Source organism: Ammospiza caudacuta, chromosome 24 (assembly GCF_027887145.1).
Source record: "Ammospiza caudacuta isolate bAmmCau1 chromosome 24, bAmmCau1.pri, whole genome shotgun sequence".
Classification (NCBI taxonomy): domain Eukaryota; kingdom Metazoa; phylum Chordata; class Aves; order Passeriformes; family Passerellidae; genus Ammospiza; species Ammospiza caudacuta.
The window spans coordinates 2,044,839-2,172,510 of record NC_080616.1 but is presented as its reverse complement, the minus strand read 5'-3'; the positions used below and the strand labels follow the sequence as shown (position 1 = coordinate 2,172,510).

At 52.2% G+C, this 127,672-nt stretch overlaps 4 protein-coding genes across 6 annotated transcripts; 1 reads left to right on the top strand and 3 right to left on the bottom strand.

Moving 5' to 3' along the window:
• Positions 1–15,827: 15,827 nt before the first annotated feature.
• On the bottom strand, positions 15,828–55,107 carry IGFN1 (immunoglobulin like and fibronectin type III domain containing 1). Its single transcript, XM_058819476.1, has 26 exons — positions 55,034–55,107; positions 49,143–49,280; positions 44,519–44,587; positions 43,918–44,040; positions 41,574–41,713; positions 40,935–41,034; positions 40,098–40,145; positions 39,522–39,567; positions 37,924–38,098; positions 37,258–37,371; positions 35,920–36,091; positions 34,795–35,067; positions 32,403–33,077; positions 29,226–32,327; positions 27,878–28,002; positions 27,302–27,443; positions 26,543–26,839; positions 25,621–25,920; positions 24,629–24,802; positions 24,110–24,238; positions 23,367–23,672; positions 21,507–21,595; positions 20,220–20,415; positions 18,371–18,670; positions 17,577–17,903; positions 15,828–16,852 (listed from the first exon to the last, which is right to left on the bottom strand). Exons 3-26 carry the CDS (start codon positions 44,535–44,537, stop codon positions 16,839–16,841), a joined length of 7,386 nt encoding a protein of 2,461 aa, XP_058675459.1. The 5' UTR covers positions 44,538–44,587; positions 49,143–49,280; positions 55,034–55,107; the 3' UTR covers positions 15,828–16,838.
• A 25,405-nt stretch (positions 55,108–80,512) lies between these two features.
• Positions 80,513–87,154, top strand: TMEM9 (transmembrane protein 9). The gene is made up of 6 exons (XM_058819354.1): positions 80,513–80,557; positions 82,850–82,951; positions 83,049–83,140; positions 83,592–83,700; positions 84,573–84,704; positions 86,010–87,154. Exons 2-6 carry the CDS (start codon positions 82,859–82,861, stop codon positions 86,157–86,159), a joined length of 576 nt encoding a protein of 191 aa, XP_058675337.1. The 5' UTR covers positions 80,513–80,557; positions 82,850–82,858; the 3' UTR covers positions 86,160–87,154.
• Positions 87,155–87,623: 469 nt separating this feature from the next.
• Positions 87,624–98,532, bottom strand: LOC131567690 (alpha-1,6-mannosyl-glycoprotein 4-beta-N-acetylglucosaminyltransferase-like). Of its 2 annotated transcripts, XM_058819398.1 has the most exons (5): positions 97,471–98,532; positions 94,634–94,731; positions 90,858–90,984; positions 90,416–90,563; positions 87,624–89,472 (listed from the first exon to the last, which is right to left on the bottom strand). In XM_058819398.1, the coding sequence occupies exons 3-5, from the start codon at positions 90,963–90,965 to the stop codon at positions 88,331–88,333; spliced, it is 1,398 nt and encodes a 465-aa protein (XP_058675381.1). In that variant the 5' UTR covers positions 90,966–90,984; positions 94,634–94,731; positions 97,471–98,532; the 3' UTR covers positions 87,624–88,330. The 2 variants fall into 2 exon arrangements, with proteins under 2 accessions (XP_058675381.1, XP_058675382.1); XM_058819399.1 differs by lacking the exon at positions 94,634–94,731.
• A 237-nt stretch (positions 98,533–98,769) lies between these two features.
• On the bottom strand, positions 98,770–112,098 carry TMEM183A (transmembrane protein 183A). Of its 2 annotated transcripts, none has more exons than XM_058819400.1 (8): positions 111,935–112,098; positions 111,122–111,211; positions 108,129–108,281; positions 105,659–105,818; positions 104,067–104,247; positions 100,805–100,885; positions 100,030–100,185; positions 98,770–99,073 (listed from the first exon to the last, which is right to left on the bottom strand). In XM_058819400.1, the coding sequence occupies exons 1-8, from the start codon at positions 112,029–112,031 to the stop codon at positions 98,888–98,890; spliced, it is 1,104 nt and encodes a 367-aa protein (XP_058675383.1). In that variant the 5' UTR covers positions 112,032–112,098; the 3' UTR covers positions 98,770–98,887. The 2 variants fall into 2 exon arrangements, with proteins under 2 accessions (XP_058675383.1, XP_058675384.1); XM_058819401.1 differs by having other exon boundaries at positions 105,659–105,815.
• Between the last annotated feature and the right edge of the window lie 15,574 nt (positions 112,099–127,672).

Here is a 127,672-nt window from a genome sequence, read left to right as displayed (position 1 = left end):
GTCACTTGGCCCGGGGCGTGGAACAGCCCTGTCCCTGTCCCCGCGGGAGAGCCGCGTGTTTATCGCATCCCGTCACTGCGCGCTGGCATCTCCCGGTTTCATAACTCGCCCGAATTGCTGAGCTGGGCTGCGGAGCTGCGGACAGGGAGCTCAGGGAGGCTTTCAGGAAACAATGGTTTCTTGGGGCGAGTTCGCACCGTTTAGCCCAAGGGAGGGAATCTCCCGGGATTCTGCAACAGATTTCAAACCCGTATGTAGAAGAGCAAAAGATGCTTAAACGAAGGTTTGTATGGCAGTTCTGTGCGCACTGCGTTCTGGTATCGGGCTGGGGGTGTCCCTGAGCGGGGCACGGGAGCATCATCCCGGCCAGCCCAGCGCAGCCCCGGCAAAGCAGCAGCAGCAGAGCTGAACTGAGCTTTCATCCCGCAGCGCCCCGAGCAAATTCCCTGTCTGCCTTTGTGTCTGGAGCTCTCGGGCACAGCGGGCAGGGCTGAAGGGACGCAGAGCCGTGCCGGATCGGGCTGCGGTGGGCAGGGCTCGGAGGGTCGATGCAGGCGGTGCCGCAGGACGCGGGGGCTCGGGGGTCCCGGTTCTGCCCCACAGCGCTCGGCGAGGCCGTGACTCACCCTCCGCACCCACTGCGGGACACGCCCTGTGCATCTGGGCTCTTCAAAGCATTTTTGTGAGAGTTCCTGGGATTCCTGCCAGCTGCCTGATCGCAATCAAAGCGCTCGCTGGCCCAATGCTGCTCCCAGAGAGGCGCAGGATGCCTGTTCAAACTTGTCGGGCGCTCCTGAGCTGCAAGTGTCTGAGGCACGCTCGGATTCTGCTGGGGGAAGTCATTGTCCCCAGCCCTGGTGACAGAAGTCCCGCTGTTGGGGGTCACCTCAGCACCGGGGGTTGATCCTTCCTTCGGACAGGTGGTGGCCAGGAGGGACAGAGGTGCAGATGCTGGGGATTCTCGTATTTCCCAGGATTATGCTGTTTTCTGAGCAGTGACTCATCCCCGCCCCAGCACAGCTGAGATTTCCAGAGCCTGGCAGGGTTCTGCAGGAGGGAACCTGCTCTTCAGACTTGCACACCTTGGTTGCACTCTGCCTGCCTTGAAAGTGTCTCTTTTATGGGATCAGAAAGCACCATAGGAAGGGAGCAGATGGAGAGCTCAGACCCTACAGAGTAACAGGACACAGCTGGAAGAGAATGTGGAGCTGCCATGGTGAGGAAAGCCAGGCTGAAGCCTGCTAAGGCTTGTGGCAAGGCTGTTCTTGAGCAAAACCTCCCCTCCACTCCTTGCACACCTGTGGCACTGAGAGGTTTTTGCGGTGGTGCTGTGGGAGGACAAGAAGGCAACAGTGCCAGGCAGGTCATGGGCTGGCCCTTGGCAAAGCAGGGACACTTCTCCAGCCCCAGAGATCTCCTGGTGTGCATGGAAGCTTGGAAAGAAAGGAAATCCCTGATTTCTCTCCAAAACAAAAGGATACATCAGGCAGAGCAGCTGCATCCAGCCAGCTGAAAGCCTGGGCTGCACAAGGGAGAGAAATGACCCAGGAACATCACTGAGGTGTTCCCTGACAGAAACGTGGAATGTGTGAGTTAGGAAGGGGCTGCCCCTCTGCCCAAAGCAGGGCTGAACCAAGGCAGCACCCAGCTGCTCCGGATGTTGTCCAGTGCAGGTTTGATGGAGATTCCACAGCCTCTCAGGCCTCTCTCCCAGTATTTGACTGTCCTCACGGTGAATTGTTTTTCAGGTATCTAAAAGGAATTTCCCATGTCCCAGCTTGTTCCCATTGCCTCTGCTCTCCCCATGCACCTCAGAAGGTGTGACTCCACCTTCACAGAATCCCAGAATGGATTGATTGCCTTGGAACTGACCTCAAAGCTCATCCTGTTCCACCCCCTGCCACAGGCAGGGACACCTTCCACTATCCCAGGTTGCTCCAGGCCCCATGCAGCCTGGCCCTGGTCAGGGATGGGGCAGCAGAGCAGTCCCTAATGATTTTAATGGAGTTACCTGTGCATTCCAACACGAGCAGATGCAGCGTCTGTAAAGCTCCTTGGTGCCACAGAGGGAGGAGCCTCCTCTGCACCCTTGGCAGCTTCCAGTGCCCAGCAGGAGCCTTGAGTTGGCAGAAATGGCAAAAAACCACAATTAAGTCCCCAAATCAGCTGTGTTTTGCTGTCAGACCCCTCAATCCCCCCCTCTCAAATTGGAGTTTGCAGTCCCCTGGAGTTGTGAGTTTGGAGTTTAAAATGGTTCTACTTGGCCAGTTGCATAATGTTCACTCCTGGTCTGTGCATGGAAGCCCTGAGTCTGTGGAGTTGTTGGTTAATTTGCTTAACCCCCCATTTTTCCCTTCTCAGGGAAGACCTCTGGTGCCAGAGAAAACCAAACCCAGCGCTGAGTGAGGAGGTGACTCCAGCCTGGAGAAGCAAAGGTTCCCCAAAAGTTCCTCAGAGATTCCCCAGAGGTTTCCTTGTCCCTCTGGGAAAGGCCCAGAGCCCCTCAGGGTGCTCTGGAAAAGGACAAGTGACACTGGGCAGCAGCTGCAACAGGGACAATTCCAACTGCCCATAGGGAAAAACCTTTTCCCATGGAGTTCTGCAGCCTTGGGATGGGATCTTCTCTGAGCACTCACCGGGGCAAGGACTGCAGTCACTGGAGCTGGCCTTGCACTGAGCCCTGCTGTGAACATGGCCTGGGGCTCAGGACCTCCCAGAGTCCTTCCAGCCTTCCCTGATTTCCCTGACCTGAAGGGCACTGACAGTTCCCACACGTGGAGCTCTGGGTCCTGCAGGAGACCCAGCAGAGGGAGATGTTCCCTGACAGTGACAATTCTCTCTTGGCCTTGGCAGCCTGGAGCTGAGTGTGGCCCAAGCACCACCTGCTCTCCCTGCCCCAGGACAGGGCTGTGTGGGACATTCCTGCACAGATGATTTGATCAGTCTTCTCCATTCCAAACAGAGATGTGTGGCAGGAGGGCAGGGATGCACTCTGGAGCATCAGCCTCCTCCTCTTCTCCTTGGCTTTTGTGCCATGCTCAAACACCAGACCCTGCCTGAGGACCAAATGCCTTCTCTGCTCCTGGCTCCCCTTTGGATTTGCCATGGAGTGTCACCAGCTCCCTCTGCAGCGCCTGAGGCTGCTGGGATGTGGAGCAGGAGCTCAGCCAAGCACCTGGGAGGTGGAATATCCCTAAAGAAGGGCCCAGGGGAGGTGACACCGGCTCTGCCCCGAGCTGCTCCAGCCAGGGGTGAGAGCCTGGCCAGGCTGTCCCAGCCTGGGGTATCTGTGCTCACTCCCTGCAGCATGGAGCCACAGGGACAGGGGCTGCACTGGCAGTGCTCAGCTTCCCAGAGCAGCCCAACCTCCCCTCACACACAGAAACAGCATGGCAGGAGTTCAGCCTGGGGCTTCAGCACATTTCCAGTCCAGAGGGAATTTTGCAAGGCCACACCTGGCAAAATCAGCACCAATTGTGCAGGGATGACTTGGATGCTTGGACACCCCCTTGGATGTCCTTGCTTGTCTCTAGCACTGTTCCCTGATGATGTTTCAGGTTCCAGGTCATAAATTCTCTTGGAAAATCTGTGTTTTCCTGAAGTCTGAAAGCGAACATGTGGATAATTTTTCCACCTTGCAAAGCCAATCCAGGACAGACTGTTCCTGGAAAGCACGAATGAAACAGAGAACCTCTGCAGGCCATGCTGGTTGGCCTCAAATGTGATCTCTAATCTCTGGTGCTGGGTTTCAGTATTAAAATAAAATATACCCTTCAGTAATGGTGTCAGTAGCATGATTTGCATAAAGCTATGGAGTGGTTCAGAGTAGTTTTTATTTAACAGGGTTTCAATGGTTATTTAGAAAACAGAATGAGTTTCCAGGTTATCCTGTTCATCCTTTCCTACTGGAATTGTTATCACCAAAGTCCTTCCCTGCAACCCTCAGTGGGTGCCAAGGGAGTAAATAAAACCTGGGAGAAGAAGCTCTGCCCCACACTTGGCATCCAGTGCCATCTTCATCCCCTCCTCCTTGGGTTTGCCCCCAGCACCACAGGACCCCTGGGCCTCAGGAGTGGGGAGGGCTGGAGGATGAGAGCCATGGGTCAGCCCTGCTGTGTGTGTTCCACCTTGTGAGTGACCCCAGAGAGTTCTGCCACAGCCCTTGGCATCCAGAGCCTTCCTTGGAGGAAGTCTGGTGCTGCTCAGTTGGTCCTGGAAGTAACCTGGGACAGTCTGTGCTCTCTTCTCAGCCATCTCTTCTCCTCATTTTCCCAGGGTTCCTCAAAGCAGCAGAGGCTCCTCAGGGATTGCAGTGGGATTCCACAGGATGCACATAGGGGGAGGATGGTCCCCATCAGCACAGCCTGCTGCACCCACCCCAGGGAGGAATCAGGTGCTGCCCAGGAACCAGAGCCTTGCCAAGGTGGGTGGAGAGTCCTGGGGCAGCTGCTTTTGCAGAGGAGGGGATGATCATGGACTCAGTGATACTGCTCTGCCATGGCCTGTCCTGGTGGGCAGCAGTGCCGGGCAGCGCTGGGGCCAGGGCACCACGGGCATGGGGCCCAAGGTCGGCATCTGGCAAGGACTGACCGGTGCTGGCAGTGGCACCAAAATCTTCCTGGAATTCAGGAGGGCAGGAGGCCAAGCCTGGAGATGGCATCACTGCAAAGCTGTGATCCTAAAGCTCGGCTCCTCCCTGTGACAGGACAAACAGGGCAGTGCCACTGGGCAGCCTGTCGTGGGGACACAGCCCTGCTGAGGGGCTGGCACGTCCCCATGGCAGCCACAGCACCCCAGGCCTGAGGGGGTCCAGCACAGGGCACGTGTCTGACCCAGGCACTCAGAGCAGCCTCCCCCCTGAGCTCCCAGCAGGGCTCATTCCAAGGGAAGCTCTTGCAGCCACCCTGGGTAATGGGGCCCCAAGAACAGGCTGCACCCCCTGACTGTTCCTCCTTGCACCACGTCCTCCCACATGTCCTCTCTGAGGATGTCACACCCTGCCACGGAGGTGGCACCAGCACCAAGGCAGTCCCTGGGACAGGGCCAGCTCCAGGGATCCTGAGCTGGGCCTTCTCTGCAGGACCCTGGGCTCCATCTGGGTCTTTGCTTCCAGGCTCAAACTCCACCTCAGGCTTTGCCCTTGGGCTGCTGGGCTGGGTCTGTAGCAAGGAGGGGCTCTGCCAGCAATGTCCCCAGGTGAGCCTGTGATATTATCTCCTTGAGCCAGGTCTTAGGAGCTCTTGGAAGAATATATCACACCCAAGATAGCTCAGCTACCTCAGATGTCATAAAATCAGCAGGGTGGCTTCTGTGGCAGTGTTGGAAACAGAAAAGTTTTAATAAAAGGCAAAATAACAAAGTTCTTTACAGAAAACCCAAGCCAGAGCAAGAGGGTAAAACACCTCACAAAAGTGATTAGTTCCTTTGTTCTCTTCTTTTTCTAGTAAATTGCTTAGGAGGAACCTTTTAGCTCCTGTCCAATTGGCTATCCTGAAGTTTGAGGTGAAGTCCCCAAGGTCCTATGAGGTGTCTTTTTACCTAATTGAGGAGAGAAACTTCTGGGCTTTTTTTTCCCTTTTAAGGAGACAATGGATAATTTGGTCACTCCCTCAACAGGAGGCACATTCCTACAAGTCTGGGTGTGAACATCTCCCCCCAGAGCAGCTCCTTCCCAGAACTGGGACAGAGACAGAGCAGGGGCAGCTCCCCCTGGCCAGGGCACAGCCTGGGCAGAGAGGACTGGGAAGAGATGGGAGAGAGCAGCAGCTCCTTGGCCTGCTCTGGAGAGGCTTCTCAAGTGAGATGGGGACACAAGGAGATGGAAACTGGGTGGGTTGGTCTTGTCCTGGAGGGGAAGCAGAGATCCTTCCTGCTCCATCATCATCCTCCCCTCCCAGGGCACCTCCCTGGGGCCTGCCCTTCCCTGGCACCTGCATGACCAGTCCTGGTGCCTGTTTCCAGTGTGACCTGCTGACCACGTCCCTTTTCCCTGCTGACCACGTCCCTTTTTCCCTGCTGACCAAGTCCCTTTTCCCAGTTCAGAGTTGTGATGCTCTTGCTCATCAGAGGTGGGACCTGTTTGTCAGGGGATGTCCAAGGACATCCAGAGGGGACAATCTGTGTCCTCAGCCGTGATGGAGCTGAGTCAGGAGCTGCTGTCAGGCCCCTGCACTGAACTACAAGGGCCACCCTGTTCTGCCTGGTGTCCCCCTGTCCCCTCCATGTGCCATTTGCCACCAACAGGGGAGCCGGGACTTGAGCCCATGGAGGTCCAGCTGGCAAGGACAAGGGCTTGGCCTGCCCTGCAGCCCCAGGGTGGTCAGGACTGGAGAACAGGAGACAAAGGAAAGGCTGGGAGAGCTGGGTTTCTCAGATTGGAAAAGTGAAATTTTGGAGAGATCTTTCAGCTCTCTGCAGCCAATTAACAGGAGTTGACAGAGAGGCCATGGAGAGGCCATGGAGAAACCCCAAGGGCTGGAGCCCCTCTGCTCTGGAGTCAGGCTGGGAGAGATGGGGATGCAGACCTGGAGAAGAGAAGGCTCCACCTTAGAGCTGCTTTCCCAATGCCTAAAGGGTCTCCAAGAGAGCTGGAGAGGGATGTGGGACAGGGGCCTGGAGGAACAGGACCATTCTCAAGGGGAAGGGCTTCCACTACCAGAGGATTAGAGGGGGAAGTGGGAAAGAATTGTTCCCTGTGAGGGTGGGGAGGCCCTGGTACAGGTTGCTGCTTAGGGGTGGCTGAAAAGGAAATCTCACATTGCTTCTGTAGATGGAAGTGCCTCGTGCTCCTCCTGTAATCACACCAGGCTGACATTTTTCCAATGAGGGCTCTGGAGGTGGTTTCAGGAGTGATTGAGTAGCAGCTGTCCTGACTGGGCTTTAATCTCTGATTTAACTTGATTGGATAAAATACAATAAAATTTAGAGCCTTCTGGGCAGAAATGGGGTTTAACACAAGTTTCCCAGACACTTCTACTCCATATTCCACTTGAGGCCTCATGTCCTGGGAATTTCCTGCTCTTGTGGGGAACTGAACAAGAGAAGAAAGAGCCCCTTGCTGCAGCCCAGCAGCAGCTCTGGGAGGAGGGAGCCTCCTTGGGAAGAGAAACTTCTTGTCCTTGGCACAGCACATGGCATCCAAAGCATTTGCCCTGGCTGTGGGAAAGCAAAGAGGACAAATGTGCAACTAGGACACTTGTTCAACATGGGCCAGGATGAGAATTCCTGTGCCAGTGGCTGGGACAAGGAAACACTGGCCAAGGGGACCCCCACCCCTGGGTGTCCTGAGGTTCTGCCTGATCAGCAACATTGGAAAAGTCATCACAACAGGAGGCACAGAGACTGATCTAGAGTCCATGGGTCATCCATCATCCATCCATGGATGGGCTCCCAGCTATCCTGCTTTGGACACCCCTCCTCAGAGCAGGTTGTGTCCACAGATCCTGTTCTCAGACCCTTGTGGTGGCCTGTGACACAATTATTGTTCTCAGAGGGGTTTTTCCTGTGTCAGAAATAGCTGGAGGGAAGGTGAGGTGGCTTTTATAGCACAAGCCCCAGGCTTTGTCCTGGAGAGAGGTGGGTGGAACAGCTCAGAAAAAGCTGGGGAGGGAGCTGGTGATGGAGGAGCCTGGGCTGGAGCTGCTCCCTGAACCCTCCCTGCAGCACAGGGACAGCAGGACAGGGCTGTCACACACTCAAGGCACCCACACAGGATCCAGTGGGGGACAGGTTTCTCCAAGGCCCACAGAAACCCAAAAGCCCAAGAGAGCTGCTGAAACGGCCTGGGCAGCACCAGAGCCCCTTCCCTGAGTGCCTGGCTATTCCCACAGGGAACAGGAGTGTCCCAAGGGTGCTTCCAGAGTTTCACAGGCAGTGTTCCCCCTGGGCAGGAGGCTGCACCTGAACTCTCCCTGTCCTGGGTACTTGGGAGGCTTCATGGGGAGAACAGTTCCTGGGCTCTTCCTATCCCTGAAAAGTGGGGAAAAGGAGCTGCTGATGATTTGGGGTAGGTGTCTTTTACCCATGGAGCTGCTGCTCTGGAGCCTTTCAGGAGGGGTCACAGTATCCTGCACTGGGGCAGGGAAAAGACCCAGAGACCTTCTGTGCTTCCCTCCCAGCCTGGGCCATTCAAATCCTGCCCTTTCTCAAGCCCCATGAGTTCCCTCTGGCGCCAGGACAGCAGCCCCTCCCAGCAGCAGAGAGGGGGTGCCAGGGGAGCTCTGCACTCTGCCCTGGGACCAGTTTGGATGTGCCAGCCATGCCTGAGGTCCCTGCTGGCTCCTCACGTGTGCCCAGGGCTCAGCTCTCAGGGCAGGGAGGAATGCTCAGGGGCCAGGTCAGTGCTGCCCACAGCTCCCAGAACTATCAGGGTGGGACTGACTCACGTTTGGGATGTGCTAAAGGCAATGAGCTGTTCTCTGGACACTTCTCCAGAGCTGGCACAGGGAGGTGGTGCAGCCCTGCTGAGCCAGGTGCCCTCTGCTCAGCCTGGCTCCCTTTGGACAAGGCTCCAGGAGCTGTGAGTTCCTGGCTGGACGAGTTCTAAAATCCAGCTCTCAGCTCCTTCTCTCAAACACGTGTCCCTGTAATAGAGGAGTTTATCCTCTGCTGGAATGAAGCAACTCAACCCTCCCCTTGCATTGCTGAGCCTTTCAAGCATCCTTTGATAAGCAGTGTGAGTGCAGCTCCCTGGGCATTGCCACATCTGCTGGCGTGCTCTGCCCTGCCAAAGCCGAGCTCCCGGTGGTTATAAATTAGCGCCACGCTGGGCTTTCATCTGCTCCCGAGCAGGGGCGGGGGCAGAGGCCACGCCAGGGCAGAGCAGCAGGGCGTGGGCAGGGGAGAGGCAGCGCCTGCAGGGGAGCGGAGCCCCGCAGCCCCTGCCATCCTGCAGCAGGAGGGAGCTGAGCTTGGGGCACAGGAACAGCAGAGAAACCTGGGGCTCCCTGGGCAGGGACAGCAGCAGGAGCAGCACCAGCACCAGGCAAAGAGGGAGGAGAACACAGGGAAGGGGCTGGAGGGGAAGTCATGTGAGAAGTGACCGAGGGCACTTGGTTTGTTCAGCTGGAGAAAAAGAGCTGAGGTCGAACCTCAGCAGGGACTGATGCTCTGATCTCTGCTCTCTGTGAGCAGGGACAGGACCCCAGGGACAGGCTGGAGCTGTGCCAGGGCAGGGTGAGGCTGGAGATAGGGAAAGGTTCTTCCCCCAGAGGGTGCTGGCACTGCCCAGGCTCCCCAGGGAATGGGCACAGCCCCGAGGCTGCCAGAGCTCCAGGAGTGTTTGGGCAGCGCTGCCAGGGATGCCCAGGGTGGGATTGTTGGGGGGTCTGTGCAGGGCAGGGGTTGGGCTGGATGGTCCCTGTGGATCAATTCCAGCTCAGGGGATTCTGTGATTCTCTGAGGCAGCACCATCCCATCAAAGGGACCACACAGAGGGCAGGTGGCTGTACACAGACAAAGAGGGAAGAAAGGCAGAGCTGTGGGCACAGGAAAAAAGATGCTGCACAGGCCATCATGTCTGGAACCTCCAGCTACTCCAAGGCCATCCTGGAGGGGATGGAATTGCCCGGGCTGGAGCTTTGGGCCAGGTCACAGCAAGGCTTCCCTGCAAAGGAGCGAGGAAATGAGAGGGAATGTCATGTGCAGGGTAACAGAACTTCCCAGGTCAGAGCCTCTGGGTCTGTCATGCAAATCTGCATCTGCTGCAGAGGCTGAGCCTGCCCAGGGCGAGGAGGAGCCCGAGCCACTGGAGGGATGAAGGAAACCAGTGTGAGCCACTGCAGCAATGGCACTTTGCTGCTCACAGTGGTTATGTGCATGTTTCATTTCATAGACTCCCACAATGGTTTGGGTTGGAAGGGACCTTAAATTCATCCCATTCCATGACAGGGACACCTTCCACTAGCCCAGGCTGCTCCAAGCCCTGTCCAACCTGGCCTTGGACACCTCCAGAGATGGGGCAGCCACAGCTGCTCTGGGCACCCTGTGCCAGGGCCTGCCCACCCTCACAGCCAAGAATTCCTTCCCAATATCCCATCTAACCCTGTCCTCTGGCAGTGGGAAGCCATTCCCCCTGGTCCTGTCCTTCCAGACCCTTGTCCCAAGTCCCTCTTCAGCTCTCTTGGAGCCCCTTTAGGTGCTGGAAGAGGCTTTAAGGTTCTCCCCAAAGCCTTCCTTTCTCCAGGCCGGATAGCTCCAATTTCAGCATGTTCCTTTCTCTCTGAGTTTTCAGATACCTCTGCCCCCTGGGCAGACCCCCAGCCCTCTGTCAGTGCCAGGGTTGGGCACACACTGAGAAACCTCAAAAGTGCCTTTACAGAGCAAAGCCAGCAGCTGAGGTGCCCAGATGTGGAGATGGTTTCCTCATCAAACAGCTCCTTGTGTGTAACAGGATCTTCTCCATGGATCAAGGTGCCTCCCAAGGCTGCTGTCAGAGCAGCACACACAGCATCACCTTCACTGAACTGGGGCTGCCCTTCTGCATCCCTGGATACAAGAGCTCCACCAGGCACAGCAGGGGTTGGTTTAATCCCACACTGTGGCCCCCAGGCTGTGCTCCATGGGGATCCCCACATGGGGGATCCAGCCCCCACTGCATTCTCCAGACATGGCCTCAGCAGGGCAGGGCAGGGCAGGGCTGGGCAGGGCAGGGCTGGCACCACCCTACTGCGTGGCATTGATTTCCCTTCCATGTCATCAGCCCCAGAATTAAGATTAGCAGGAAATGGTGGTCTGGTAGACACCTCCATGCAGCTCTGCTCATGGCTGACAGATCCACCTCAGGGCTGGACAAGCTCCTTCATCCAGACACATTCCCTGCAGGAAAAGTGTCGTGGGTGGGAAGGGCCCTGGGAGCTGCAGCTCTGCACCCACTGCCCAAATCTTGAGAGTTTCAGCTGAGCTGGGCCCTGCTGTGCTCCCACCACAGCTGAGCCACTGCTGGGACACTGCAGAGGGTTTGGGGACACCCCACACTTGTCCAGGTCTTGTTGCCTTCAGTGCCAATGGCAGCACCTCCAGCTGGAGCCTTCAGCCAGGTCATGTGAGCTGTCAGTGTCCCCTCCAGCCTCCACAGAGCCCCTTTCCTGTGCAGGGAACAGAGCCCAGCTCTGGGGTTCACACCAGGACCCCCAGCCAGGGGGCACAGGGAAGGCACCCACACCCCCATGGCATCCAAACCCACAGGAGCAGAGAACAAAGAGTTGGGGTAACAGCAGAGCTTCCCCCCTTGGGAGCTTCATCCCTGCACAAGGAGGGCTCCAGGAGGGGATGGCAGCCAGTGCAGATCCAGGGCCAAGGGTCAGAGAGAGGCTCCATCGTGTCCCCATCTTGTCCCCTGCCCATCCTGCCCAGGTGTGCCCATTTCCTGTCACTGCCCATGAACAAACTGAGCATGAAACCCCTGACCCTGCAGAGGGAGTGCTCCAAACCCTGCCCCCAACAAGCCATGGAGCAACCCAAGAGCCCTCTGGGGTCCCATTCTTCCTGCCCAGGATGGCCACATCCCAAAGCAGCCCCCTCCAGCACATACCATCCCTCCCTGGCCAGACATTTCCAGTGTGGATGTTACAGGACACGGGCTGGGATTCCCCCTAAGGAACAGACAGTGCTGTACAATCTGTGCCAAATTCATCCCTCTCGTGTGGCCTAAGCAGCTGGCCCAGGACTGCTCAGGGCTCTGCTGGCACCAGTGGTATTTAATGTCTTCACCAACGGCACAGGGAGGGATCCCTCAGCAGCCTTGCAGCTGCCAGGGCACCTCAGGTTTACAGCTTTTCCTGCCCGAGTCTCCTCAGGCAGGAGAGAAGAGCTCCAGGTGAGAGATGCCAATGGCAGCCCCTAATCGAGGCTCAGGGGGGCTCCGGTGCCTGCAGGCTCGGAAGGAGCTGAATTGCAGCGACAGAAATCCCCGTCGGGGAGAGCCGGGAGCTCCGCAGTCCTGCAGCACCGCTCCCTGGCCAGGGAGGGACGGGACGGGCTGTGCTCCAGGGCGGAGCTGCTCCAGGGCCGCGCTCCCTGCTCAGCCCTGCCAGACCCAGCGGCTCCCGGGTCCCCTCCTGCAGCTACTGCCCCCGGACACGGTGCCAAACTCGGCTGCCCCCGGACACGGTGCCAAACTCGGCTGCCCCCGGACACGGTGCCAAACTCGGCTGCCTTTGCTCCAAACGCTGCCCAGCGTCAGTCCAGGCCCGTCTCGCTCTGCCAGGAGCTCGGGCCGTGGGGCCACAGAGGAGTTACCCTTCCCAAAGAGAAAAGGACCCAAAGTCACCCCCAGGGACTGCTGGGACACTGACACCAACAGAGCCAGGCCCTGCCCGGGGAGGACTCCACACTGCGGGATGCACCGGAGCTCTCTGGGACAAAAAGGGGCTGAAGACGCGAGCACAACTCCTGCCCCCACTCCTGCTCCCAGCATCCAAACTCCTCCTGGAGGCAGCAGCAGCTCCTTCCTGAGGGGCTCCAGCAAGAGCCGAGTCCCCAGCCCTGAGCAGCTCTGTCCTGGAGGGAAGGGATGGGACACACAGTTGAACAGAGGGACATGGACATTCCCAGCCCACAGAGAGCAGGAACCTGCAGAGGGTGAGGAGGCACAGCCTTGGTCACGGTGCTGGATGGAGAAAAGCCTTTCCTAAGCAGGGCCTATGAAGGGAAAGAAAATGGACAAGGAAAGAGGGTCCAGTGCACTCCTGAGTGAGATTTCAGCACTCAGAAACAGCCTGGAAGAGCCTGCTGATTCAAGGACAGACTTGGTCCTGCTCTCCAAGTCACCAAAGATGAGATGGAGTCCAAAAAAAAAGAATTTAGGGGCATGGGAGGAGGAGGAGAGGGTGGTGGAGGAGGATTGGTGCAAATCAGCCAAATATCCCAAACCTGCTGCCCAGGGGGCTCCTGTGTGAGGAGCCCACACTTCCTGCCCCAGCAGGATCCACCCTCCCTGCTCGGGGGCTGAGAGGAGATTTTGCTGTAACGCTGCTGGAACCTGTTCCCCAGGTTGTCCACGCCAGGCTGGCACAGGCACTGACCTCAGCAGTGCCACCAAAGCCAGCCCAGGGACAGGGGACAGCTCAGCCCATCAGAGGACAGCCTGCCCTGCACAGGGTGGGAGCCCAGGCTCAGCTCATCCCTCCTTCCCAGCTCGGGTGCATTTCTCTCCTCGTGCTCACAAACTCCACCAACTGCTGCTCTCTCATGGGATGGGAATTTTGGGAGTGGCTCCCAAGGACTCCCAGGCAGAGGCTGCAGCAGTGCCACCCCCCAGCAGCGCCACTGGGACCCTGGTGACAAGGAGCCACAGGCCAGGATTCCTCCAGGACATCCTTTGGCCATTACAAATAGTTCCTGGAAGGAGGAGCAGCCCCCCAGAGTCACAGAATCTTAAAGATTTGGACTGGAAATGATCTTAAAGACCAACCAGTTACACTCCCCTGCCATGAAGAAATAACTTCCATTAGCCCAGGTGGAAAAGGATGAAAGAAACATTCAAGTTACAAAAAAATTATTTTTATTTATGTGTTGTTATTAATAACTGCTAAACTGAACTAAGAGCTGGAGCTGCTGGATTGGACCCAATACACTGGGAAGGTTTTCCAGTTGTTTTGACAGTGAATAAAATAGGTGGACAAAGAGCTGCTAAGGAGATGCTGGCACTCAGGGAAAGACAGCAGAACCTGGCAGCCAGTGGGAAAAGGTTCTGTCCACCCTGTCCCACCATGGCAGTGCCCAGGCCATGCTGGGTGTGCTCTGAGCTGTGCCCACACCTCCCAGTCCCTTCTCTGGGAGAACAGGACAGCAGGACAGTGTCACCTTCTGCAGCCAAGTGTGGCAGGTGAAGCCCTCAGCAGCTGCCAGGGCAGGATGTTCCTGTGCCCACCCCAAAGCCATTATCCCACCCCTGCCATGAGGCCGGGCACCACTGCCCAGGATGTGCTGCTGAAGAGGAGCTGATCCCAGCCATGTCCAAGTCCTGCTCAAAGGGGGCTCCCCCCGTGTGCAGGGGACACTCAGACTGTCCCTGCCTGCCCGAGGCAGCGCTGGGGACCCTCTCTGGTGGGACACACACCCCTGTCCCTGTGGGATCCATGGGGACGCTCCCAGGCCCTCACCCCATCCCCTGGAATATGGGACTGCCCTGCTGTGACTCCCCTGCCTTCTCCCCACACCTCACTGGCTTACAAATTCCAGGCTGGAAAAGGAAATTGCCGGTGTTGGAGCAGGACAGCGGGACCCAGGGAAAGGCCGGACCTCTCTGGGTGAGGAATGAACTCCCCTGAGCACGGCCAAAAACTTCATCCATTTTCCCAGCAAAGGGGGAATTTCCGCTGCCCCCAGACTAGACCCAGTGCCCAGGACCGGGAACATCCCCAAGATTTATCCACGGACTGGGTCTGCAGCAGGTCCTGCACAACTGTGCTGGAACCGAAGCCAAGGAGCTGCGCTGGTGCCCCGTGCCTGTGCTGGGCATCTCCGGCCATGCTGGGCATTCCCGGCCGTGCCTGGGCATCCCGGGCCGTGCTGAGCATCCCCGGCTGTGTTTGGGCATCTCCGGCCATGCTGGGCATTCCGGGCCGTGCTTGGACATCCCGGACCGCGCTTGGGCATTCCGGGCCGTGCTGGGCATCCCCGGCCCGGGCGCTCGGTACCCGGTGACCCCGCGCCCGCTCCCCCGCGCGTTCACGGAGCTCCTCTCACTGCGCCCCAGGCCCAAACCGCCACCTCTGTTTCTCCTTCTCTTCACTGTTATTCTCCCGCCCTCTCCCCCCTCCCCGGCGCTGCTCGGCTCTCCCGGGCCCGGCCCGGCCCGCGCTGCCGCCGCTCCCCCAGAGACCGCTCGGTGCCCGCGCCTTTGCCCAGGACAGAGCAGCGCTCGCCGTCCGAGCAGCCGCGGGCAGAGCCGGGGGACGCTCCGCAGGCAGAGACTCGGAGCCCAGGGACGCTCCGTAGGCACAGACCCGGAGCCCAGGGACGCTCCGCAGGCACAGACCGAGCGCTCGGGGCCCGCCGCTCCCCAGGTCCCTGAGGGACAGAGGAGCCCAGGAGACCACTCGGGCCGGTCCTGGGCGCCGCCATCTTGGCTCAGGGCAGGGAGGGCCGCCATTGGCTGGGTCGGGGAGGGCCCCGAGGCTCGACCAATCACTGACAGCATTGGCGTGATGGACGCGGGGGGGCGGGACCTGTTAGCGGGGCGGGAGAGACCATCTACGGGCGGTGCCGGGGGGCCCGGGCGAGCCGATAGCGCCGATGCTGAGGGCGGCTCGGGCTCGGGCCGCGCTGGCCGCGCCGCAGCCGGGCCTGGCCCGGGAGAACTCCCGAGTCCCGTCCCAGCGCACCCTGCCACGGCCCGGGACACCGGCCGTACTCGGGGTGCCCCTCGTCCCTCCAGCTCGGCACTGGGGATCACAAAGGCGATCCCCGGCAGGGACCCGCCCGCGGCTGGGATCGCAGCTCGCTGGTAGAGCGGCAGCCGAGCATCTGCTGGAGCTGGTGCAGACACCTCAGGAATCTCCTGCTCCTGCTGTGCCGGGGCTGCCCGAGGGCCCTCAGCCCCAATTCCAGCTTCCATCAATCTTGGTCCTTGTGCTCATCAGTCAGGAAGCGGGTTTGCCCTGCGGGTGATGTCCCGCTGCCTCAGGGCCCGCGGCAGGAGGAGCTGAGGGAGCAGTTCCATGAGGGACGACCATGTGCAGCAGTGAGATGTGAAACTGCAGCAGACAGGGACCCAGGAACTGACTGGGATTCCTTCTCCAGAATAAACACGGACTAAGAGTAGATTTCCCTGAATTGTGGTTTAATTTCATTATCTACTGCTGCTACATCTGTACAACATTGTACAAAATGTAATCCCAAGAATATTCCCGCCCCGCTGTTGGCTCCCCTCTCTCCTGTCACAAAGTACCCTTGGCGCTCTGGCTGTGACCCTCCCACAGCCAACACAACATTCTGCTGTCCAGGCCCGGTGCTGGGAGCCCCTGGCCATGGCAGGAGGTCCCTGGGAGTCCCTTTCTGCTCACACAGGAAGGATTTTCCACCTCTTCTGCTCGAGGCAAAGGCTCCCAGCAGTGCCATGGCCAGGGGCAGTTGGGTGCACAGGTGACGCTGGGGGTGATTCAGGACTGGCACAGCCCTTGTGCAGCACATGCTGAGGGTTTGGGGAGTTGCTCTGCTCACACACTGCTTGTAGACTGCCAGTCCTTCCCACCAGAGCATTTGCACTGGGAGCCTCACCTGCCCCATGCCAGGATGGTCTGAGATTTCATCTCCTACCCAGACAAAATGAGCAGGCAGATATCTTTTAAACTTAGGGGTTAGGGAAGATAATCTACTTAGCAGCTACTGGTAGTAGAACATATGCAGAGCTGCTTTTGCCAGATTTGGGAAACCTGCAGAGAATCACATGGAATACAAAGTGATTGTTTTGGCTTGAAAAAGCATATGTGAAAGGACCAGAGATCCCTGATGTCCAGAAAGGTCCTTGTTGTGGGTGAGTGCTGTGGCAGGATGGTCTCTCCCACCCACCTGTGTTCTCCACTGGAAGTTTGAATTTGGCCAATTATTTTTCCTCTCATTTTCTGTGTTCCTGAAGCTTCTAAGCTGTGTTTTAAAGGTCTCATAGAAAGCTTGATTATTAAAAAAAACCCATACAGTGCTCTTAAAGCTTTTTTCCCCCCAGTATTGATGGCAATGCAGCATCATGTTCAATATGCAATCACTGGATCTGAAAAATAACACCCTCAGACTGTGAAGAACATCTGACAATAAATGCACAGCCTTCATATGGACGAGTCCTCACCAAAACCTTCCCATCCTTGGAGCCAGGCAGGGATGTTCTCAGCAGGGCCATGCTACAGGGAGGAGTCTGAAAGTGAGAGTGAGAGAGAAGCAGCTCAGGGTTGTAGTGAGGAAGATCAGAAATAGTCTGAAAAGCTCCCTGGGAGGGGCAGCTGAAATATTACAGGGCCTAAAAGTCTGCAAGAGGGTAACAGGGGTTTAACTGACCCATTTTGCCACTCCTGTAATCCCAGTAAGGTATTTTGCATATTAAGAAAAATATTTGCCTCCAAGTAAAGGATATTTCACTGGGTACAGTCACCAACAATATTTACCCCAAAGTCTATCCAGGAGTCTATCCCCAGCCATCCCACTGCCCTTCCATCTACAGGAGGATCCCAATGCCTCTGACCATGTCGCTCTTTTCTCCCTTTGTGTTGGCTTTGGCCAAACATCAGCTGCTCTCTCAATGCTCCCCTCACCTGGCACATTTGCCAGGGTCTTTATTCTGCAGCTTCTGCACTTGAGAAAAATCTAACCTTGATATCCTACCTAATGAAGATGGGATTGTTCCTTCTAAAAAATTTGCTCAAGCTCAGCCAAAATCTCTGGGTCATGTAGAAACCAAGTGGTCTTTCCCATCTGCCTTTTTATTTCTGGTATTTGATCACGAGTACCATGATCAGGAATTCAGTTAAACAGCCCAGAATTCCCATTGCTTTGTCAGCAGGTGGAGCTGGCTGGGGACCATTTCTGAGGCCCTGGGCAGCAGTGACAGCCCTGGATCTGCCAGGGAAGCAGCAGTGCAGTACCTTTGATGGAGAGGAAGGCTTTGCTGAAGGCACGTCCCACTTCATTGCTGGCTTCCACCATGTACTCGCCCTCGTCCTGCTTGGTGACCCCCAGCACCACCAGCGAGCACACGCCGAAGTCGTTGGTGCAGAAGTAGTTGGGATCTCTGGAGAGGTCTCTGCTGTCCTTGTACCAAGTGACTTTTGGTGGGGGATGGCCTCCCACAGCACAGCTCATGTGGCACTCGCTGCCTGTCACCACCACGTGGCACTTCAGCGGCACCAGGAACCTCGGGGGCTGGTTCTGGTTAACTCCCCTGTATTTCTGTGCTTTCACTCGAAATTCAGCTGTGAAATATAAAGCACCAAACACACACTCAGATACTGCTCCCAGCACTGCAGGGTTTGCAGGGGTTTGCAGGGGTTTGCTTGTGCAGTGTCTGGAATTCTGCAAATTACCAGAGATCCCATGCACCTATGGATTGTAACCTCTGCTGCTCCTCAGAACTACACAACATTTAACTTCAAAGTCAGAAATTTTGGTTTATACAATACTAAATCCTTAGATTTTTCTGGGAATTCATTCTGGGGCAAATTGCATGTCATGATGGCTGGGAATGAGGGTCTGTCTGCATAATGCCCCTGCAGAAAGGACAAACATTCCCTGCCCAGCTGGAATTCCTCAGGGCATCTCTGTGCATTCCTGTTCTGGGCCACTGAAGATTCCCAGGAGGAGAGATCCATTTGAGGGTGCAGTGTTAGAAGCAATGAAAGAAACAAAACACAACACAGAGAAATACTTGAAAATGTTTTACCCTTTTTTTTCCAGATCCTCCAGGGCTGCACAGTCTCTGATGGATCACTGGCTCCCACGTCATTTTTTGCCACAACCCTGAAGTAATAATCCCTGCCTGGGACCACCCTGGTGAAGGTGAACTTGTTGTTGTAGATCAGGTCCCCCAGCACATGCCACAGGCCCTTCTGGGACTCCCGTTTCAGGACAGTGTAGTACAGGTTCTTCTCCCACTGCTCAGAGGCTGAGGGCTCCCAGGTCACTGTCACTGTGTTGGGGACATTCTCCTCCAGCTGGATGGCTCCAGGGGGCTGAGGGACATCTGCCAGGGGAGGGCACACAATGTCACAGCTGTAGGGACAGGGGCACAGAACCCTAAAATTCTGGAGTCTGTTGCATGTGTGGGGCTCAGTGACCATGCTGGTGACTGGAAGGGACAAAATGCCATTCCTTGTGCAGGCACACAGCTGCATTTGCCATGGACTGAGCTGCTGCTGCACAACAGGAGGGTGGTACAGCTGAGCTGCCCCTCCTCCTGGGGTCACAGCTGGGAGAGCAGTGCTCAGTGTCCCACAGCCTCTGCTGACCTCCCTCATGCTCTGTGCAAGGACAGTTTTAGTCAGTGGATTGCTCTGTCCTGCAGACAAGTGAGATCATAAAGTGCCTTGACAATCTCATAGAAAGCTGTTCCCTGCTTGTCCCTGTGCCTGCACAGACAAACTGCAGCAGAGCTAAAGCTGCTAAACTCAGCTTGTGGCCTTCTGCCTACTCACAGTAAATCATGGAATCCCAGACTGGTTTGGGTGGGGAGGGACCTAAAAGCCCATCCAGTCCCACCCCTGCCATGGACAAGGACGCCTTCCACTATCCTGGGTTGCTCCAAGCCCAGTCCAGCCTGGCCTTGAACACTTCCAAGCATCCATGGGCAGTCACAGCTTCTCTGGGAAACCTGTACCACCCTCACAGGGAGGAGTTCCCAATATCCCATCTAACCCTGCCCATTCATTGGCAGTGAAAAGCCATTCCCCCTTGTCCTGTCCCTCCAGGTTTTGTCCCAAGCCCCTCTCCAGCTCCCTTGGAGCCTCTTTAGGCCCTGGAAGGGGCTCTGAGATCTCCCCAGAGCCTTCTCTGCTCCAGGTGAACACCCCCAGCTCTCCCAGTCTGGCTCCAGAGCAAAGGGGCTCCAGCTCTCTGAGCATTTCCGTGGCCTTCCCTGGAATTGCTCCAGCAGCTCCAGCTCCTTCCTTTGCTGGGTGCCCCAGGGCTGGGGCAGCTCTGCAGGTGCAGTTCCACCTGAGGGAGCAAGGGGCAGAATCCTCCCCTGCCCTGCTGCCCACGCTGGGGTGTCACAGACATCTTTTGTGAAAAATCCTTTCTTTAGGAATTTTCTCCCTTCTGAGAAGCTGTGGCCTCAGCAACAAATGTAAACAATGGTTATCTGCTGCTGTGGAATGTAACAGGTGCACCTGTGATTGGTTTCCTGTGCATGTTTGGATTTACTGACCACTCACAGCAGAGCTGTTCTTGCTTTCTGTCTGGACACAGAACTTTGTTATTAATTCCTTTTCTATTCTTAGCTTAGCTAGCTTCTGAGAACTTCCCTTCTATTCTTTTAGTAAAGTTATAATGTAGTATATATGTCATAAAATAATAAATCAAGCCTTCTGAACATGAGGTCAACATTCTCGTCTCTCTCTTCACCCTGAAGACCCTTGCAAGCCCTGTAACACTGGGGGATCAGCCCAGGGCATGCCCAGCTCTCACCCACCAGCAGCCCCAAGTCCTTGTCCAGGGCTGCTCTCAGTCCCTTCATGCCCAGCCTGGACTGGCGGGGAGTTGCTGGTATATTTGCATGGACGGCAGTGAGTTACCTGTAACTTGAACCTGGAAGCTGAAGGTTTCGCTCTTGCCCAGCCCATCCCCGAGCTCCACAGTGTAGGTGCCGCTGTCTCCGAGTTCCGCTGCCCGCAGCAGGAGCTGGCTGCTCCCCTCCCCGGTGCTCACGGCAGCGCGGCCGGGCAGGGGCAGCCCGTCCTTCAGCCACGTCACCGCCGGCTCGGGAGATCCCTGCAAACAACAACCACTCACTGCCGCTTCTTTCACCTCCACGCTGTGTCCTGTATCTTTAGTTTCATTATCTTACCCCAAACATGCACCTCCTCAACACAGAAATGTTTAGAAATACAGATCCACGATGGATCTGAGAGCCCTGATCTGTTCTACAGTTTCTTTATGAATTCTTTTTCCTTTTTGTCCTTTAAGGATGTAATTGCAGGAAAGTGTTCTTTTGAACTGTGTCAAATAGGCTATGCCAGATCAAGGACAGATAACTTCAGGAGAGAGTATTTTCTGCTTTAAAAAAAAAGATCTGTTGGTTTTGGAAAGAAAAAAAACATCCTCTAAATCTTTATTTCCATTATGCCATCTTTGGTCTCTTCTCCCAGAGATTAGGAGAAAGGCCAGCAAATACACACACACTTCACTACCCTCCTCTGGTATCCCAGACTTTAGAGGATCATGGAATCATTTATGTCTGGAAAAGACCTCCAAGAGGATTGAGTCCAACCCATGCCCCATCCTCACCTTAAAAGCACTTTTACCCTTTTTACACAAAAGATGTTCCTTGGACACCTCCAAGGATGGGGACTCCAAACCTCCCTGGGCAGCTCCTTCCAAACCTGACCACACTTCCCATGAGGAAAAGCCTGTGTTGTTCCAAGCTCACTCCAAAGCACTGAGGTTTCTCTCAGTGCCTGCCAAGTTCTCAAGTGCTGCTGCTTGGTGAGACAAGCCCAGTGAAGGTGCTGCTGGAAATGGTGCCCCAAGGCCTTCTGAGGGAGTCACAGGGAAATCTCTGATTTGGGCAGTCTGACAGAGCAGCAGCAGATGATGATAACATTGATAAGGCTAGGTGGACAGCATTGAGCCTTGTTGCAGAGGTTAAGGAATGACCACAATGTCATAAACACCAATGCCAAGACTGACTGCTTGATTCTGGCCTGTGTTTTCCTCACCCTGAAAGACTACACAGCACAGGCAGGCCAAATTATTTGCCCAGTGACTTGTAAACAAAATTTCATGACATAAAAACAGTGGCTCAGTTTTCCTGTCTGCCACAAAACCAGGCAGGGAATTCCTCCAAAGCCCTGAATACCCACCTCAAAGGGAATCTTCACCCGGATGGGATCCCCTGCTTTGATAAGCAGGAAGCTTTTCACTGTGTCATCTATCAGGAACCTGGGAGGGACTGAAAGAGACAAAGATTACTCCCAGAAGGTGGATGTTGGTGCAGTCCCTGGTGACAATTGCAGTGTCCCACCCCCTGGTGCCTCTCCCAGCTGAATGAGGCTGCTGAGGGACTCACAGTGGGAAAAAGCTCCCTGGTTCAGTTCCAGATTGTACACCTCTCAAATTTCATTACTATTTATTTATCACCATGACTAAACAAGGGAAAATGATGTAAAAATACATTCACAACAATCTCTGTATTCATGTGATGTCTCAGTCACAGAGAAATGGGCTCTTTGCCACACTTTATCCCATCACAGGGATCATCTTTTGTGTTTAAATGGTGGCTGGAAAAAGGAAGTTCCAATGGGCACTTATAAAATATATGCAGTACAGAGCACAGAACATCCACAGGAAAGCTGCCAGAGTTTATCTAAAATAGTATTTTTTAGCATTTAAAATATTTTCTTTTCTCTTTTCATCAATATACTACACCAGTTAGTATTTATCTAAGCATACCAAATACAATAATGCTAAATTGCATTTAGTGTTTCCAGTGTAGAACTGAACACCTGCTTTAGATGGATTTATTTGATTTCATTTATTTTATGTTTTTTATTGATAAATGGAGTCTCCAGGCATATGCCAAAGTAGACATTTTCACTTAGGATCCAAGTTAAGGAAGATGAACCCCTCAGAGAATTATCTCTTACATCTGTAATTCTGCAATGTCCCCAAAGAGCAGGGAATAAACAGAGCTGCAGATTGTAAATAAAGATGGAAAAGTGAAAATGGTGAAAACTTTCAAACTAAACAATTAAAAGGTAAAATAAAGTATCCAAAACATAATTTAATAATGTGATTTAAGACAACGAAATAAAATTTTTAATTTCAGAAGATTGTCTAAAAGTTGAGTGGAAACTCTATTTTTCCATTGGAAGAGTGCAAGCAGGGCTAAGGCACATCCAGGTTCTGTCTGGTGACTGTGGAGTGGCCCTGCACAGGGGGCAGAATGTCAGTACAAGGAGAAAATGGAGTTCTGAGAGTTGTTTTATCCAAAGGATTCTCTAGATGAGCTGAGCACTGTGCATTGCCTATCTGCTATCAGTTAATACTGACACTGCCCGGCTGAGGTGAGCAGAGAAGCCCGAGGGGAGCGGGAGCAGCGCTGCCCTGGGCGAGGCTGGGCCTGGGGGCGGCTGCTGCCGGTGCGCCACAGCCCGGCCGCTGCTGCCGCTGCTGCTCCGGGACAGTGCCCGGGGAGAGTGCCCGGGGAGAGTGCCCCGTTCCTGGGACAGTGCCCGGGGAGAGTGCCCGGGGAGAGTGCCCCGTTCCTGGGACAGAACCGGGGAGAGTGCCCCGTTCCTGGGACAGTGCCCGGGGAGAGTGCCCGAGGAGAGTGCCCCGTTCCTGGGACAGAACCGGGGAGAGTGCCCCGTTCCGGGGAGAGTGCCCCGTTCCGGGGAGAGTGCCCCGTTCCGGGGACAGAGCCGGGGAGAGTGCCCCGTCCCGGGACAGAGCCCCAGGGAGAGTGCCTCGTTCCGGGACAGAGCCATGGAGAGTGCCCCGTTCCCGGGACAGAGCCGGGGAGAGTGCCCCGTTGCCAGAGAGAGTGCCCCGCTCTCGGGGAGAGTGCCCCAGGGAGAGTGCCCTGTTGCCGGGGAGAGTGCCCCGTTCCCGGGACAGAGATCTGGGGAGATTTTCCCGTTCCCAGGACAGAGCCAGGGAGAGTGCCCCGTTCCCGTGAGAGTGCCCCGCTCCCGGGACAGAGCCGCGGGCCCCGGACTCACCCAGGGCAGCAGCAGCAGCTCCAGCACACGCCTCCAGCTCCGCGGCCTCCCCGGGGCCGCCATCGCCGAGGGCCCGGACGCGCAGGAACAGCTTCTCCCGGGCCTGCAGGCCCTGCACCCGGCACGAGGTGCTCCCGGCAGGGAGGGTGAAGCACTTGGTCCAGCTGAGGCTGTTACAGGGCCTCATCTCCACCTCGTAGCCTTTCACGTCATTCCCGTCTTGTACTTCAGGTTTGTTCCATGTCAGGGTGACACTGGTGCTGTCACTGCTGCTCACTTTAAGGTCCTGCACTTGGCCCGGAGATTCTGGACAGAGAAATTTTATTTAAACTATTTTTCTAGGATTTCTCTTCCCTCTTCAGTCACTGCCTGAGATTCCCAACATTCTTGCAGTGCACTGTATTTCCACCATGCTGTGTTGCCCCACATCCCAGTTTTTCAGAGCTGGATCTGGATCCTTGCTCCTACCAGCCCTGCAGTAACTCCACAACATTCCAAAACACTCCATGGCCCCTCCTGAGTGTTCTCCACACTGCACATTTCTCCCCACTGGGTACTGCCAAATCTTGACTTGGACATCCTACAGGAAATCCTTCCATTCCTTCCTCCAGCTGATTCTCAGCCATGAAACATTCCCCAATTACTGATCCTTGTCTCCACACGCTTTTACAGAGAATTTAAGAACATCTCTCCATGAATACCCTGAAAGCACAGCACAGGGCAGGGCAGGGCAGGGCACTTACTGGTGGGGTCCCGGGCAAAGGCAGGCTCTGAGGGGTCACTGGGCTCTCCTGTGCCAGCAGCATTGACAGCTGCCACACGGAACTCGTACTGCACACCCTTCTTGAGGCCCATCACCTTCAGTTTCTTGTCTGTGGAGAGGAGAGAGGCGAGAGGAGAGAGGAGAGAGGAGAGGTGTTGCCTCAGGGAAGCTGTTCCCCATCAGGAAAGGTGACACAACAAAGCTGTCCCTTACTTCAGGTCGAATTATGGATGGAAAAACTCTCAAGAGCCATAAAAGCTGTCACTGATTCCCCTGCCATTCCCTAGCCAAGTGCATGTGATCTTCTGGGATGTGTTCATTGTATTCTTTTCAAAATCAAACAGCCTTGAATCACAGAATCATTTAGTTGGTAAAGACCTCCAAGGTCACCCATCACCACCTTGATGTGAAAGGTGTAAGATCCTAAGCAGCTCCTAAACCCAGCTGACATTTTTGCCTTTTCAAATCCCTCGGGCTGTTCCAGGAGTCAGATACCCACCTTTGACAGGCGCATTGGTGACGGGCAGCCAGGTCACTGTGCCCTTCTTGCGTTTCTGAACAATGTATCCCTTAATTTGGGAAGTGCCGGTTTTACAAGGAGCTTTCCAGGATATGGTGATGGTGTCCTTGCTGGCACTGATGATCTCAGGGCGATCTGGGGCACCAGGGGAGCCTACAAAGAGACGAGGGCTTCATTATTAGCAGGTATGTTTTTATGGCAAGATAAAATGGTGCTGTGTGGAATTTCTTTTTCCAGATTCCCCCAGGTATTCCAATGGATGTGCTTTGAAAACCTGGGTGAGACCTGAAGCTGTGGATCCTGTTCCCCAAACTGGATCCAGCATGGACGCTGTTCCTTAGGTTGAATTTCACAAAAGACCTGCTGTCATCAGGACAATTCCTCTGCCAGTGGGGTGTGTCATTCCTACATATGAACAATCAGCATCATTCTTGCTTACAACAACAAGAACTGGTAACAAAATGGGTTTTCTTTGCCCTCTGCTAAAGTGTCCAAGGTACAGAATCATGGGAATGAGAATGGAGAACGAAGATAATTAGAACTACCTGTTCTAGTATTTAAACTTCTTGAAGGACAAAACCAATATACAGTTGTTTGGAGATTGGGGGAGTAGAGTGGTCATGCTGTGAAGGGCTGCACATATAAGTTCTTTTGCCTGTGGAATTAAGAAAAGGCTTCATATGTTCCCCTTGCAGCCACACTGAGAAAAATTTCCTTTGATCTTGATGTGCTTTGCATGAAACTTCCTTTCCAATCCAAAACAGAGCATGACCAAGCAATAATTACATCTCACTCAACATCAGCAGAGCCTACAACAAACTGCTGCTCTTGCTGGGCAACCTCCACAGCTTTGTGTGGAGACTGAAGTTGAGATCTGTAGCAACATCCACAATGCAGTGAGTTTCCTCTGATGTCAGCTTTGATAATGAATTAACCAATTTGAATTGTGAATTATGAGAAGTTCTCCTCACCTTTACCAGCAGCCTTCACTTCCCCTGACTCCAGCGCATCGCTCACTCCCTCCGCATTCATGGCCCTCACCCTGAAGTAGTAGCTCATCTCTTCCTCCACTTTGTTTGTGGTGAAGCTGGTGCAGCTCCTGGGGGTTTCTCCCAGAGTCTCCCAGTCGTTCCTGCCCACCTGCTGCCTCTCCACAAGGTACCTTTGCACTGGTTTGCCCCCGTCGTCCTTTGGGGGCTTCCACTGGATTGTGATGTTGTTGGCGGAGCTTTCGACAATTTTGATGGGTCCTGCTGGAGGCTGTGGCTTGTCTGGAAAGATGAACAGAGACACAGCTGGCTCTAGACCCCAGACCTGCTCCTGGGTTTGGAGCAGACACTGTCCCTTGCCCACCAGCTGGGAGACTGTTCTGATGAAATGCAGGCACAGTTGTAGGATGAGGGCTGGGCATGTGAATTGCCTCTTCCAAACTTGACCTCTTCTAACTTTTGATGGAGAAGATGGAAAGCCAGGCTCTTGCTCTCCCTGGGTCAATAGTTCTCATAAGAATTGCACCAGTTCAGCTTGCTAATACAGGCAAACATCATTTCTGGTCTCCCAAAGGAGCCCAGACATTTATGGGAGGGCTGAATTGGACCTTGATATCCTATTTCAGATTTGCATGCTGTGTACAGTCACATCTCCCACAGTGTCTGAACACCCAAAACTCAGCTGCTTAGGCCATGAAAAACCAAACTAGCTTTGTTTTCCCTTGTACTAAAGGGCATGAAGCATGTTCGGCAATCTTTCCTTGTACCCTGATTTTGGGGCAATATACAGTGTCTTGTTCCTTTCTAAATACCTACTCACTCCAAACAAGGTTGCCACCAGTGTCAATGGATTCCCTGCCTAAGTTTTACAGTGAAAGCCATGGTGAAGGTTATAGGATCTTACCTATCACCATGAGCTTTAGGTTGATCTCCAGGACACCACTGTCGTTCTTGAGCCTGACTTTGTAATCCCCACAGTCCCTCCTGTCGCAGCTGGAGATGGACAGTGTGGTGCAGGTGTCTGTCTTGTCCACACGGATCCTGGAGTCATCGCCCAGCTCCATCCTGTCCTTCAGCCACGCCGCCCTGATGGGCCCCCGACCCTCAAAGGGGATCCGCAGCTTCACCCCCTCCCCGGCCTTGGCCACCGTGGGGACACTGGTCAAGTTCTTGAGGAGAACTTTGTCCACCTGGGGAGGATCTAAGCAGGTGATACAAGGTCATTAAAAAACACAATTCAAGGAGGATAAGGTTCACCTTGGAGAGAAGGGATCCCCTCATGGTGCTGCCAGCAATGCTTAGAAGCTCACACCTCTTGGATCTGAACCTTTAGTTGTACTTTGCTACAGGATAATTATCACAAAATTTTGTGGTATCACACTGTCCTTTCACTGGAGAATATTTCTCCTAGGCAACACACTAAACACAAGAATGAAGAGTCTGCCCTGGTGAAGTGTTTTGTGCACCCCAGAAATATTTGAGTTGCTGGGTCCTTAGTTAAATTTGCAAATGCAAAATGAACCAACCTGTACAAAAAACATTTCCCATTTATCTTGTAATTCTTTATAACAAATTTATCTCAATAACCAATAACATGTCTCTGAGTAAATATATTACATTTAAAGCCCATCTCATGCTGCCTTGGTGGTTTGAGTAGACTCACCTTCAACAAAAATTGAAGCTTCAGTTTTTACATCTCCACCTTCAAACCTGTATTTCCCAGCATGAATATCTTCAACCTTGTTGATGATCAGTTTGTGGACAAGACCTTTCTTTTCAAATACGACTCCATCCATGCTTGTTAACTACAAAGTAAAGAGAGAGACCCATCCTTTTTAAAAAAAAAGTAAAAAATGCAATCCATACTAAAACTGGACAGACTACAATTTGAAATGCAGTTGAAAAGATTTGGGAATGTCATGCATATTTAATGACAATATTCTGGTATTCTGTTGCCCAGAGAAGCTGTGGCTGCCCCGTCCCTGGAAGTGTCCAAGGCCAGGTTGGACAAGGCTTGGGTCTAGTGGAAGGTATCTCTGCCCAGGGCAGGGGTGGGACTGGATGATCCTTAAGGTCCCTTCCAACCCAAACCATTCTGGGATTCTGGGAACCCTTCCAGGGCCCCACTCCGATGCAGGTGGCTGTCAGGGGGAAGGACGCCTTGACAGCACCCTTAGGAAGTAGAGCCAGAGAGCAGAGCATTGCTACCCAAAGCCAACACCAAGCTCAGGGAACCCACCTTTAGGCCATCCTTAAACCAGGTTCCTGTCACGTTGTCCCTGCTGACCGTGCAGGACAGCTCAGCCGGGTCCCCCTTAAGCACCCGCACGGTCGCCAGCTGCTTGTTGAGGTAACAGCGCGGGACTGAACAGCACAAAGGAAGGGAAAGAGGCTAAGTCTGTGTTACAGAGAGACACCTAGAGCTAGAAGTGCATGTGCATGTGAGATGGAAAGAGCTTCTAAAAAAAAAGGTCCTCTGGTCAGGAGAGGCTTTTGTGCCACCTCGCTGTGGGCCAGCTGGATACACCCAGTGCCTTGAGGACCATCCCAACATCAACTGTATCCCAACATCCACCTCATGGGCAATGGATTCACCACAAATCACATTATCCAGCTGTGGATTTGCTAGTTTATGTCTATGCTAATCATCTTGGCTCCCTCTACAGCCAGTGGAAAAAACCAGGCTGCTCCAGGGTGTGAATATACTGCTTCATCCTCCTCTTCTTCTGCACTGACCACACATGGGGCTGTCCAACACATCCCCCTAAACAGCCCCAGGCACACTGTTCTCCACCCTTGTATTCCTCTTTCTCTTCCCAAGTTCTCTCCTTTACCATCACAATCTCCTCTCTAATATATACCCCACTCCTTCCTCCTGAACCCCAGCTTTGATGATTTTACTTCCTTGTTTATATTTATTGTTTAGCAATGATAATTCCCAACTTGTGAACCATCCCATTAGGTCAATATTCCCCTCTGATTATACACCTGAAATTTCTAATGCCTACAATTTTCACATCATCATCTTGTTGGTGGAGCCACAGGTTTTACTCAAATGACTGCAAACACATTACTCCCCTCTTATTCTATGCAACACCTTACTATTCCTGATGTTACAAGAGAAAAGAGCTCTTTACATTATATAATCCCATATATGCAGGCACAGAATTGTTCCCAGAACTTAGAAAACACAATTCTTGACAGTAGGTGTTTGAAAAATAAAGTGAAAGCTTCAGTTTTGAATTAGAACAGTGTCAAAGAAACATGATGATATTACTTGAAACTTTATGGGAACTGGTATGTTTGTGAACTGGTCTGTTCCATGATATGTGAAACACAAATGAAGAGATGAGACCTGGTTCAGATCATTTAGACAAAGAAAGTAATTTAGACCTTTAAGGCAGTTTGATCAGAGCACACTGTGTAAGATCAAGCAGCCAATCAGAGGGAGAATTAGGAACAGATCATGGGACAATGAGATTTCTATAGAGTTGTGTTTATCTAAACCACAACATCCAATTTCTTTTCAGGATTAGGGATGTGAGTATCAAAATGCAAAGACCAGAAGTCACCAGTTAAACACGTACCTTTGATATCATCCAGGACACTCCGTCTCCTTTGTTTGCTTTCCGTCTTGTTCGGGGAATCATTTGCTTTAAGATCCAGGTCTGGTTCCTGGTTTCTCTGGTTTGCTGAAGGAGGTCCACCGAAAGGACCTGACACCTGGCCATAACTCAGTGGACCTTGACCAAACCCACCTGAGCTACTCCCGTCAACAGATCTGTCATGGGATTTACTCCCTGCCTCTCCAAAGGCAGAGTAAAGGGAGCCCAACTGTGTGAAATCTCCTCCCTCTCCCCTGGCTCCTCCTGGACCTGACAGGGACCCTCTGTCACCAGCTGAACCTTTGTTCCCTGGCCCTCTGACATCACTGGCAGCACCCTTTCCAGTTTCAGCTCTCAAAGTTCTGCCAAGATGTGCATCCAGCCCATATTCTCCTCCTGGGCCACCAGCAGCTCCCACACCTCCTTTACCACTGACTGAATCCCATCCATCCCCTCCCGGCCTCCCAGCTCCACCTGCACCAGCTGTGGCTACACCTGACCCTCTGTCCTCGCCATAGGGAGACCCTGCACCCCACAGGGCAGAGCCTTCCCTGGAAAAGCCCCCTCCTCCTGCTCCACCTGCATACCCCGGAGCTCTGCTCAGCGTGGCATCCGTGCCACGGCCCAATCCCATCGCTTCCTCACCTCCAAGGGGAAAATGGGCAGCTCCTGCCACAGCCCCAGCTGGGAGACCATCCTTTCCATAGGGACCCCCAACAGCCCCTGCACCACCAACACCAGCTCCAACTGGGAGACCATCTTTTCCATAGGGACCCCCAACACTCCCTGCCCCACCAGCTACACCAGCACCTGCTCCAACTGGCAGACCATCCTTTCCATAGGGACCCCCAACACCTGCTGCACCACCAACACCAGCACCAGCTCCAGCTGGGAGACCATCCTTTCCATAGGGACCCCCAACAACCCCTGCACCACCACCACCACCACTCCCAATTGGAACACCATCCTTTCCATAGGGAGATCCAACTTCCCCTTCACCACCAGCCCCACCAACACCAGCTCCAACTGGGAGACCATCCTTTCCATAGGGACCCCCAACACCTGCTGCACCACCAACACCAGCACCTGCTCCAATTGGCAGACCATCCTTTCCATAGGGACCTCCAACTCCCCCTGCACCACCAGCCCCACCAGCACCTGCTCCAACTGGCAGACCATCCTTTCCATAGGGAGCTCCAATTCCCCTGGCGCTCGCAGAACCAGCACCACCAACACCTGCTCCAAGTGGCCGACCATCTGGGCCATACAAAGCCTCTCCAGCACCAGCACCACCAGCTCCAACTGGGAGACCATCCTTCCCATAGGGAGATCCAAATCCCCCTGCACTACCAGCCCCACCAGCACCTGCTCCAGCTGGGAGACCATCCTTTCCATAGGAATCCCCAACTCTCCCTGCACCACTAACACCAACACCTGCTCCAGCTGGGAGACCATGCTTTCCATAGGGACCCCCAACTCCCCCTGCACCACCAGCCCCACCAGCACCTGGTCCAACTGGCAGACCATCCTTTCCATAGGGAGCTCCAATTCCCATGGCACTTGCAGAATCAGCAGCACCAACACCTGCTCCAAGAGGCTGACCATCTGGGCCATACAAAGCCTCTCCAGCACCAGCTCCACCAGCTCCAACTGGGAGACCATCCTTTCCATAGGGAGATCCAAATCCCCCTGCACCAGCCCCACCAACACCTGCTCCAAGTGGCCGACCATCTGGGCCATACAAAGCCTCTCCAAGTCCTCCTACACCAGCTCCACTAGCTCCAGCTGTGAGACCATCCTTTCCATACGGAATTCCAAATCCCCCTGCACCAGCACCACCAACACCTGCTCCAAGTGGCTGACCATCTGGGCCGTACAAAGCCTCTCCTGCACCAGCTCCACCAGCTCCAACTGGGAGACCATCCTTCCCATAGGGACCTCCAACACCCCCTGCACCACCACCACTCCCAACTGGGAGACCATCCTTCCCATAGGGAGATCCAAATCCCCCTACACCAGCACCAGCACCAACACCTGCTCCAAGTGGCCGACCATCTGGACCGTACAAAGCCTCTCCAAGTCCTCCTACACCAGCTCCACTAGCTCCAGCTGGGAGACCATCCTTCCCATAGGGAGATCCAAATCCCCCTGTACCACCAGCCCCACCAGCACCTGCTCCAACTGGCAGACCATCCTTTCCATACGGAATTCCAAATCCCCCTGCACCAGCACCACCAACACCTGCTCCAAGTGGCCGACCATCTGAACCATACAAAGCCTCTCCAAGTCCTCCTACACCAGCTCCACTAGCTCCAGCTGGGAGACCATCCTTCCCATAGGGAGATCCAAATCCCCCTGCACCAGTACCACCACCAGCAACAACACCTGCTCTAAGTGGCCGACCATCATACAAAGCCTCCCCAAATCCTCCTGCACCACCAACACCTGCTCCAGCTGGGAGACCATCCTTCCCATAGGGAGCTCCAATTCCCCCTGCACCAGCACCAGCGCCAACACCTGCCCCAAGTGGCCGACCATCTGGACCATACAAAGCCTCTCCAAATCCTCCAGCACCAGCACCAGCACCACCAGCCCCAGCTGGGAGACCATCCTTCCCATAGAGAGATCCAAGTCCCCCTGCACTACCAGCCCCACCAGCACCTGCTCCAATTGGAAGACCATCTTTCCCATAGGGAGCTCCAAGTCCCCCTGCACCAACACCACCAAAACCAGCCCCAGCTGGGAGACCATCCTTTCCATAGGGAGACCCAAATCCCCCTGCACCAACTCCACCAGCACCACCAGCACCTGCTCCCAGTGCCTGACCATCTGGACCATACAAAGCCTCCATTTCTCCTGTGGAATTGCCACCTCTACCAGGTATAGCTCCATCTCCACCTGAAAGGCCTCCTGGCCCATACAATGAGACAGATCTTCCTGTCTGGCCTAACTGACCACTGTCATGAGGTGTCAGGCCATCCTTGCCATAGGGAGTCCCTGTTTGTCTCTCTCTGTTTATACCTGCTCCATTCATATCACCCACAGTGGCATGCCCATCCTTGCCATGGTGGGACCACAATCCTCCTGCCATTCCAGCACTTGCAGCATTCCCCACAGCTCCAGTTCCTGGACCAGTCCTGCTGAACAGATCACCCACACTGGCTCCCACTCCAGTTGAATCAGGATCAAGCCCATCTGGCACAGAACTTCCACCACCCAACCTCCCAGCACCCCGAAAACCAGCTCTGTAACTGGCATCACCTAAATTCCCATCCTTGTCATGCTGAGAGCCCAAACCTTCTCCATCACCCATGTCAATGTCAACAGCACTCAGCAAACCTTCACCTCTGCCATCTACAGAATTCCGTTCACCTGCCCTTCCTCCTGCACCACCAGGACCTGCAGTGCCTGACACAGAGTCCATGCCATGGACAGCCCTTAACCCACTTCTGCCCCCTTTCAGTCCAAAGATGCTGCCATCATTGACTACTGAGTCTCCATCTAGACCTGCTCCAGAAAACTGCCCAGGCCCCATCTCTCCATTCATGTGGGTTTTGCGTAGCCCTTCTTTTCCCAAAAAAATTTGGCTTCCATCTCCAGAATCAAGGGAGTGTGCTTGGCCCCTGCCTTGGCTGCTGCCTTGACCTGTTCTGCGCCAGCCACTTTTCTCCCCAGCAGAGGATGTGGAGAAGGAAGCACGCTCTTCAGCAGCAGCTTGTTCCTGGCGCCGAAGCTTCCTCGCCCTTTCGTTGTCTGCCATTGTTTCTTTCAGCCACTCAGATGTTTCCCTTACAATCTTTTCTTCTTCATCCTGACTCCTCTTTCCTTTGGCATCTGAAGTTGCATTGTTCCATGGCAGCAGATTTACAATACACAGAAAAAGAGGGGAACAAAATAACAGAAAATCAATAGGACATGCACTGCACCAACAACCAAAGAAAATGTGTTAGCACTTTTTGAATTTCATTTTAGGACACATACACACAATACATTTAAATAAATTTAAAATAATTTCAAATCCTGAATTTTTCAATGCCACATTGAGACAATGAAATGTTAGTTAAAGACAATTATTTTTAGTTAAAACACATTGTTTTTTAATGGAAACATGCTCATTATAACAAACAAACAAACCAACCAAAAGTAACAGAAAAAGAGACTTCCAGCATGGCAGGTCTGATTTAGAGGGGCTGAGATTGTATGTGGGATTCATTAATTCCATCTGCCTTCACCTTCCAGATATGGAGGAGTTACAGAATATTCCATGCACAGAGGAGCCATCGGTTCCCACCCTGGAACTGGGATTTCACAGCTCTGGAGGCAGCTTGCACATCTGGATAATGGCTGGTTTAGGGATGCCCAACATGAGGACTAAAGCTTTCAGATATGTGAATAGCTTTGGATTAATCTGAAATTCAGGCTGTTCTGAGAGCAGGTCACTCACTGCTTTGGTTTCCAGGTCAGATATAATTTATCAGAGCTCACAGCTCACTGAAATCCACAGGAAGTTTCTTTGTTTCAGAAACCTACGTTGCTTTGCAGAGGCCTTTGTGAGAGAGACCCCTCCTGCTGCTGCAGGAGGATCCCAAAGGAAACCAGAGTCAAAGGGAACCAAAGGAACCACCCTTCATAAGCAAACAAATATAAACCAGGTGACTGTCAATGTGCCTGCACTGTGTTCCCACCTTCCCAGCTTCCTCTGAGCTCCTTCCAGCACGTTTAGCTCTAACTGGGAATGAAAAATATTATTTAACAAGAAGAATGGCATTGATAGTGTAGAACTGAGAGTATCAAAAGCTCCCTGAGCTCCTGACTGCTGCACTGTGATGCCTGGGACAGCTTCCTCAAAAACATGTGTGGAGATAGGGAGCATTTTTCCAATAAGTGATGGAGAATGTGCTACTTCATCATAGCTGTAGAGCAAACAAGCCAATAGGATTCGTCAGGACTAATTAAAAGGGGAAAAGTTGGTCTCATATGAAGAGGAAAGAGGGTCTAACCAGCCATTCATTTTTCCAGACAGGATTTAGAGTCATGGAATCACAAAATGGTTTGGATGGGAAGGGACCTTAAAACTCATCCCATTCCATCTGCTGCCATAGGCAGAGACACCTTACACTGTCTCAGGCTGCTCCAAGCCCCATCCAGCCTGGCCTTGGGCACTGCCAGGGATGGAGCAGCCACAACCTCTCTGGGCACCCTGTACCAGGGCCTTCCCACCCTCTCAGCCAATAATTCCTTCTCATTATCTCATAACCCTGTCCTCAGGCAGTGGGAAGCCATTCCTACTGTCCTGTCCCTCCATCTCTTTGTTCCAAAGTCCCTCTGCAGTTCTCCTGGATCCCCTTTAGGCCCTGGAAAGGGCTCCAATATCTCCCTGGACTCTCGTCTTCTCCATGCTGAGCACCCCCAGTTTTCTCAGCCATGATTTTGAAATTAGAGGCTCAGCAATTCATTTCCCAGCAGAGCAACATCTCCGTGAGCCATCATGCAGTGAGAAGAATGTTTTGTGCCAGCACAGCACGGGAACACCCCACTGCCAAGCACTCACACTCCACGAGGAGCCAGGCGCTGGAGGAGCCCTGTCCCGCGTCGAGCGTGTACAGGCCGCTGTCCGAGGGCCCCACGTTCCTCACGGTCAGCTTGTGGCTCAGGCCATCGGGTGTCACAGAGATCTGGTGCTTGTCACTGGCCTGGAGGGGGTGGCTTTTGTGCAGCCACAGGGGCTGGTGGCAGGGCGTGCACAGCACACACTGGAACTCGGCGTCGCCGGCCTCGGCACAGCGCACGTCGGAGAGCGGCTGCCGGAACCGTGCCGGGATGGCTGCAGGGAAACCGAGAGCTATGGGAAGGAAACAGCTCCTGTGCTCCAGGAAAACTGTTACAGCTGAAGCAGGAAACAACGGGAAGTTGTGGTGCCTCTGAGCATCGGGTTACTGAGAAAAAGGAAAAGCTTGGATGTGCTTCTGTGCCCAATTCTGCAGAAAAGCAGATTTTTGTGTTTATTATCTTCTGAGACATTTTTACCTCACAGCATGGATATGTTGCCAGTCTGTTATAGTAGTAGTAAAATATCTGTATTGTATTTGAATATCTGTATATACGCCTTGCCCTGATAAGCCCCGGATGTTCTAAATGGGCTGCAGCTGTGATGTCCTTAATTGGGTGGCAGCTGTGGTTAGTGAAGATAACTGGGATAAAAGAGGGTGTGCTTGGCCAGTCAGGGAGAGCCTGGAAGGAGCCCTGATGAAGAAGCAGCAACAAGCAGAAGAAGAAGCCTGTGCTGTGAAGAACTGCCCCCCAAGAAATATCACTGAGAAAGTATGGGACTTTAGAAATATGATTGCAACAGTATGGGACTCTAGGAATATGAATACAACAGTCTGTAGTCTTTGATGTGTTCCTGCAGTACAATACTTGGACTGAGTTTGTTGTTATTATTCTGAGCTCACAGAAGCAAACTGTAATGTGGGGTAGTTAAGGCATGTGCTCACTGTCACCCACAGCCACACTGGTACTCGAGGTTAGGCCTGTTCCCTGGGACTGCAGATGCAGCACCTAAAGCATTTAATCACCCTCCTGCAACTTTTCACCTGTGCCAGACAAGGAGCCCTTACTGGGCCCAAAAAACTTTTGTCACAGTTGCACACCAAAACCATCAAACCGAATTCCTTACCTTGAGCATCCAGTTCTGTTGAGAAGACAGGGACGTCCTCCACCCTGACCTGGTAGACGCCCGCGTCCTCGGGCTGCACGTCGTTGATGGTGAAGCAGTACCGCCTGCCCACCCTCCGCAGGCCGTGCTTCCTGTACTCGTCCCCGGTCCCATAGCGGAGCCGCTCGCCGTCCTGCAGGGAGGGCAGGAGGGGAGCAGTGTCCACAGAGGCTCAGACAGTGCCAGGCATCTCAAACACATCAGGACAGGCTAGTGCTACAATCCCCTTGTTGATATAAATGAGTAACCTCACCGTGCCCAGGGCTCTTTGCAGTACACAGGCACTGTCTGGGCAGTGAATCCTGCACTGAGCAGGGCACCAGGCTCTGAAACTCAGCAAAACAGCAGCTCTTGGCTACCCACATAAGGGTCTGAAGCTTAATTAATACACAGTTCTTGCAGCTACAAAGACAAAGCACTTTCTATTCTAGATTTCAGCATCCTCATAGCTGGATGAGCAGGAGAGTTCATCACTTTCTGCAGCACACTTGGGTTACATTGTCCAAATTGTGGCTCATTGACTTCATGTCATATACTTGATCCAGAAGATTCATAGTTAGTCTGCCCTCCCCCTCAGGGCATTCTGATTTCCCCTGGATTAAAGCCTCTAACCACAATTTGACCAAAAATTATCTTTCAGAAAAACACACCTAGCGCTGAGCACCTGCAGATTCCATCTGTGGGACTATGGATCTAGAGAGGGAATGTTTTACATCTCTGAGATCTTCTTCCACAGGGGGAGTTATAGTGCAATAACATGCAATAACAAACTTGAGAAAGTGCATAAAATTTATATGAAACTGCAGAATTTCTGCAGCCTGAAAGACACTGTTGGGGTGATGGTCTTAAACTGAAGGAGGGTCAGGTTAGATATAACAAAGTGGGTGGGGAGACCCTGGCACAGGCTGCCCAGAGCAGCTGTGGCTGCTCCATCCCTGGAAGTGTTGGACAGGGCATGGAGCAACCTGGGCTAGTGGAAGGTGTCCCTTTTGAATGTTTTAAGGTCTCTTGACCTTTAAAAGGTCCCTTCCAACTCAGCTATTCTATGAATTTCCTGAAGACACAAGGATGTCAGTAACTGACTGCGTGCTCTGTATTGGATCTTCAAATCCACAGGGACATCCACCACCAAAGGTCACCCCACACCCACACTGCTCCCTAACCAAGCAGGCATCTGCAAAAGACAGACAACCTTAAGGCATTTATTTACTCTCAGCCACTGCCCAGCAGATGAAGCCTTTTGTGTAGAACACTGGAGGGGGTGCTCTGAGCTGCTGCTGCCCCACTCATCCCCCTCACCTTGAGCAGGTAAACGTTGCTGTTGCTGTTTTTCAGCTCCATCTCCAGGCTGAACGTAGCATTTCCCTCCTTGTTGACTCTGATGTGTTCAAAGTTTGTGAGACTGTGAACTAACTGCAAAGAAATATTGAAGAACCTAGTAAATGGTAAAGCTGCCATGACAAAGGTTCTGAAGCTGTTGAATTAACGTGAAATCTACTTTAAAGAGCTACCTCTAACATTATGTAGCAGAAGTATCTGTAAGTCACAGTTCTGGTACAGTGAGTTGCAGTGTCTGTAAGTTGCCACAGTTTCCTTCTGTGTATGAATTACTTTTATGTGTTGCCTCCTGGTCACTCCCACACTGTCCATCCAGGTCTCTACATGCCCCTGTATGTGAAGGCCAATTTTTACTTTTGGACATATAATTTTTAATTTGGCATCCAAATTCTCATCAGAGACAACTGCATAACCCTGTGGTCAGTATCTTGTAAAATCTGTGAACTGAGCTTCAAAAAATTCATTAGCATTTTCGTCTGCATGAGTAAAAGAAGTGGAACTTCTTTTAAATATTGTCATAAATCACTGTCATATAACAAAATTTTCATCTCCAAAGCAATTTAGGAAAATATAGCCTGTTTTCAGAAGCTTCAATTTCTTAAAAATGAGTGGTTTCAGTTTATTTACCTTGTCTTGTTCACTCTCTGTTTCTTTCCTCATCTCCTGCAGCTTCCTCAGCATCCCACGGAAGTCAGCAATTCCATATTTTATACAGATTTTCTCATAATCTCTCCTATCTGCATTCAGCAGCAGCTGCCACACAGCTTCTTTGTCCAGGGACTTTGGTTTTGGTGCTGCAGCCCTGAGAACCAGGAGGGAACCATTCAGACATTTTCACAGACAACAAGATGTGCTGTTTTTCTATCCCTAATTCTCTTTCATCTCCATCATTCCTGTAGTTCACTTGGCCCTGTAGGTGCAGGCAGGAAAGACTGGGACTCTTCCAGAGCAGGTTTTCTGCATCTGTACTACAAATTAAATGGTGCCAGAGAACAACTTCCACCCTGCTGAATTATCACCAGAGGGTCTGGCACAGTTTGGCCCAGGCCAGGTAACTGCCTAGCACAGCTCAGGGCTCCCACAGAGATCATTATCAGCAGGCTTGGAGCTCCCCACCTGGGGAGGGAAGGTTTGGGAAGGGAAGGTTTGGGAAGGTTTGGGAAGGGAAGGTTTGGGAAGGTTTGGGAAGGTTTGGGAAGGGAAGGGAAGGTTTGGGAAGGTTTGGGGAGGTTTGGGAAGGGAAGGGAAGGGAAGGGAAGGGAAGGGAAGGGAAGGGAAGGGAAGGGAAGGGAAGGGAAGGGAAGGGAAGGGAAGGGAAGGGAAGGGAAGGGAAGGGAAGGGAAGGTTTGGGAAGGGAAGGGAATGTTTGGGAAGGTTTGGGAAGGGAAGGTTTGGGAAGGGAAGGTTTGGGAAGGGAAGGTTTGGGAAGGGAAGGTTTGGGAAGGTTTGGGAAGGTTTGGGAATGTTTGGGAAGGTTTGGGAAGGGAAGGTTTGGGAAGGTTTGGGAAGGGAAGGTTTGGGAAGGGAAGGGAAGGTTTGGGAAGGTTTGGGAAGGTTTGGGAAGGTTTGGGAAGGGAAGGGAAGGTTTGGGAAGGGAAGGGAAGGGAAGGTTTGGGAAGGGAAGGGAAGGTTTGGGAAGGGAAGGTTTGGGAAGGGAAGGTTTGGGAAGGGAAGGTTTGGGAAGGGAAGGTTTGGGAAGGGAAGGGAAGGGAAGGTTTGGGAAGGGAAGGGAAGGGAAGGTTTGGGAAGGTTTGGGAAGGTTTGGGAAGGTTTGGGAAGGTTTGGGAAGGTTTGGGAAGGGAAGGGAAGGGAAGGGAAGGGAAGGGAAGGGAAGGGAAGGGAAGGGAAGGGAAGGGAAGGGAAGGGAAGGGAAGGATTGTGCCCTGTGCACCTGGCAGTGCAGCTGGGCTGGCAGCCAGAGCCAGCAGTGCATGAGGAGCTGTCCTTTGGACAGGAAGCCACTCGTGAGCTAAACACAGGGAAGCAGAGAAACACAGCCTCCCTTCAGAGCCTCGTGGTGCTGAGGAAATACCCCTCCAAATGAGGCTGCAATCTTGTGTTCATCTCAGTCCAGCTGGCAGGGCCAAGCTGCTCTGGCCTGTCTCTCCACTGGGAGTCTCACCACAACTTTGGACACAAGAAGTGTTGCCCTGAAGGTCTCTGGAGCTGTCCCCTAGCACTGGGAAACATCCAGTGGGAGCATGGCCCTCACTCCAGAGCCTTACCTCTTCCTCAGCATCTTCCTGGAGTCCTGGAGTGTCTTCTTGAGCTCTGTTACAAGGGTGGGAGAAGCAACAGTCACATAGCCAGCACTGTGAAATACATCTCCCCAAAGAAGATAATGCAGAATAGTCACTGACAACAGGTCTTTCTGCTGAGGTCTCTGATTTTTTTTCACATTTTACCAAAAATCTGTCATGAAACTTCGTCAGTTCTCACTGCCATGCTCATCCTTTGAGTGCCAATGAAGTTCATCTCTCCCTAAAGCTTTTCCCTCTTGAGACCCACTATTTTCAGCCATGTTAACAATTTTGATCCAGTTGTGTTTAACATCCCCAAATCCCTTTTTCCTTTCCTAATGATTCCACAATCACTAACTAGAACAGCCCAAAACTGTTTTTAAAATCATCACTTTAGCAAAAGGTAAAGAGCAAGCAGACAGAGATGACAGAACATTAGAGGCTCATTAATCCTTCTCTTACTCCAGTCTTTACAAGTTTGGGGTAGCAATAGTGTGGCAGAGAATTTTTCTCTCCGTCCCCCCCCCAGTAATATATTACACAAATAGATCTTTAACTTACCATCAGCAGCATGAACAGGAACATATTTTGCCTTCCTCTTAAAGCCAACTGATCATTTATAAAACAGAAGGAAAAAAAGCCACAGGATGAACAAGATTAGATTAACAGCAGTGAACCAATGAGCCATGAAACCACTGTATGTGTTACCAGTGCAAGAGGGAATCCCAGTTTGGATTTCTTTGTCAATCTGATGTTTGCTCCCTGTAAACTACATCTGTAAAGGTGATATTTCTATTGCCATTTACTCTGTGCTTGCTGCAGACTCCACACAGAGGAGGAGAGCTTTTTTGCCCTACCAATTTTATGGTCTAAGCAATGGGAAGAAATATCAACATCTTGTGTTAGAGATGGGAAGCCAGGGTGGAAATGGCAACTGCAGATAGGTGCCGTCTAAACTTCTAACCTTGAAAGGCACAGAGGTGACATGGACACTTCAGATATAATCCATCTTCTGCTCAAGTGGATCCCAAGAAAATCAGCTAAATCTGACCCTCCAAGTGCCCATTTCTCTGCACTGACTGTGACAGAAGAAGGAACGAGGTGCAGAGACAGCCACAGAGGGATGGAACCCTCCCAAAGGGCTGATTCATTCAACACCATAGAGTAAGGACTGGGGCAGTTCAGCAGTAAACCCAGAGTGTCTGATTATGGACCAGTGCAGTGAGCACAATTCCACTTTCCTCCCCCTTGCCTTAAAGCTCACAGTGTTAGGGAGCCACCAAAAGATCTGCAGTCTTCAATGAGGGGAATACCAAACCTTCACACCAAGAATGCCCAGACAGAGTCCAGCCAGCCCAGGGAACAGCACAGCACAGCCTGTGGAGCTGCCAGTCCTACCTTGGAGGATCCTGAGGCCAGCAGAGCACGAGGCCTCTCCGTAGGCATTGACAGCACAGCAGCGATACAAGTCACTGTCACCCGGGGCCAGGCTCTTGATCTGCAAAGGGAGAGCACAGAAACTGCTCACACAAAGGGCTGGCGTTCAGTTCACCTTCAGCTTCTCATAAAGCAGCTACTCAGTGGCACCTCAGAGGCTTCTTCTGTTCCCAGAAGGGCTCTAAAAAGCTTTGTTTGCTTATTTTTGTGTTATCTCAGAGCTAGGGATGTGTAGAATCATGGAATACCCTGAGTCTGAGGGGACCACAGGATCATCCAGTCCAGCTCCTGGATAGGACCCTCACAACAATCCCACCCTGGGCATCCCTGCCCAAACCCTCCTGGAGCTCTGGCAGCCTCGGGGCTGTGCCCATTCCCTGGGGAGCCTGGGCAGTGCCAGCACCCTCTGGGGGAAGAACCTTCCCTGATCTCCAGCCTGAGCTTGCCCTGGCCCAGCTCCAGCCCTTCCCTGGGGTCCTGTCCCTGCTCACAGGGAGCAGAGATTGAAGCTGTCCCTCTGCTTCCCCTCATCCCACAGCAGGTTTTTCTTGTCCATTTCTCTCAGTTCCACAAGTCCTTTCTGAAATATTTGATTTTTACCTGCAGAATGAATTCATTTGTAGCACTATTGAAGGACATTTGATATTTGGCAGGATCATCCATTCCTTTCTGTGTACGTGACCATTTCACCTCAGGAGCTGGGACACCTTTGACCACAGCTCTGAAAATGGCATCTTTACCTTTGAAAAGAAACAAGGATTTTGTTATTTAAGACAGGCTTGAACATGAGGACTCTCAGGCCTGGCCCCTTTTCTTATCAAGAGTTATCCCCAGAGTGAGTAATTTCTCTTATTTTATGCAGAAACATTCTTCAAAAATAATATCTTGTTTTGCACATCAATAATTCAGGTTTTTGTGTGTATTCAATCATAAAAGGCCTTTAAAACGTGGCACTACCCTGCCAGATGTGGCTGCTGACATCTCTGACCATCACTGAAATCAGAAGCCTGACAGCAACTTCAACCCAGACTTGCTTTTTACCCATGAAATGTCCAAATCCCTTCTCATCACACATATTCTTTATCAAATCCCACTGTTTCTCCAATCTTTAACTGGCACCACCTTGCACTCCAAACCCACCAGGCACTGCTGTTTGAAGAGACAAGGGAGGGAGAAGAGAAAGAGGTTACTCTCCTTCATCCCTGCTCCCCAGCAGCCCACCACAGAAACCTCCAGCAGCTTTCCCACTGCCCAGAACAAACCTCTTCTCCAACAGGCTCCAGAACCACAGGGAACACTGGGAAACAAGTCAGAGAAGTGACTTGTGGGAGTGAGTGGGAGTAGGAATGGAGGTGAGTTATCCATGGAAACACCTCAGGGTGGAAATAATCACTCTCTCTTACTTTTTAATACTCTTGCTCTTCAGGTGACCAACACTGTTAAAGATTCTCCCTGGAAAATCTGGCAATATTTCTCACACCTTTCTGGAGTCACCAGCACCAAACTTATTTGATGGAACAAGTTCCTGCCAGCAGATCCTTATCAAAAGACCTTTTCCAGCCTTTGAGATTGCAGTACTATCTCTTATTGAAGTCTGATTGCAGTTTGTTATCCCTGTATTACATTTTAGCCACTTTGGCTGCACTTACCCAGGCTGGCCACAGACCACCCAGCCAGAAGAATCAGCTCAGCCATGCACTGAACACAGTGGGGTGATGACAGAGTTAAAGGCCCTCGTGGTGCCTCTACACCGGCACAGAATTACAGTGACCAACATGAATGCACAAAGAACGTGCTGGAAATGAAGTAACTTGGAAAATTTACACAGGTGAAAATATAGACAGGTGAAAATATAGACAGGTGAAAACTTAGGCTGAAACATGCAGGTGGAAGAGGAGGAAGAGGGACAGGTTCCACTAGAGGCCACTGTGCTCCGTCATAAAACCTCAGTGGCTCCTGGAAATCCACAGGTGAGTGTGGAACACCAAAATCCAAGCTGCTGGTTCAGTTCTGGCAGGGAAGAGGAGCTACACGATGTTCTCAGGCCACTCCGCATCAACAAAAAAGAAAAAAACAAAAGCACTCTCTGCAGGTGCACAGAGACACCTCTGGGAGGCTTTTCACTGATTCCATTTATTGGCTCATCAGCTGCCTGCTCTGTGCTCTGTGCTCTGTGCAAGATCCTTACCTCGTTCCTTACAGAATCATCATAGAACCATGGAATGGCCTGGCTAGGAGGGACCTCAAAGCCCATCTCATTCCACCCTCTGCCATGGCAGGGACACCTTCCACTATCCCAGGGTGCTCCAAGCCCTGTCCAGCCTGGCCTCAGACACTTCCAGAGATCAAGAGGCAGCCACAGTTGCTGTGGGCACTCTGTGCCAGGGCCTCCCACCCTCACAGCCAAGAATTCCTTCCCAATATCCCACCTAACCCTGCCCTCTGGCAATGGGAAGCCATTCCACTTGTCCTGGCACTGCAGGCCCTTGTCCATCTCTCCTGGAGTCCTTTTAGGCACTGGAAGGCTGCTATAGGCTAAACAGCACCTCCAGTCAGCATATCCTACTTTAAAAGCAGCTGATTTTAGTGCTGAGCACAAGTTCTTTCAACAGGAAAACAAAAGCAACAGCTTTTTCAATATGCTGAATCTTTTGCTGCATAGTCCTTACTGTGAGAACTCCCTGCAGAATTCACTGGATTTGCTGTGCACATCAGAGCCAGATGTTGGTCTTGTATACACATAGTGACAACTCAGGAGACCTTTGTGAGTTCTGATGGAATTGTCATCAGTGTAACAAAGACTTTGGCCACACAACACTTTTTTTGTGGTCATGTCAAATCACTTTAGAAACTCACTTGATTTAATCATGATATTTTTTTCATGTAGGTGGGACATGGAGTCAAACCGCCAGATCTGTGGCTTTCCCTGTTTATCAAGTCTCACCTTCCTGCAGTGTCAGAGTGAGTGGTTTCTTCTCAAAATCAGGTGTACTACATCCTTCTGGAACATCATTCACAAACTGAGTGACAACAACTCCTGGGATAGAAGATTTCTTGAAGATTTTTACTAGAAAATCAAGAAAAAATACATTCAATTTACATGTCTATCCTTCAGAAAGAATCTCTCAGTCTGCATTGCCTCCTGCAGAGCAATAACTGCTCCTGCTCAGCTCCTCTTGAACCACAAAGGTCCCACCCATTCCAGTGCCACAGGCTGTAAATGTGTCCCAATGCTTGGGGATTAAGGTCTGGGTGGCTTTGGTAAAGCCACCTTCTGGTTGTGGTGGCTTTGGCAAAGTTGTGTCCGTGTAGGAAATTCTGCAATCAAAGTCCTAACCAGGACCACCTCGGCTCACAGCTCTGGCCACGGTTTGGCCAGGGAGAGCTTTGCATCAGTTCTTGTTCCAAACACAAAATCTGGCATGAGAAAAGCCCCAGTGCCAAGTCAGAGCCTGGTGGGTCCGTCCCTGCCATCTCCAAGGTAGAGAAGCAAGGTGGGGTTGTTCCCAGGGGAATATTCCCCAGAGCTGTGTCTGTTCTCTCACCTGTCTGATGGCTGCTCATGATGCTTTGCTCAGCTTTCCGGGGTCAGCACAAACAGATTGCAAATTCTCCTTTGAAAAAGACAAATACTTTCATTATTTACAGCTTGCAAAGGAAAGGACAGACCTTAACACTGCTCCCTTTAGTGACACAGTTTGTCCTTCCTCACTTGCCACATCCTTGCAGCCAAGTAGAGGCAGAGCTGCCAATCAGCCTGTCATGCCCAGCACAACCTGGGTATGAGGATGATTAGCAGGGCTGAATGGAAAATGTACACATCCAGTGGTATCCCTCTGTGTCACCTGGCTTTCCTCTAAAGACCTCCTCTCGTGTTTCAGGCAAACATTCACCACATGGCACTCACGTGGTGGGTTCTGATGGATGGCAAAAGCAGTTGCTGAGAAGAAAACCACAGAGATGGATGTCTAAACTGGGGCATGGAGCAGAGGTACATCCTGATCTCATTTAGCTTGGTTAAATTAGCAACAGACCTGAGAGCAGACAAGAAGCCTTTAGAAGGGAATGGTGAAGTGTGAGCTTGGCATTCAGGAGTTATTGTTATGGATCATTCAGGGGACCTTCTGCCAAAAGAGTCTCTTTCCCTGTATTTTAAATTGGACAATGTGTAATGTAACACATCCCTGCCTTGCAGCAAGCTGGGAAAGCAGATTCTCTGTCATGTGAGAGATGCTCAGGAACTATAGAGTTACTGCAGCTCTGAAAGAGCAATTAGATTGGATTGCCTGTGGCATTAGTGCTGTGTCTCTGCTTAACCTCTGCACTCCTTCAGTCAACAGAGGGACACAGGAACATGCCCCTTCCATCAGTTTTGAAAGGCACAGGGACTTTGGGAGCACACCTACACCAGGCATTCATCCAGCTGAGCCCTGGCACCTGATGAACACGTAGGGGGGACATCTTGTCACACATTCAACTCTGAGCTGCATTGTCTGGGTGAGAATTGGTTTCAGCTAAAGGTAAGAGACAACCTAGTGAGCAAAAATAATTTGTGCTGGATAAACCATGCCCAGGCCAAAGAGAGTGTCATTCACAGCACCTCTGGGTCAGCTTCTGAACCAAAAAGTGTTTTGCCATTACTCAGCAGCTGCAAAGAGCCACAGACACCCCCCTACAAAAAATCACCGGCTCCACTTTGTCCTTACCACCAATCTCGTTTTGGGGCACTGCACACACGACAAATCTCAGCAATAATTGAAATCTCTGAGGCTCCCTGGCCTCTGTGGAAATGCACTGAGACAACAGCACTGGGAAATGGGAGAGGGCTGTGTGAGCTCCAGCCAAGCCCTCTCTCCTGTCCTCTCCTGGCCTGATCTGGATGTCCTCTGCTGCTCCCACCACACATCTGTGTGCTGCTAGTCTGGTACCTCACACAGTTACTTCTGTAATCCCCTGGGAGATGTCTTAAAACCTGGGAATGAAGGGAATGAGGAGCTTGTGGGAAGGAAAAGACACAAAATGGAACTGAAAAGAAGCTGATTCCAGGGCACCCTGTCCTGCCCCAGACAGGGCATTGCACAGTGAATGGCTGAGATTTTTAGACGGATTTAATTCGTCCTCCACAGTACTGAACCACATTAACAACAAACATAATCCCCTATTGCCTCTTGTATCTTCCTAAACATGTCACCACTCCTGGAGCTGGAATGCCTGATGCTTACAACACTCACCCAACAGGATGACCTGACACCAGCTTGCAGCAGCTTTCCCCTAAGCTCTGTTTGTGTTACATTTGCATTTATTCTTTGCTCCTCCTGACTCCTTTCCTCCACGCTGGGCAGTGGAGAGGAGCAGCTACTCTGAACCAGCTATGGGGTACAAATTCAGCTCCAAAGCCTTTCCTGGCATCTCCAAATGTTTCATGTCAGAATGATTCATTCTCAGCCTGGTGTGACAGTGGACATGTGTTACCATAACAAAAACTGCTGAGAGAGGGCTAAATTCAAATCTAGTTTGGTAAAAGCCCCAAATACTGGCAATATTTGCACAGGCAGTAATAGGCCCTATCTCCCAGTGGACAACATGCACTATGTGCACTATGTATAAACTGCTGAGTTTACAGAGTATTAAAGATTTCAGAAATTCACTTGGATTAAAAATAAGCTCCTGTGAGTCCTTAAACTCCTGTGAATTCCTGACTTCTGGAGAAGGAGAAGGAAGCATGTTAATGCCACACATTGATTGCAGGGTTAAAATAACAGTGCTGGATATGAAGGGAACATTCCTTCAGTGTAATGAATCCAACCACATTGCATTTTCCAGTGTCTTGTGTATTAAATAAGGACCAGAAAATAACACCCTGATTGGCACAGAGTCCCTAAAACCTACTCCTGCTTACTTTCAAAATTTTTACTCCCTTGTTACATGAATGATCATGGCTTTGTTCTGACTCCAGTTCAATTTAGAAAAAGAAATCGCAGGATTTTTAAAATGAGACAGCAAAAGCCTTCCAAAAATTGTCATAGTGTAATTCATATCTTCACTCACAGGTGCTTGAAACATTGGTGTCCAAATGAGGATGATTTATTCAATGGAATAAATGCTTCCAAGAGGGAGTGACCCCTCCCCAGGTGAATGCTGATAACACCCCCAGCACAACAGAGTGACACTGGTAGCAGCTCCACACTCTCACTCCTCTGTAAAACACATCCCTGTCATGCATTAGCCTTGTTCAGCTATCCAGTTGGCCATTCCTCATTCCAGGCAGAAGTCTGTCTGCTTTGCAGCTGCAGGGACATCCCCACTGGAGACACAGGGAAAGCTTCCATGGCTTTGGGCACAGGGCTGGAGCAAGCCCTTGGCTACTGACAACATTTTTAATGTCCCAAAATAAAGCTAGAAGCCTGTCAGGGTGGGAGGTTGCCCTTCATCCTGTGTGTTCATCAATCTGTCTGGATAAGACAGAGCAAGAGACCAATCCCTGTGAGCCTGACTGGACACCACTGCTGGGGCCATAAATCAGCTGAGTGAATAAGCAAAACATTTGGGAGTCAGAGGATTTGTAGGTGTGGGGGGAGTCACAGGGAGTTATTTACAGGCTTCAGACAGTGCAATACAGAGACAAGATGTGACATAATTGCTGGCAGACTGGCGAGCAAAATTAGCCAAAGCTGTAGGGAAGGCACACGCAGAGAGTGGTTCATGGGGAGGGGATGGGTGCAGAGGCTGGGATGTGCCACGGGCATTGCACAAGCACAGACACAGTGGGGACAAAGCCATTAGCACACACTTAAACCAGTGACAGTAAAGTAATCAGCAACACAGGCAGCATTTCTTTCATAAAAACATCACAGAATCTGCTGAGCTGGAAGGGACCCACAGGGACTGTCCAACCCTGCACAGACTCCCCAACAATCCCACCCTGGGCATCCCTGGCAGCGCTGCCCAAACACTCCTGGAACTCTGGCAGCCTCGGGGGGAAGAACCTTCCCTGAGATCCAGCCTGACCCTCCCCTGACAAAGCTTTTCTCTTTGTAATTCTCTTTGAATGTCTCTTTGTAAATCATGAAAATCAGGGTGGTCTTGACACTGAAAATGTTCTAAACAAAACAGCAAATTTTTGTGAGCTCAGTCAAATTCTGGCTTTGCTTTACTCAGATCCAGATACTCAGTGAGTATATTTCACCTAAAAGTTCTCTTTTAGCTTTGAGTCGGCTTTCTGTGGCTTTTGTTAACTTGAAGTAATCTTTTGAGCTCGAGTCTTCCCATTTCAGATGAATTTTCAAGAAAAATTTCAAATGCTTTGGTTAGAACCACAGAACTGAAGGCAAACAAACTGCAGAAGGGAAACTTCATGAAAACTTCTGAGCTGGTCACAGAGCGGGAATGTCACAAGCTCTCCAGTGATGAATGGAGGTCTTGTGCAGAGTGGGGAGGAATGTCCAAGGATCAGATTTTGTGTGACTTATCCCTTTGGTAAATCTATACCTGACCTGATCTTCTCCTCTGCTCCAGGGATTATGAACACGACCTAAGTGCTTGCTCAGGATCCACAAAACACAAACTAGATACACTGCACCCATTTATGTATGAAAGTGGCACTGATACCAAAGGCCAAGAGGAGACACACACCATCCCTATTTTCTAAGGGAGAAAAGGCCATTAAGCCCCAGCAGTGAGCAGGAGAGTGAATCCATGTCCCTTTGGAGCAGCAGGGATGGGATGGCAGCAAGAGAACTGCTCAGCCTGTGCCTTTCTGTGGCCACAACACTCCCATGGATTTTTCATAACAGAAACAGACTTTGATACAGGCAAGAGATTTACAGCAAGGATCACAGAGCAAACACAACAGAGTCTCACTGCCAGGAAGGAAAGATGACATATCCCTACTCACTGTCCAGGATGAAAACCCGTAGGAACCCCAGTGTACCTGTGCCACAAGTCCCCTGCCAGCTCCAAGGGAAAATGACAGCAGCTCTTCAACAGCCTGGCATCTTCCCAGGGAAATCAGTGTACCCTACAGGAGCCCACTACTCCCAGAACATTTACAACCATTTCCAGAACTACTGCAACACAAACCCACATTCAGTGTGACAACAAAGGTGTCACTTCCCAGTCCCAGCTCTGCATCACCCCCACACAAATCAGTGCTGACCTGGCCAAACTCACCACTCTACAGGCTGAGCTTCTGAGAGGATCCTCTGAAAGTCACTTCTGCGTCTCCAGGCCCACAGTGTCTTTGTTCACTCAGAGCACAGATCTCTTCATAGCTGTCCAGTGGGTCCCCTGGTCCCAGGTATCAGTGACCTGTGGGAAGGAAGATAAGCCCCTTATCTGTCTGGTGTCAATGTCACTAAATGGCAAAAGAAGCAGCAAATTGCCATCCCCCTCACACCTCTCCAGTCTCACAGAAAGTGAGGCTGTGCCCAGGAGCTGCTGGGTGTCTCCACACTGAGCTGGAGCAGCCCTGGGGGCTCATTATAGCCCCACACTCCCCCAGCCCAGGGGAGGTGCCCTGCAGCCCTTGGCAAGGCCGGGCACGGCCAGGGCCAGCCTGGCCAGATGCGACCATCAGTCAAGGCCAGGCTGCATCTCCAAGGCAAGACCTTGGGCCTCAAAGAAGGACAAACACTTGTGCAGATCCCAGGAAAGGACAGGCTGTACACCAGGTTGTGCAGGACACACCAGAAGATGGGTGTGTCCTACTCAGAGGCCATGAGTCCTTAGGAGATACCACAATTCCTTAGCAGAGAAGGAAAACCAGTGAATTATTGCATCTGTGTGTGGGTCAACCATGCCTGGGCTTGGCCCTCAGCACAAGAGTCCCTCAGTCTGGGCTATTCCAAGAGGCCTGAAAGAAATTCAGCTGCTCTAGAATAGGTCCACTGCTACAGCCAAAAGACACACCTCAGTTTGCTCCTTTCCTTCCAACACAGACACAGGCTGATCCCTTTCCCATGAGCAGCAAACAAGGCCACTTATTCTACCAGTGGAAGGTTCCCTGCCCATGGCAGGGAGTTGGAATTAGATGGTTTTAAAGTTCTCTTCCAACCCAAAGCACTCTGGGATCTCTGATTTCCATGGACAGGAACCCAGATGTACAAGTTCAGTGCATTGTGACCTCAAATCTTTTGCTTCTGGTCTGCCCTTGAAGACCTTGTACACCTTCCTTCCTCTGCTCAGAAAGCTCCCCTAAAGCAGAGCAGCCTTTGTTTAGTTCCTGATGTTCACAGAGATGGCCAGTCTGCAAGTTCCCTTCTCCCAGGAGCTCGACCTGCCTGGCCTGAAGGCTGCTCTCACTCACTTCAGCCTGAGAGCCCACAGTGGTTGCTTTCCCTTGCATTGGGTGAATAAATTCATACTAAATCTCATGTTCAACTGGAGAGGAATGGCTGGCTCCAGAAGGTGGCAAGATAAGTGTTTTTACTGTGATGGCCATGGCTCATAGGCTGTCTGTGCTGGCAGAACCAGAAGAAGGCTTTCCTATGAGAAGATGATAATTTTAAAATCTGAGGCTAATGGGAAGGGAACACACAGAAAACCCTTGTGCCACAGCTTAGACTCCTGTTGGATTGCATCAAGACAGAAGAACCACAGAGAGCACCATTTCCACTAGCCTGAGAAAGAAGATTCTCACTCAGGTATCAAAAATTTCTCCCTTGCAGGGCTGGGAATCACCATTTCAACCAACAATTTAAAAGATAAATGTGAAAATTAAATTCTGGAGTTATTTTCTTTACTCTTTCTTTCTTTTCGACCATTGTTGCTGTTGCCAGTGTTTACAGCTTCCCAGCTCATGAGAAAACATGTCAACAGAGGAAAATGGAATAGCTCAAACTGATGCCTGGGCTAAGATCCTTCCTGCTACCTTTGCAGGCATATAAAAGTAGAAAGTAGAAGCAATTAAAAAATGAAATATAAACCATTCGAAAGTTGACAAGCCGAGAAAATAAGACAACAAGGATCTGGGAAATCTGGGCGGCTGCTGGACAATCCTCTCAGTAGCAGCCGCTGTTTTCTAGCAATGTGGGACTCCCACAGCATTTCACCTGCTTTGGACAGTGATCATCCCAGAGATGCTCCCTCGGACATCAGCCCTGCTGGTCCAGGACAGCAGTTTGTGGCTTTGCTGACTGGATGCTGCAGCTTTAATAAACCCCATTGCCGGACAAGTGTCAGAGAGAGCAGCACTTTGGGTAAGGCCTGGAAATGCTCCCACAGGAAGCATTAACCTGCCTCCCTGAAACCTGCATTCAGCTCTCCTCAGCTGCAGCAGAAGCAGAGTTATCCCAGAGGCCTGAGCTATCCAGGACCTCAGGGATTTCCGCTGTTCCTCTTCCCATGTGTTCTCCCTTTGCCGGCATTTGCTCCCCACAGAAAAGTGCCAATGGTGTTGAGTCTCCCGTCACATTTAGCTGCTGGGTCTCAACTGAGGAATTCCCAATTAGACAGACAGTGGGGTCTAACGGGTCTAACAAATCCCAGGAGATCCACGACTGCTCCTGTTCCACTGATCCCACAAAACTGATCGTGCTTTGCCTCATTTCCAGCCCTGATTTTACAGTTTTTGTGGGGCCTCTCCTCCAGGGGCACTGATAATTTAAAACCATCTGCAACAGAGCAACCTCCTCCAAGAGCTTGACCTTCTTCCATTTCACAGCTTGTTTTCCATCCGCCCACCCAAGGCCCTGTTAACCCCTGTGTGCCAGGGCTGAGCCACCAAGTGCCACTGGGAGCTGCAGAATGTCACTGTGAGGCTGGGACACTCAGTGGGCACTGCTTCCCCAGCAGCGGGAATGTGCTTTTCCCTGAAAGTCAGGCCATTCACCCAGGGAAGGGCAGTGAAGAAATGTCCAAAGGCAACAGCTGAAGAACAGTTATTTCAGATTGAATTTAAAACTCTGATTTAACTGGAAACAAGACTCTTCCAACGCTCTGGTTTCCTTGTAATTCCCTTCTTGGAAAATTGATGTCAAGTCTTCCTGCTCTGACTGTGACAACTGGCACAGCTCTTCCTACAGGCTTTGGCACCACATGGCTCAGAAAGGGCAAGAACTCAATAAACCAAGACCTGGTAGGTTCAAAACCCTGTTGGATTTTCAGTCCATAAAGAAATGACCAAGATCAAAAACCAGGCCAAGATACCCCATTTCCCTGCAGCCTGGTGGAGAGTCCTGTCTGCTCTAAGGGTGGCATTGGTGGCAGGGAGGCTTCTTTGGGGCAGAAATATTCACATATGAAACGGGTGAAGATGTGCAAAGCTCAGTGGTCATGTTCCAAGTCCATCTTGACATAACAGCAATGAGAATCCCATAAAAACTATACAAGAAAATGGGCATGGATATGGAATAAAGGCCCACATTCAGGGAAGATTACAGGTACCTGCAGCCCTCCAACCACCCAGCACACTACACCAAATCAGGTGAGTCTGGCAGTGCTGGTCATTCTGGTCATGTGTGAGCACAGGGACATTGTGTGTTCAGACCAGGCCAGGAGCCAGCTGGGTGACAGAAGAACATTTTGCTTTCCCAGGAGAATGTCCTGCACCAGGATGAGGAACAGTCACACCATGCATGTGAGTGCCCCAGTGAGTCTTCCATAGCCACAACATTTGAATTTAAGTAAATGTGATGTTCCAGTTACTGAGTACTTGCTGCTCTTTTCAGTGGGAGATGCCCATTCCCATTCCAGTCCCTCAACACCAGTTCATCCATGTTGTAGAGTCCAGAAGAAATGGAAGGGACTTGTTTCAAGCATGAACATGTAGTGATTTTCCCTCTCCACATGTTCCAGTATGTCCCTCTGTCACCTGCAAGCTGAGGGCTGCTGTCCCTGTGCACACAGAGCCAGGGTCAGACCCTCTGCAGCTCACTGGACTTTCACACAACACAAGGAGCTCAGAACCAAGGGAATGAAAGCAGAAGGCACCAGTGCTCTGCTTTCACAGTGCAGATCAGCTCCCTCATTCCCACACTGCTGAGGATTCCTTCTGTTCTCTTGCTCAGTTCTCTTCTCACTGGTTCAGTGTTTGCACCCACGACTGACTGAAGGGGTTTGCTAGCAGTCCAGGATGTAGCTGGAGCCTGGCTGCCTATGAACCCAACACTCCCACTTTTCCCAGTAATAGCTGCTCCCATGACTATCCTCCTTGCATGTGCCAGTCCCAGGGCTGGGATTTACTTACCATTTCCATCCATGAAACAAAATAGCAGGCAACAGACATTTAATAAAGACTCGCCAAACATGTGATTAAACATCAACTTATTACCAGACATATCCCAGTCCACCAGGACTTTCCATTCCCCTTGAGACACTGAAGAGAACAAGGGTTTAAGCCCTCTGGGCTTTAATGAATGCAGAGAACAAGGGGTGCCTGTACAACTTCCATTTGACCTTACATGGCCCTCGGGTTTTGCTAAATATCCCTCTCCAGCTAAAATTAACTCTGTGTGTTGGGGGCACCTCACTGACAGCACAGGCAGTCAGAGGGTTAACAAAGCTCACTGCATGCAACATATTAAACAATAAAATGCAACCAGGGATTGAAGGCTCTATCTATGTCCCCCTCTCTGCTTCAAACCAGAGGCACAGCAAACCCTCCAGCTCTGAGGTCTTTATGTTGTTGCAGGATTTATTTTGCCCCTGCCTGAAAGTGGCAACAGATGAAACAAGCCCCACCCTGGCCTGACCAGCTGTTTCAATGTTTCATTCCCTGATATGCTGGGAAGTTTCCCACTGAAATAAATGGTAAGAAATTATCTCTGGTACCTCAAGAGGCCGCCGCATGTGCCACCTTCCCGTTGTCTATGTGGGACAGCAGAATTAATCTCAACACCGACCTGGCAGTGTCTGACCTGTGCTGGCACCAGTGAATGTCTGGCACCTACAGAGGTGCCAGGGGACTCACATTTCTGGGAATGCTGCCCCAGTCCTTCTGAAGTTTGTTCACTGTCACACTCTCTTTATCCAGCACTAAAATATCAGAATAAAATAAGTGTCATCTTAAGCCAGAAAATTGTAAGAGCATATGTACAAGAAAACAGATATGTACTAAATGAACCAGCCTAACCTTCTAGAACTAAAAAATGAAGTCATCTTTATAGATAAAAAAGTTAGTATTACAACAAGCAAAAAGAAACAAAAAAATTACTAACAGACATAAGGGTGTCAACCCGAGTAAAGCAACACATCTACCAATTAGATTAAGAAAGAGATGTGTGCTTACCTCGTAACCAAAATAAAACTACCGATCAAAAGATGCATAGACAACACAGAACTACCAATTAAAAAATACGTGACTGTATAAACCAAGAGAAGTAAATATAAACAATGTTTAGAAGCACAATAAACAACTTTTACTTAATTCACATTGAATCGTACAAAGTCCTTTGTCTTCTCTCCTCAGAAAATTATGCCAGCATCCAATGGAGAAATAACCAAAATCACAGAATTATAAAGTCATACAATGGATTGGGTTGGAAAGGACCTTAAAGCTAAGCTCGGTCCACTCCCCACCAAGGGGAGAACATCAGGTTCCTTAGACTCCCCTCCAGAAAATGGAATTACAGGGAAAAAAACCCAGAAATACAGAAAAACATGGAAATACAGAAAATCAGAGAAAGAGAGGGCATCTCATTCCTTTCATCCCCATCCGTTCCATGAATTCTGTGGTTTTACAGAAGGGTCACTGAGCTCCCCTTTCTGCAGGAATGAACCTCCCAGGGGCTGCACCTCTACAGGGTCTGTCCCAGTGCGGGGTCTGTCCCTCTACAGGGTCTGTCCCTCTGCCTGGTCTGTCCCAGTGCAGGGTCTGTCCCTCCACAGAGTCTGTCCCAGTGCAGGGTCTGTCCCAGTGCAGGGTCTGTCCCAGTGTAGGGTCTGTCCCCGTGCGGGGTCTGTCCCTGAGCGGGGTCTGTCCTAGTTCAGGGTCTGTCCCCCTGCCGGGTCTGTCCCCCCGCAGGGTGTCCCCCACCTCCCCTGCCCTCGATCACACGGACCTCAAACACAGCAGAGCTCGCAGCAAGCACGGCTCCGGGTGCGGAGCAGGTGCCAGCACTCACCTGCGGCTCTCAGCCCCAGTGTCCCTCCAGCCGAGTGCCGTCCCCTCCAGCCGAGTTCTGTCCCTCTAGCCGAGTGCTGTCCCCTCTGGCCAAGTGCTGTCCCTCTAGCCGAGTTGTCCCCTCCAGCCGAGTTGTCCCCTCCAGCCGAGTTCTGTCGCCTCCAGCCGAGTCCTGTCGCCTCCAGCCGAGTGCTGTCGCCTCCAGCCGAGTGCTGTCCCCTCCAGCCGAGTGCTGTCCCCTCCAGCCGAGTGCTGTCCCCCCGCAGCTGCACAGGCCGGCCGGGCTCAGCGCGGGTCGCTCCGGGCCGGGCCGGGCCGGGCTGGAGCCGCTCAGCCTCTCCCGTCGGTGCCGCCTCCCTCCCGCCGCTGTCCCGCGGTGTCGCCGCGGGCGGGGCCGCCTGTCACAGGGCTGTTAGCTTGCGAGACATCCAGAGGATTGGGATTGTTATGGGCACCCGGGCACCTGCCTCCTATTTGTTATTATTTCAGTCCATTCCAGTAATGGTGCTGAGCAAATTTGAGATGAACATAATTCTTCAGCATTTCACAAGTCAGTGGGATGGTGCTTTGTCTGTGGATTGTGTTTCCTCTTCGCAGCCACTTGTTACAAACTTTGACACAACTGAAGGGCTCTCGATGTTTTAAAGGGAGCTGGAGTTCAGCTGGTTTGAATCCCATTCCAGGAATAAGTAGGGTCCCTAACAGAACAGATAAATTGAATTTCAGAGAGAAGTCAGTGGCCAAGCATGGTTAAAGATGAGACTTCTTCACATATACTCTTTTTAAAAAATAACTCCTTGAAAAGTCAGATTTATAAGGGATGGACAGACCCCTCCAGAGCAGCAGTTCACAGTGTCAATGTGAATTTATCTCATAGTGTTAATGTGAATTTGTAGTGTACACTGAGCAGTCTGAGTCTGCACTCTTGTTACACAGCCAAGAGCAGCTGCTGTTACCTACAGTCATTTGTACACCTTTGGATAAAAACAGCTTTAACAGGGAATTTGGAACAAAAAGATCAGGGTGAAAATGGAGATCAGACATCTCAGCAAACTTGCAGTAGTAATTCTCTGCTGTGAGAATTTGTCCAGAGTCACCTGGAGTGAGGGAGATAAGTCTTGAGAAAAACAAGACAGAGGCTCAAAGTTAAAGACCCCAGGCAGGGAATGGAGAGTTTACAGGCACAGTTTCCTCAGCTTGCAGAGGGCAGTGGGCACCCAAGGGTCACCCAAAGGGCTGCAGGTTGCAGATGTTCCAGGTGTTTCCTTGCCCCCATTGCCCATCTCAGGGACAGGGACATACTGGGGGATTGCCAGTCACAGTCATTTCAGAGGCCAAGACTTCCTGGCAGACATGAGCACATCAGGGCTTCTAAAAAGCAAATTAGGATAAAGTTCAACTTTCTCTGTCTTGTCCTCTTCAAGGAAGCCAATGTGCCTGTGGGAGAGGCTGTACCTGGAGCTGTTCCAGCCTGCAAGGTGGGCAAACCCCTGTGCCACCAGTCCTGCCTGGATCCACACCAGCCTTAGCCCATGAGAGGCAAGGACCTAAAGCAAACATCATTTCCAAAGGTTTTGCTTCTACCCAGTAAAAGCAATGTCCCCACAGCAGGCAAGGGGCCTGTTGTGCCCTGGATGTAACTGTACCTCAGGTGCCTTCAAAAGAGCTCATTGTACAAAGGAACAGCCAAGGCAGGAAGATGAACCAGGAGGAAAGCAGGTTTGCCTGTACTTTAATGTACTTTCCAAATGGGAATATAATTCCCTTATTTTTACTTTAGATTAAACAGATTTTTGAGTTCAGATTCTCAGTCCCTTGATACCACAGAAGCCAGCTGAAATCTGCTCAGGGTTTCCTACCTTGCCCCTCCATAGCTAAACATCTTTCCTGTGGAGGAGAGAGCTGGGGCACAAATTGCTGAGCTTCTACTGGAACAGATTGAAGCCAGAAAGTGCAAGTGACACATCCCAAAGGATCACATTTACACACCTTTATGCACCTTTACTGTTGGCACAACACAGAAGATCCCATTTAATGTGGTAGAAGAGAAAAAACATCCGCTTCAAAAAAACCAGAGAAGTACTGACAACTCAGGTCATGCTGAAATCATTCTGATAGACTTGAAAATATGTCCCAGTTACGAGACCTTAGCACCCCAAAGGGCAGTCTTATGTAATGTGCTTTACTTAGCAATCCTCTGACATGGGCATTCCCAATAAAACAGTGTAAGGATTTGTAAGCCTGAGTATTCCCTTGCCTCTAACAGCCTCATAAAGATTATTTCCTATCAGACATGTGAGAGTCTCCACTGGAAACCCACCAACACTGCATCTGAGCTGACCTGACCATTCAAATTCTAATTTCATCCCAAATCAGCAGGTGGTTATTGGTTGTTTCAACATGGCATTTGTCAGGAATGAAAATTCTTTGCCAAAATAAGCCATTCAGTGTTATTTACGACACAGACAGATTCTGTTACTCTCCCATAGGGTATTATGCTCAAACACTGTTGACTGAGCCAGGCCTGGCCCTCTCCCCTTTTATGTTTGAGTGCAGCCATTAAATTGTCTTTTAGAAGTTGCACTGAGGGCAAAAAAACCCCTCACTTCTCCATTAAATGAGGATGAAGCACAGAAATGACCCATGAGTGCATGAACACTGAGAATTGTTTGCTGTGACAGATTAAACACAAAGTCCTTCCGCGCTCTTCTCAAGCTTTGTGCTCAAGGTGGAGTGCCAAGAAGTGGCCATGGACACACCAGAGGCAGTTGTACCCATTGTCACAATTGTCACATCCCAGGCAGCCTTCTGACCCCAGCATGCTGTGTTGACTCTGTCCCACACAGACACCACAGCACTGTTTGAGATCCAAGCACAAGCTCCACACCAACCCAGTATGCAGCTAGCAGCAGAGCACCTCTCTGAGGGGACAAAGACCTATTTTTCTTGACATTTGCCACCCCTCAAGCAGCCATCCAGTGTGCCACATCAGAGTCCCCTCAGACACCTGAGCTTGTACAATGCAGTGTCCCTTTAAAGCCACACTCCTGCAGGGAGCACTGGAAGCCTTGGCTGTGAGAGGCTGATCCAGGGGAGAAGCAGCCCAGCAGCTGAGTGACCTGTCCTAGCCAGGAGCTCAGCACACACCTGGACACGAAGGGAAAGATATTGAAATAGAGAAACTATAGCAGGGAAAGTGCAGGGGATCCTTCCCCTCCATTACCCTCTCCCAAGGAGGAAAGCCAAACTCCTCTCCCAGCTGTCCTACAGCCTTGGACCAAGGGCTGGGAGACCTGTGGGGCAGAGAAGTTACTGTAAGAGCGGGGTGATGGGGAGTGCTCTCTGGTGGAAGGGGCAGCCCCAGCAGGGGCAGGACAGGAACCTTACTGACCAGGTAAACTCAAGCCAGCACCTGAAGGGGGTGAGCAGAGAGGGAATGGTGACAGGCTCCATCAACTGTCCCCATCAATGGTCCTGTGATCATCAAAGGCCAGGGAAGAAGTCAGGTCCAAGGTCAGCCTGGGAAGGCCATACAACAATTCAGGAAAACCTGAAAACTGGTGCAACTGCAGGAGAGTGCAGGAAGGGGGTGAAGGCTCAGGCCTGAGTTTAAACAGAGCCCCCTGGCCATGGGCAGAGGTGTAGGAAGGGGACCATAAGTGAGCTTGCTCAGGATGATTAGGCCCTAATTAGTGCCCTCATAGCCCTATCCCTGCAGAACATTTCTGTGACACATCAGCTCACCCAAGTCTTGCACAACGGGGCTCTCAGCACCACACTTCAAACTCAGCTCCCTCCCCTCCCACTCTCCATAAACTCTCCTGCCCCTGTGGTGGTTCTGCTCTCCTGCTGGTTTCCAGGCATGGATGGTCTCTCTATCCCCTCTGCCAGTCTGTGACCTCAGAAACACTGGCGTGCCCATGTGCCCTCCCTGTCCCTGGCTGCAGGGAAGGGCAGGAGCAGAGCCCTGGGAAGAGGCAGGCAAGGCACCCAGCAATGGACAGACAGTCAAGCAAACAGGGATTTACCTCTTCCTTCTCTCATTCCCCAGCATGTGACATGAAAATCTGCACTATTTCATGAATGTGCCATTCCCTAGTTTGGAGCTGAGGAGGAAAGTCCTTTTTTGTTGGGAGTTTCTGTTGTTCTGAGAAGTCCAAATGACATTTGCTCCCTTGCAAGCTCTCTCAGTCTCTAGAAAGAATCTATGAGATCCCACTGTCTTAACTTTCAAAACCATTGCAAGACTTTTCCCAAGGAACTTAATTTGATTCCTGTGCATATGCAGTGAGTTGATCAATGCTCTCCAGCACAAAAATCCTCATCCAGGCTCATCCCTGCAGGTGCAGCTTCTACCCTGCTTTCACACTAATGCTGACTTTCTAAAGTGTCACAGGCAGCAATGCTTCTGTTTAGGATCAAAGTTACAGCAAGGAAGATCTCAGAAGTCTCTGCCAAAGCAGTTCCTTGCTGGGGCTCTGCTGTGAAGCTGAACCAGCTGTGAACCCAACCACAGGAGTCTCCTGACAGTTATTTCTCTGCCCCAGGGATGAACCAAGCCCAAAACTGGAGATGCCCAGGAAGATCATGGTCAGATGGCCATGTGGCCTGGCCCAGGCAGCAGGAGAAAATGAAGCCACTTCAAGGCTCCTGAAGATGCAAAACTTCATTTTTCAAGTCACCTCAGTTTGAAGCATCCAGACCTAAGAGGTACTGAGTACCTGGAGCCATCCCTAACATCACTGGGTTCATCTGGATGCACATCTCTTGGTGCCTGCATGCTGGGAAAACCCCTGGGATATATCTTGGTGCTCAGGGCTACCTGTATTTGATCCTGAGGCAATGAAAACATTCTGTGTTAAAATAAATCACCTTCCCCTCCTTTAATGCCTCACACTGACCTTTGTCATCTCGTTGCAACGTTATTCCCTTCAACACAGCTGAGTTTAACTGCCTGGGAAAAGCAGATCCTCTGAGAAGAGCAGGCTGATGATCTCATGTCTGCAGCCCAGTTTACAAACTGTCTTTGGCAGTTTCCAGGAGTTGGTTTTCCTGGATTGCTTTGGTGACCCATAGTCACACACACTCCCTGTTTTCCACCCCCAGGCACATCCTGCTGTTCCCAGACAGACAGACAGACAGGCTCTGGGCTGGGGAGGGACAAGTGAGCAGGTCACTCTTCAGGTGATGGATGGATGGGGAATGGATAGATGGATGGATGGATCGTTGAAAGGAGCAGGATAATGTCAGGGGTGCTGATCCATCCTGGTCAGACTGGGAGAAGGGAGGAAAGGAGGGGTGGGTGTCAGAGAGGGATCCTGTGTCAGAACTGTGATGGATGAGGGAGATCTGTTCTGGGAAGGGTGGCTGGGGCAGACAATGCCAGTGCCAGGAGCTGAGCAGGAGGAAACCAGACCCACGCAAGGGCCCTGATTAACCTGCAATGAGACAGACCTGGGCTGCTGCTCTGGGGCAAACCGAAGGGCAAGCAAATTGCTCATAGTTCGAGCATTTCCAAATCCAGTATGTCCTTGTCAATCTCTTGGACTGACAGACTGGCTCAGGGCTGTGTGTGACCATGACAGTGAATGGCTCATGCTCTCATTCATGAACTCTTCAGCTTCATTCAGCTTATTTTTCAGACATCTCTCATTTTACATTCACCACTCACTCCTCTCTGTGCACACAGTGAGTTCCAGTTTGAAGGCCTAACCAGAGCAAAGTTTCTCTCCCCACAGTGACCACAGAGGGGCTGAGCTGTCCAGGCAGCCCTCGGTGGAGAGGAGAAGGAGAGAAGCCTCACATGTTTATCATTCACACCAGCTGACCTGTACTCCTCAGTTCCACTACCAGTCTGGACTCCTCCTGGCTCCTCAGGCCAGCTGGGTCACACTGACAGATGCCCAATCTTTGCTGGAAGCAGGAATGCACTGCTGAGATGCTCTCCTGGCCACCCTTCCCACCCCTTTCATGGCAATATTGAGGGACTTGGATCCCACTCCAAGTTGGCAGCAGAGCAGAGAGCAAGCTGCTGGTGCAGGAAGGTCAATCCAGCTGAGAACAAGATTCTCAGCAACACAGAGGAAAACTCTAAGGAGCTCTAAAAATCAGGGAGCAATCCAACAAACCATTAACTGCTGCTGCTCACCTTCTGCAGGTATATGAAGACAAAATTTCTGGGCTTTGTGCATATTTGTCTTTCAAAGCACAATTTTAGCTCTCTCTGATACATCTACACAAAAAACCCAGCTTTCTCTTCCTGGTGTAGGATTTTCCCATTTATCCATCATCTTCTAAGTGGCTATCTGATACTCCAGGTGCCTTTCTTGTCCCTGTTCTCCCTCTTTATTTATCCTGTTGGACAATTTGTATCTCCTTTGCAGCTTATGAATATACACCTCATTGATAAGGACATTGAGATCTGCAGTTTGTCTTCTCTGGAATGGTTCTGGCCTCCTTCCTGACTCTCTAGGTATGCCTGCAAATATAGCACAAGTGCATGGCTCACTGCTGAGCACAGCCTTGAGAAATAAACTACCTTAAGCAACAAGCCACAGCCGTCTGCGGCAGAAGCCAAGACTCACTGGCCTTGCCACATGCCACAAAGGTCACCAGCCCCAAACTGCCCCAGCAGACAGGACAGAATGCCAGAAGCCAAGGACATATAAATCTAATGACTGTCAGCTTAACTATGTCAGCTGATTGCTGAGCTCAGCCAGAGGGGGAAAGGAGAAGATTTGCCCCAGTTTGACTTTATAAGTCTCAAGAAATTGGGACCCCTTTCAAAACAAATGGTTTTAGCAATTCCTTAAATGTTTCACCCAGGAAAGGTTCTTTAACCCTCAGCTCTGTGGTGTAGCAGTCAAACCATCCACAGGTCCCAGAGCTGGTCAGAGGAGGGCAGGAAAGCTGGGAGTCTCCACAGAGGAGCTGAGGCCTGTAGGATTTATTTATCTGCTGTAATTCTGGAAAAGGGTTTATTATTTGTCACTTTGCATTGCTTTAAGCTTTGTTTCCAGAGATGCAAGGGCAGAGCACTCCTACAAGGCTCAGGGTCAAGCAAAGTCACACAGTCACAGAATCATGGAGTCATTTAGGTTAAACACCTCAAATATTGAGTCCAACATTCCCCCAGCATTGCCATGTTCACCACTAGACCCTGCCCCCAAGTGTCCACATGTTTTCTGAACACTCCCAGGGATGGTAACTCCACCACTGCCCTTGGCAGCCTGGTCAGGCCTGGTGAACCTGAAAGACACCTGGCCTGGCAGGTGACAGAGAGATGCAGCTGACAGTCACTGAACCATGGAGGTGGCACTGACCAGGGCTCTGGAGGTCCCCAGTCCATCCTCCCACTCAGGGCAGCACTAGCTGGAACACCGGATTGGAGCAGCCAAGGCTTTTCCACTGAGTCTCAGCAAACACCCCAAACTCTCACAAGGATGTTCTCCCTCTCTTGTGACCAGTCCTAAGCCTGCAGCAGCTTCCTGGAGATGCCTTTTCCTAGTGCCCAACCTGAACCTCCTGAGATGGAACTTGTGGCCATTGCCTATGGCAATTTGGAAGCACAAAGAAGAGTTTGTCCCTCTGTCCCCTCTGTGACCACCCCTGCTCTGCTGGCCACATGTCTGTGGATTTAGCCCAGTGTGCAGAACTTTATGATGGGCACATAGAACTGGCTCATGTTCAAGCTGGCACCCAAGAACATCTCCTGTCCAGGTGGAATGGTTGTGCTAACTTTGAGCAGTGAACATGAGATAGTGAAGTTTCTGTGGACAAGTACCAGGGCAAAACTGCAGAAACTTGCTTTCTTAAATGTGAGGAAATGGATAAAGGGATAAAAGGAGGCAACAAAAATTAATACAAGAGAGCTCAAGGTGAAGGTTGGAGTGACGGTGCCTGTCAGCAAAGGCGGGACATGAAGAAGGGCAAGTACTGCAGGAAGGAGAACTCCTGAGCTGGAAAACATCCTGACAAATCCCATCCCATCCCATAAGGCAGTTTGGAGATGGAAGCTTCTAAACCTCAGCATGCCAGAGTCAGGGATTTAGGATTCCTGGCAACATTTCCCTTCTAATGATTTTGCTTACCAGAAAGTCTGTCATTAAGGCCCTGTGAGGAATTGGTGTCATGCTGCAGTCTGATATCAGCTATTATTAATAACTGGGGAGTCCTGGCTTATGAAAGGAACACATTTGGGTGTGCTCAGATAAGATCCATGTTGTTTCATCTGCGTTCAGTGGGGAGGAAAGCATGAGTGATCAGGTTCCTTTGACCTTGTACAGGTGCTCTGAAGATGCCATTCCTGCCAGAGAATTGGGTCTATTGCTATTCTCAGGGGCCTGACTCTGATCCTCAAGTGTTTTGTTACAGTACAAAGGCAACTTTAAGTATAAGATCTCAGTTCAGGTGTTTCATCCCTGAACTGGGGCAGATTTTCATCTCTCTGGTCCATTTTCATATCTCTGTTGAAATCTGCTGGTTTCCTTCATTTCTACATTCCATAGCTTCCTGAGGCTGCAGTCTGAGACTGACTTAAGTGGAAACACTCACAAATGAGAGACCCAAACATAGGGACCTCCACAACAAATACAGATGGAAAAAAAAAAATTATTTTTATTTCTACTATGACCTTGATTCCCCCAAGGTACTCCTTTCACATCTTCTTCACACCTACAGATTCTGTCATGTTTCTTGTCCTGATGAGTCTGAGAAGGGATGCTTTGCCAGCTTTTATGCCTTTTCCAACCTGGTCTGTTTACAAAGCCTGGTTAAGTGATTAAGTAAGAATTGACAAATATCAGCCTAGGTAGGACAGAACATGTTCCTTAAGACAAGCAGTGGAAAAAATCTAGACCAAAAGAAAAGGGCTGACTCTGCAGCACTGACTCTGGAGCACTGAGAGAGTGAGAATATGTGAAGCCTCCATTTTAAATCATAATGATGGCAAAAATGGTGATGACAAAGATGACTGGAGAACAAAGGACACAGGAATGTAAATCCATGAGAGTGTGGATGGAAAACTCCATGTGCAATTCCAGCACGAGCGGGTAAGTATTGCTGTCAGGGAAATATCCCAATTTCTGAGGCCTCCACCACAATCCAGGAAACACAACTGAAAACCAATTTCTCAAGCAGGTGGAGGTGGCACCATGGGCTGCTCAGTTAGTAGAGGGAAAGCTGTATTAAAATAGAGTGAGTAAGTTACTTTGTTCAGCCCAACAAAAGAGAGATGGGTGATAAAAAATATTAAATCTCTTACAAAGGTAAATAACAAAAGGGGACACAAGGTAAGAGAAGGACAAAGAGAATAACTGTCCATAAAGAGGAATATCAGGAGACTTTTAACCACCAGATGTGGCTAGCCCAGCCTCCTGGTTGGAATAACAAGGTGGAATATCTGACAGAGTTACCACAGATTTATTTTATAATGGGAACTTGGTGTCACAGCTTTCTGCCACTCAAATTCAGAGGCCTTTTCTAAGGTCAGGAGATCTGGGAGGACAAATGGCCAGGAGACACTGAGCTCAGAAACTCTTGGCTGCAGTAAATGCCAGTTGGGGGTGACTTGCTATACAGCTATTTTGGCAATTTGTTGTCCTGACCCTTGGACATTCTCTTTCAATTGCCAGTCTACAGTGAACTGTGTGCACAGCACGATGGCCCCCACGTCCCAGCCCAGCAGCAGGGCCATGGGAGAGCTCTGGGTACCACAGTGCACTCACCTGGGTGAGCAAGGCAGTGTCACAGCAGGCGTACAGGCTGCCAACACCCTGCCAGAGAAGCCCTTGAAACAGGAGATCACAATTCTTACCTCCATGTCCTTTGGACAGAAATCCCAGATGGGTGTTTCATCCAAACAGAAATACACATTTTGTCTGTGTGTGTTCTCTGCTGTGATGGTTCTTCCATCATTTGTGTGTGGGTGCCTCTGGCAGCATTTCATGGGATGTGCAGGGGGCTCTGGGGCCTCAGAATCACCACAGTTTCCTGGGGTCCCTGACTCTGCTGACTTGTGATGGAGAGTGTGGGAAGCTGTGACCAGGGAGCGTCCCCTCCTCCCCCTGCACACCCAGCTGACAGCAGAGCTCCTGCCCCAGCACCCTGCACCATAAATTACTCACAGCCAGCTTTAGCACCTCCACAGAGTTATGCCCCAAAGCTTTCACTCCCAGTGGCTCTGGAAGGGGTCAGTGCCTCTGCATGTCCAAGCAGGTGTTGATAATAAGGAAATGCCCCCCCGTGGTGAGAGGAATTTTAGAAGCTGTGAGGAGAGGTCGCAGGCACAGGGAGGGCAGTGCAGGTGGCTGCACCCACTGACTGCCCTGGGCACTTGGCCTCAAGGACAGAGCTCTCCCTGCAAAGAGATCCCTGGCAGAGCCTGTGCCAAACACAGCTGCTACAACAGCCTTTGGGCCATGCCTTATGGTTAGGAGCAGTCTGCTGCAGCAAAAATCCCAGGCTTTCCTGAGGAGCTGGGAAATGCAGAGCTCTTGCATCATTTCACTTGAGAAACGAGCATTCCTGAAGCAAAGGCTAGAAAAATATTTCTTCAAATTTCAGAAGAAAACACACCAGACACAACCATTCTACAGTCTACAGTCCCTTTTGGAGCTACAGAAGCTCTCAGTCCTTTCCCCATGTTTGGTGAGATGCACTGAATAACTTGGTTGTGAATCAAAGTCACAGTGCCACCATTCAGAAAGGAAATTCAGCATGGAAACAGCAGAAAGCAAGCCAAATAAAAGTCTCTTCATGCTCATAAATGATATTTTCTCACACTCCATCATTCTCCAGAGGTGAGGAATTGCCTTGCTTTGATTACTCTGCATGAAGCAGGTGAAGGGGACCCAGGGTGAGGTGCTAAGACCAGCGCTGTGCTAACACAGCTCTGGCACAGCCCCATCACCACCTGCAGCATTTGGCTGTTTGTGCTGACTTCCTGTGAGTACTGGGGTTAACCCCTGAGTTCTCAGCATGCCCATGCCAAATGAAATCTTCCAGCAGAGCCTCTATTCCTGCCAGTGCCAGAATCCACCTCCCTTTCATGCCCCATTCCCTTCATGGGACTGCAGGAAGGGAGCCGGCCAGGGCCTGCCTAAATTGAATATTAGGAAAAAATTCTTCACTGAGAGGGTGATCAAGCCCTGGCACACCTGCCTGGGGCAGTGGTGGAGTCACCATCCCTGGAAGTATCCAGAAAACAAGTGGATGTGGAGCTTAGAGGCGTGGGTTAGTGGTGGCTTGTGCAGAGCTGCGTTAATGGTTGCACTGGATGATCTTGGAGGTCTTTCGGCATAAATGATTCTGAGATCCTGTGGCTCATGGTCACAGGACCCCCAGCCTGAGTACTGCTGGTCCTTAGAGGATGCCACTCCTGCTTCTGGAGTTTTGTTTGCACTGATATGGCCATAAGGTCCTCTCCAGGTGTCCTATTTTCAACAGTGTAAAACAGTTAACTCCATGTTAAAGCTAAGGATTGACCCTGTAGAGGAAACCCTGGAGCTGGGAAGGTGTGAGCCCATCCCAGTCTCCCAGAAGAGGCCATTGAAGCAGATCTCTGTCTCTGTGTCCTACAGCCTGTGTGAGGAGGGCCTCCCCTGACCCATCAATTACAGCACACAGTTCCACTGAGCCAGAGCCTCCCAGCACAGTCCTGGCACACTGCCCTTCCTCCCACTTCTCCCTCATTAGGCTGCTCCTCCCTTGCTTGGTCTTTAATTAGCTTGTCATCAGCAACTTGGCCTGGACTGAATACCCTGCATTGTCCCAAATGAAAGTGTGTAGGACAGATGGGACACCAAAGCAGCAAGAGAGGGGGGCAAGAAGACTTGTAAAGCCATCAGTCCATGTCTGACTGCAGGGATAGGCTTGCCAGGAGCAACAGTAAGATTTCATCTGGCCTGGCAAACTGAGGATGGTCAAACTGTAGATTGGCTGAGACCCAGCAACCTCATTTCAGCAAACCCAACAGAAGTCAGCACAGAGAGAGAAAAACCCCAGCAAAACCAGTGGCCTTAAGGAATGAAGCTCTTTAGTGTGGCATTTAAGTTGTCAGGAAAATTAATCCAAAACCACCAGAGGTTTAGGTCCAAAATGGAGACAAAGGAGTCCTGTAACCTTATTCGAATAAAGGGAGAGGCCATGGCACATTTCCCCTGGGGTCTCTCCAATTTTTAGAGGACACAGTCTCCTAATTTCCTAGCCACATTTCCCTCTCTCCCCATTGGCTGAGGTACTTGAGAGGTGAATTTCCACAAATTCCCTTCTAAAGTATACTCCCGCCCATTTTCTTTTCCTGTGGGATTTGTCGTTCCTCCCATCGCTTCTTTCATCTCTCAGTATCTAGCTTTACCCACAGTTTGTTTACAAAGACAGATCCCTTTCATTCCTTTCGAAGTGAAATGCTCAACCTACCCACCTGGTTTGGAGCAGCTTCACAAGGAAGCATCACACCCTCGACTCCCTATTTTCCCTAGCTCAGAAGCCAGCTGGTGGCCTCAGATCCCCTTTTCCCTGCATTTTGCAGGAGGTTTGTGTTGAAGTGAGGGGGAGAACGACCATTGTGCATCGAACTCCGAATTTATTGATCGATCAGTCACTTTAAATAACAGTGTTAATGAACTTCATGCATATTCCAAAATACAGCTTTATGATAGGCTAACAGAGAAAACTCTAACCACTCCTTTTGTTTTACAATACCGTTGATTGTTTACATCAAACAAAATCAGTGTTCTCACTGTGATACGAACGGTTCTCAAAACTTCCATAACTGTTCCCAGGGTGCCATCTTTTCCCAGAGAGGATGTTACCTTTGTTATGGGAAGACTGCCTGAGAACCTTATTGTTTATACAATGATGCCCGAGAGAGACTAATTGTTTATAGAAGTCAGGCTGGGAACTGTTTTGAAACTGCTTCACAGCTACCTGTTACTTTTCTCTCAGTTGCATGGCTTCGTGGCCTTTTTCTTTAAGCCATGCTTGAACTAAACTCCCGACAGGTTTGTTCCCTGTGTGCCGCACACAGAGCTCACAGACACTCCTGGCGCCACTGCAGGGAGGGGACGGGGCAGCAGCAGCGCAGGAGGGGAGAGCAGCCCAGCAAACTGGCACCTGTTGTCAGGCAGAAGCCAAGGCTTGTGTCAGTCTGCTGAAAATGTTTCCCCCTCGACCTTGGCGACCTTTCCCATCACACTTTATGAGGCAGACTGCTCCCATTAAGTGCCACTTGATCCTCTGCTAATGCAGCAGTTATGAAAGGCCCATAGCACTTGTCACTAGGATAAACACCTTCTGAGTGGGAGAAGCCGTGGGGAAGGGGTGCACACACCCTGCCCTCTGCTCCCTCACGTCCCTTCCCTGTCTGTCTATCTCCACTGGCACAGCCCCTGGTTTGGAGCAGGAGAGCTGAGCCTGGCTGCAGCACTGCCCTGCCTCTGCTGCCAGGGCCTCAATGATCACACAGAGAGGGGTGCTTGGGTTGGGCAGACATTGGTCTGCAAGAGAGGGGCTCAGGACACGGCACTGGGTGTGTACTGTCCCTTCAGTCCTGCAGATCACACAAGCTCAACCAGCTGTAATGGGGACAGGTCCTGCTGAGGCCTCAGAGCCCTCTGCAGCTTCAGCGTGCTCAGGAAAAAAGGCTCCAGGTGTGCCAGGGAAGGTTGGACATTAGGAGGAATTTCTTCACAGAAAGGGTTATTAAACATTGCAAGGGGCTGCCGAGGGAGCTTTGGAGTCCCCAGCCCCAGGAACAACTGGATGTGGCACTCAATGCTCTGGGCTGGGTGACAAGGTGGGGGCTGGGCACAGCTTGGGCTCAATGACCTCAAAGGTTTTTTGTTGGGGAAGTAGCTAAGAATTGGAAAAGTACAAGGCTGTGGTTAATTCTAAGTCTTGCACTTGCAAGGACACTGTCTTTGAGCATAGCTGTGTTACTGTAACAAAGTGTTGTAGTTGAGAGGCTAGAGACATGAGAAAAGAGAAATGTAACTTTTAAAGAATGAAGAAGAGCTGATGTTGTAGTGTAGCCAATAGATAGTTTAAGTTACAGAATATTCATGAGCTTATTACTTGCTGTATAAATGTCTGATGCTCTCTTCAATAAAAAGAGCTTGCTGATCTCATATTAAGCGTCCCAAGTTTTCCCTACACCCGACAAATAGGTCATTCTGCAACAGTTTCTTTTTCAACCTAAATGATTCTGTGATTTGGTCTCAGGGGAAGCATAAACACCTTCCCTGCTGGAATGCTCCTTGGCACTGCCCACAGCCTTCACAGCTGAGGCTTGGCTGTTTGGGTGACCTGAGCAGGATCTCCAAGGGGCTGACACTAATGGGGGGTAGGTGGGCACTACTGCCCTGCAGGACTTGCCCAAAGAAAAGAAGAGCTTGAGGGCCAGGGCAGCTGCTCAGAGTACAAACAAGCTGTTAATAATGTCCTGCCAGCCAGCCCTTCCAGCTCCTCGGCACGCTCACAGGAGCAACCAGCACCAAGGGATTTTGTCAGCCCTTTGAGAAGGGTGACTACATTGATTCTTCTACCCCAGAACAGGTCTGGACACACACAGAATGTGGCTCATCATCCCTGTGGAGAGACCCCCAGAAAAGGGACTGACTTTGGAAGAAGTAGCACACATGGGCAGATTTTAGTGAATTGAAAGGTTTTCAGCATCTGCACTGAAATATTTGTCAAAGAATAAGAAAAAGCAATGAAATTAAGTCCCTTTCTGTTCCAGAAGCTCTGGTGCTCCAGTCCTGGCTCTCTGAACTATGTCAGAGGCCTCCTGGGTCTCAGGAAGCAAGAGAGCTGTCAGCCAGCCAGAAGTATTTGAGGTGTTTTCAGTAGCTGTGATGGATGGTGATGCTGGCAGCACTGTTTGGCCTGTGGGTTACCTGGGTGAGGAATGCTCAAGGTGTGCACATTTCCCTTGTCCCTGTCTGACAGGGGTTGCTTGGGCTGAGATTGCTTTGGGGCAGACAGGAGGTCAGTCAGCAGAGACACTTTAGTATTATCTGCTCTGGGTCTGAAATAAATCCCTTCTGGACCAGACTAGTGACCAGATGGTTCTGCTGGTCACTAGTCCCTGTGCAATGCCTTGAATCATGACTCTGTCACAAAACAGAAACACAGAAGGGAAGGTCTAATCCAAGCCTAAACTCTTCAAGAGCTCTGCCTGCTCAGGCATTTTTGGCTCTTGTGGGAGCAAACATTAAAAACAGCAGTGGTTTGTAGGATCACAGCTCTCTGCACCAGTAAGAGCTGGATATTGTGAACACAGTGGTGATCCCTGCTCCTGGGACACCCTGCAGAGCTGGGACCACTCCTAGGGACTATCTGGTCATTCCTGTATTACCCATCATGAGCATTGCCCATCAAGGAAAGCCTGGGAAGGAGCTGTGAAATCTAGCTGTTGCAGCAAGATTAATTTTCAGGATAATTTCCCCTGTTATTTAGCAGAAATGGGGACAGTGAAAGACTCTCTCCACTGTTCTTGAATATCTTCTCTTTCCACAGGAGGCATTTCTGCCCATCTGACCTATGGCTGATTGGCTTCTTCCCCCTGCTTTCCCTTGCATGGAAAAGACAAATCACACAGCTCTGGGAGATCAGGCTGTTGAAATAAAAAGGGAGTGATGTCATTTTAGCCCTCAGGAGAAATGTCCTGACGTGTGACTGCCCTCCATGGGGTGATAACGGGGTATAATTTATATGGGTAGAAATCCCTCTTCCCACTCTAACAATGTTTTGTTTGCTTTGTCCTGAATATTGAGCCCACTCGTGCCCTGGAAATGATGGTTCAGAATACATGTGCAGAGTTCCTAACCCTGGGCAACGACAAGAAGTTTCATCAGCTCAAATAAATATCCCTGGCTCACCAGAACAGGCCCTCATGCTTCAAATGTCTCACTTCCCTACCTGCCAACATTGGAACTCCATAAATAGGGCCAGCTGGAGGGGAGCTGGGATGTGCACTGCCACCCACGAGATACCCGTGAGGCCGGGCCACACTTGGAGGGAGCTCAGAGTGTAAAGAGCACAGCACAGGGAGGAGAGGCCTGGCTCCCAGGGCTGGAGCAGCCTGGGGGGTCACTGAGCCATCCACAGCTCCCTCTAGAGCAGGCTGGCTCTGAGCATTTCTCTGCTCTCACAGCAGCTCTGCTCTGCTCCAACACCTGCAGCAAGGCTCCAGTGGAGACTCCACATCCCTGCAGCAGACTGTGGTTCAGGACATGCTCAGAACATCCAGTGCAGTATAGTAGGAGTCCTAGTAAAATATATGTATTGTATAAGTGGCATTTGAGTTGTGGGGAAAGGTATGTATTGTACTTGAATATCTGTATTGTACTTGAATATCTGTAAGTAAAAGAAAAGGGGGAATATAGTAGGAGTCCTAGTAAAATATATGTATTGTATAAGTGGCCTTGCCCCAGTCCTAGTTGTTCTAAATGGGCTGCAGCTGTGATGTCCTTAATTGGGTGGCAGCTGTGGCTAGTGAAGATAACTGGGATAAAAGGGGTTGGGCTGGCTGGTCAGGGAGATCCTTGGAGGAGCTCTGATGAAGGAGCAGAAACAACACTGCTGTGAAGAGCTGCTTGTGAGAAAACCACTCAGAAGGTATGGGACTCTAGAAATATGAATACAACAAGTGGTGACCCCGATGTGATAGAAGATAGGACTGCCGAGAGCTGCGGCAGCCTGAGAGCTGGGACTCTAGAAATACAGTAACAACAGTGCAGTGCTTGCTGACATTGGTGTCAGTCTTTCCATCCCTGCCAGTGTGCATTCTGAAGCAGGACATGACCACCTCCTGCCAGCACCTTCCCACAGGCCACCAGTATTTTCCAGTGCAGCACCAGATACCTGCTGGCACAGCAGCTCCCACCCCCTTTCCCAGCACAAAGGCTGCCCTCAGAGGCTTGTGATTCCCAGCACTGTATGTCTCCCACATTTCCACAGGAAGGGCAAGCACAGCCCTCCACAGATGTTCTTCACTGCTACAGCCATGGGCTGAATCTTGCTCTGCATTACACAGCCCTCTGTCACTGAGCCCAGAAAAGCAGTGGAAGGAAATGGGACTTCTGGCTCACTCCCACTGCTCCTGAGACCATCTGTTCCACAGGGCCAGAACCATCCAGCACAGCATCAGTGATGTGGAAGCACTCACTGGTGATGTGTCCCATCCTAACAGGTCATTCCTGACAGAAAACACCACTTGGAACCAACACTTGAAATAATCCTGCCCAAAGAGGAAGCCAGCACAGTAGAAATGAAGAGCAGGTTCTGTGTCCAGGCTTTGTCTTCCCTTCCAAGGGGAAGGCTCTTTGACAAGTTGGGAATAACCTCAATCCAATCAGACCTGCATGCTGGAGAAGCTGTTAATTGCTTCTTGAGGTTTTCTGTCAGCAACATTATCCTGTCCTGCCCTGCCCAGCCTGGTCAGTGACTGCAGTGACATGGAGAAGGGGAAGGTGAAATATGATAGGAGAAATAAAACCTACAGCAGCAAGCAATGCTAATAAAAAAATCGTGAGGGAAGCGGCATTCCAAGGAGGGGGGAATGCTGGGGGAGGAAAAGCATGGACCTCTCTTGACAAAGGTCCAGATAATTTTAAAAGGACCCAAGAAATTATATTTTAATGTCTATTTTTAATACAACCTACATGTGTGCTGAGAGCACTGCCTGCCACACCACTATCTTGTTACTTCCCAAATTAGCAGCAAAAATGTTAATTTAGACAGGAGGGAATAATTTTTGACAAAAGTGTCACTGCCTTCTGGGGAAGACATCTGACCTGGAAAGATCATGCCCAGGGAAACCCCACACCACAGACGTTCCCTCAGGGCTAGGAGCCCCACAGCTGGAAACACAACAGTTTGGGGTAGTTCAGCACAGCTGGGTGACTGATGATGATGGCAGATGAGTGTAACACATCACTTTAACTGAACATAAATATATCTTTGTCACTACAGCTGACTACAAAAGGTGTGGAGATAAAAATGACCAGTGCATTACTGGGAGCCTTTGGCAGCTTCCCACCTGCATGTCTGTGTTTGCTTTTCTGGTTTACATTTTACTTCATCCAAGCAATACAGAAATGAAAGGTTTGTACTCACTCCCTGTCCCTTTTCCAAGAGCTGCAAAAGCCCCTGGCAAGCTCCAGCCCTCTCTGGGCTGAGCCCTACAGGAGACAACCAGTTACTGCAGCTGGAGCTTCCCTGGCTCTCCTCCTCCTCGAGGTCAGCCCTGCAGGGAGAGGCAAAACTCCCACCCACACTGCTGCATGCACAGGGATGACCCATCTAGGGCCCCCAAATTAAAGGCTGATGGCAGAGCTGAGAAAGCACAACATTAAACTGCACTGAGGGAACCTGCCCACCTAGTGACATTTTGTGTTCTCTCCTGTGCCAGAGGAAATGAGCATATGCTTTACTTGCCTGAAATCACTTCCTCCAAGCACAGCTGAGTCACTGCTCCGAGTCACTGCTCCAAGTCTCTGCTAAGGTTTCTGGAGAGCATCCTGCTCCAAGGGGGCAAATACAGGTGGGATCCGATAACCACAGTGCCCTCCCGGTCCCACCAAACAGAGAAATTAATCCTGCCCAGGGGTCTCCCCAGGAATTCTTTTATCCTTTCTGAAACAGAACAGCTGTTTAACACAACTCAGCATGGCAGGTCAGAAGATGATGAATTCTGTATCCACTTGGGAATTTTTAGGGAAACAAAACCCCAGCTGTGCAAATTGGAAGAAGGCTGAGATGTGTGATCCAATATTGCACTGAGCAACCCTTCCAAACCATAATAGGGTCTTGGGTACAAACTGCCCTGAAGGCAGTGACCTCTATTAGACTTCCTTAGTGTAGAACTTCCCCCCGTTGTTACTGCTGTTGGGACATGTGAATGAATCTCTTGTTTTACTTTGCTTGTGTGCATGCTTTATTAAGTAACTGATTTATCTCAAGCCACCAGATGTCTCACTTTCACTCCTCTGACTCTCTTCCCATCACGCTGTGAAGGAGTGAGTGAGTGTGGGGCTGCCTTGGCAGCTGGGTTAACCCAGGACACCCACTGGGAGGCAGGAGGGGTTCCTGACCATCAGCCCAGCCCAACAGCTCCAAACTGGACAGGTTTAAGGAGCAGTCACAGCATGAGGGGTACTGGGGTGACTGCAGCCGCCCTGCACAACCTTAGAAGGCAAAACCAAGCCCCAGAAGGCCTCACGCCAAAAATACACTTAGGCATAATTGTTCATGCAATTCCATCAAAAGTCTTGGAGAAACTTATTTTTGGCTGAATCAGGTGTTTCAGAAAAGGCTGCCAAAGGCAGTGATTCTCTGCCAAGCAAGGAGGAGCCAGATTTCCCAGGACACCCATGTGGAACAGGAGTAGGAGCAGTCCCCAGAGGCTGCAGCCACTCAGCCTTACAAACAGGATCCATCACAGCCATTCTGATTCTATTCCTTCCCCTTTTCCCTCACAAACAGGATTCATCACAGCCATTCTGATTCTATTCCTTCCCCTTTTCCCTCACAAACAGGATCCATCACAGCCATTCTGATTCTATTCCTTCCCCTTTTCCCTCACATCACACACGTGGCAGGGGGAGGACAGCAGGGAGGGTGGCACTGTAGCTTCACAGACATCTCTACACCCAAGGAGCTGGAAGCATCCCTGCTCTGGGCAGTGCTCCACACCCCTGGCTTGGAAGGTGAAAGTATTTTGGGTCTGGCTTTGCCAAGTCTCCATCTGCCTCAGTTCCATCAGAGCACAATTCCCTAGCCCTTCCCATGGCAGCTCCCTCCCAGGAGGCTGAAGCTTTTGTTTGGTTCACAGCAGGACTGCACCACCACACAGGATCCCAGGCTCCAGGGAAGAGCATCATCTCTTGATAAATACCTCAGGGCACTGAGAAAATCAGGCAGGGGGAAGCAGTGTGGGCCAGAGCACTGCTCTGGGGGGCAGCCACTCTCTCCTTTAGTCTTAGCACTGCAGAAGGCTTGGCTGAACCCAGGGGAGATCCTATTCCTCAGCCATCCTGTTTCACAGAATCACAGAAGCACAGAATCACTGAGGCTGGAAAAGACCCCTGAGATCACTGACTCTGACCTGTGACCAACCATGGCACTGTGTGTCACTCCAGGCTTTCCTGAAACACCTCCAGGCATGATGACCCCACCACTGCCCTGGGCACCCCATTCTAATATCTAATCACCCCTTCTGTGAAGAAATTCTTCCTAATGTCCAGTCTGAGCCTTCCCTGGCACAAGGTTTGGGACTGGCAGTGGTCTCCCGTGTAGTTGCAGAAATGATTAAACACAGCACAGGTGGAGAAGCAGGAGTCCCCTCTCTGGGGGTCAGCCATGCGTGGGTTGGTTCCCCCTCACCAGCCCAGAGCCACCCCATCACCAACCGTGAGTGTCCTCCCCATCACACCTTCATGGCTGCACAGCTGTGACCCATGAGAAGCAGCTCCAAGTTCCATGGTCCAGAGTTACCCTCCATGGCTGGACATTAATGGCTCTTCTCTGCCTGTTCATGCCATGGGAGGTCATGCTGGACACAGGGTCCTGCACAACCCCAGCCTGTGTGTGCAGCCCAAGGGCACACACTGACACTGGATCTCCCAGGTTATCAGAGCCCAGCCTGCTGGGCAGTCACATCTTCTGTCAGCTCCCACGCACACAGCAGCTGCTCCTGCCTGGGACTGACACCATTGTTCATTAATGTGTGCTCACAAATCTCCATGAGGCTTTTTAAGACCATCAGGTCTTTCAGGGTGAGAGAAGTCCTCAAAAGCTGACCGTCACAAGCAGCTCTTGTGACCCTCACGAGCTCTTCAGCCACCCTCACAGAGCCCCTCCCTGTGCTGTGGTACCTTTTGAATGAGGAAACTGAGGCACAGCACCACAAACCACTTCCTTGGAGCTGGAAGGGAGCTGACAGCATAAAGAGAAGAAGAATTGCCATTGTTTGGTCTAACCACCCATCCTGCACAAGGAAGAGAGCCCCACAGATTGACCCAGGCACCCTGAAGTCCTCTCTTGTCAGCTTACAATTCCCAAAGCATTTCATTCCATAGGCAATAGAAAGACCAAATAATATTGTTGCAGGTGAAGAATGAAATTTTTTCCCCCAGAATTATAGGATGCTTTTTATAATGGCAGGATGTATTTCTAGAATATTTACAAGTCAATGTATCTGTTCACAATTTAAAATAAACTGCCCTTTCAATGTGTGCCAGCTGCTGTGACCCTCAGCGCTGGGCCGGAAGGAGGTTTGCAGTGTTGTCACCAACACCCTTGTCCAGAGAGAACAAGGACAAACTGTTCCTGTGTGCCCTCAGCCACTGCTGTTGTTAACAAAAATGCCACCTGTCCTTCAGATTGACACCATGAGTGCCAGCAAGGGCTAATTACGTGGGTAAGGGGAAGGAACAGGGCAGGATATTAACAGCTGATGCACTTCCCCTCTTTTACACATTTGTGTTTGTCTCCCATCTCCCATTCCCTCTCCCTCTGTGCCACATGAATTGTGTTTGGTGTCTATTCCCAGGGCACTGCCCATGGAAGGCTCCTCTGAGACACCTCTCACCTTAGTGCTGCCAGCAAAGTGGGAGGCAGAAATCAGGAATGAACAGTCCCACGGCGTCACTGGGAGTCCCAAGGTCTCCAAAGCCTCTTCCCAGACCCTGTGTGAGTCACAGATCCCTACAGGGTGGTGTCAGTGTCTGAAATCAACCCAAATTACTGGGAATTCAGGGCAAGATCTCTGTAGGGTTCAGAACCCATTGCTGGAGAGATTTTTGATGGAACCTGCATTCAGCACACACAGAAATTCAGGAAACAAGACCACATCTGTTGGGTGCATGCAGTGGTGCACTTAGGAATGAGGACAAGACTGAGCAACAGGTAGGAAGAAATAAAGCAGCAAATTCTGCTCCCTTCAGGCAAACTCACTTTCCCCACTGCTGCTGGGCTTTAAACACAGCAACAGGGATGATATCCAGGAGATAACCAAGCCTGCTGCATCCCAGTTGTCTGGGACAGACAAAAAGGCAGCTTTGCCAGAGGGCAAGTCAGCAAGGAAACAGGAAACAGTCTCCTGGAAATGTGTGTGAGATCTCCCACTCATCACTGCAAGGAAATGTACGTACAACTCAGTCTCCCATCCAAGAATTCTGAAACCAGTCTCTTGGAAAAGGCACTTGAACTGAAATGCAACTTTCAAACTCATCCTGCATTGATCAGTCTGTTTTTGAGGCGCTCACCCAAAAAACCTGATCCCTGGATGTGTTCTCTCAGCTGCCTGGGCCACTCCTTTACTTCCTCCAAGGGTATTTCCAGTGTCTTGTCACCAGTCCAGGCTGCTTCCTCCAAGTGTCATCTGTAGCCCCACATGAAGCAGTGGTATGGACCTTTGGGCTGCAAAAGACACAGAAGCACAGATTGCTGTGACAACAGGCATGTCAGAGATAAAAACACCTCCTCACCAGCCAGAGGAAAGTCACTCACAGAAAATTCCTGTGGCCATGGGCTTTCAAACCTGAAAAAACTCAGTTGTGTCACAGCACTGAGTGTCCCATGAGGAGGCCCAGGGTTCTGCTCTGCAGGGAGAGCTCTGATTTAGCACCAAAGAGCTTCTTCCACTCAGCAACTCTGGAGCAGGAGGAAGGAATTAGAAGTTCTTTGTGCATCTAATACCCAGGATTATTTTCATGGAATGTTTCCTTGGATCAGTCCAGCTGACTTAGACCACTATCCTATACAGCCTCCAGTGAGTGGGGGTAGAATGCAGCCATAGCAGGGCCAGGATTTTAAACATTACAGCAATGGGGTGAGAAAATTCTTTAGAATATTATTTATGAGACTATGTACAAGAACATGCAATGACAGGACAAAAGTGAATGGCTTCAAACTGAAAGAGAATAGGTTTAGATGAAATAATAGAAAAAAATTCTTCCCTGTGAGGGTGGGGAGGCTCTGGCACAGGGTGCCCAGAGCAGCTGTGGCTGCCCCATCCCTGGAGGTGTCCAAGGCCAGGCTGGATGGGGCTTGGAGCAACCTGGGCTAGTAAAACCTGTCCGTGCCCATGGCATGGGGTGGGATGGGATGAGTTTTGAGGTCCCTCCCAACTCAAACCACCCCAAGACTTTATGACTCTGGGGAAGCACTTTTACATCAGTAATTCCTATGCCAGGGGCATGGAACAGTGTGGGACATTTTAAAACCTAGCAGACTCCATAACTTAAACATTCTACAAGCCCTAAAACAAACAGTCTCAATTATTTACTCATTTCTAGAAAGTTAAAACTATCAGAGAAACAGAACTATCTGCCAGACAGACATTTACCCTCTGATCTACACCTATTTCTGGCTGAATGTATCTCACCTCATTATTTTCATTTTTATTTTCATCAAAGGAGCAAACTCTGCAGGACTGGAAACACCCTCCCACCTGGGGGTCCATGGCAGGTGGGTTCAGGAAGGATATTGAGGGGCTGGAGAGAGTTCAGAGCTGGGAACAGAGCTGGGAATGGAGCTTTGGAAGGAACTGGAGCACCAGGAGCAGCTGAGGGAGCTGGGAAAGGGGCTCAGCCTGGAGAAAAGGGGGCCTGGAGGGACCTTCTGGCTCTGCACAACTCCTGACAGGAGGGGGCAGCCAGGATGGGGTTGGCCTCTGCTCCCAGGGAACAGGGACAGGACAGGAGGAAACAGCATGAAGTTGTGCCAGGAAAGGTAAGGGTGGTCAGGCATTGGAAGGGACTGCCCAGGGACTCGAGGTGGTGGAGTCCCCATTCCTGGAGGTGTCCAAGGAATGCCTGGACACAGCACGGAGTGCTCTGGACTGGATGACAAGATGGGGGTCAGGCACAGATTGGACACAATGATCTCAGAGGTCTTTCCCAACATGCTTGATTTTGTGATTCTATTTCTGCAAGTTAAACCAGGGGTTTGGGTCTCTTCTTTTTCCATCTAGGGATTTTTTTTTTTACCTGAAAAAAATAGGTCCTGACTTTATCCAGCAGCACAGACCAGGTAAATCTGCACCAGGTAAAGCAGCAAAGTGCCAGAGAAGCAAGTAAGCCCCTTGAGAGGAAAGCTAATGTCTTTACAAACGGTTTGATGGGTGAAAGTATGAGTGTTATCGTCATTGAAATGGGTCTTAATGTATCTACGAACTTTGGGCAGGAGGTTTGTTGCAGAGCCCAGACAGCTTGGCTTCTAAAACAGACAAGTGTCTGCACAAACCTGAACTTTGGGGTAAAATAACGGGTTCAAGGGGGAATATGTGGTAGGCGGTTTGGGAAGCCTGTACCTTCCTAGCACCTCGGCCAGTGGAAAAAGGAGGAGGCAACGTGGGGCCGGGAGTTTGGGATAAAAGGAGGCTGTGCCCTCCAAAGTTCGGGAGAGAAAGCCTCGCGGGTGTGCCCCGGTGGACTCTCTCTCTTTATTTGAGTGAAAGTGTAGGGCTCCTCTCTCTCCCCTTTGGACATAAACCTCTGGCCTTTGTGGAATGTTCCTGCCACCCTCAATCCCTCCAGCTCTGAATGGAACCGCCTGGGAGCTGCCACCGGAGCAAAGCCAAGGCTTGGGGGTATTTGCACACCTGAAGGGTGCAGACACAGAAAGTGGGGCAAACCCGAGGTACTACAAGAACCACATCTGAGGAAAGTTCTCTGGGCAAACACCAGACCCGGTGGCCTTGGAAAGGCACAATGTTCCTCTTGGCACAAGGAGCAGGCTTTTAAAATGAGTCACAAGTCTCAAACATAAGAGGTTCCTAGGAAGACTGAAGCCTTTGAAACTGAAGGATCACTGATACCATCTATAACCACAAATCACCCAAAACCAGAAGCAAGGGCAGCACTGCGGCCCGGGCTTTTCCCTCTGATAGACACAGGACCACCGTCGGTGTGAGGGGAGAGCAGAACAATGACGGTAGAATGGGGTGTGAAGGGGAACACAGACTGCGAGAGAAGAGGGGCCATGAGGGGAGAGCGGGGCCGTGAGGGGAGAGCGGGGGGGGGGGGGGGGGGGGTTGTGAGGGTGTCTGTGAGGGGAGAGCGGGGTCTGTGAAGCAAGAGAGGGGCATTAGGGGGAGTGGGACCGTGACGGGAGAGCTGGGGGTGTGACGAGAGAAGGGGCTGTACGGGGAGAACGGGGATGTGAAGTGAGAAGGGGCTGAGAAGGAGCGGGGCTATCCCGCGTCTCAGCCCCAGGACGACGCGGCGCAGCCCCGCTGGTGCTGCCCCGGGAAGCCAGGCGGGAGCTGCCCGGGCCACGTCGGCCGAGCCGAAGGCCCCTCCGGCAACGCAACGGCCACGGCCACAGCAACGGCCGGCGCCGGCACCGCGTCCCCTCGGCGCCGCGGGCCGCGCTCAGCAGCGGCCGGGCTGCTGCCCTCCGATTGGCCAGCGGAGCTGTCCGTCACTGCACGTCACGCTCCACGGCCAAGCGGGCACGCGGGGAGGGCCTGGCCGGGGCCTGCAGGGCGGGGCCGCGCTCGGGCCGGAGCCAGAGCCAGGTAAGGGGCAGGTAAGGGGCAGATGTGGGCTGGGTATGGCCATGGCCGGGGGATGAGGGCATCGGGCCCTGGCCCTGCTCCGCTCCCCGCACCCGGGGCGGGACCGTGCGGGGCTGTGCAGGACCCGGGGCTCGCGGGGCGGCGGTGGCCCGCACTGCCGGAGGCATCCCGGGTGGGACCGGGCGGTGGAAGCCCCTGGAGGGATGAGGGGGCACCCGGGCCCTCGGCGGGAGTTGAGGGGTCCGGCCCTGCCCTGGGTCCGGGTCAGGGCGGGGGATGGTTCCAGCACAGGTCCGGGGAGGGAAACGGGCTGGAGTCTTAGAAGTGTTCCATGTGATGTTCACAGAATCATCCCGGAATGGTTTGGGTGGGAAGGGACCATAAAGCTCATCCAGTCCCCTTGCTGTAGGCAAGGACTAATTCCACGAGACCAGGCTGCTCCAAGCCCCTGCAGGCTGGCCTTGGACACTTGCAGGGAGGAGGAGGTTAAAGATGAGGTGATTACTGGGCAATCCCAGGGAGAAGAGGGGGTGGTTGTGCGCAGCCATGCTCTGGAAAGCCTTTTGTGGGGGCTCATCCTGGGAGCTGCCACACTCACAGGCCCCGAGAACTTCACCTCAGCCATGCAGCCTCTGCTGTGCTTCCTGCTCTGGCAGATGTTGGTTTTGGCTGCATGGCTGCTGTGGCCCGGGCTGATGGTCTGGAAGAAATAGCTGTAAGGCATATGTGCATGTATCCCTTTGCTGTCAAATATATTGCTGATAAATATGCCTTGATTATCTTTTGTGTGGTTGAGGGTGTTCTGCAGTTCGTGGTGTGTGAATTCTGCCCAGGTTCTAAGTTTTAGTTTATGGTATAATAGATCACGTGTTTTCTCCTCCTGTTTTTAAAAGTGACATTTCTGAGTTGTTCAGATATTCTAAACTCAGCTGATAGTTGGGCATTGCATGTCCAGCAATGGTACATGCCCATTGTTGTGTTAAGAATTCAGACAAAAGTCCAGACCCACTTAAAATGGGGAACGTGCACTGGGCAGCTCAGATCAGTCCTGTCACCCAGATGTGTGATGAAGATCTGAACCCCTGATATCTCCCTGGAAAGGATCATTGTTTGAGGAGATTTTTGAAGCTGTGGTGCAAAACCTTAATAAATCATGGATGAGGTGATAGCACTGGAATGCATTTTGGAGGTACGGCAGCTTGTTAGAAGTTGCTGGTGTTTTGTCTAGATAAAGAAGAAAGGAACTTCTTGTTTGTAATCCATTATGTGAATTTAGGGTGTTGACATAAGATAAAGCAAAGGGAACAGCATATCACAGTGATTTAAATCCCAGTGGAATCAGGTCAGGTGATGGAGTACAAGTACCTGGAGTAAGCTGTGGGATTACCTGGGAGCTGATTAATGGAGGTGTAAATTCCCTTCCCTTTCCTCTGCTGAAACAGCTCTTCCTTGCTGTCCCAAGGTCCCCCAACACCTGCTCCACCTTTTCTCTCTGAGGGTGAACACCAGCCTCACCAAGGCAAACTTGCCTTTTGTGGCACAGGGAATAAATTCATATTATGGATTTATGGAAGCACACATCTCTGCAACAACTTTATCCAAACACATGGGGGTTGGAAGGAGATAATCTTTAGGGTCCCTTCCAGCCCAAACCATTCTGTGATATGTAGCAGAATGTGTTAATGAATTCACCAAGCTACCAGCTTGAAGTAATTTTAAAATCAGGATTTACTGAACAGGTATCTTGAGATAAAGGAGATTTAGGAATTGATTTGTAATACTTAGGAATAGTCCACCTCTTTCCCATAGCTCATGACAGGAAAATACATAATTCCCTTCAGCAGCAAGACTTTTGAGTGTCAGAAGATGAACGATTTACCACTCATGACAGTGCAGCAGGGGGGCCCCAATGTACTGCTTTAGGTCACTCTTGCTCCTAGTTCTGCATCTCTTAATAAGCAAAACTGTCAGCACCAAAATATCTGTAGCTGGGCTCCAGGGCAATAAGAGATGAACAGGAGGTTTTCTGCAAGTCCAGTTGTAAGGAAATCAGCAATACTTTTGCAGGGCTGGTGTAGTTTAGGTGTGGGGTTGTACAGTTGGAAGCTCTTCTGACAGGAGCATTGTTGGGATCTGTGTTGTTTCTGGCTGGCATCAGCTGCAATTCAGGAACAAACTTCTTCTTCCTGGGCAAAACAGAGGCAAGTGGGCCAAAAAATTTCTCTTGACTACCTTGTTGTGGCCGCACTCAGCTGAGATGCCCTGTCCTGGATGTGAATTTTGTTCCCTCAGGCTCCCAGGATGTTCACCCCGAGCTCCCGGAACTCCGTGAGCCCCGTGCTGCTGCTGGTGCTGCTGGGCTGTGTCCTGTGTCCCCCAGCACAGGCCAGCAAGGTGGGTGACACCGAGCCGTGTGTGGGGGCACAGCAGAGGTGGGGTGTGAGGGGACAGAGCTGTGTCCCCTCCTTCACATGGCTCCTGTGTCCTGCAGAGCTCTGAGGACATTCGCTGCAAGTGCATCTGCCCCCCGTACCGCAACATCAGCGGGCACATCTACAACAAGAATGTGTCCCAGAAGGACTGGTGAGTGAGTGAGCAGCCTCAGGGTCGGTCTGTGCCAGCCAGGCTCTGCAGTTCCCAGCTGATGCTGAGGAAGGGATTCCGTGCCTGTATGTTTGCAGAGGGAGCTGCTTTGGTGGGTGATGTTCAACCCAGGCCAGGGGCATTTTTTTGAACAGAAATTGAGGAATCTGGGATGATACGTTAACCCCGCTCTTGGCAGATGTAGGGTTGCTCTTGGCAAATGTAGGGTGTGACCTCCAATCCTATCCACCTGGACCAGATCCCTGCCAAAGGTGCTGGGACAACCTTTCCCAGGGACTTTGGGCAGCTAGGCTGTGAGGGGAGCTCTTAACACCAGATCAGTGTTATCAGCCTGACCGGAAAGCTGGGACACAAAGTGACCCCAGTGTCCTTGCACAGAGCACTGGTTTCACCTTGTGCTGCTGCTGATTGTGGTTTGTTTGTGCTGCAGCAACTGTCTGCACGTGGTGGAGCCCATGCCAGTGCCTGGCAATGACGTGGAGGCCTATTGCCTGCTCTGCGAGTGCAAGTACGAGGAGCGCAGCACCACCACCATCAAGGTACCTGAGCTCAGGCCCTGCCCATCCTGCCCCCTCCTGTGCCACACACGCCCAGGGTGACTACACTCACTGCCTGTGCCCTGCCCCTTGCCCTGCCACACTGGAAGGTTCCTGGAGAAGAGCCCAGAAAGTTTTCTTTCAGAAGGGAAACTGTCACAGCGAGTACATGGTGGCAGTGCCAGGGGCTCACTCTACAGCTCTCTGAAAGAAGACTGTAGCCAGGTGGGGCTTGGCCTCTTCTCCCAGGCAGCTAGTGACACAACAAGAAGACATAGTCCTAAGTTGCATCAGAGGAGGTTTAGGTTGGACATAAGGAAGAATTTCTTCACAAAAAGGGTGTTGGAAGAAAGCTGGAAGGGGCTGCCCAGGGAGTCACTGTCCCTGGAGGTGTTCAAGGAACCACTGGATGTGGCACTGAATGCTCCAGGCAAGGTGATAAGGTGGGGATTGGTCACAGGTTGGACTCCATGATCTCAGACATCTTCTCCAACCTCACTCAGTGATTCAGGGATTCTGTGACTTCTGTGATTTTTGTGATTCCCTGAGATGGGCATTCCTGATAGTGAGGAGCTGTGTGGGAGCCCAGTCTCCTTGCTGGGGATGTGTGACCAAGAGTGCCAAGCATCTCTGACCAGGGCCCCATCTTGTTGTCCCCTGTGTGCAGAACATGCCCTCAGTTGGCACAGTGAGTGTCAGCACAGTTTGTGCAGTGATGGCACAACCTCGGCTTCCTGGCAAGAGCAAGAGACTTTTGTGAGCAAAATGAGAACGAGATCACACATCAGAGGCAGCTGCAAAGGACCTTCCTGACCTCTGTGGTGCTTCTTATCTCCACTGCTTATCCTTTCCCCCTGCGCTGTCCTCAACTGCAGGTGATCATCATCGTCTACCTGTCTGTGGTGGGGGCCCTGCTGCTCTATATGGCCTTCCTGGTGCTCGTGGACCCCCTGATCCGCAAGCCAGACCCCTACACCCAGCCCCTGCACAACGAGGAGGACAGCGAGGTGAGGGGGCAGGGGGTGCAGGCAGGGGGACAGGAGAATGGGGGACAGGGAAACAGCCACCTCCTGCTTGTCTCCTCTGATCCACTGAGGGACCAGCACTGCTGCTTAGGGGGCACTTACACAGGTGAACATTTAGATCTCTGCATGTCATGCAGAAGCACAAGGAATATTCAGAGTTCTGTGTAACAACCCCAAGGCAAGCCCTGCCCTCAGAGGCAGAGGGGACTTTGTAGCAGCTGGCCTGAATTTGGTTTTTCCATCTAGAGGGGGAAAAAAAGTCAAACATCCTGTTTGTGCAGTGTCCCAGGTGGAGTTTTGTGGTGCTGAGCTTCCAGGGAAGGACAAACTTAAGTGTTGGCTAAAACATCTTCTAGACACTTGAAACGCTGGCCTACGAGGTGCTGTTTGATCCTGCTCTGGGGCTGGGCCCTAGGTTGTACCAAGGCTGTTGTTCCTTGTGCTCCTCTGTTGCGGTTTGTCCAGAGCACAATTTCATTCAAACCCCATCTTTTGGGACACTGGTGTACAAACCCCGGGCAAAATGATTTGGCCAAATCCCAGTAGCAAAAAAAGAGCCACTCTCTCCCTCTTTCTCTCTTTGTCACACACCAGTTTTGGGGGAGGAAAAATTTCTTGCTGCATAAAATTCATGCAGTTGCAGCACTGGGTTGGATTGTCCTGTTTGTACTTTGTTGTGAGTACAAACTATTCGGCCCAATTCTGTCATACTCGGATGTGAGGAGCAGGTGCTCCAGTGTCCACAGTCCATCCATTGCCTCCCTCTGCTGAAAAAGGAGGTCCTGCAGGAGGATATGAATTTGTATCCCAAAGTCATGGGTTTGCACCCTGCTCTGCAGCAGTAATTCAGATCCAGATCCAGGTGCACATGGTAAATGCCTGGTGTTAAGTGAGGTTTATCTCACTCCAGTATGCTGGACCAAGTCCTCTGGGATAGCCCTTGTTCCTGTGCCACGATGGATCTCCATCCATCGTCAGCCTGGTTTCAGTGGGGGGATGTGGTTCACCTCGGCACTGTGGCTCCATGCAGACTCCAAGAGTGGGTTTCCAGCAGAGCTCTACACTTCGTGCAGTTCCTCTGCTGGGAACTTCTGTCTGGAGTTGTGGGTGATCCCCAAGGGCAAGGACTTGGGGGCTGGTGTTGAGGAGCTCTGAAAAGGAGGTTTTTCACCAGAACAACCCAAACCTTGCACTGCTCTTCGAGGTGCAGTCTCTCCCCAGGTCAGCTGCCTCGCCCTGTGCTGGCCAGGCACTGCCTGGTGTCCAGCCCCGTTCCTTTCCTTGCAGGACACTCACTCCCTGGCCGCAGTGCCCAGCCTGCCTGGCGCCAGGGCCAACACGGTGCTGGAGCGGGTGGAGGGGGCGCAGCAGCGCTGGAAGCGGCAGGTGCAGGAGCAGAGGAAGACGGTGTTCGACCGGCACAAGATGCTGAGCTAGGCCCTGCCGCAGCAGGACAGCCCGGCGTCGGAACGGAACCTCCAGCCCTCCCTGATCCACATCTCCAGAGGGAGCAGCAGCCCCAAGGCTTCCCTGGTCGTGTCCCCTGCCCTTCCCCTGCCCAGCCACAGGGCCCCTGGGCTCTGGCTGCCATGGGACTCCATCAGCCCACCCCAGAGGGACAGGGGCTGGGAGCAGAGTGCTGGGAGCTGGCTGAGTCCTCCTGGGATAAAAATGGTGGGAGAATTTTGATGTGGGATAAATTATGTGATGTTTCTCCAGGATGCAGCAACCACCTCCTCCTCCAGTATGCACTGATGGTCCTTGGGCATTGTGGTGCTGAGCCACATAGGAACAGTACAGGAACAAAGGGGAGGGAGTTTCTGCCAGTGCACACTGCTGCTTCTGCTTATCCTGATGTAAATGGAGAGATTTCCATGCCTCTGGAGTCTGTCCAGGTTTACACCAGCATAACTGAGACTGCAGCTTGCTTCTGGGCATGTGAATATCACAAAACCTGTTAGTACCTACATCAGTAAGAGTCCAACAGGTAAAACGCTGATTTACATTTCTATATTTTTGCGCTTTACCTGTAGATAAAAACTTCCTGGGGTGAAACCTCTTGATTTGTACCCACACTGGTAACCCTTGGTGTTCTCCAGTGAGCAGCAGCATTTGTGTCCAAGAGAACTGGGGCAAAGGCTCTCCTGGAGCACTGGAAACACCTTTCAGGGCCCTGGGAAGCAGACATTTGGGCTACTCAGAACACTCCAAGAGCTCTGATAGGACTTGGGCTGTGTGGAGGAAGCTGCAGTGGTTCTGCCGTGTGTATTGATCCCACTGAGAATATTTGAATTTTATGGTGTAGCACCTCCATATTAAATGCAAAGATCTACTACCTGAGTGGCTTTTTGTCAGGGGAAAAACCCCATCATGCCAGGTCTGGGGCTCCATCTGCCTGCCAGTGCCCAGCAGGTGAGCTGATGCCACCTCAAACCAGAGCTGTGGTTCTGGTGCTGCAGGAGTGGCACTGCTCCCTGCTGGCAGTGACTGCCCTGCTCCAGGACAGCCAGGCTTGGAACATGGGCAGAGCAGGGTCCTGCTTGGCACAGATTAGTGAGTTCTCTGGGCTATCCCATGGGAATGCTGAGCAGACTGGAATTCTTCCTTTGCAGGAAGCTGAGAAATTGTTACTAAAAGCCTAACTGGGAGCAGTGCTAGTCACTGCCTTGCGTGCTGGGGCCACAGCTGCTAGTGGAGCATCCAGCCCTCCAAGCTGACCCAGCCAGACAAACCCAAACAGCAGCTTTTGGGATCCTTCGTGTACTCCAGTTACCCTTCAGCACCTCACTGGGCTAAAAAGGACCCAGAGCTTCACATTATACCAAGGTCACATTTTCCTTGGCTTATCTTTGTTCCCTGGTGCTCAATTCTGTGCGTTCCTCGCCTTTCTGGATGCCCCATCTTGTCTGTCCTTCCCGCTCCGTGTGAACCAAGCAAAAACACGAAGTGAGGTGCCTGGGAATTTGTTTTTTTCCCTTGGAAGGCGGGAACAAGGAGCGCTGGTGGGAGGCGCTGCCCGCGGCCGGGCCGATGGGTCCATCTGGTGGCCGTCGCCCCCGATCGGCACCGAAAAATGGCCGGGCACCAGTGGGAGCTTGCTGAGCCTGCAGGGTGAAGGGTTTGGTGAGCAGCATCCCCAGACTTTCTCTTGATCCCTCCAGGAGCAGCTAGGAAATGGGATCAGAGAGAAGGGAATTAGAAATTGAGAGTTTTGGAAAAAGTTAGAAAACTTATAGCAGGTAAGGTGTGGAGAGGCTCCAAAAAAAACCAAACCACTGCCTGATGAATTATTTGGTTTGTTAATTAGCTGATCAGCTTTGTCCTGTACATCATCCTCCCCGGGAGGAAAGCTTTTCTACTGCTCAGCCCTGAATTCCCAAGCACCTTCCCCTTCCTGTGCCCCCTCCTTGGCTCATTGGGGCATCCCCCAGCAGGTACATTCTGATGGGCCCTGCTCCTAGACTCATCTGCAGCCCACAGCAGTGGTTCCCATCTCTCCACACATGGAGCAGTGAGAGCCAATAACTTAATTTCTTATCCAAAAAGGCAATGTGAAAAATAAAGGAACCAAATCCAGCTGCTTTGACATCCTGCCACAGGTGTTGTGCTCAATTGCCTGCTGTGGTCCAGATGTCGATGCTCTGGATGATGAGCCACTCGCTCTGGTCCTGGGTCACCCGGATCCTCACGCACTCCACGGGCCCAGGCAGGACACTCTCCAGGCCCTGCTGCTCCAGGGTCCCCTTCTTGAAGGAGCCCACAGGGACGTAGGAGGAGCAGTCGCGGCTACGGTCGCGGCGCTGGCCCAGCTCCAGCAGCCCTGCGCGCAGGAAATCGCCCGGGCGCTCCACGGAGCCCGTGCGCACCCGGACACGGCGGACTCGGACTGGCTGCTGGAACACGATGGTAAAAGTACTGCCAGCTGCTGGGTCTTTGCCCCAAAAGTAGCCCTGTGCCAAGCTGTAGGCCTTGAGGGGCTCGTAGTTCTCAAAGATGGACATGGTGGTGTACAGGGATGCCGGCGGGTTGTCTGGGAGGTCCAAGGCATCGGCCTGGAAGTCCTCATCCTTCAGCCGGTTGACAGTGCCCTGGAAGGAGGAGTAGAGGCCCATGTGCTGGAAGAGGGATGGCTTGAAGCGGATCACGTCCTTCTGGGTGAGCAGCTGGCGGAAGTGGACCAGCAGCCAGTCACAGGGCATTTCCTGGTAGAAGAGGAGGAGGAAGTGAGCCAGGCGAGGAAGGTCACTGGAGCGGTAGAGCTTTCCAATGTAGCCCAGCTTGGAGAATTCGAGGGTGGCCCAGCTGGAGCCCTCCTGGGAAGCCAGTGCCCTGCGGATGGACGTCAGGAAGGACCTGGCGCTCCACACGTCGTCCTCGATCATCAGGTAGTAGGAGGAGAGGTTGGCGGCGAAGGCGAGCAGGAAGGCATAGTCCACATTCTGCTTGGAGCGGAACCTCACCCGCTCCTCTGCGTCGTTGAAGTTCCTCTTCAGGCCCTCCAGGGTGGGGTAGAACTCAGGCGGAGCGTGGATGAGCAGGAGGCGGCCCAGGAGGATGTGGCGAGCAAACTTCTGGGCGATGGTGGCGGCAACGCGCACGTTCCAGCCAGGATCAGTGTCAGCCAGGTGCACCACCACCACCATCTCCTGCAGCTCCTCCTCTGTGGACTGGCTGAACAGGGACTGCAATGTGGCCAGGAGGTAGAAACCACGTGGCCTCTGCACGGATGCCATTCCTACCGCCAGGAATTCTGCAAGGCAAAGGAAAGGCATGAACAGGCAGAGGGCTGACCTGGGATCACCACAGTGATGTTCTTCCCTTCAAGATGAAATGAAAGGGCTCAAAAAATCTCTTCCCATGGCCAGCCTGCAGGGTTGTAACCCCATGTCTAAGGCTGTTGTCTCCCTCCTGAACCTGAAACCTTCAGCACCTCAGGAGAGGCCCAAAATTGGCCCAAATGGCAGCAAGAGGCAGGCTGAGGAGGCAGGGGCTCCACTGAAGAAATATTCCTGAAAAACACCTTAACAAAAGCCAAATCTAGGCAAGTAACAGTGCAGAGAGAAAGTCTATAGGGCAGAAATGGCTTATTGGTATGGCTGCACATCCTGGAAGCGTTCCCCACTCCACACCACATGGAGATGCACCCACACTGGGATCAGGCACCTTGTGTCCTCCCCATGGCCCAGCAGTGGCTGCCTTGATTCAGCTTCTCTTGCTGATGGCTGGGACAGCACCATTCCTGTGCTGGTTCCTGCACAGCCTCACAGGTTGTCCTGGGCTGGTTCCCACAGGGTTTGCATGGGAATTGCTTCTTGTGCGCCTGCCTAAGAGCTTGGCCCACTCCTCCCACACTGTGGGGTTGTCCCAGTGGTCCAGCTCACCATCTCCACTGGAACCTCAACCCCGGGGTGATGGGATTTCAGCAACCCCCAAAGAGAGGTCTGGGAAGCCCAAAACACCTGCAGTCACCCAGTCCCAAGGTGCAGAAACTTGGACCCTGCGTGGAGCTTCCCCAATTCCTCCATCCCCAGAGTGAGCAGTGAAGGCTGTGGAGGTTTGGGCAGGTCCTCACCCAAAAAGGCAGGACCCAACCCCCCCCCCTGCCCCAGCAGCACTCAGGGGGCAGGTCTGTGCTGGGACGTGCAGCTGTGCACACACAGATGTGCACACCCTCAGGGTCCAGGACCACTCACTTTTTCGGGGAGCCGGGGAGCCAGCGAGGAGCTGGTAGGAGATGTTGTGGAGTGCAGAGAGCTCAGCTGTGTCCCTGAGGATGTGCTGGGCTCCCCCCGGCTGCAGCAGCTGCAGGATCGTGTCGGGAGCCAGGCCCCTGAGCTGCACCTGCATGGGAGCCACAGGCAACAGGTCACACCCTAGAGCACCATGCAGCAAGGAGGGATGACAAGAGGGGGACCCAGAAGTGAAGGGGAGCCCCTGTCCTGTGCTCCCAACTCCTGGATTCAGGGGGGTCCATCTGCCCAGGGCAACCCGAGGGAGAGGAGAAGGTGGGGGGGTGTTGGGGTGACAGGGAGCAGGGAAGAGAGCAGAGCTGAGGTTGAGGTTCATGTGGGGCAGGAAGGGATAGAGGATGCTCCACTAGCCTCTCCAGTGGGATGTCTCTGGCTGGGGACTCACCTCCAGGGGATCCTGTTCCTGCCGGCTGCTCCCATGGAGGAGGAGGAGGAGGAGGAGGAAGGAGACAGCGAGCAGAACCGTGAGGGAGCGTTTCAGGGAGCATCGCATGGCCCCTGCTGGCTGAGGCCTGGGGAGAGGGGACACATCAGGGCACAGCCTGGGGAAAGCTAGCATCCCCTGGACGGGACAGTGGGACAGCACCTGGGTACACCCCTGGGACCGACCCCCTGCCCGAGCACACACAGGTGTGTGAGCAGCCATGGGGCATCAGGGGACACTTGTGCACTGTCCCCTTTGGGCAGGCAGGGACAGGGAAACCCCAACCTGACCAGGACAAAATCAGCCAGGTACAAAATCCCCCCAAACCAGCCCCAGGACACCTCGGCTGCCCTGAGACACCCCAAGCAGCACTCCGGAGCTGGAAGCAGAAGAACTGCAGGTGACAGAGCCTCAGAAAAAACTTTCAGGTCATGGGGACACCCCACGAACAGTCACCAACGCCCCAGGATTTATCACCAAGCCCTGGGAAACACTCAGGTCTCAAATGGGCCCAGGCTGCTCTTCCAACTGTGAGGAGGAAGCAGCTCCCCACCTTCCTCCAGGCAGGCACCAGCTCACCCTGTCCCAGTCCCATCCCCTGCTTGGCAGGACAAGAAAAGTGTCCCTGAGGGGACAGTGTCAAGCAAGTTGCAGTGAACTTGAGATGATGTACATTGTAGCAGAGGTGTGGCAGGAGGCTAAAAGGCTCCTGTGTTTGCCTGGGATTTTTCCATTATAAATATGACAGTGCTGCCCTGGAAGAGAAGCAGCTGAGCCTGGGCAAGTGCCCAGCCTCATGGGGCAGACATCCTGAGCCCTATCCAAGCTGTTTACAGTGACTTGGCTTGGTCAAAGCAGCTTTGACTGCAAACGTGGAGGAAAGGCCCTCCTAAGCCTTCCCAAACCAAGGCTGGGCTTCTTAGGACGGTGCCCTGAACACTTTCCTGCCCCAAGCACCGCTGTGCTCTGAGCCCACCCGCAGGCCCCACAGACCAGAGCACAGCACCTCTGGGGCCGCTGCCCTGAAGCGTGTGCTGGGCTTGTTTTAAGGAGAACCCTCATTTTTGTGCCCAGAAGTCCTTTGGAGGGGTTGTGAGCTCCCCAAGAGGCTGGTGCCGAGCAGGTGCCCCGATCCGATCGGCAGGCACTGCGCCCTTGGAGCGCTGACCCCGCCCAGGGACACGGCTGCTCAGTCGGAGATAAACACGGAGCCAGAGCCTGGCAGGGCAGGGCTGGCCCGCAGGAGAGACAACCGGCTCCTGCAGCTGCGTAATCTCTCCGTCCAGGTCCCAGCAGAGAGTGTGGCCTCTCCATCCCTTACAGCTCTGGAGACATGGGGGACCTCACCAGCTCAGGGGGGAACAGAATTAGGGATCTGTCAGAGCCACAGGGACATCACAGCCTAGATTTCCAGGCCTGGACCTCCAGGAGCTACAACCAGGGCGACGGGATAAACTGGGAAGGGTGAGGCCTGGCCACATGCCTGGCTGGGCGTTTGGCCACTCTGGGTGGCCAAAGGTTTTTCTGGCTGCTGGGGAATGTCTGGCTGCCAACGGCCCATCCTGCATAGCAAACAAGATGCTGCTGAGCACCCCCAGCTCTCACAGGCAGCAGCTTCACCCAAGGAGCAGGCAGCCCATGGGGAACAGGGGTCACCGGCACAGAACAGAACAGAAGGTAATGAGTGCAGCCCCATAATTAGCCCCCTAACTGGGCTTTGGATTCGTGCCTCCATGGAGGCAGCCAGGTAAGTGGGCACAACCAGGGGTGCAGCATCCTCCTGCTCCAGCTCAAAGTGCCTCCAGAGAGTATCCCTGTCCCCCACTCTGCTGCAAGCACCTCATGCACCTTCCCCACAGCCCAGCACTCCATTGCAGATGTCTCCAAAAGCCACCCTGCTGTGGGGACACTGGCCAGGAGGAGCTGAGAGCCCATATGCTTGGAGCCAAACTCCTCCCCAGCCCCAGAGCAGGGCAGGGGGGAGGAACAGTCCATTCCCAGCCTCAGTCCCGCGGGGCTCCGAGGAAGCTCCCGGTGTGCAGGCAGCTCCAGCTGCTTCCGCCAGCACTGGGGAGAGCAGGGCCGGTTGCACAAGGAAAAGGGAACAGCCAGGGCTCCCTTCCCACTGCCAGGAGTGCCCTTCCATGCTGGGGGAAATTGAGGCACAAACGAAGGCTGTGTCACCCAGCAGGGTAAACACCAGCTCTCCTGCAGCACAGCTCAGTGCCCCGCCCTGAGGGTCCCCGGGGTGGAAAGGGCTGGGATGGAACCCAGCACCAGAAATGGGTGGGGGACACTGCAAATTGTCCCTCATGGGCAAATTGTGGCCATTGGGGCTGTGGGAGTCAGGCCGGGGCCTGGCCCCACTGTACCTGAGTTCTCTGCTCCAGGGGTTGTCCCACGGGGACAAAGGAGGGGAAATGTCCTGTTCTAGCAGCACACGGCTCCGGAGGCCAAAGCTTTCGGTCAGCTCAGGTGTCCCACAGCACAGGGAGGTCCCAGCAGGGAGGGACACTTACACCGATCCTGTCCCTACGGTGACAGCTGGGGCGCCCCCAGCCCAGCCCCTGCCCTCACACCCGCTCCCACGGCAGCAGGAGGTGGCTCCTGGCCAGCCCCGCTCGGCACGCACCCGCCGAGGGCAGACACTCACGGGTGGGCGGCAGCCTCGCCTCTCCGGGGCGCTCGCTCCTGGCAACTTCCCCGGGCTGGCCGGACTCAGGATTCTCGCTCGGCAAAGCCCCACCCCGAGTCCTTGCCTGCCTCCCGCAGAGGAGGAGCGTCCGCCGGCGCCCTCGGTCCCAGGAGCTTCGCAGAACCGGCCAGGGTGGCGGGGACCCGCGTGGGACGGGCCAGGGGTCCCCAGCCCGCCGTGGCACCTGCGACAGCCTCGCCGACCGGCAGCCCCGGATGGCATCAGCTGTGCCCCACCGACTCCATCCGCGCAGGCAGCTCCAGCCCCCGGGCAGCAGCAACCCCCGCTGGGGGCTCTTGCCAAGCCGCAGCGTCCCCAAACTCTGGCACGAACCTGACGCTTCACCGAGCCAGGAGCTGGTGACACGGAGCTGGCACAGCTTTTTGCCCATTTCTTTTCCAGCTCTTGTGCTGAGGTAGCAAAAACCTCTGGGGCCGCAGAGCCAGAACTGCATGCCTGGCACCCTGGGGCAGGGCAGAACCTGGATCCCACCCGGGATGTAGCCCCGGGACACCGCAGCTTCCCCACATACTCCAGCTCCTCACTGGAGCACTAGGCATCGCAGCTGGGCTGGGAATGAAGCCCCTGCTGAAGCCCCTTCATCCCAGTGAACCAATGTGGGCCACACAGGGCCCTTGCAGCACCCGGTTTGTTCCCAACTCCTCCACCCTCCGAGCCTTTTCTCCCACTGCTTCCCTCCTCCAGACCCAGAGCAGCAACATGGCTCTGAAGCATCCATAAATCATCAATGGCATCGCTTGTCCCCAGCTCCCAACCAGATCAGCTCCTTCCCACAGCAGCTCCATGGAGAGGAAACCCCTTCCCTTCCCTTCCCTTCCCTTCCCTTCCCTTCCCTTCCCTTCCCTTCCCTTCCCTTCCCTTCCCTTCCCTTCCCTTCCCTTCCCTTCCCTTCCCTTCCCTTCCCTTCCCTTCCCTTCCCTTCCCTTCCCTTCCCTTCCCTTCCCTTCCCTTCCCCCTATTTATTCACACAAAGTGTGGATCCCATTTCCCTTCTCTCCTTGCTGGCCTGGACCTCTCCTACCTTCAGAGAGACCTCACACCTCTTGCCAAGCTCCATCTTCTACAAATCCCCCATGACAACTTCCAGCCCCAGCTGCTCCTGTGGAGCCTGGAATTCCTCTGTGAGAGAGAGAAGGTAGAGCAGGAAGCAGGTGATGGTGCTGGGAAGGCAGAACAGACATCCCCAGGTTCCCGGATCTGCTGGCTTTCGCTTTTCCTACATCATTTGGGTTTAAATCCTTACATTCCTATGGTGGGGTGGCAGTGGCTCTGTCCCAGTGGGGTCCCAGGGGCTCAGTGGGGACACCCCACCTGCTCTGGAGCAAAGGCAGTCTGGGATTCCCACCTGGGCAGGGGCTGGAGGACTCCAGGAGGGCCAAGGCAGCTGGGACGGTGCAGCCCAGCAGAGCTTTGCTGCTCAGTGGCCCAGGGTGGGAAGGACTGTGGGGCTTGCAGCAGCTGCAGGAGGGGGAGGGCTTTTCTCACCAGCTGCCCCTGACCCCCACTCCTGCACAGGAAGGAAATCTGGTCCTTCCTGCCCCCGCAGAAAGGAAGAGGGGGAGGGCTGTGACACCCTGCACAGCCCTGGGGGTGCAGAGCCCTGCCAATAGAACAGCCTGCCCTGCCAAGGGGAGCAGGAGAGCCACCAAATTCCCCATTGGTCCTCACAGGCTGCTTCAGGATGCAGTGCTAGGGCAGGATTTGACCCTCCCCGGGGACATCCACGAGCAGGCCTGGAGCAGGAAAGGAATCCAGCTAGGACACAGCTCCTGGTGCCCAGGCAAACATCCTGGCTCCTCTTGCCCTCAAAGCAAGTGCCACAAGCCCAGCCTTGGCCAGTTCATCCAGTTCCCCCCTTTGTGCTATAGAGCAAGTCCCAAATGGTTTTTGGATGCTGAAAAAGGGTCCCTCCACCTGCCACCCTGTGAGGGCCACAGCATAGCCCCAGTGCCCAGGAACCAACCAAAGCCTGGCACCAAAGGCTGCTCTCAAACCTCCCTCTGGCCCCAAACCCAAACATGCTCTGCTCACCAAAATATTTGACCAGGGGAAACAGGGAGGTGGCTGAAATGAGGCTAGAAGGCACATTTTTGCTTGCTTTAGGATAAGCTGAAGAAGAAAGAGAAGCCCCAGGTGCAAAAGCTGCTCTGAGCAGGCCCCACGGCTGCACAGGCACGCCCATCTCAGAGGGCCAGGGAGGAGCAGTTCTCCCAGTTGAGGCCAGAGCAGAGGGACTGGGATGGGACAGGCACAAGGGAATCCAAAGCAGGGCCTAGCCCCCTTCCCCAAGCCCCCAGGCCTTGCCTTACTGAGCTCAGCTCCTGTTGGACACCGGATCCTGACAAGGACAGGAGCAGAGTGAGCGTGGTGGCCAAGTCTTCCTGTCTCCCCTAGGAAACCAGAGAGCCAGGCAGGATCTGTTTACAGCCCTTCCATTATTCAGGAGCAGGACAAAGCAAAGGTAGAACGGGGCCTCACACAGCAGGGAGAGCACAGGGAGAGGCACCATGATGCTGATCTGGGGCTCCATTTCCAGATCACTGAGGACCCCTCTGAGCTGTGTCCTACAGAAATGGGTGACACCAAACCACAGCCACTCCTGCCCGTGGACTCACTGCATCCCATCCTGGAGGACACTGAAGAGGACTTTTCTGGCAATGAAGCTTCAAGAGAGGCTGGGCTCAGGGGCCAGGGTGGAAATCCCCTGCTGGGGGCTGGGCTTTGGTGGCACTTCCTCACTGAGCAAACCTCAGCCCAGGGTTCAGGGTCTGATGCTCTGGGTAAGGACCAAGGGGAACATCTGTACCTGCAGCTCTACACAGAGGCAGAATCCCCCCTCCACAGCACCCCTGCCACTCCCCATCCTCCCAACATGGATCAGAACAGGTTCCCAATCCCTGCCAGCACTGCTGATCAGCACAGCTCCAGCACCAGATCACCAGAAGCTTTGTAAAGGGAAAGACTGAGAATTGTTCTTGTACATTTTATACATTTCAGCCTACCAAAAGCCTGGCCTGGAAGAGGCACCTCTGGCTTAGGGGCATCTGTATCTAAATATCCATATCTGAATCCAGCAAGTCTGTTGGTAACAGGAAACATCCCATCCACCTGCTTCCTGCTGTCACAGCCTGTGCCGCCCGGGGTCAGCCGGGGAATTCTGGAGCTGCCAAGCACCTTGGACCCCTGGATGTGCCATATGCCTGATGAGAAGGTATTCCTGCTGTGCCAGATGGCAGGAACACACAGCCTAGCAGCTGTTCTGTAGCTCTGCACAGGAGCCAGAGCAGGGCCCGGGCTGCCGTTCCCAGCCCCTCAGCCCAAGCAGCTCCCCACAGGTAAGGGCACAGCCTCACACAGACACCAGCCTGCTCCATGCTCCTGCCATCAGCCTGAGCCAGGAACCAACTCTGCTCCCACCCTCCAGACCCTGCATCAACAGCAATCCCCAGGCACATGGCCATGGCATCATGATGAGTTTTCAGGGAATTAGCAGGAAACAGCCTGAAGCACAGCCAGAACCAGGCTCTGAGTAAGCAGCCACCACCCTCCAAGATAGTCACAAAGTGCAGCCTGGCCACGTTTTACTGCCTGAGCTCACCACCTGTCCCCGAGTTCAGTGGTGTTTAACCCCACAGCAAAAGGCAGATTGTTGTCCCCCACTGCTCTGGAGCAGCTTCCTTGGGGACAGAGCCCCTGCAGCCCTCAGACACAGCTCCAGCTCCAAACCTGTCCTGCCTCTCCTGCACCACAACCATGACACAGCCCAGGCTCTGCTGACATGGCAGCCCCAGGTGCACAGGGACAGCACATTTTCCTTGCCCTTTATCTCTAATAAACCAACTTAACTTCAAAACTTACCTGTGGCATCAACAGTTCAGCAGTGGTGGAAAGGGGAACTGTGAGGCAGAAGCTGTCCCAAATGTGTTTGAAGTCAACATGAAGAGTCTCCAACAGAGATCCAAGGTCAGGGCAGATGTCCTTAGTGGTGATTTACAGAGTGGCAAGAAACTCCTTCTGGGCAGCTACACCAGGGTCATGTGGGGTCACAGAACCACTGGATATTCTGAGCTGGAAGGGACCCACCAAGAGCTCAAAGACCACCGAGTCCAAACCAAGGTGGCAGAACTCCCTCTCCTTCAGGAGCTTCACTGAACACTCTACATGGACAAGTAGTGTTCCTCCTGCTTGGGACCAGATGTGGTGTGCAGCAGGACTGAGAGGCTGATATCTGATAAGCAGCAAAGCTCAGTCCAGGGTCTGTATCTGCACAGCTGCTCCCCTGCCCTGCAGCACCTCCTCTGCACCTCCCCAGGAAGCCACGTGTTCAATTAAACCTCCAGCCAGGTTCCTTCTGGTCACACCACGCGTCTGACAGGCCCAGCCCCTGCACCCCTCACCTCTCAGTCAGCCCAGAGCCACAGGAAGTTTCATGGTTGCTTCTTCCTCACAGAAATCAATTTACTGAGTCAAAAGCAGTGGTTGCTTGGGGGCTTTCAACAGAAACGATTTCCGCACTGCTCTTTGAAAAGACAGAGTCGAGTCCTTCGTCACTTCATCACTGCTTCAGTTATTTTAGTTTGTCCTCTCCTCTCCCTCCCTGTTTATGTTCTCTGAAAAGCACCTTCTGGTTTTAAAAGTTTAGATCTTCTTTTCAAAGAAAAACACCAGTGTGAGAACTTAAGTACCTTTACATACTTTTGCCTTAAAACTCCTCTTCAAGTAATTCCTTTGTTTGATAATTTATTTTTCTTTTTCTTTCCTTAAACTGGTATCTGCTGGGCTGGGAATTAAGATTATTGTTGATCCCTGCTGTCTTGCTCACTGCTTCTCAGACACTGAAATATCACACTATGCATGAACACAATCCTGCTGCACTAAAACAAACATGGATTTTGTTTCTTGATTGTTCCTGGAAAGCAAAAAGGAAAGTTCTTGGAAAGCAAAACCTCCTACTCTTCCCAAACAACAGAACACAAGACCACTTTGATTAGCACCAAAAGGATTTTAAATGAACAGTTCCAGGGAGCTCCTTTCAAATCATAAAATGTCAATTTTACATAAAAGTGTGTTTACAAATAGTTTCTGCTTTACACTCAGCTCTGCTCATTACTGACCAGAAGTTATATACATACAAACTAGCTCAGCAGCTTCAACCACTTGCAAGGAGACTGCAGAATTTATTTCAGAAATAAAAATAGGATTTCCTGGTTCCTAGAAATTCTCTTCAGCCTGCCAGATTCAGTCCCCTGTGGGCTCCTGCAGCCTCAGGAGAGCACTAAGCCTTTGGGGAGAAGGGGTACTGTGGGTGCCACCAGTCCAGGAGCCTGACACTGTGCACAGGGTCCAGCACCACCTGCACCCCCTGCTCCACGCGCGGCTTCTTCCCGTTGCGCACGGGCGCGTCCTGGAACACCAGGCGCACGCGGTGGTGCCGCATGTCCGTGCTCACCGAGATGGAGAACTGCAAGAGAGGAGAGCAGAGCTGCTTCAGACAGTCACAGTGACCAAGAGAGCTCTCAACACCACACTTCTAGACTTTATAAATTCCTCTGAGTCGTACAAGGTGTTTCACAGTCACATTCTCATTCTTGTCCACACCAGCTGGCTGGCTGGCAGCCCCAAATAATCATGCTGGAAACTGGAAGGGCTGTAAAAGAACACTGGAACTGCCTGGGCAGTGGTGGTGTCACCATCCCTTGCAGTGTTCAAAAGGCCTGTGGATGTGGCACTTGGGACATGGGTTAGAGGTGAACACGACAGTGCTGGGACTGATCTTAAAGGTCTTGTCTAATACAAGTAATTTTATGACTCTGATTCTAAGTGAACTTGGAAACACATGGCTGTCAGGAGAAGTCTGGAACTCACTGCCCAACTCCTAAGTGAGGCCAGACTGAACCTCTGCTGAGCACTGGCCACTTCTGAAACCCTGACTCCCAATCAGGGACCAAACACACAATCAAAGAGTTTGCTCATGTGGGATTTTCCTCTCAGAATTTACTGCCATAAAGAGATATTCCTGTGAGGGGCAGAACTCCACTTGTACTGCTCCCTGTCTCCTCTACCTGCTGCAGTTCTGGTAACTGACCTGTGGCCAGACACTGCCTAACCACAGCTCCTGGAACATTCTCTACATCCTCTCTATTCACTGCACCGAACAGGGGAAATGGAGAAGTTAAACCCAGATTCTGAGCACTTCCTCTCCTTATTAACCATATGATTCCCAGAACTGGTTTGCTGATAGAACAGTAGGATTTATACAGCCCAAAATAGGTACTGGGTGGGATTCTTGGGGTTGTCCTGTGCAGGGCCAGGAATAGGGGACCCTGTGGGTCCCTTCCAACACAGGAGATTCCAGGTGCCCTCTCATGTCCTTACAGGAGCATCATCTGCAGAGCCTGGCAGCTTTCTCCCACTCACCAAGGTGAAGGTCATGCCCATGACGATTGGCACGAAGATGAAGTTGAAGGTGGTTATCTGCAGCAGGCAGCAATCCTGATCTGGGTTTGTGTGCACTTCCTCATACTGGATTGGGGGCTGGAGACCTTTGCAACACTTGCTCTTCAATCTGGGAGACTTGAAAGAAAGAGAGGCCGATTTAGCAAAGCAGGAACCTCTGCTGGGCCTGGCTGCTCCTCCCCAGTGTGGCCTGGCAGGGTCTCTCCTCCTCCCCAGGTATTTGGGCAAAGTGTTACAATAACAACAAAATGCCATCACTATGGATGGACAATTTTCAGACCCATTTCTTTAGAGGGGAAAGCTGCACAAATCCCAAGATTGCCTGAAATTACTGGCTTCTCCCAACACCCACTACTGGAGGCTTTTCCTGGCAGTGCTGGCTGTCTTCACTTCTCTGAGAAATCTTGGCAATGCCATAACAAGAAGTTTCAGATTTTGGTCAACATTTTGACCACTACAGTCAGAAAGTCTGGTTTTTGGTAACAATCAGTAGTGATGATCCACATCTTATAGCAGGGAAAAGATAGTGAAGGAGGAAATAAAAATGTGGGATTCTAAATGTCTTGGTAACACAGACTGAAAACTGAGTGTAGTTCTACAACATGCTTTAGTTTACCATGGAAATCTGTTTGCATTTATTCTCTGAATGGACAAAAAGTTTCCACTTCCCTTCTACTCCCCAGAAAAATAATTTCTACTTCAAACAAAAGTCACAGCTGATCTGGGTCTTTCATACCTGCTTTTTGAACTTGAAGTTGAATTCCCACATTGCTTCTTGTCTGTTCCCTACAATCTTTTTGCACCAGAAAAGCAGACACTGGGGTGGAAAAAAGAAACACAAAATTATGAAACCCTTAGAAACACCACTTTAAATAAGTTTTAACAGATCATAAAGGCTTCCAATTGAAAACACAATTACATAGGAGCAATTAGGCGCCACTTATTCAAATTGATTATGTTCAAAGGACCTTCTCAGCAGTGTAGATCTCCCAGTTTCAAGCTGGCCAACTCCTCATGCAACATGGAGTCACTGATGTGCCAAACAGCAAAATCCTGATGTGCCATTTGTCCCTTTCCTAGGGCAGGTGTGAGTGGTGCAGATTCACCCATTCCCTCTACCCACCAGCAACTCCCATTAAACTGGGTTCCAAACAAGGATAAGCGAGGAACAACAGAGAACAGAGTAAGGATTGAGAAGGAAAGGATCCAGAGGGAAATGCAAAGACCACATGAGCTATGAGGTGATGGATGAAGAAGTTCCTAAGCCATTGTGGTGTCAAATGGAGACCCTGACCTTGCCATTATCAGCACTGACTGTCATCATTTCGAGTCCAAAGCCACTGCCAGGACAGCACAGTCTGACCAACCTTCTGTCTGTTTTCCAAAGAAAATGAGAAACCAGCCTGAACCAGCCTCAGAGGGCAATGATAACCAGCATTGCCCTCTCATGCAGACATATATCAGGACTGCTCCAATTTCACTTGGTTATCACTCTGTGGGCCACAGGCTCCAGCCCAGGAGCTTGTTCTAGAGCAGGAGGCTCAGAAAAACTCCTGCAGGAGGGAAATCCCAGCCTACCAGTCACAGTACAAGCAACCAGCCTTCAACAGCCAAGCAAAGAACCTGGCAAATCAGTCCAGCCATCCCACAAACTTTTCCACACCACAGATGCCAGCCCAACACAGCTGGTCTTACCTTTCATCAGTGTCAGCAGGTAAAGGAGGAATAATGTGGGTAAAGAGTATTCCCTGTGATCCATACACAGTCTCTCCTGAAGAGAGAAGGCCTGACTGGGTTGCAGGGCAAAGCACACATTTAACTTCATTCCAGGATGGAGTGATCCTCATAAAACAAAGCCAGAGCCAGCCTCCATCACAGAGGCTCTGAAGAGACCAAGGGGGATACAAGACCCTCAACTTCAACTCTGAGTCACATTCATAAGCAAGTCCTTAAAAGACCTTTTTTCTCCACAATCTTCATGAGGTGAACAACAAAGCTCTGTGGAGTAAAGCTCAGAAACATGCATGGAATAACCTCCACATGGGAGGAAGCAGCCCTCAAGTTTTTTCCAATAAAAGCATTCTCCAGATCTTTTAACTCAGATGAGCAGCAGATGCTGCTGAGTTTAACTCCACCAGTGGCATTTGCAGTTCACCTGCAGAGGCAGGCTGGTCTAGCAACCTGTTTGGTCATGGCAAGTAGTGAAGGACAAAAGGTCAGTACCTCCTAAGGGGCAGAGGATGTCGTCCTCGGGTCAGCCGTCCTGCCCTTCAGACGCGCCGTGCGGGGCCGCTCCGCCCAAAATAATGGGGTGTCTTTAAAGGGCAAACACCTCTGCTGACACCATAACGGCTCCAGTGTCCCACACAAGCTAGGCTAGGGAAAGAAAAAAGGAAATTAAAGAGGAAAAGCTAGGTTGGATCACACTTGGGGCTGGGCTCTCCTCTAGCCACATGCAGTTTAGGTAGGCATTGCTGTTAGTGTCAGCAACCCACAAAGGTACAACCAAAGCCCAGGAAAGCCAGAACATGGGGAGGCAGTGCCAGGTCCTCCTCCAAACCCTCTGTGCTGAGGGATTTGTGTGTACAGTCACACAAGTGCAGCTCAGAGTCCTGCAGTGCAGTAGTACAGCAAGACCAGACTCAGGGTGGCTCTTTCATGCTGCAAGGGGTTAGGTCAAACCTCTACTGCTCTGACAAAGACTCGTCCCCATTTAATTTCCTTTTTTAAAAGCTGAACAATGAAAGACTGCACTTAAAGGATGCTCCTCCAACTGTTAGTACAGGAGAAGCACTAGCAGTGGGCACCAAAGCCGTTATGATGTCACCAGGAATTCTCCTGAAATGTTGACCCTGCCAGCACCACCTCGGGGGTCCAGCTCCTCCTACAGCCATGAGCAGTGGGAGCTTGGGCATTTCACTACTGAAATGTCCTCAAAGTGTCTTGCTTTTTCAGTTGGCAAGAATGAAGATCCCCAGCCTGGGGACTCAGGAAGAGAACAAGGAGCTCTGGATGCAGAGATAAGGCCACACACAGAGCCATGTGCTTTTTCCTGTGCTGCAGCACCACCTCCTGTGTGCTGCTGGATGCTCCCCGAGCCTAGGACAGCCTGTGACAGGGAGAGGAAGGAAGAAAGGTGGGATGTCATGTACAGATAGATGAGGTTCCTCTATTTTGAATAGAAAAGAAAGAACAACTCCTAAATGAAACCCACTTCAGTTTGGCTCCAGAAACCTTTTTCAACAGGTTTTTAACCTAGGATTTGGAGGGTGGAGAACTCACATCATTGCTTAAGCTGCTCACAGATTATCGGCCAGTTGCAACTTAAAACCAAACAAGAGACACAAAGGCATTTCAGAGTTAATGGTCAACAGCACTTAAAGAGGAATAATATGCAAGTGCTCCAAGCTGGGATAGCACAGGGAATTACCGGCCCACACCACAGACAAGCCCTTCACAGCCCAACACAAGTGCAGCCCAGTCCCAAAGCAGACACAGGCTCTGCATATTTGCCATGCTCACCCCAGCATCACCACCCCACCTCACCCACACACCAGACCAGGAATGACCTGCAGGAAAGCAGAGTGACACAACTCCTGGCATCAGTGTCATTCCTGAGCTCTCCAGAGGCCTGTTACAGAGAGATGTTCTCTGGCAGACAGTGTCAGAATACAGCAAAACATATAAAAGCCAATTCTATAGAGCCTTGATCAGAGGAAGGGAAGCTGCAAACATCCCTGGCAGTTCTAATATCCAGTGATACCAGGACCCTTTTGCTGGTTTAAATGGTGTAGTATAGGACTTAAGCAGAAGTTACTCCAAAGTGTAACTCTACACGTACAAGTAATCAGCCCACTTTTACAAATCCCACTGAGAATACCCAGTTAGCAACCATCCTACACCAGCGTCACTGGCGACCATCTCCATATCATCTGTTTTTCTTCTAGAAAGAAAAAAACAAACCAAACAGAAAACACCTGCTCAGTGATGCCACTTACTCTGGAATTCTTTAAAGTGCTGGGAGTACTGTCTGGGATGGCGGGGTTCCTGGAGAGGCGGGCGGCGAAGGGCTCGTACATGTGGAACAGGGAGCGGATGACGCAGGCGCGCAGGCAGTGCAGCTTCTCCATGGACTCGGGCCGCAGGCGCAGGGGCAGGTACGCGTCCAGGCTGTAGTGCCTGCACAGCCACAGCGACGCGTCAGCGCAGGGCACGGCAGGGCAGGGCCACAGCCCTGCCAGGGAACACTCTCCACACACATCTCACTGACCACAGCACCTGCTCAGCCCTGAAGGCTGTGATGGGGTTGTGCTGCTGACAGGACACTACAGGTAGCCTCAAAGCCCTCACCTGCACCAGGCAGGCTTCCAGCCCACACATCCTACTACAATTCCCAATAATTGCTAGTTTGCCCAGAGATCAGCCGGAGATGTAGCTGCAGGCTGCACAAAGGGCTGCAGGTTGCTGCAGGCTCCCAGGGACTTCAGCTGAGCTGACTGCAGCTCTCAGCACTGCCTGAGCAGCCTGAACACCTGCACTCAAGGGCTGTTACTTATCACATTCCAAAGGAGCCTTTGCTAGGGAATGTCACACAAAAAACCAGGGGCAGGGCAAGGATGACCACAGCCACTCTCTGTGCCCCTGCTGCTTGTGCCTCCTGGGCAACAGGTAGAGCTATGATAAAGAAAATGTTCTCTCCTGAAGGAATATCCCAGTGGCATGTACTGGGACAGAAGCATTTGTATCAAGCATTGACCACCCCTTTGGCCCCCTTGCTTTCACTTACTCCTGTCACTGTACAGCTCCAAAATTCCCAAATTACAGGGAGGTGGCTATGATTAGAGCTTGAGGCACGGCAAGTTGTCCATCAATGATGTTTGCTTTTCAGCACTGACTCTGCCATACACACTTGGACAGGTTGATATGTACAAGTGTTGGGCCATGGCAAGCAGAAAAGGACACAAAGCTCTGAGATTTTACAGGGAACATACAGGAATACACAACAAAGATCCATTTCCATACCCAAAGCAGATGTGATATTAGAATCTTATAATGGTTTGGGTTGGAAGGGACCTTAAAGCTCAGCTCATTCCACCCCCTGCCATGGGCAGGGGCACCTTCCACTATCCCAGGGTGCTCCAACCTGGCCTTGGACACTACAGGGATGGGACAGCCACAGTTTCTCTGGGCAATCTGTGCCAGGACCTCACTGCCTTTACAGTTAAGAATTTTTTCCTAACATCCAATCTAACCCTGCTCTCTGCCCTGAGTTTAAAATCATTACTCCTTGTTCTGTCACCATCGACCCAGATAAAAAGTCCCTCTGCCCCCCTTTTTAAGCCCTCTTAAGATACTGGAAGGTCACAGGGATGTTTTCCCCAAGCCTTCTCTTCTCCAGGCTGTACCCCAGCTCTCCCAGCTTGTCCTTGAGGGATAAGAATATTCCACAAGAGAGGCCCACATCACTATGTCAATGTGCAAACACAAGGCCCAGGCCTAAAGGGAATTACTCCCTTATTTCCAGCTCTGCAGAGAACTGCTCTCTACTGAAACCTCCCACAACCGGTTTTAAAACCCTCTAGAGTCTCACCTTCTGTAGAGCCTGGTCCAAAAGGCAGCAGTGCAAGTGACAGTCCAGGCTTTCTTGCAGATCAGAGAGAACCGGACAATGTCCTCAGGGCGGATGTAGGAAGCCAGGAGCAGCCAGATGTCGATGGGATATTCCTCTCCTCCTCCCCCTTCAGCATCTTCTAAAGGCAATGCGGCTGGATTAGTGCAGGACATCCCATCTGCACCAACTCCCACCCAGAGACACACCTGGATATCCCATCTGCACCAACTCCCACCCAGGGACACACCTGGATATCCCATCTGCACCAACTCCCACCCAGGGACACATGCTGCACACCTGGACATCCCACCTGCACCAACTCCCACCCAGAGACAGATGCTGCACACCTGGCAGCACACGAGGGCCCCTGACTCCCATCCAGGGACAGCCCAGGCCCCAGTGTGCACAGCCTCAGTGGCCCTGCTCCCACTGCCATCAGCGTCCACACAGCCAGACACCTCCCCTGGGCTGGACACCTGCCACTGCTATCCCTGCTGCACAAGTGGGCAAAGTGGCAGATTCATAAAGGAATTCAGGTTGAAAGGGTTCTTTGGAGGTTTCTAATCCAGCAGCTCAGCTCAAAGCATACAGAATTAGGTCATTTTGTTCAGCATCTTGTCCAACTGAGTGCTGTGTGCAAGGCTGGAAACCACAAAGCCTTTTCTGGACCCTGTTTTGATGCCTGACCCTGGCACAGCTGAAATACCACATTGAAGCTGAGAAATAAAAATTGGATGTCAAATAAAGAAGCAATTTCACATAAAGGAGGGCCAAGTTCCTGCATTTTTAATGAAAAGGGCACATTCAACAGGTCACTAAAATAGCTTCACACATGAAGACCCTGATCACTGGTACTGCCAGGCTTGTAAGGTCTTTGTTCCAATGGTCACAATATTTTGGTAGGAGCTCTTTTGTCAGGGAGGGAAATTCTGTTCTGCATCTGGCAATCAGCTTCTTTTCTTAAATCTCTTTATTTCATTAAAACTTTTTGGATAGAACTTTTAATGCAATTCAGATGGAGAGAATGGCCTGTTCCTCTTAGAGGTGTAAGAACTGCTCAGCCAGAACTGAGGGCTCACACTCCTTTCATTCCTGGAGTGTTTTGTAGTTTACACCACATTTTTTTGCACACGCATTGCTCCAACTTTAGGAGTAAAAAATAGTTTTAGAGTAGGTGAACAATACTGAGCATTAGGAAGGTTAAGAACAGAAAAGGAAAACACAACTTGTGCACAGCGCTAATAGGAAAATCTGCTGTGAGATCTCTGGCATAGAAGAGGTGTTTGAGAACTTGAGGGTGCCAGATCTAACGCTGAGACAGCAGGTTAATACAAAGGGCAGTGCTTTATCCTCATATGATACTTGCCAAAGAAAGCTCTGGATGTGATCACTTCCCCACAGCACTTCAGATTTATGGCAGGCACACCCACAATGAGCTGCTACACCCATTTTGCTGGGTCAGCTCTGGCTCAAGAAGCCACCAAACTCCACACTGCTGAACTCAGAGGGCAGCCAGAAGCATCACTGTTCTATCACCATTTTTTCCTCCCTAAACGTGTAGCAGAAACAAGACAAGGCTGTGGTAGAACAGAAAATTGTCTTCCCAGACTCACAGCTCCAGCCACTCAGATATTATTTTGCCAGGATTCTGAAGGATGCCTTAATAAAAGAGATTAACCTCTCTTAACTCCCTTCCCAGAGGAAGTGCTGTTCACCCTCAGTCTGTGGTGGATGGATGATCACGTGCTACATAAATTGCTATTAAGCTCAAGAAAACTGGTCAAAATTTGCTTCTCAACCTGAAAGCAACCTGATACTAGAAACTTCTGCAGGGTTCCCCAGTCCAGCAGAGCTGTTTGATGCTTACACTGCATTGTCAATGGATTTCTATGGAGTTGCACAAAGTGCAAATGCTCAAGGATACATCTCACTTGAATTAATGTATTAAGGTGCCAGTAGGATCAAATGCACTTCCTTGCTGGGAAAAGAGCCCTTTAAACCCATTTGTAACAAACCACAGCCCTGGAAACACTGAAAACAGAGCTAGTGTTTTGCCAACAAATGCATCATGGACAGCAGCACTTCAATCCCAAAGCAAACCTGCTGCCACCACCCCGTGTTCAGTGAAGCAACATATCCAGTGGCACAATTGCACAACTCTGAAATAGCAGTGTTTGTTTTCCAAGACTGAGGGATATTTGTTAAAAGCAAGGAGCTCTCTGGGCTCTGATTTCATGCCCCAGGCTCTGCCTTTGTGCAAATACAGCTGCTGTGACCAAGTGCCAGCAGATTTACAAGTGACTAAACCCTTGGCATTTCTTTGTGCACACACAAATTCCAGAATGCTCCAAGAGCCCCATGACCATCCTGTAAATCCCCAGCATGAGCATCCCCCACGCTGGACATGTAGCAAGAGCCCACAGAGCCCCAGGACCGCAGGTGACCACACCTTTGTGCCTTTTGCTCTTCTTTTTCCTTGCAGCCCTCCCGTTGATGCTCTCCTTGGTATCCATCTCATCACTGCTGTCACAGGACTCTCCTGACACGGAGAGAACTTCCTCAGTAGGGACACAGGAAGCTTCCAAACCACACAGGGATTTTACTGGAATGAAAAGCAACAGTAAGTACAACAGCAGAGAGGAAAAGGTGATCCAAGTTCAGGAGATGCTTCAGTGGAACCACTGCCTTAAAGCTTTCTGGTGAGTGACACAAGCAAGTAAATCCTGAGCTCAAGGATTACCTTGTCAGAGAAAGATTAGCAGGGGTGAGTGAATGGGAAACATAATTATTCAGCTGCTTGTTTTAAGTAATGAACAATGAGGATGATTACCAGCACATTATGCAGATCCCACTGGTTTAGCTGAAGCTATTTACAACTCCAAATAAAACAACAGCCTCTTTATAAAGGGTAACTGGTTTTCCTAAACAGCAGAGTTGCCTTGCATGGCCATGTTCAGCCTGGAGCCAGCACCTGCTCTGGAACTGTTTTATGAACATGGAGAAGACTCACTCCCTTTGCAGCAGGACAACCTTTCTGTGGCTGCTGACACAATCCACTGGGGCTGGAACTCAGTGTCAAGTGCAAAGGAGTTCCACTTACCCTGGAATTTAGTGAAGGGCAAGGCCCTGGCCTAGTGAGGAAAACAGCCAGCTGAGTCAGCTGGAGCTTGGGGCTGGCTTTTTCCTGTATCTGGGGACATGCTTAGACATATCTCTGTTCAGAAATATTATTTTTAAAACTCGATCTGTAAACTGAGGGCTCATTAGGGCAGAAAAACACACATGAAAGTCAGTAATGACAGTCTTGGAAAAAGAAAGGTGTGGTCCTGCATTACAGCTGTGTGAGGCACTGCCACAGAGACCAGCACTGCCACAGCAGCACGAAGGCTAAAAGCTGTGAAACTCATTCGAGAGCTGAATTTCAACCCAACAAACTGGGTGAAGAATAGAACATGACCAGTGAAGTCAGAGGAGGCTTATAGTGTTCAAGCTTTTCTACTCAGCACAAACTGAGGCCCAGGAAGGTTTTAAACATCCCAGTTCCAGTCACTGCAGTCACCAGAGCCACTGAAGAGCAAAATGTGCTTTTTAATCAGAGACAGAGTAGCAGAAAAAACAAAACAACAACAAGAAACCAAACATAAACTCAGGTGAAAAATATTCTCATTTCTAAACACCAAACAAGGTTTTAGAATGAAACGACAGCAGATGGAAAGACAGTCTTCAGACAGGGCTTGATTGTACCCACCAACTAGACACACCTCAGTGCTTTGCTAAACCAGTTCTACCTCACTTTGCACAGTTTGTTCTGAAACTGGAGGCTTTCCTGGCACCTGGATGTATTCATGGCAGTTGTTTTCCCCCTGCCTTCTCTACATGACCTTTCATAGGTAAAAAGAGAGTGGAACAGGTGGCAACACAAATGACAGTGAGTTAGGACATCAAACACAGCCAAGCAAGAGAGGACAAAACTGACAGGGACTCAGACTGGGGTTCAGAAGAAGAGTCCACCCCACTCTGCTAAGGAAAATTCAACCTCTGAGCCAACAGCACGAGTGCAGCGAGCAGTGAATGGCTGCACTGCAGCCCTGCAGAGGCACCCTCTCTTCACCTCAGTGCTGCAATCCCCCCATCCTGGGCATTAAGAAGGAAGCCCAGATAAATTCCTCCCGGCCGCGGCTCCCTCGGAATGCTCGCTGTGGGCGGTGCCCTGCCCGCTGCAGCCACGCCCAGCACGGGCTTCACTCGGAGCCCAGCAAGGCCAAAGCTTGGCGCTCCTGTCCCCACGCGTGGCACCCCGAGACACACCCCGAGGTAAGGCTGGGCCAGATAAGGCTGCAGCACGGTCATGGCTGGGCCAGATAAGGCTGGAGCACCGCCCCGGGGCGGGGGAGGAGAGATCTCGAGAATCCCTGAATCCGGAGGGGAAACCCCTGAGACTGCACTGCAAAGATCTGGGAAAGGGGTGGGCACGGAACTGCTGTGACCCGGAGGCACCAGGGTGAGGTGGGGGTGAGCCAGAAACACAGCAGGGAAGGCGATAAACTGGACGAAGCAGATGATGCTGGGCGCAGGGAGAACAACACCAGCAGTTTGCCGGCATGTTGCTGAAGTGCTGGACTTTGCCTCCGGGAGACAGAACACAGATGGGTGAACAGGAGGGAAGCCCCAAACAAAGGAGGCCACAAAAGAGGGAGGTGCCCTGATCTTAAAAGCTTGAGAAGTGGCAGCTGAAGAGGATGTTCAGGAGCACTACTGCCCCTGACAGGCACTTATGCCAAGTGCATACTGCCTCCAACAGTGCAAGGTTTCAGCAGCAAACCAAGAGTTTCCCTTTATGAAAAGTTCAGTTATCCCTGTCAACACAACATCCACCTCCAACACGTGTGACAGCTACATTTAAAAGGCCAAAACCTCACCATTTCTCAAGCAAGTGGGGTGTGTTAGCTCAGAAAGCTCCCAGACAAGGAGGAAACAGATAACAAAATACTGCGCTACCTTTCCAGGAAAACTCAATCTTTGCAAAGTTTGCCAAAAAAACAGCAACAGCCTCCCAAGACCTCCTCACAACATGTGTTTGACAGACCCATCACAACCTTACTCCCCCGGCAAAGAACTTTACCTGCTAATAAAGTTATCTACAGTTTTATATGTGGTAATAAAGTAATAAAGGTTTTTATAATGTTATTTTCTGCTTCAAGCAGTACATGACACCCAAGCCTTTCCATTTCAGGCACTAACTCAGCAATTCTTGCAGCAGGCTTTCTGCAAAACCTCCTGTCTAAGTCCTTAACATCCGGTTGTCTACAGAGTAGCACATGCTCATTTTCAGCACTAAAGGACAACAAATTTTCTCGGTTTAAGGAAGAGGAGTTTCCCATGTCATGCAGAGCAAAACCTGAAGGCAGTGTGGGGAAGGCTGGGGCCCCAGGGCAGACTCACCTTCCTGCTGCACTGCGTTGGCCACAGCCTTCTTCACCCGCCCAGACTTCACCACGGCTGGGTCTGAGTTGGCATAATCTGCCACCGTCACTGCAAAAAGGGGGAAACAGGGGTCACAGCGATTAGGGATTATGGGGAGGGGACAAAAGGGCTAAGAGTCACGATGACTAAAGGGAACAGTCCCCAGAGGAGTAGAGGCTCGAGGAGGAGATGCACAAGCAGGAAAACGAGCCTCAGCAAAGATTATGCAGGCCAGGAATCCCCAGAAAGTCTCTACTCCAGACCATCAGTCTACCAGGCTCGGGGGACCCACGCCCCCACCCAGCCCAGTGCAATTCGCCGTCTCCCACCACCTCAGCCAGTGATAATCCCATTCTCCCTCACACAGCCCAACTCGAGCCCGGCTGATCCTCTGCTCTCAGGCTCCTCCTCCACAGGCGAAGAGGTCTTATTGCCACACATCCGTCCAGAACCCCCCTGGGGGATCCCGCCTGGACGCAGCTCTCTGCCTACACAAACCCGAGAGGGCTCAGCTCACTCCTAGGTGAGACTGGACCGTCCTCCTTCCCCTCATCCTTCTCACCCAGACCAAGCTCAGGCCCTTTAACTATCTCCTCCCCCGGGCCCTAATGCGGGCCCAGGCCTCCTCTCCGGCGTGCACCAGCAGGGCCAAGCTCGGCCCGGCTCACCTCAGGCCCGCCTTCCCTCACAGTCCCCGCTCCCCCCATCAAGCGCCGCTCCCCTCATGAGCCCCGGCCCCCTCAGCCGCGGCCCAGGCCCGGCCCCGCCGGCCCGGCCCGGCCCGGCTCTCACCCCGCTCGGAGCACACGTCGTCGGCGCGAAACTTGAGGCGTTTGCGGGCGCCCCTGCGGGGCATGGCGGCGGCGGCGGGGCGGCCGCGCGGGGCCATGTCCGGCCGGGCCCCGCGGGGACAGCGGGGACAGCGCCACAGCGCCCGCCCCGCGCCGCGTCAGCGCCGCGACACCGCGCGCCGCTCTGACATCACCGAGGCTGTGACATAACACCCAGTCCTGAGGGGACCGTCCCGCAGCGCTCCCAGGGACGGGAACCCCTGAGGGGATTGTCCCTCCCAATGCTGAGGGCATCGCCCCGCAGCGCTCCCAGGAACGGAGACCCCTGAGGAGATTCTCCCTCTCCCAGGGCTGAGAGAACCCCGCCGCAGTGCTCTCAGGAACGGGGACCCCTGAGGGCATTCCTCCTCCCAGCGTTGAGGGGATCGCCCCGCAGTGCTCCCCGTAACGCGAACCCCTGAGGGGATTCTCCCTCTCCCAGTGCTGAGGGAACCCCGCCGCAGTGCTCTCAGGAACGCGAACCCCTGAGGGGATTCTCCCTCTCCCAGTGCTGAGGGAACCCCGCCGCAGTGCTCTCAGGAACGCGAACCCCTGAGGGGATTCTCCCTCTCCCAATGCTGAGGGGATCGCCCCGCAGTGCTCTCAGGAAAGGGGACCCCTGAGGGGATCGCCCCGCAGCGCTCCCAGGAACGCGGACCCCTGAGGGGATTCTCCCTCTCCCAATGCTGAGGGGATCGCCCCGCAGTGCTCTCAGGAAAGGGGACCCCTGAGGATTCCCCCTCTCCCAGTGCTGAGGGTCCCTGAGGGTTTCTCCCTCCCTCCCTCCACAGTCTTATCAGTAACAAGAGCACTTCAGGAGATTCTCCCGTTCAAATTCAGGAGATTTCCCCTCAGTCAAGGGGATCCCTGAGGAGATCCCCCCCTAGTAATGAAGATCAATAAAGTAATTGCCCCTCTCGTAATGGAGGTGTTTGAGGGATTGTCCCCTCCCAGTTCTCTGTTAGCAGGGGCCCTGAGGGGCTTCCAGGCTGCCCCAGCCCTCCCAGTAATGGGGGTCCTAAGGGGCTTCCGTCCAGTACTGCGGGGCTGTGAGGCAGCTGCCCCCTCCCGGTAACCAGGGTGCTCGAGGGAATCCCCCACACACCAGTCCTCCCAGTACTGAGGGTCGCTGAGGTGAAGGGACCCCCATCCTCCCAGCCACAAAGGCCTTAAAGCACACTGGCTTCCCAGTACTCCCAGTAACAAGGCCCTCTGAGTAAGTGGGTCCCCAGTTCTCCCAGAACATGGATCTCTTGAGGGAATTGCCCCCACATCCTCCCTGTAAGGACAGCCCCTGAGGTAACTTCATTCTCCAGTCATCCCAGTAATGAGGGGCTCTGAAATGATTGCCCTTCCCCATCATCCCAGTAATGAGGGGCTCTGAAATGATTGCCCTTCCCCATCATCCCAGTAATGAGGGGCTCTGAAATGATTGCCCTTCCCCATCATCCCAGTAATGAGGGGCTCTGAAATGATTGCCCTTTCCAGTCATCCCAGTAAAGGGGGGCTCTGGGATAATTACCCTTCCCAGTCATCCCAGTAAAGGGGGGCTCTGGGATAATTACCCTTCCCAGTCATCCCAGTAATGAGGGGCTCTGAAATGATTGCCCTTCCCCATCATCCCAGTACAGGGGGGATCTGAGGGGATTCCCCCCATCCTCCCAGCAGGGAGGGTCTCTGAGGAAATTGACCCCCCAGTAAAAGGGTTCTGCAGTGATTGGAGGCCCCCCCAGGGCTCCCAGTAAGGGAGGAACTCTGAGGTGATTGCCCTGATGCACCCTCTGTTGGAAACAATGAAACTTTTAAATAAGAATTTTAGTTAATAGTTTTTATTAACTTTTAAATAAATTGCTTTAATTAATCATAACCTATAAATTATAAATAGTGTGTCATTCTTAAATTACTCTTTTGCAGCATTTAGCAAAGTTGCCATGAGCCACTTTTGTAGGAGCACAGATTGGGAAAAGTACTGAAATTGAAGTTTTGATAAACTAAGTGTGATATGCTTCAATGAACAAAGCCAGGGAGAGCAGAACATATTGGTGAGGTTGGACATCTGGAATGTTGAATTTCTGAGCTACAGGGGCATTTTGCAGAAACCTGAAGATAAAGAAGAGGCGAACAAGACTCCATCTATGTGTTAACAGTTCTTACTTTCCAAAGTTACTAAAAAGACTAAAAAGATGGACTAATTAACATAAGAAGTGAGAAATCAGTAACCGGTAGAGGATAGAATAGTATTAAATGAAAGAGAATGATAAGAGAATTATGGAATCTAGACCAAATGAAGTTTTGTTTTGTTTGTTTGGGGTTTTTTTTGGTTGGTTGGTTGGTTTTTTTCTTCTAAAAATGTATAAACACATGAAAAGGTTTTGTATTTTTGTCTGTGGGGAGGCTGGAACCCTGTTGGCCACACACACCCTGGCCAAGGATAAAGTAATGCCACTGCCACTAAAAAGACAGTGTTGTCAGAGTTTATCCTGATGATTTCAGAGGATTTGGAACATGCCCAGGAGACACCCACTGAGCAGTGCCCAAGCACAGCCCACACCACGGGCTCCCAGTGCCACCCACACCTCTGTGGTGGGAGCACTGGTGTGATGGGTGCCCACCAGCTGTAAACTGCATTTGCTATTTTTTAGGGCTGAAATGAGTGCTCAGAGCTTGCTGAAGGAGTGGTGCCAGCCCATGGGGGAGGAATTGGTTCCAGGGGATCTGCAAAGGGAAATCGTGACTGGCAGCCCAGGGGCTGATGGTGATTTTGGGGCCTGTGTCCCCCTAAGGGCTTGTGCCCTGCTCACAGGATTTGGGCACTGCCAGGAGCTGGCTGGAGTCCTGCCCAGTGCTGGGGCAAACTGGGCAGGCTGGTGGAATCCTGCTCCCCTCCTTTGGGGTTTACACAGTGACCAAAGAGCCCAGCCCTGCCCCATTCTCCCTCAATTACTCTGAACACTCCAAAGTGCTGCATTCCCACTTGTGCCCCTTTCCTACAAAACTTCAGGAGAGGATTGGAATGACAGCGAGATGTTTTCACAGCTGTGGAGTCAGCTCTTGGGCCTGTCCAGAGCAGGATAAAGCATGGAATATGGACAAATCCAGGAAATCCGCATTCCTTCTGCTTCCCAGCCATGGCCAGGAGCTGGTACGTCTGCAACCTCCCTACCCGACCCTATTTCTCTTAGCATTTCTTAAATAAACAAAGAGCATTTTATCAGCGAGGAACGTATTTGATTGAGAAAACTTCTAATCATCCCAGGCAGGAAAGGCCATTCCTTGACAGAAAGGCTGCTCCTAATCCATCTGTTCTTAAGGCAATGGATACAAATTAATGTGGATGGCAGTCAATAAACCAGATCCTGGTGCTCCTGTCTGCACCCACCTCTTTCCTTGAAAACGTTTTCCTTGGATTATCCTATTCGTCATTGCTATTTGAGAACTGTATCACAGTATTATTTTTTAAAAGTGAAGCTTGTCTTGGCTTAGAAAACTCTGGCACGTGGAAAAGAGGTGAAATGTTCTTGGGATTGAAGGCAGTTGTTCCTGAGTCTGGCTGGCAGCGGGCGGATCCAGCACACTCCCTCCTCTGGTGGGTTGGAGGCATTTATGTGAGACCTCCTCAGGGTCGTCCAGCAAAAATCCCGAGGATGAGCTCTATGTCCTTCCTGGAGAGAGGAAGGTGCTGCTCTGTGATGATGCCCAGCTGTTCCCAGTGGGGTCCCAGAAAGGAGCTCCTCGTTGGTAGGCAGGGTGAGGACTGCTGAGGGATCCCAAAGGCTGTGCCAGGGGCTGTGCTTCCAAGGACCCCAAATGAATTGTTTGGGAAGGATGCCCCTGTGCAGGGCAGCATGATGAAGCAAGGTGGGCTTTTGGCAGCTCCCGCTGAAGGGGCGCCCTCTGCCCCAAATCCCATTGATGATGCCGAAGACATCCTTGAGGGGAGCCCGGGGTGACACATCTCATCCCCCAGGGCTCAGAACTGAGCCTTGCAGGGTGAGGAGGGGGCTGGGGCACTCCGGGGGGCACTGCCTGGCTCCATCGCTGCACCCCACATGGTGGGGGGGACGGGGCACCCAGGGCTTCGGACACCCCAGAGGCCGGGTCTGCTCCTGCCTCCCTCCCTCCCTGCGGGGCTGGACAAGAGCCCTGGGGAGTCCTGACCCTGTGGGGACTTACACACCCCGAAGAGGTTCCTGTCCCCAGGAGAGTTCTATGCCCATTCCAGGGGGATTGCTGTGCCTCTCCCAGGGAGGAACCTTCCCCACAATAGAGTTTCCTACTCCCACGGGGGCATTTCTGCCCCACCTCAGAGTCTTCTGTCCTCCCGGGGGAATTCCTGCCCCAAGGGGGTTTCTGCCCTCAAGGAGAGTTCCCCTGGGAGGATTCCTGTCGCTCCTTGTGACGCCCAGAGGAGGGGTCCCTCCCCTTTCCAGGGGTATGCTGTTCCCAGGGGGGTTCCTGTCCCCGGGAGCACCCCCGGCCCCCGACCCCCGGCCCCCTCCCCTGGGGGCGGGGCCTCTCGGGGGCGGGGCCGTTCGGGGGCGTGGCCAGGCGGGGACGGTGACGCAGTGGGCGGGGCAGGGCGGGGCGGCAGCGGCGGCAGCGGCGGCTTCCAGCGACTTCGGCGGGCGGTGAGTGCGGGCGGGGCCGCGCTGCCCACGGGAGATGCTCGGCCCGCGCGGGGCCGCCCGGGGGGAGCTCTGCCCCCGTGAGCCCCGTGGGGCTGCCCGGGGGTGCTCAGCCCCCTCGGTGGGGCCGGACCCGGAGGGCTCTGCCCGTATTGCCTCCCCCGGGGATGCTCTGCTGCCCCCCGAGAGATGCTCGGCCCCCCCGTGGGTATGCTCAGCCCCGGTGGGGCTGGACTCGGCGGGCTGTGCCCTTTTTGCCACCCTCCGGGGATGTTTGCCCTCCTCCCCCCCACCTCCCATACTGGGGATGCTCCCCATTGCCCCCCGGGCGGGGCCGCAGTAGGGATGCTCAGCCTGCCGTGCCCCGGGGGATGCTCTGCCCCTCCCGGAAGGAGCTGACTCGCTCCGGGGGTGCTTCATCTCCCACCCGTTACCCCTTGGAGGGGGTGTCTGAGTCAGGGTGTGCTCAGCTCCCTCATTTCCCTTGGGTTGAGTCTGAGCTGGGGAGTGTCATTCTCACGCCGAGCTGGGTTGGAGGGGGGACTTGCTGTGGCCCGGCTTTACCCGCAGACCGAGCATTTGAGCTAGAGTTGCTCCCCTCAGTGCACGGGCCCCGGACCGAGAGCCGGGGACATGCGCTGCCCCATCCTCACTGGGTGTGCAGGCAGGAGGGTGAAGGGTCGGCACATCCCCGAGGCTGCATGGTATGGGGGGCAGGGAGGAGGCAGTGATTTCTTAAATCGGTAGAGAGGATCTTGATTTTCAGCTGCCCTCTGCCTCTGGCAGACCCCCATGTGCTCCCAAGCTGTCCCTTTGCATCCCCTCCCCAGATTGTACCTTACACCGAGGGGAGGGCAGGAATGCGGGTGAGCCTGGTCCTCCCATGGCCTTCTCCCAGTCCTCTGATTTCCCAGCGCTGTCTCCTCCTGCCTTCCTCGGTGCTGCCTCCAGCCCTGGAGCATCCACCCAGTGCTGAGCTCTGTGTCAGCCCCACAGAGCATCTGCCTGGCTCCGAGCTCTGGGCTGCACTGGCTCGTGGGGATGCTGCCACACACACGCTCCTGGAGCTCAGCACCAGGTGAATGCCTTCCAAGCAGGGCCAGCTCAGAACTGGGAAGATGCTCATGGATCTGGTTCAGCCTAAACATTGGCCTGTGTGCTCAGGCCCGGCCAGCGGAGCTTGGCCAGCTCCAGCTGTGCCCACACTGCTTCCCAGCCTCTGTTACCTCTGTTCACAGGGCTGCTGCAAGCTGCCTCCAGACAGCACTGTTTGCTCCTGAATAACCGGCCTTGAAGGGCTTGTTTATCCCCTCAATTGCATCATTAGAGCAGCAATTGGCTTAGGGAGCTGGGTTTTGTTAAAGCTGTGCAAACCCGTCTGGGGAGGCCCTGGTTTTGGCCAAGTCAGGATTGGCAAAGTGTTCATTTTAGCTCATTTGCCACCATCTGCTGGAGGCTGGAATGAGGTTCTCCTGGTGGATTTAATACCACCAAGCCACTGTGTGAGCAGGAGTTGGTCCAGAGGCAAGTGTGAGCTAGAGTTTGGGACCTGGATGAATGTGCCTGTGTGGTTTGGGAGTTTCTTGGTTGTGGTGCTGCCCACACAGCAGGAGGTGGAAAGTTAGGTGTCTTTGTGTCTCTGATGATCAGTCTGAGAATCTCAGGTATCTGTGCTCTTGGGGCCATCACAGTGTGCTGCTCCCTGCATGTGCTCCTTGGGGAACAGGACTGATCACCAGGGACTTCCCTGGAGATTTGTCAGGGAGCCATCAGCTCACGTCCCTGCTGCCACATCCCTGGCACCCTGTGGTGCTCAGGTGCCTTCCCAGCTTCAGTGTTTGCTCCTCCTGCAGCTCTTTCCCAGGAGTCAGCCCAGAGGCTGGGACCAGTGTCATCAGCAGGAGGGCAGGGGTGCCTCTGGACTGGCTGGTTCCTGAGGCACCAGTGGTGGGACTGATGGACAGATGCTGCTTTCTGGAGTGGCCAGCTTGGCAGGTGTGGGATTAAACATCTCATCCCTGTGCAGCTTTGTGTCTTTGTGGTGAGTGGCTTTTGCTCTGTCCCGGTCCAGCTGAGCTTGGCAGCAGCTCCAGTGCAGATGCAGAGGGACTGGGCAGCTGGAGATTTGGGTTCCTGCCTGTCTCAGCTGTCTCAGGAGATATCAGGGCTAAAACCCCCACTGAAACCCTTCTCATCTGCATCTTTGGAGGGACACTTTAGCAAGTCTTGTCCTTTGGGGCAGCTCCCACTGGGGGCTGGGAATGAGGACAGGAATGAGGAGGAGGCTGAGTGAGGCTGAGTTGGTGGGTCCCACTGTGCTAGGTGGGGATGTGGAGGTCCTGAATCAGTGCTGGGAAAGAGTCTGACACTGTGCTGGAGCTGGAATTTCACACTGGAGCTGAGAGAGACATTCTTGGAGCCTCAGAGGGAACTGAACTCAAATTGGGGCCCAACTAGGAATACCTCCGGAGGGCTCAACTCTGGGCACATGGAGAGACGTTGACATGAGTGTCCATCCTCTGCCTGGGGAGTGCCATTTCAGGGTTTCCAGCAAACCAGAAAGATACTGTATTCTTTCTCTAACCTTGAAACCTTAATTCACAATTAATTTCCTCCTAAAGAATGCTTTGGTGAGCCAGAGGTTTCCCAGATGGCTCCCAAAACTGAGCTGTGAGGTCTCTGAGTATTACTGGAGGAGAAGGTGGTTGGATCCATTGCCCAGCTGCCCTCCCAGAGAGGTGTGAATGACAGAATGACAGCACCTTCCTTACAGATGATTTCTGGGACCTTCCAAGTGCCAGGTGTGGGATGACAGACCTGCCCCAGGCTGAGGGCTCTGCCGTGGGCCCTGCAGGTGGGTCCAAGCCTTGGCCAGGCTCCTGGGGGATGTGGTTGGGAGTTTTCAGTGCTTCAAGGCCTCCTCTCTGAGCAGACGAAAGGCTTGGAGGTGGGTGCCCGTGTGGGTGTGCTCACACGGGCTGGCATTTAGGAGGGAAAATATCACATGGAACAACTGCGGTGTTGGGGGACAGGTCTGTGCTTGGGCCCATCTGGAGCAGAAGTTGTGGGAAATGATTCCAGGCTCTTTGCTAAAAAAAAGTTGTGCAGATATAATTGGATTTTATTTCTGTTTGCTGTGTAGTCAAGCAGGTTGAAACCCTTGTGGGGACAGGGTAAAAGCCTTGAGTTCATTTGTGGGGTGAGGATGCCCTGAGGAATCAGGCTGAGAAAGCTGAGGCAGTTCAGCCTGGAGAGGAGGAGGTTGTGTGGAGACCCCAGAGCCCCGTCCATGGTGTGAAGGGGCTGCAAGGGAGCTGGAGAGGGACTCTGCAAAAGGAAATGGAGTGACAGGACAAGAGGGTTCACACTGAAAGAAGAGAGGTTTAGATTAGATATTGGGAAGGAATTGCTCCCTGTGAGGGTGGGGAGGCCCTGGCACACCAGAGAAGCTGTGGCTGCCTCTCTATCCCTGGAAGTGTCCATGTCCAGACTGGACAGGGCTTGGTTAGTAGGGGTTAGTAGGAGGTGTCCCTGCCCATGGCAGGGGGTTGGAATGAGCTGAGCTTTAAGGTCCCTTCCAGCCCAAGCTATGCTGTGATTCTGTGGTTTTATGAATGAAGTATCTGCTCATCTCTCTCATTTTTGTGCAAAACCTGCTGCCCCTTAGCCTTGGGCAGCCCTGGCAGTGCAGTGATTCCCATCCCACAGAGGGGTCTGGGAGCTGGGTGTCAAACCTTCTCCAAAAGCCACTGGCCAGGAGGGGACTGATCCTGTGTCCTCCACGTTGCCCTTCCTTAGCTGAATCTTCACCCTGATGTTTTAAGCAGCTCGTGGGTCGCTGTCTCCAGCTCTGTAATCCTGCAGGACTGACAAGGCTGGAATTTATCTGAAATGCAGATTATTTTTTTTCTGCTCCTGGTTTTCAGTTCCTGCCATGCTTCTCTTAGCAAGCACGAGGAGGTGCCGGCTGGGTGCCTGCCTTTAATTGCATCCAAACATGAAAAAAGAAGAAAACAAGTGGCAGATGAGAGCTCGTTTCCCCATCCTCCTGTCCGTGTCCAGGAGAGGGCAGCTCCTGGGGGTTTTTGCTGCATGGAGCCTCTCCCTGCAGCTCCTGCCGTGTGCAGTCCCTGGTGTGGCTGGTCCGGAGGCAGAGCCGTGCTGGGAGCGCGGGCAGCTCCTCCGCGGGGTGCGAGATTTAAATAGCGGGAGGAAGGAAGTGTCGGAAGGAAGGAAGGAAGTGTTGGAAGGAAGTGTCGGAAGGAAGGAAGTGTCGGAAGGAAGGAAGGAAGGAAGTGTCGGAAGGAAGTGTCGGAAGGAAGGAAGTGTCGGAAGGAAGGAAGGAAGGAAGTGTCGGAAGGAAGGAAGTGTCGGAAGGAAGTGTCGGAAGGAAGGAAGTGTCGGAAGGAAGGAAGTGTCGGAAGGAAGTGTCGGAAGGAAGTGTCGGAAGGAAGTGTCGGAAGGAAGTGTCGGAAGGAAGGAAGGAAGGAAGGAAGGAAGGAAGGAAGGAAGGAAGGAAGGAAGGAAGGAAGGAAGGAAGTGTCGGAAGGAAGGAAGGAAGTGTCGGAAGGAAGTGTCGGAAGGAAGTGTCGGAAGGAAGGAAGGAAGGAAGGAAGGAAGGAAGGAAGGAAGGAAGGAAGGAAGGAAGGAAGTGTCGGAAGGAAGTGTCGGAAGGAAGTGTCGGAAGGAAGGAAGGAAGTGTCGGAAGGAAGAAAGTGTCGGAAGTGTCGGAAGTGTCGGAAGTGTCGGAAGGAAGGAAGGAAGGAAGGAAGGAAGGAAGGAAGGAAGGAAGGAAGGAAGGAAGGAAGGAAGGAAGGAAGCTCCTCCTGCCTAGACTCCACATCCCGCCTTCCAGAGAGGGCAGCATCCCTCGCCAGGGCAGGATGACACGGCAGGGAAGGGCCCCCTTGCAGAATTGCTGCCCACACGGCAGGTGCATGCATTTAAACTTCTCATTTCCATCCTTTCCTGGTGGAATTTTCTCTGCAATTCCAAATTCCCTCCTGGCCACATCATGATGTGATGTGCTGGCACAGGGCAAACACTCTGCCCGGGGTCCATAGCCCAGAGGAGGGAGTTGGGCTGAACATGGGATATCTGGAGCCTGGGAGAAGGGGATGTCTGGCCTCAGCCCAACTCTCACCTTTTCAGAGTCTCATTAGTGCAGAGCATCCTCACATGGATTTTATTCTGCCAAAGCCTGGCCTTTCTGGTTCCAGAGTTGGGAAGGTGTTTGTAGGCTCGCTGTGGCATTAACACAGGTGTGATAAAGCTGGTGGCTCTGGATCATGAGTTAAATAGGCTTGGTGTTGGTGCCCAGAACTGCTCCCCATGCAGACATTCCCAGTGCCAGGGGCTGCGGGCACAGAGGGGAAAGATGGGCTTGTACAAAATCCATAATCCACTTAATCTGCCCTGTAATTCAGTGTCTGGCAGCGGTAACTAAGTCGATCTGGGCTTCTTTCAAGCAGCAGCCCCAAACTGTTTTCCAGGAAGGAGTCAAAAAATGTCCAGAGGTTATTTTTGGCTGTGGCTGATTTATTCACACCCTGATCAGCCAGGAGAGGAGTTATTCTGGTCCCACACTGCCCCACATAACACCAAGTGCTGTGTGTAGGTGTGGTTTCCCTGGGAGACATTGGGGGATGACACTCCTGTTTGTGGATGGAGCTTTCAGGAACCTCCTTGGAGCCTCTGTGTTCTGTGAGCCCACTCAGGGGACATGGGCTCTGTGCCCTCCCACCCTCTGTCCCCGGGGATGCACCTGAGCCCTGTGTGCTGGGGTGGTGGAAGGCTCTGTGCCTCACAGCTCCTGCTCCACCCTGAGCAGTTCCCAGCTCAGCTGGGGCTCCCTGGGTGACACCTGGATTTGGGGAGTGCAGGGAGTTGTGTCAGGGCTCCTTTGGGCATGGTGTTGTTTCGAGGCTCAGGAAGGGCCCTGGTGTCTGGGATGGTTTCTCTGCAGGCTGTAGTGGCTCTGGTGCTCCTGGATTTTTCTCTCCTGTGTTTGCTTTCCCTGGCATGCTGTGAAGCTGAGCTCCTACTCTTGAGAAGGGGTGGTGGGAGTGAAGTGTGAGGGTGGCACAGCCAAATCCTGCTTTTCTCCTGTAGCTGCAGAAGAGGATGTTTCTCTGGGGCATTTTGGTGTGGCCACAGCTGGTTCTGGCCATGGATTGGGATCTGCCAGGGTGGGAATCACTGGGCTGTAGTGCTGCTGCAGCCTTTGCCATCCCGGTGTGCTGGTGACGTGTCTCCCACCTGGCTGAGGATGGAATCATTCTTGGCTGTGTCCCTGTGCAGAGATGCTGGCAGCAGCAGAGGTCCTGTCCCTCCAGGGTGCTGTGGGACTGGAGCATCAGTGAAGGCAATGTCCAGCCTTGATGCACTGCTGGGTGGGCAAAGGGGACCCAATCCCCACATCTCCTCCAGCCAGGGCTGTATCTGCCAGCAGTTTGGGCTAAGCCAGACTGGGGAGGGTTGAGGAGCAGAAAACCAAAGCCTCTGGAGGATCCATGGGGGTTGTTGACCAACCCAAATTTTCAAGCTTTGCTGCTTGGAAAACCTGGCTGTGCTAGAGAGTGGATGGGTGGAAGTTCTGGAGATTCCCCTGTGCCTGTGGAGAGCTGCTGTCCCTGTTCCTCCCCAGCATCACAGCACCTGGAAGCAGATGTGCCTTTACTGGGACATGGGGTGGAGTCTGGGGTCTCTGCAAGAGCTTCCTCCCAGACCCCTTCCACGGGCTTGGGCTCTCCATGCGCTCAATAGCGTGGCTTTACTCATTTTAACCCATCAGGTTTTAATTAGAGCCAGAAGGCTCATCTCTCCTGACCTGAGCTGTCTTGCCTTTGATCCCAAATCCAGAAAGGGTTTGCTTTGCTGCTGTTATCTGTCTGACATCCAGATGTGCCACCCAGAGAGCAGCTTGTGTTTGATGGAGGGAGAATCTTCTCCCCAGCATCAAAACCTGGGTGATAATCACTTGATTGCAGCCAACACTTTGGGCTGCCATATTAAAAAAAAAGAGCATTTTTTCCTGCTTTTGATCATCTGCTTCTAGTTAGTTTAGTTAGCAGACTTTCACAGTGGCCATTTTTGGAGTTGGCAGCCAGAGCATCCCTGCAAGCAGAAATGGCTTTTGTTACATGTGTCCTTCATGTTTACACATTTATAGAGAAATTTTGTGTCCCAAACTGAGGCTGCCATGAGCCCCAGCACTGCTGAGCAGTGCCTGGCTCTATGGAAGCGCCAGTGTCGCTTTCAAATCACACATTGTCAATAAATCTCATTCTGAGTGCCCTGCAGCAAATGGCATCAGCCTGCACGGGGAGAGCTCTCCCACACGTCCTCCTGCTGCCTAAAAATACCAGGAGGTATTGAATACCAGGCTTGAATTCTCCAATGCCTTGGCTACTGCACAACCTCCATTCCTGCCTGAGATCCTGCTCAGGGCTCGGTGCAGGACATCTGCTGCGTCCCAAGGGTCACACTCTGCCCTCCAGATGTGGCCGTGAGGTAATGCAGCAGCTGCATTTACCCCCAGATCAATTTGGGGGTAAATGAACATTTATTACCTTTACTCTCCATGCTGTGAGGTGTGTTCCTGATTAGGGCTGTGGAGTCCAGGAGGGAAATCATGGCACCTTCCCTGGTGGCCACTGAGGGCTTGTCTTATTGAGGAAAGGATGAGTTTTGGGGACTTCATGTAGCATCAAGCAAAATACCCTCAAAACCCTCTGTTAACTCTGTGTGTGTGTCCTATGAATCTGTTCCATTCTCTTTGTAAATAAACAATTTACCTTTTCACATCTGGCTTTGAGATGTGGGATACAGAAAAGGTGGCCAACGGTGGTGTTTTGCTTTGAGAGCCAAGTCTCTGTTCAGTGGGTGAGTGCAGAGGGCTTGCTGGTGTTTCCAGTTCACACAGAGTACTGGGCAGACTGGTGTGCAGGCAGCAGCCTCTTGTCTCCAGCAGCTTTCAGCCTCCTGACCCCACTGGCTTGTGGTGGAGCAGGGAGAGCTCATCACTTGAACTAAGAATGGAGCCAAGGGCTGATCATGTGCTGTGATCTTGGGGGGAAGTGGCAAACTGGCTTTGTGGCACTGACAGGGATTTGGGAGCAGAGCTGGGTGTGATGGATGTGCAAACTGAAGTTCAGCACAGCTGGGAGGTGCTGAGCTGTAGAACAGCAGTGATGCTCTAAAGAGATGTGTTTCTTTAGGAGACCTTGGATTGAAGGTACTGGATTTTCCTGTCTCCATCTCCATGTGATTGCCCTGTTTGCTGCTGGGAAGTTCCTGAGGGAGCTGGAATCCAGCAGTGTAGGAGCAGGGGCTCAAGGAACACATTCACAGGGCTGGCTGCTCCCTGGGAGCCCTACACCCTGCTGCGATGTGGGCTGGCCATGGACACAGGCACTGATAGTTCCCCCAGTCTTGCTAACAAAATAATGTTTATTTTCAAGGCTGGAAAGGTGATGAAACCAGTCACCAGCCCCAGCAGCTAGCAGACACTGGCTGCTTGATTTCCTCCTTTCTCTGCTGCAACTCAAAGGAAATCCAACCACTGGAGATGCCAGGGAGGGGCTGTCACTGCCCTGGCCTGGGGAAAAATGTAGTGACCCATCAGGAAGAGCTGTCAGACCAAGGTGTGCCAGGTCCTCCATCACTCAGTGCCTGAACTTTCTCCTTCCAAGGACTCTTGACTCCCTTGTGAACTGCCCTGAGGTGCCTCAAATTGCCAAAATCCTGGTCTGGGGAAGGAAGCAGAAGAATCTCCCCATGCTGCTGCTTGCACCTGGAGCTTTCTCTCTTTTCTCTTGGTGCAGGTGGAGAGGAGAGTGACATTGGTCAGCTCCTGTGTGGTCACTCTTGAGCTGGACATTTGTCTGAATGTGTTCTCCCAAAAGTGTGAGAATTCGCATTTATCCCTGAATCATAGAATCATTAAGGTTGGAAAAGGCTTCCAAGATCATCAAGTCCAACTTTTTACTTAATAGCAGTGTGGCCACTAAACCATGATCAGAAGCTGCTTGTGAGCACCCAGTTTAACCAGTCCCTGAGGCAGCTGGGACATCATGGTTTCCTTTTGCCTCTGTCATGAATTGAGGCTTATCACTCTGATGCAGCTGCTGAGTGCACTTGGTGGTACCCAAAACATCTGTAGATCTGAGAGGACTTCCAGGCCCAGGGCCGGCGCTGATGACACCAGCACCCAGAGCAGGCTGGCGGGGGAGAGCTGGTCCAGACTTGTGGTGGGAAGAGAATGCTGAAGGTGATGGGGGCAACCAGGATGGCTTTACTGCCTCTGTATTTTCCTCTGAAGGTAACAAGTCTGGGTTTGGACAAGTCCAACCTCTGTGCAGGCACAGCTCCCAATTCCCTGCTGCCCTCGACCTTACTCTGGCAGGAAATGCGTGAGGTTTGACTCTCACTTCTTGCTTCCCAAAAAGTGAATCCTATCAGATTCGGAGGGCTCTGGGCACACCGTGCTGTGAATGCGGGGCAGAGCAGGGCTGGGCCGGGGTTCTGCGGGGAGGATGGAGCCGTGTGTCCGCACACGCAGCTCTGGGGAGGCGCTGGAGGCCGGGAGAGGAGGATGCGAGCGGCTCCTGCTCCGCAATTCCCGGCACGGCTGCGGCAGTGCCGGAGGGATCGCGGGGTGAGCGGGACGGGCTTTGTGTCCGCCCAGGGGGAGCGGGGACAGCGCGGCTCCGGCGGGGATGGAGCTGTCGAGGCTGGAGCGGGAGCGGGCGGTCCCGCAGTGCTGCGTGACGGCGACAGTGACGGTGACAGTGACACAGCCCCGACGCTGCCCTCCCTCCCGGCACGCCGGGGCCGTGCGGGGCCGCGGCCGCCCCGGGGCTCACAGGGACGGGGGTCCCCTCTGGCTGATGCCGGCTGTGTTCCCCTCGGGATGCTGGCGGTGCATGCCCGGCCGTGCTGTGGTGGTGATATTATATTGCAAGGGTTCTACTATCATTATATTGTAAAGGTTCCATATTGCTAGAGTTTCGTACCTCCTTGATGATTCTCGTAGGCAGCTCCTCTAGGCACTGTCTCTTCCTTCTCGCAGTAGTGAATTGACTCCAATTCCCCTCAACCAACCAATCCACTCTTCTATAACACTCTTCTTATCATCGGCTACAGCTGTGGCCTGTTAAAATCAGGCCTGCTCCTAATCTTTAATAGTTAACCCAGCTGCAACTCTTTAGGGGGTAAGATTACTTTCTATACTACCTTTATTTGCTTATATTCTATCCCCTACACTGTGGCACTGCAGGAGTGTTCCTGTTCCTGTCCTCGGGCAGGCACAGCAGAGAAGAGGTGACAGGAGGGTGAGATCAGCACCTCTGGAAGGATGTTTCTAAATCCGGGGGGATTTCACTCTTTGGGACTCGCTCGTCGGGGATGGGGGACATCCCGGGGCTGCTGTCACCCTCCTGACAGGCACGGCCTCTCAGGACCCCAAATTCCTCACAGGTCACCCCAGGCACAGCTCTGGAGGTCAGCCCACCCCTGTAGTCACCAGCGTGGCTTTCAGAGCCATTCTCGGGTGGTTGCTCCCCCACTTGTTCTCTGTCTGTTCAGCTTCCCCCATCATATCCCTGCTCTCATCACTCATTATTTCTCTCCAGGTGAAGGCTTTTTAATAACAGCTGACATTTCAGCCGTTTTTGAGTAATTTCCTTTCTTCTACTTCAATTTTCTTCATCTTCTTCATAACTAGGAAGCCTTTCTTTGTCCTTGGCCAGAGGGGAGGTGTCTGTTATTGCCTCTGTTATCATATTCCAGGAGGTTTGTTCGGGTTAATGAAAATCTCTGTTTTTTTTTTATGTGTCACTTCCACTCCCATCTTCTTTAGCCTGGTTTCTTAAGGAAATTAAACCAAAAGCCTTGTTCCATTGTGGCCTTTACTCTCCCCCTGCTTGCTCTTGAGTGTGTTGGTCTCTGATGGGGTGGAGAGCTCGGAATGCTCAAAGGTTTGTGATGGTTGTTGGAGAGGACAGAGCCAGGGGACAGCCCAGAGGGACGTGGGGCACGAGGCCAGTGGGGCTGGGCTGGGGCTCATTGCCCAG

Excerpts from the sequence above, each read along its gene's own strand:
- IGFN1 (XM_058819476.1), bottom strand. Across the intron at positions 40,146-40,934 it reads TGGCCTCAGGATCCTCCAAG|TTGGCTTTAAGAGGAAGGCA; the intron begins GTAGGACTGGCA and ends ATAAATGATCAG. Across the intron at positions 20,416-21,506 it reads GGGTGAAGATTCCCTTTGAG|GGATCTCCCGAGCCGGCGGT; the intron begins GTGGGTATTCAG and ends TGTTGTTTGCAG.
- TMEM9 (XM_058819354.1), top strand. The coding sequence starts at position 82,859 with ATGTTCACCCCGAGCTCCCGGAACTCCGTGAGCCCCGTGCTGCTGCTG. Across the intron at positions 82,952-83,048 it reads CCCCAGCACAGGCCAGCAAG|AGCTCTGAGGACATTCGCTG; the intron begins GTGGGTGACACC and ends TGTGTCCTGCAG. Across the intron at positions 84,705-86,009 it reads ACAACGAGGAGGACAGCGAG|GACACTCACTCCCTGGCCGC; the intron begins GTGAGGGGGCAG and ends CTTTCCTTGCAG.
- LOC131567690 (XM_058819398.1), bottom strand. The coding sequence starts at position 90,965 with ATGCGATGCTCCCTGAAACGCTCCCTCACGGTTCTGCTCGCTGTCTCC. Across the intron at positions 90,564-90,857 it reads AGGAACAGGATCCCCTGGAG|GTGCAGCTCAGGGGCCTGGC; the intron begins GTGAGTCCCCAG and ends GCTCCCATGCAG. Across the intron at positions 89,473-90,415 it reads CTCCCCGGCTCCCCGAAAAA|AATTCCTGGCGGTAGGAATG; the intron begins GTGAGTGGTCCT and ends TTTGCCTTGCAG.
- TMEM183A (XM_058819400.1), bottom strand. The coding sequence starts at position 112,031 with ATGGCCCCGCGCGGCCGCCCCGCCGCCGCCGCCATGCCCCGCAGGGGC. Across the intron at positions 104,248-105,658 it reads TGGACCAGGCTCTACAGAAG|GCACTACAGCCTGGACGCGT; the intron begins GTGAGACTCTAG and ends GTGGCTGTGCAG. Across the intron at positions 100,886-104,066 it reads GCACTTTAAAGAATTCCAGA|TGTCTGCTTTTCTGGTGCAA; the intron begins GTAAGTGGCATC and ends TTTCCACCCCAG.